Genomic DNA, 144,179 nt, shown 5'->3' on the forward strand with positions numbered 1-144,179 from the left:
GCTTTGTTTTACTTCATCTAAATTATAACCTTTCTCTATAAAATTAAACATCATGCATTTGGCTTCTTCTCTTGCCTCTTCAACATCACTACACAACCTCTTTATTCTTAGCATTTCACCATAAGGTATAGATTTTAAAGTATGTTCTGGATGGAAACTTGTAGCATGTAACATCCCACTTGCCTGATTAAACTTCCTATATATAACAGTATATATCTTTTTACCTATTTGTCCTTTCAAGGAAATATCCAAAAAATTAATTTCCGTACCAGTCTGAATCCCATCAAATTTAATTTTATAATTATTATTATTTAAATATTCTATAAATTCAAGTGCCAAATTATTTCCGCCTCTACAGATGAATACCAAATCATTGATAAAGTGAAAATACTTTACCACATACCTGTTGAAAAACTGATTTTATAAATGTGTTCATTCTCTACTAACCCCATAAATAAATTGGCATAAACTGGGGCTAATGCCGCACCCGTAGCTGTTCCTACTTTTTGTTTATACAAAGTTCCATCAAACTCAAAAATATTATTTGTTAAACAAAAATGTATAAGTTCCATAATATATTGAGTCCTTGGTGTATCCCTCAAAAAATATTGTACAGCTCTTAGACCTAAATAATGTTCTATGCTTGTATAAAAACTAACTACATCCATTGTGATAAAAAACATGTCCTTAGTCCACTCTATTTCCTGTATTTTTCCTAGGAAATCATACGAGTCCCTAATATAAGATGGCAATTTAACCACTTCTTTAACTAATATTTCATGCAAAAAACTGCCTACATTGTATGTAAAACATCCAGTGGCTGAAACTATTGGATGACCAGGAGGTTGTTGCAAAATTTTGTGTAATTTAGGAACACAAAAAAATTTTGCTATTGTACTATCCTTTACATACAATTTGTGTGTTATATCCTTAGCCACAAAATAATGCAACCTCTCTCCTTTTTTTAATAAATTGTATAATTCCTGTTGAGCTTTGAGTAAACATGTTTCATCTACAACACTATACACCTCTTTGTTTTTTAAATGTTGTAAACACATTTCTAGTCAATCGAATTCATAACTACTAATTTACCCCCCTTATCCGAGGGTTTAAAAATTAAATCTTGATTCCGACTCATTTTTTTGTAATTTCAACCATTCTTCTTTTGTTAAATTGTATTCTTTATTCTTCTTAACACATTCTTTCAACTCTTTTTCCACTATTAAATTCAATGCATTACTAAAATGTTGTATATAAGCATTTTTATAAGGTGGAAAAAAAGTACTTTTTGTTTTAATTTTACTCAAATCAAGTAGGGTATAAGCATTATTTTCTATATCTGACTCACAGGAATAAAATTCTCCACTAATTGTTAAGTCAGAATCATTTTCCAGAAAAATATCTCGTTCCCCTAAATTAAAAAAATATTCCTTTAAATGCATTTTTCGTACTAAGTCATAAATCTCCCCTTTCACTTCGTACATGCGAGGTAACACTGTGGGGATAAACTTTAAACCTCTTTCTAAAACTGCTAATTCTATGTCATCAAAAACATAATTAGACAGATTAACAACATAATCTTTTAAATGAACTTGTTCTACCTTATTAATTAGTCCATTTACTTCTCTTGTATTGTCCTTCTCCCGGGTCTCTATTATGGTCTTGTCCTTGCCAGCCTCGTTTTCTGACATTGTAGTTGTTACTATATCCACTCTAACCTTGAAATGTCCTGCAAAATGATTCTTCATCAACAGGTCTTTGTAAAGCTGGAAATTCTTGCTGAAATCCTTCTTCATCCTCATACGAGGACGCCCCACTTTCTCCCGACGCAAAGCTTCTGTTCTTCTGTGGCCCGGAAGTAGTATTGTCTTTTTGAAAGCTTACGCTCCTCCTTTTGGTGTGCTGATTGGTTGTGAGCATAAAAGCTTTCTTGTGTTCATAATCTCATATATCTCTTTGTAATTTATTTTTTTTCCGATTAAGCAAATCCTTCTCATATGTATTCAATTTGTCATTAATATCAGTGAGCAAGGACTCCAATATTGAATTAGAAGACACTTTTATAATTTCTTCACACAGATGTTTCGTCTCCGTTAATAACTTGTCCCTTTTTATTCTATCCCTTTCTACAAGAATGGTCACCAATTCTAAGCTGCAGCGATGCGCTGCCGCTATCCATCTTTCATGAAAATGTACCTCTAACTCCTCTGACAATACAAAAGGAGAAGATGGATTTTTAAGAGCTCTCAATCCTCTTGGTGTTATTTCAAGCTGAAAATATCTCTGGAGACTATTGATGTTATAAAACACCAAAGCTTCTTTGAAGATAGACTTCTCCAATTGCGCACATAAGTCCTGTACTGCCGGTATAGCAGAAATTTCTTTCTTTTTACCCACCATAGCAAAAGCGTTACTGGTCTTACGTTGTTGAGTATTTTCACATTTTGTAAATACACTTGGCACTGTCCCATTTTGTATATCAATATTAGCAGTTCTTTGCCCACAGTTTATACCTTCTCCACCATCCACTATTGGCATACTTCCACTGTTATTACTTTCCACATTGCTATTATTAAAGTCCATACCTACTTCTCGAAAGATTCGAGGAAAGGAGCACAGAGTTTCCCTGGTCATGAATATTTCGACTACGATAGATGAAGTAAATTATTGCAACCACAGAACAAAACCAGTGAAAAACAGCTCTACTTTCCACAAAAATGGATTTTATTATAAAAACTCTAACTCTCTAGCGCCTCGGCTGTTGCCTTTACAGAGTATTAAAATGGGTAAATTCCATTCCCAAATATCATCATACAAGTGGGAAGGACTGGCTTCAGTTGTTATGTTGTGAAAGCAGGATGACAGAGACTGTTTCTCCTCCTGTTTTGGTTTTATGGAATCTGGCACTATATTTCTAAATGCAAAGGTAAACCTTTATGATGTAAACAATGAAACTTCTTACTCTATTGCTTTCAAATATATCAACTCTGCTGCAGTATGCTAAATACAGCATATATTGAATAATGATGGAGTTTGCAGATTGAATTTGCTAAATAAATTATCATGATATGATGCATTCCCATTGTATAAACATAGCATGCAAGGGAACCAATTATCAAAATGTAGTTGTAAGTAGCAAGTCTTATGGGTGATGTAGCAAATGCATATGCACTCAGCCTCAGTGTAGATCAATGTGATCAGAATGTGTGTGTGTACCTTTAAGAAGCTATCCAAGGGCTTGCACAAGTGTATAAATACTGATCATGTGCAAGCCTGACTGCCATTGTAGTAAGCCGTTGAGATGTAAGCATGTATGTCTGTCTGTTAATCAGTTTGTTTATATTTTATGATGCTGCTATCCATCCTGATGTGTTTCTATGCAATAAAGCTTCTAAATGAACTACCCTGCTTGTTTGTTATCTATGTTAGAGAGGGACGAGTGACATGGTGTCAAAAGTGACATGTCTAAAAGGACATGGTGTCAGAAGAGGCATGGCTAAAATGACTTGTTGCCAGAAAAAGTTCCAGTTTCTCCAATTTGAGTTTGACAGGCACTGGGTTGGTATTGGAGGAATATATAGGAGTGGATCACACCTACTGCATATCTAATTCGCAAAACAGGTCAGAAATGAATTTCAGATGTTAAAACTTGCTCAAATAATTTTTTATTCACAAAATATGAAACAAAGTAAAATATTTAAATAAATTGAAATGTCCAATATTGATAAAAAATATTCAAATTACTACAAAAAATGTTTGAAATAAAGTACAAATTGCATAAAATGAATAAAATAAGGGGAAATGACTGCATTTTTCACTAAGCATGTATTTTTCATATTAATTAAAGATATCCAAGTTATCAGAAGGGTATTAAGTGTTTGTGTGTTTATGCAGTATTGCAGTAAAGTTATTTTGTCAGACACAACCATTTCAGAGCATATTTCGCAGAGTAAAGCATTTCAAAGAGTTTATTGTGCATTTGAATGTTATTATGAGTGCTCACAACACAGTTTGTTCATACATAAATACAGGGGTCATATTTTCAATGTGTTTGTGTATACTTTGTTGGCATGGCAGAAGGATTTCAAAAACCCAGTGCACTTGTGTTTGGCCATAATATTGTAGAAAACTGGAGAGTGTTTGAGCAAGAGTAAGACATTTTCATACAGGCTGCATTTTCTGATAAAGATGACTGTACAAAGGCACTTATTCTGCTTAATTTAACTGGGTCAGAAGACATTGAAAGGAAGGGTTTATTTGTGTATGCACCTGCTATCTTTGAATGGGGGGGGGGGCATCATATAGCTGTATCAGCTGAGTCAAGGGAGGACTGTGAGTTATTGAAACATAAATTTAGAGAAATGTGTAACCCTCAGACAAATATTACAATGGAAAGGCACTTATTTTATACAAGGAATTAAAATCCTTGTGAAACTTTTGCAGCATATATATATAAATATATATATATATATATATATATATATATATATATATATATATATATATATCTTGAGGAATAAGGCTAAAACGTGCAAATTTGGTGATTTAAGGGATGAGCTGATTAAAGACAGACTTGTGTGTGGTATTAAAAAGGATGCTGTGAGAAAGATTTTGCTTTGAGACAGTGATTTAACTTTGAATAAGGCCATTGAGATTTGTCAGATATATGAGCTCACTGAAGAAACACACAATTATGCTTACAAATGAGAGATGCATGCTTCCAGTAACTTTTAGAGCTCATGTTGATAGTATGTAGCATGTGGTTTAAAGAAACAGGCCCAGGCACATGGCAACAACTGTAGACCCTGCAACACTCACTGGTAAACCCCATAGCTTTCTAGCAAGTTACAGAGTTCACACAGTCTCAGTGGAGAATAAGAGTGAGTCAGCAAACTAAAAACATGGGCCACAACCTGCTTTCATTGCCGACTGTTGTAATTGTGGTGGAAGTCATGAATCTAAAAGAGAAATGTTTAGCTCTTGGTCAGTAATGTCACAAAAGCAATAAGTGGATTCATTTCAAAAGGTTTTGTAAATCAAAAGACACACATTATTTTATTAAAATGGAACATTCAAAGAAACAAGTTGATCAATTAGAAAGCTGCAACCCTACTTTTTATGTTGATGGTATGTCAGTGCTTCATGAAACAGTTAATGCAGTAGCTCTAAGGGCAAAGAATGAAATATTTTGTGCTGTTAAGATAAATGGAAAACACATAGAGCTCAACGCTGACATAGGTTCCAAGTGCAATGTTATGTCAGCAGAAACATTTGCTAGAGTTTGTCATGGTAAGAGGTTTGATTTAGCAAAGTGTGTGAAGCTTGTTGCTTATGGTGGTAAAGAAATTCAGACTGAAGGCTCAGTAGTGCTTGCTTTCATGTTACTTTGCTGGGAGAAGTTGTGACTTGTTATTTTATGTGGTCAGGAGGCATGTCCAGTCATTCATAGGGCTCAGTGACAGTTTGAAAATGGGACTACTTTCATTTAATAAGGAAGTCCATCAAGTTAGCATGAAAGAGCAATACACTAATTTTGCCCAACATATTTTTTCTACCTATGCTGATCTTTTCAAAGACAAACTAGGGAAGCTTCCAGCTGTGTACTCCGTGAAGTTAGACACAGATGTTCAGTCCAGTTATCAGGCCAGCCCAGAGAGTTCTAATAGCTATGCAGGACAGAGTTAAACTGAGTTAGATAAAATGGTGCAACAAGGTGTGATTTGTCCATTAGATGAACCAACTGAGTGGTTATCTTCCATGATGGTAGCTCATAAGAAAAGCTCAGATGACATCAGAATATGTATTGATCCATGAGATTTGAACAAAGCACTAAAAAGACCTCATCATCCAATGCATACAGTCAAAGAAGTTGCAGCTCTGATGCCAAATGCCACTGTTTTTTTCTGTCTTAGATACAAAGAGTTCATTTTGGCAAATTCAGCTTGACAAGAAATCATCATTGCTCACTACTTTCAGTACTCTGGAAGGTGCAGATGTTTGAGAATGACATTTGGGATAACTTCTGCAAATGAAGTCTTTCAACGTGCAATGGAGCAAATTTTTTTTTAGGTACCATTGTGTTATTATAGTAGATGACATACTAGTAGGAGGTAATAGTGAAGCTGAGCATGACAGAAGCCTCAGAAAAGTTCTGGAAAAAGCATGTCAACTGAATCTTAAGCTCAATCCACAGAAATGCAAATTCAAGCTACAGGAAGTTACTTATGTTGATCATTTGTTTGCCAGTTCAGGCCTACAACCAGACCCTTCTAAGCAAACAGCCATTCTTGAGATGCCAGCTTCAGACAATATTCAACCCCTGCAATGTATTCTTGGCATGGTTAACTACATAGGCAAGTTCATTCCAGACTTGAGCCAACTTTCAGCACAGCTCAGAGAGCTGACATGTAAAGATGTATCCTGGTCTTGATTATAACAGCACCAAAGAGCATTTGATGTCCTGAAACAGAGAATTGCCAATCCACCAAATCTCAGATACTACGATGTTCACAAGCCAGTCACTTCTTCATGTGATGCTTCATAATTTGGTCTAGGTGCAGTCATTCTACAAGAGGGTCAACCCGTTGCCTATGCATCAAGAATTCTTATGCAAACTGAAATGCAGTATGCTCAGATTGAGAAACAGCTTTTGGCAATTGTATTTGCAAGTTCAAAGTTCCAGGATTACGTTTATGGTAGACCTATTCAGATCAAAACAGACCACCAACCTCTAGTCACTATCTTGAGAAAGCTTATGCATATAGCTACGGACAGATTATAATGAATGATGCTGAGATTGCAGATGTACAATTTCAATCTTGTCTACAAGAAAGGCAAACTTCTTTATTTTGCTGATACACTATCCAGATCACACAGAAACACCACTGAACAGCATGAGAATGAGAATCTTGATTTTGAAGTAATGAAAGTGAGAAATTATTCTTCTACACATCTTGATGAGCTGAGAGACCACACAGCCACAGATCCAGTTTTACAAAAGCTCAACCACTTTATTCAGCAAGGATGGTCATCAAAGCAATCTAGTTTACTGCAAGAAGTGCAACATTATTTTCCATACAGAGATGAGATGTTGTCTGACAAAGGTATCATTATGAAAGGTCCAAAAGTAATTGTTCCAAAGTCCCTGCAACAAGAGTACATACTATCTTGCATTGTGGTCACCTAGGAACAGAGTCTACTAAAAGAAGGGTGAGAGGTCTAGTATTTTGGCCTTCTGTATCACAAGACATTGAGAGACTACTTTCATCTTGTCCTGTGTATAATAGTACAAAGCCACATCATCAAAAAGAACCACTTCAGCTAAACCACATTCCTGAACTACCTTGGTCGACAGTAGCCAAAGACATTTTTGAATGAAATGGTCAACATTATTTGTTGTTAGTAGACTCTTACTCCAATTGGTTTGAGATTGACCTACTTCCCAATCTACCATCCAATACTGTCATTACAAAGATGAAGCTCATTTTGCAGTCCATTAGTCTGTACAAATTTATTTCTGATAATGGCACACAGTTTACAAGCCAATGGTTCAAAAGATTTGCCGAAGAATGGGACTTTACTCGTATCACGAGTAGCCCTGAGTATCAGCAGTCAAATGGTTTAGCAGAACATGCAGTTCAAAGTGCAAAACAGTTACTAGAGAAATCAAAACAAGACAATAGTGATGTTTTCCTGAATCTCTTGAATCTCAGAAATATTCTTTGTGATAAATATCTTGGTTCATCTGCCCAGATAATTCTGTCGAGAGAAACCAGAACCACGTTACCAGTCAATAGTCAATTGTTGGTTCCATGTGTCAAGAACAACAGGTCAGTGAAAATCAATCTGTTGAAGAAGCATTTAAAACCAAAGTCCTACTATGATAAGACCAGCAAATCACTCAATCCATTACAAGAAGGAGAAGTGGCAATGATGCAAACGTCCAAATGTTATGATCAGACTGGTGTTGTGTACATTATGCAAATGTCCAAACGTTATGATCAGACTGGAGTTGTGTAGAATATTTGTCCAGAGCCAAGATCGTACATTGTGGAATCACAAGCAGTAGAGTTTAGGAGGAATTGGACACATTTGATGCTGATGTCCAAGCCTATACCACAGCACATAGCCTGTGAGAAAGATTCTTTATCTCAGAGTGAATTATATAGTGTTCCAATTTCAGAGGAAGTTCCAGAGAATATTCAGGTTCCTGTGATTAATCCAGAAGTTTCTGATACGAGCTGTTCACCGAAGACTCTCCCTGTTGCTAAACCCAGTCCAGATTGTTATGTTACCAGATCCAGTTGCATCTCCAGACCATGTTATAGTTCCACAGTAACTTGGACATGAACATTTGTTTATTTCTAATGTCTGTAATAATGCATGTCTAATTACAATGTTATTTTCAACTAAGGGCAATCTTTTTAAGATGGAGGATGTAGATCAATGTGTGTTTATGCACCTTTAAGAAGCTATCCAAAGGCTTAGATAAGTGTATAAATACTGAACACATGTGAGTCTTACTGACATTTTGTAGTAAGCTGTTGAAATGTAAGCATATATGTCAGTAAGGTCTATCTATTAATCAGTTTGTTTATATTTTATGATGCTGCTATCCATCCTGATGTGCGTTTATGTAATAAAGCTTCTAAACGAACTACCCCGCCTATTCATCATCTATGTTAGAGAAGGACGAGGGACACTCAGTAAGCACACTTTTAGGTAAAACAAAATTGGATGACAGAATTAGGTAAAATGCAATTGGATGACAAAACTACTTTCAAGTATCCTGTATTGAATGCATTAATTAAATCAGCTTTATGGTGTTTTCTCCCACATAGTCGCCAGTAGTTCTAACTGCATAGATTTCATATGACTTACAAAACAAAAACACATGTACAACTTTCCTTATTTATAACACAAAAATATACCATAAAACCCTACACATGAAAACAAGAAAAAATGCCCTTATTTCTTGAATTTTACATTGATCACATTTTTTTGCACTGTTGAACAACTGCTAATTTGTGTGAATATATTTTCCCATGCTTCAGCAAAAAAAATCAAGCCATACTAAAAAAGAAACAAAACTCTATTATGTCATGTTATTCTATGCAAAAAATAGACATTTTTTTTCAGATACACAAATTTTGGATAACTGTGCATGCAAATTGCATGCACCTGAAATAAAGCTATCTCTTTCTTTGTGCTACATACTATTAGGTAGGCAGTTAATATATTTAAATATACAAACTTTTTAATAAAAGATCATACTGCAATGCACTTATAAAGTTCCTTCATACAGCATTTGCATTTTTAGTTGTTGTTGTTTGTCTTTCGGCTTTTTCCCGGTAAGGGGTCACCACAGTGGAACTCCGGTCCACTAATAATTGGCAGTAGATTTGTACGAAACGCAGAGGTGCCAGCTCGATGCCCAATTTTCAATGAAGGCAGGCCATTTATGCACGCATGTCTTTCGAACGCTACCCAACCACGGAGAAGAGATGCAGACTCCACACAGAAGGCACTCCCAAGCCAAGCCGAGAATCAAACAGGAGAACCCCTTGCTGTGAGGTAACAACGATACCACCGTACCACCATGTTAAATAATGGCCAATTACTGAGTAAGGAGTAGGGGTGGTAAAGGAGGAATATCCACTGATGGCAGCTGTTGAATCATACACTAGTTCAAAATCTATAGAAATTAATAGTGTAACTGAAATTGGTTTCCTTACTATTCCATCTCTTTTCCTTAGCTGCTAGTTATTAACAGCTCTACCAAAAGGGAGGCAACATGAAGATGCTGACAGCTGGCATTTCTGTGTGGCCATTATCTCTAATTGCAGTTTCCCATACCTGCAGATCAATACTTTCACAGCAATTATTTGCAAATCTGGTTCAGCTTAACATGGCTGAAGGATGTGTGAAGAGAATAACAGAAGTTATCAAGAATGATTTTACATCAGTTTATATCATTTTTGAAGAGATGATTGTTTACTTCTCTTTCGGTAGTTTAACAGTATTTTATTTTGAGTTGCCCAATTATACCACATAAGCTATTCTGTACATTTAACTTTTTAGTATATGAGCATATAATCAGTTTGTATGCAACCTTTTTAATATGGTCTACATCTCTGTAAGCTATGACTCATTGCCTGCAATGTGATGCTGCGCTTGATGTGTACAGAAATAGGTTAGTAGTTTCCAAGATGGCTGCCGACTAGTCTAGTCCTTACTCTCTGAGCTCCTCACAGCTATTTAGCTTTTGGTTTTTTTTACAACTATACATCAACCTTTTTCCTCAAATTTTTATACTAAAAGATTTTATAAATCTTTTTCTACACATTTGGATTATTTTTTCTTCTGGAATTATTATCCTGGGATTTATTTTACCTCAGAACATTCTTGGTCTCTCTGCTGCTGGGACTCTTACTGCTCCAGTCTGTTCCTGGTTCCTGGTATCCTGTTAACTGCATTCCATTTCTGGGCATGGCTACAAAATCTGACTCCATGGAGACTCAGCCTACAAAGGCCAAATATACTTCAATGCTCTCTCCTGAAAAGATTCAGGTTCAAAAGACTGAAATCATCTAGACAACCTACAGAAACTATTAATGTAAGTAATAAAGATTTAAATGGCTCAAATTTCCTTTTAGAAGAACTAAAATAGCATTAAAACCAATCCAAAGTGCTATACAAAACTTTTCAGAACAGTTTACAGACTTTAGTAAATCTTTAAAGCAAATAAACAATAGTATTGTTACTATTGAAAATAAAATCTTAGCTTTGGAGGTTAAAACAGACTTATTGGAAAGTGACTTTAAATCTAGAGATAAAACTGTTTCAGATTTACAAGCTAAAATATTGGATCTGGAAGCCAGGAGTCAAAGAAATAACATCATTATTCGTGGTTTACCTGAATCTTATGACAATAAAAACTTGTTATCTGTGACTAAAAATATCTTTGAAACACTGTTAAATTGTGAAGCTTCTTCAAAATCTATAATTGTAGAGAGAGCACACAGAGCATTGCGTACAAAGCAAGATTCTTCCACACCAAGGTTAATTTATACTAAATTACTAAACTTTCAAGACACTTTCCAGATCCTAGAAACTGCTAAAACAAAGAAACAATTCATATGGAAGTCTCACAAACTATCATTTTCCCAAGATCTTCCTGCACAGATCAAATTAAATAGACAAAACTAGCCCCTATTGTGCTGACTTGATAAAAAGAGGGATTAGATTTCGAATGGCATATCCTAATACCTTGTCTTTCACAGCTAATGACAAAAGATTTGTATGTTCAGATCCTAAAGATGCAAAAGACATTTTTCTTAAAACATTTAAAAAGCTTCCTGACACTGTATCTTAATATTCTACTGTTAAAGAACTACAATAAGGTTTGATCTTTTCTTTTCTTTAATATGGCAGTATTTGTGTTACATGATTTATAATTCTGGTGTGACATAATTATATTACCTTAAGAACTTGTCATGTAATTTACACATGATGGATTTGGTGTGACAGTGTGCAGTGACAGGATATATGCTTGTTAGATTTGTGTGGATTAATAGAAGCATTTAAATTCCTGTATTTACTTTTTTCTCTTTCTCTCACATATGCTTGTTGTGTAAATAGATAATATGTTAATTTTACTACAAGCTTTGGAGTTACAGCCTTCTGTGTAAGCTAAATGATTTTTGGAGGGAAAAACATTCCATCTCAACATTCTAGCAAGAAAATCTTCCCCTCAGAGTTCCAGCAGATGCTCTGCATGAACATGCGCACACTACAGTCTCTCTGAGATGGATGGTGATGTCATCATTTGTGAGGAAAGAAGGACAGTTTCAAATACACAAGTCTGCTTGTTTTTCAACAAGTATTCAATAGCACTAACTTTTTAATAGAACTGGCTATTATTTAAAGTGTTTTCTCTTCATAAATGAAGGTTGCTTTTTAAATTTAAACAGATTCATGTCACATAATATATTCAGTGACTTTTAGTGTGTCTGCATGACTTCAAAGCAAGCTGCTACTTTCATAAAGCAGAGTGAAAATGTTTCTGGAAACAAATGAACAGGTTAGTTTTATATATTAAAATTCTAAAGGATGTGTAAAGAAATGAACATATTTTCCTATTCAGAATATTTTTCATACAATATTTTATATTATACTGAAGTGTTTAATTTGACAAATGTTACAAAGTATACCTGTTCATATGAAAGTTTCATGTTCTTTCTATTCTCTGCTCTCTCTCTTCTCAGAGGCTGGATGTGATATTTATGATTAGTAGTTTATGTTTAAGAAAGCATTTACTTATTTGAAAGGTTTGAAATAACTATCTTTAATATGATTAGCTGAATCTACATGTATATATTTAAGCCCTTAGATTTACTGCATTTAGCCTGCTTGTTTCTGTTTTAATTAGATGTTCAAAATGTTTACTTTAAAAGCCTTGTCTTTTCATGCTGTTTTGCTATGTTACATCTATGGCTTAGAAGAATAGTATGGCTACATAACCTAACAGAGTCATTAGTAAAATATTCAAAAGTAGATTTAAAATTATATGTATGCACATTGTTGTACATTCAGTCCAATATATATGATGCTGTTTAAGTTACTATTTAATAATATAATTATACTTTATTCATGTATTTTAACTAGTGTTAAAACCTTACAGCTTATAATATTTCATTTTGAATAGTTCCTGTACTATTATTATCTAGTTAATAGATGCATCTCCAGACTGAATTGTTTTTCATTTTGAGATATGGTTGCTTGGTAGTTGTTTTTGCTTTATTTGAACTATAACTAAATACTCATTCTACAGGTATTAGTGCTTTTATCATACTAATGGTCATGTTGATTAATGAAATTATCACTAAAGTACTAAAGAAGGTTCAGTAGATAGTGCATGACTATTATCTTTAGTTCAGTAATGCTATGCTTATTTACTTATATTATAATGTTACCAGTTGGTTTTGTTATACTTATATATGTTATCTTACATATCTTTCAGTTTTAATTGTATTACTTCTTATGATATAGTGTTCTAGTTAAGCAGAGTGTGATTTATTTATTATTTACTTGTTTCTCTTTCTCTTGAAATACTTGAGGAAATACATTTAATCACTATAAATTTCAATTTAAGGATAGGAGCTTTAGATTAGTATTAGAAGTAGGGATTAAGCATGTTGGACGTCTTGAAATTAGTTAATTTTGTATATATTTTTAGTAGTATTACTCGGACTTTATGTTATGTTAGGCTTCCTTTGAGTAATTTGTATTCTAACTTGAGGTTATTATTATCTATAATTACAATGTTTTTCATGTTCTTCTGCTCTTCCTTTATCACTAGGCGATTGGTGGGTAGGCACTAGCGTTAGGATTAAGCTTATTATTATTCCTTTCATGGTTCTTAAAAAACTTTTTCTTTCTTTTCAACAAATGTTATTTGATGACTTGCTTGAATACTTAAAGACTGTTTTTTCTTTTATTTTTTTCTTCTTCTTTTTAATGTTGTGTTGGATTTGCACCTTGAGTTCACTTTTATAGCATCAATAATGATTATACTTGTAGAATATGCCTGTTGACATAATTTTAGATTCTTGGAATGTTAGAGGCATTCAAGATAAAGCGAAAAAGTCACTATTATTTCATATGATCTTTAAATCACAGGCTAACATTTGTTTTATTCAAGAGACCCATATATCACGTATTGATTGGAATAAAGAGTTAAAAATGGATCAAAAGATTATAGCTTCAGGTGACTCATCTAACTCCAGAGGTGTAGCTATAATCATTAAACAAAAATTCATTGGGAATATTATTGATGAGAAATTTGATGATGAGGGAGGTGGTGCTTATTTACCGCTTCTATTGCTGGTTTGGACAAACCCTTATTAATTTTAAATCTATATGGCCCATGTAATTCACAACATTTGTTCATTTTAAAATTTACAATATTCTTGCATCCTACAAGGATCATCATATTATAGTGGGTGGTGACTGGAATGCAGTTATAAACCCTGTAATTGATCGTTCAGCTCCACTGTCACCTATAATCTTCAATCTACTCTGGCTATAAATGATTTGATGACAGAATATAATTTAATAGATCCCTCTGCACTGTTAAAAATATAAACAAGAATGATATATATACTTATTATTCTAAGTGCTATCATTCGTGGTCCAGATTAGACTTCTTTCTAATTTCAGATTATATTTCAAAATATATTGTGGACTTTAATACAGAACCCAGATTCTTTTCGGATCACTCAAGAATTTCACTAAAATTGAACATAAAACCCAATATCAAAAATAAAACTATGTTTAATAAGTGGACCTTAAATAATAACTTATTGTCAAATGAAGATATTTGCAAACAAGCTTCAGAAATCCTAAATGAAATGGTGAATAGTCTTGAATCATCAGACATTCCTTATGACATACAATGGGCTGCATGTAAAGCAAGATTAAGAGGTTTATTTATTAGTAAAGCTGCTTTTTTCAAAAAACAATACTTTAAGAAAGAGGAATTCTTAAAATCAAGAATTTCTTCGTTGGAAAATCATCTTAGCCTGACATATGATTCTACTTTAGAAAAACAAATTTTTGATTGTCAGAAAGATTTAATTCTGCTTCACCAAAATAACCTCTCCTTAGCTGAACAAAAGCTACTTGCTTCATATTCAGAGTGGGCCCAGGTTCCATCTAAATTGTTAGCGAGAATTATTAAAGTTAACTTCAGAAATCCAAATATTACATCTTTATCTTATAATAACAGATTATATAATACTGATGAAGAGATTATTCAACTTTTCACCTCTCTTTACACTGAGTTATATTCAGGTTCTTCTAATTCTGTTAAAGATAATCACTCAAAACTCTTTTAGACTCTTTGCAGTTCCCTAAACTTAATGATAATCAGCAAAACTACTTTCTACCCCTATATCGGTACAAGAAATCTCGGATTCAATAGATAATCTTAAATTGGGTAAATCTCCGGGACCTGATGGTTTTACTCCAGAATTTTTCAAAACTTTCAAATTGGTAGTTCTTCCCTTTCTATTTAAAGTTTACAATCATATAAGAGTTAATGATATCTCAGATATTCATTGGAACACATCCAAAACCATTCTAATTTAAAAAATAATAAAGATAAATCTGACCCAGTAAATTATAGACCCATTTCTTTAATTAACGTGGATATTAAGATTCTGTCATCTATTCTGGCTAACAGATTGAAACGGACTTTACCCTCAATTATCTCGTCAGATCAATCAGGTTTTATGTCTCAGAGACATGCTTGGGATAATACTCTATCTTTAGAGACTATACTTCATCTCATTAAGAAAAATCCAAACCCTATATATGCTTTGATTATAGATGCATCAAATGCCTTTGACAGAGTATGTTGGAACTTTCTATTTCAAACTATGTTATGTTTTAATATTCCCTTATTCTTTATACATTTTTTAAAAGTTTTATACAAGAATATGTTTACTAGACTATACATTAATGGTCAATTTTCTGCTCCGATAAAGATCACTAAAGGAACAAGACAGGGTTGTCCATTGTCCCCTTTTCTTTTCAACATTTACTTAGAACCTTTGCTATTGTTTATTACTCAAAATACTTTTCATAACATCCCTAGAATTCTTAATACTAATATTCATTTCTCTGCTTTTGCGGATGATTTAGTAATCTACTTTCAAACTCCATTATCTGATTACAGAAAAATAAAGAATTCTATTGATTATTTTTCTTTGGTTTCCAACTATCTTTTAAATTCTACAAAAACTCATATTTTTCCCTTAAATCATTTAGCACACAAATCTTTTTTGTTTCCAGACGATCATTTTCAGTTTACTTATAATATAAAACATTTAGGGATCAATTTAGAACACAATAATAAATCTTCCTTTCAAAATAATATTAATAAATTATGGAACTCTATATTGTCTGATATGGACAGATGGAAGCATCTAAACCTTTCATTTCTTTCAAGGGTGGCCATTATTAAAATGAATATTCTGCCTAAATTTCTTTACCAATTCTCATCATCTGATCAGATAATTTCAAAAAATTTTTTTGAGTCTGTAAATAAAGCTTTGGCAGAATTCATATGGTTCCCTAAATCTGTTAGAATTTCCTATTCTAGATTGGCATTTTCGAAGGACAAGGGAGGTTTGGGTTTACCTAATCTTTATCTCTATTATTTGATTGTCTCATCCAATAAACTTCTTACTATCTCTAAATTCAATAAAACTTCTTATCCAAATCACTCTTTATGGATAAAATTATGGTATAATTATGTCATTTCTAATAATTTAAATCCTGAAGCTATTCCCTTTATCTCTCTGGATAGTTTATTTATTAAAAATATATCTACAGTATTTAAACAAAAGATTAGAGATTTCCAAACCTTACTCAAAATGTGTAAACTAGAAAAGATCTCGCACCATGTTCAGCCAATTCATCTAAACCCAAATATATTATTGGACAATAAACTTTTGAACTTAACAAACTATCCTTTAATTAAAAATCTAAAAGTAGGAGATGTTTTGAAATATCTTGACTTGCCTTTATCTGACTGGCGTAAGTTATTGAAAGTAAACTGGAATTACTCACCAATTCTTACACAACTAAGAGCAATAATTAAAAACAAATTTGTATCTCTGGTCCCCATAGACTCACAATTGAAAAACCTTAACACGATTATCAAAATACTTTCATCATCTGATAAAATACTCTCAAACTCATATAAATTAATTAATTATTTAATGATGGACCACAACTGTCTTTTATCTAATGTTTGGTTGGATTATAATTCCCAATTGTCAGAATCTCAGAAAGTCCTGGCTATTAGACACACTAAGGAATGTATCCCTTTTAAAAAATTAGCATACACACAATTAATGATTAATAATGATGCCTACTTTACCCCAATCAAATTAAACAAATTTAACCCAAATAAGTCCCCTTCGTGTTCATGCTGTTCTCATCCCCAAGCAGACCTCCTTCATATTCTATGGTATTGTCATTTTTCTCACAGATTGTGGACATCTTTGAAAGTCAGACTGCAAAAAATGAGATATCAAAAATCCACGTTGACGTGGGAATTTGCTATTCTACATATTCCATTGATTCATCTTTCAAAAGTTGATATTCATGTTATCATTTTTATTTGCTCATTACTAAAACTTTATATAATACAAAATTGGATTGATCGTTCTAAATTAAAATGGGTTACTTTCCAGAAAATGGCTTTTAAATTTTTATTGATGCTCAAAGATACTTAGGTGGAAGTCCAAAAAAAAAAGCTATTAGAAAGGTTGTGTTAGAAAAGGTTCTAAACATATTAAATAGTTAATGTTAAATATTTTTTTTTTTTTTTTATCTCTCAGGTTGTCTAACTTGTATATAGTGTACATATGGTGTATGTTTTATTTCTAAATAACTTATCAAAATCTCATGAAGGTTGTTATCACTAGATGAATTGTTATATGTTCATTTATGCCTTCTTGTTATGTATAATATTTTAATTGTCTTGCTATTCATATAATTAATAAAAAAAATTTTTGAGAAATAGGTTAGTTAAGGTGTAAGTGAAAAGAAGTAAGGCACAGTCAAAGTGCAGGTCACAAGGCATAATTTTAGAGAATCTGTTGATGCCCTTAGGAATAACCAGGTGTTTCAAACATGCTGTAGATCAAAATGATGGAATGCACTGGGTTTATGACAATGAACAAAAGAAGAGAGAGTAGTAGTAAACACAAAGAAGAAGTGAATCATAGGAAATAGATGAAAAATCGGTAAGGAAGAAAAGCAATGGATAACTTAAGAAAGTATACAGAGGATGAAGAGGTAAAAGAAAAGTATATAAAGCAACATAAATAAAGACATGGAAGTAGTGAATATAGTGAAAGGTTCCTGCCAACAAAACTGGAAGGTTGGACAGTGTTTTTGTTTCTGATAGTTCCTGGTGCATTTACTTCTTTTGTGTTGCGACAGTGCTGCCACACACTGCTGACATAGAAGCTGTACAGGTTGAAGTACCATCTTCTTTTTTCTTCTGGCTGCAATGTTAAAAAGATATTTTTGTGCCTCTATAAGACCTGCTGTGGGTGAATTTCTCACCAAAGCATTTGCATGAGCGGTAGGGTTGGTGTAATGGTTATTCTTTACCTCACAGACAAATGATACAGGGTTTAATTCTGACCTCTTGCTTTTAGCTAGTTCTGATTTTTAGTATTTAACTATAAAACAAACAAGGCAAGGAGTGGGTAAGGTGAGTGAGGGATCATTTAGGTTCATGTATTCCTTGCTTTATTTAACTACAGACACTGCTAAGCTGCTACCAGATTTGGTGCTGGCTAGGGTGTTGCAATGGGGGCAGTAGTAGCACCCCCACATTTACAATCCTTACTATATGTGAATGAGTGTGAAAGGAAAGCACTGTTTTAATCCTGCTTTTTTGACAACGCATATTTTTAGTCACACTTTATTGATGGTGTCTTTATTGTACAGCATGATTCTGCATTACATTTCAATAAGATGTTGTAATAGTTGAATGATTCCTTGATATATATTTTTTTATTTCAATTTTTTACAGCTAATGTTTCATCAGAAAGGAATCAAGTTTTAGTTGTTGAAATCAATTTTAATGATGACAAAAGTATTTTGAAATCTACTGTTTACAGGAAACCAACTTTTTCAATTCTGTTCATACATGTGCGTGCGAATGTGTGGTGTGGAAGAACTACCATGGCAGGGCTAGCCATCTGTCTGTGTAAACATTGACTCAAGATGATTGTCACTGTTGAAGTGACAGCCTGACCCCATGTGCAAGATGATTGTCACTGTTGATATAATACATATAAAAACTCCTCAAAAACATTATATTAATCAGAAAAAGAACCTGATTGATTAAAAACATATAAAATGGTAGATGTTACTAGATAGTATCTATTGTACCTATTGATTTTCATTATGGCATACATACACAAGTAAAATATAGATAATAGTTTTAATTATAAATATACATACAATAACAAATAGGATAGTTTTTTTATTTTATTGTACAGTAGCTTTCGATAGCAGTTGTTTTGTAGTCGGTAGTAGAATCAGATGAGTAAAGTACCCAGAGGTTATTGATGGTTTATTTTCACTTTTGTTTTTATTCTAATTTATTGCATTCATTGCATGATGTGACATTAAAATTCCATCATTTACATTTATTAAATTTAACAACATGCTGGCTCATCAGATAAGTAACATCTACTATTTTATATGTTTTTAATCAATCTGGTTCTTTTTCTGATTAATATAATGTTTTTGAGGAGTTTTCATATGTATTCAATGATATTTTGTATATTCTTCTATAGATAAGATGTGTGGGTATTTAAAGGGCAGTGATCGAGTGACATTGTTTCCGCTTTTATTTCTCTTAGGAGTTTTCTGAGGACGTTGGTGTATTGTAACCGACGAAAAGCTTGGGAGAAGCTTAAACCTAATAAATTTTGTTTGTTTTGCATTTTGGCGACTTGGAGTTTTATTTTGGTGTTCTCAAGGGACGGAGGAGTTTCGTGCATCTCATCTCTTTTACAGTGTGTCTACATTTCCTTGGTTTGTCGACGTGGTTTGTTTGTGATGGACACTCCTCCTTTGCTCCTGTCTGGAACCCCTTCGGAGGAAGACTCCATTGGTCTCACTCAGCTTCTGGACTTATTAACTCAAAAGGTGAATACCTTATTGGATTGATTAGATGGCTTCATTGGTACACAATGGAATCCTGTAATGAATACTACAGATATTTCTCATGGCAACAATTTCTCTATGGATAGCCCAGATGGTGTGCATTCTGGCAGTCAGTCTGTGCATGCCAATCCATATGGGTCTCCTGACAATATTTTAGGTGGGGTTATTCAACCTTCAGGCACCAGAACACTACCCGTGGTGGATATACAGGACGATCGTATACTGACAACTAGTCTAATGCGAGGTAATCCACCTCCACTTAATTCTGCTACTGTTTCTAATATAAACAATATTCAGGAATCATTCAATCTCAACACATGGCTTAATCGACCTTTTTCCCTGTAGGACAACACAGGGACCATTACTGAGGAGCAAGGTAACTCTGAATCATTCAATCTATCATCCAAATTAAGTGTATTCGACCAGAGTTTGATGAAATTAAGTAAAATCAAACTGGAAGTGGCGTATTTTAATGAATGTAAAAAGGTCAAAATGGTACCAAAGGGCCTTACTTCTTGGCAATACCCTATGGGGTTGGTAGAAGGTTAGTCATTTCATACATATTTAATAAATCTGTTTGATAAACATGGTTTCAAACTATTAGAGTTGATTAATGGTCATTACCAACAGGCCGCTGATGCTCTAACTAAAGAAATCACTAAATTGGATGTGGAAATCCGAAATGATCAGAATTTCCACCGTTATCATTTTGATTATGAGCAGTCATTCAGTAGTATTGACCAACTCATAAACAAAATTACTGCCAACAAAATCAAGAAGCTCAAAAGGGACATTAAGACATATGGGGAAGGTACAGCATACCCAAAACCCCCACCTTCACAAGGTAACTATTTAGCTTCTAGTGTGTGCCATGTCGATGGAACAAACCACCCTAATATTACAGAGGGAGCAAGACCTAGTGCCTCTATACATGTGGAGGTTGACGCTACAGCCCTCAGTGAACCAGTTCGATGGAGTGATCATTTGGCTTTGCAACACCAATCTACTCCTCCAGTCCAGGAGGTGGAGAATTCAAATTTTCAGAACTCAGCCTCCCACTATTCCTCCTATCAGGGTCGGAAGACCAGGAACAGGTCCAGAAACAGGAGGAACTAGTTGGAATTCAGGATGATGTAGACTGGTTCACTACAAAGACATGTACCGTAATCACAAATTCTGATTTGGATGTCAATATTTATAACTTTTCTTACTTTCACTTTTCCACTGATTTAGTGGAGTTGTTAGCCAAAGGCCTCAATTTTGTACCAACTAGATGGGCAGATTTGGCTAAAACTATTTTAGAGTTAAAGTTGTTTGTCAGAAAGTTAAACCTGCAATTGTTGTTGGGTAATTGTACTAGGGAGTTGGGTACTTTTACCATCCCTAGTTCTTATAACCCACCTTTATGTCCTATATTTGAAATGTTTGAGCAGATTTGTGAATTAGACATTTGCCATTTATTTAGTCACCCTTTTTCATCACAATCACCCAGATTCAATATCAGTAAGGAAGAAAGAGCCTTATTGGATCTTTTGTGCAATGCACCAGTCAGAGTAATGCAGCCTGATAAGGGTGGCGGACTGGTGGTGATGAATGATTGGGATTATATAAGAAGAATGGAAGATATTTTGGGATCTGAGACGTATAAGGAAATTTCTAGGAATTAGTTGAATATAGGTCTTGCCAGAGTCACCGGTTATTATAATGCCATGTTTATCAATAATTCAATAGACTTGAACTTATTCAACTATATATCTCTATATCAGCGCCCAGGATTCCCATAATATTTGGTTTACCAAAAATTCACAAGAACCTTGAAGACCCTTCTATGCGTCCACTGGTTAGCGCCAGGGGTAGCATTACCTATGCCAGTGTGAAGGTAGTTGATTCAATTTTGAAGAAATATGTGGAGAGTGAACCACAGATATCCAAATATTCCTGGTCATTTTTGTCTAGGGTCAACCAAATCCCTTACAGTGCAGACAGTTATTTTTTGACCATAGATGTGTGGGATTTATATTCTTCAATCCCCCATTCAGTGGCACTGTATTGGATTACCACTGTGATGTGTTCCAAAGGAGCACCTGATGAGGAGATCCAGTAGGTTAGTGAATTGCTGGACATTATCTTGTCCAGCAATTGTGTTACTTTTAACAACAGGTATTACCTACAAAAAATAGGGGTACCTATGGGATCTCCATGTGGTGCCAGTGTGGCCAATTTGGTTATGTCTGTCTGGGAAAGGGAACATGTATTCAAGAATCATATATACCAGGACAAGGTTTTATTGTATACACGATTCCTGGATTATATTTTTATCATCCTAAAAGGGGATGGTGAAATAGTGGATCAGCTCCTAAACCATTTCAACTCTTCCACTGACTTTTTGAAGTTCACCTTTAGTGTGGAAAGGGACAGGATTTCATACTTAGATGTAGATATTTCAAAAGATACAAGTTCTAACTGCTATATAGCTAGAATTCACCGAAAGGAAACTTTTTCAAATAGTTACTTGCAGTTCAACAGTTGTCACCCTTTTACCCAGAAGAAATCCATCATAAAGGGCCAATTGGTGAGAGCTGCAAGAATTGTGACTAGAGATAGTGACTTCTATGACGAATGTAAATTCATGGAGGGTCTTTCCTCAAAAGAGGTTATCCGGCAGGTCTGATTTTGGACATAATTTGTGAAGTCCATAACAAGCGGGTGTCAGGTTTTTATGTGCCTATCTTAAACCCTTTTGAAACACGTGAGGACAACTGTACACTTAATCCAATAGCCAAGACGTTTCATTCTTGCAGCTTCATCCTAACTTACAATGTGGATGTGAAGGCCATTATTTCTAGCATACAAATAAGCTGGAGTTTCATTATGCAGGAGGGGTTATTCAGGGAGAACGGTATGGAATACCACATAATAGTTTTCAGAAGGGGTCAAAACCTCAAAAACATTCTGGAATCTAAGGCCAGGTCCCTAGAAGTAAGAGCAGGCATGTCTAAATGCAATATGTGCCGTTATTGTAAGCACATGGGGTCGTCCTTTGTTATAAGGAAGTCTAAATACAGAATACATGGTAGGTTAAATTGTTCTAGTAAAGGAGTTGTCTACATAGCTAAGTGTTCCCACTGCCCAGTCTTCTATGTCAGTAAAACCAACAGAAAATTACAGGAGCGTATTTTCGAGCATCTATACACTATTAGGAAGGGTAAGGTGGAAAACACTTTAGCAAAGCATGTAAAGGAAAATCCTTTACATTCATTTTCCTTCTTAGGGAGGGAGCTGATTCATTAATCCTCAAAGGGAGAGAATTGGTTTGGCAACTTAGACTGGATGCAAGCCATTGTCCAGGCATCAATGACAGATTATCTATATCATGTATATTGAAACTTAAGAGTTTATCTAGATAGTATCTATTGTACCTATTGATTTTCATTCTGGCATACATACACAAGTAAAATATACATAATAGTTTTAATTATAAATATACATACAATAACAAATAGGATAGTTTTTTATTTGATTGTACAGTAGCTTTTGGTAGCAGTTGTTTTGTAGTCGGTAGTAGAATCAGATGAGTAAAGTACCCAGAGGTTATTGATGGTTTATTTTCACTTTTATTTTTATTCTGATTTATTGCATTCATTGCATGATGTGACATTAAAATTCCATCATTTACATTCATTAAATTTAACAACATGCTGGCTCATCAATTAAGTAACATCTACTATTTCTATATGTTTTTAATCAATCGGGTTCTTTTAATGATTAATATAATGTTTTTGAGGAGTTTTTATATGTATTCAATGATATTTTGTATATTTTTCAATAGATAAGATGTGTGGGTATTTAAAGGGTAGTGATCGAGTGACGTTGTTTCCGCCTTTATTTCTCTTAGGAGTTTTCTGAAGAAGTTGGTGTATTGTAACCGATGAAAAGCTTGGGAGAAGCTTAAACCTAATAAATTTTGTTTGTTTTACATTTTGGCGACTTGGAGTTTTATTTTTTTGTTGTTGAGGGACGGAGGAGTTTCGTGCATCTCATCTCTTTTACAGTTAATTCTAAGGCCATTGCCCCCAACCCTCCTTCCCCCTCCACCAGTACACTTGCCTATTAAAAAAAAAAAAAAAAGAAAAACGAGAAACAATAGTAGAGGGATTATAATTAAAGGTGACCAACAAAGAGGGGGCAGTCAATCTCAGCAGCTAGGGGACGAGGTTGCTGGTGTGACAGCACACACACACACACACACACACACACACACACACACACACACACACACAGACACACACACACACACACACACACACACACACACACACACACACACACACACACACACATATATATATATATATATATATATATATATATATATATATATATATATAAAATAAAAATACTATAAAAAGAGAATAAGTAAGGAAGTTGTGTAATTGAAGAAAGAAAGAGGGGAATAGTAAGTTTTATATTGCAGGTGTTCTAAAGCACTAATAGGATGGCACAAATGGAAGATCTAGTGAGCAAGTGGCAAGAGCTGGTATCACAGGAAGATCAGTTATTACAGGGGGTGTGGTCTCAGGGGCAAGGACTACAGGAGCCTGAGCAGGCTGAATTAAACAAAGGTGGATGGAAGCAATGAGGTAAGGGAAGCAGTAACACAGGCCTCTGAGACTTTAAGGGAAGCAGTAACACAGACCTCTGAGACTTTAAGGGAAGTAGTAACACAGACCTCTGAGACTTTAAGAAAAGCAGTAGCAGAGGCCTCTGAAACAACTGCTGAATGGTTCAGAAGATCATGAAGGTCTGCAGCAGTAAAACATTTGGAGGAGTTATAGGAGCCGGCAAGAAGGCTGCAGAGGAGAGTAAGTAATATACCCTTAACATCACAGCTGCAGCTGGCAGGTGCTTATATTAATACTTTTTTGTGGCATTGGGAGTTAGTTGATATCATGTCAAATGATGAGTTACTTACATTAGTGCTTGATTTGAGTTCAGGTGATTGGTGAAAATTGCAGAATTTGCATGGAGCCAAGAGCAGTGGATGGCACTTAGGTGAGCGGACTATAGCACTACAAGGAGGCTTAGAGATGACAGGAGTGGGTGGTGTGTCAGGGATTGGCAGGAACTTTCAGTTACTACCCATTAGACAAAGGGAGTCAAGTATCTGAAGCAAGATCAGATGTGTAAGTTTAGATGTTGTTCCAGTCGGTAATTCAGTCTTCATTGCAGCACACACCTTGCAAGTCATAAAAGAGATTAGGCAGGGAGATTTGGCTTAGGTTTTTGATGTTATAGATGCCAGTAGTGTTCAGTGCGTGGCAGAGGTGGTGTTACCTGAGGTCATGGATCTTTTGGCAGCGGTGGCTGCACTAGGGAAGAGTAGCACATGGAGGGATCAGCAACAAACATGGGCTAATTGGGTTTGGGAATTTGTACACTTCATGGTAATTATACTTGAGAAGGAGCCACAGCAGCATTACTTCTGCTGACCTACTTATTAATGGTCAGTAAGGCACAGAGGCTAAGAGGCAGTAATACAAGGTTATGGTACGACCAAAGTTTTTGTAAGCTCAAGGCTGTGAATAAGTCCTTGCTTTAGGATCATTGCCATCCTGATACTTGGATGATGACCAAACTGGATAGGTTGAGCAGTGCAGGCAAATAATAGTCAGAAATTATGTGGGGGGAGGGAAAGTGAAAACATGTTGGGCTTTAAATGTGGAAAAGTGCACTTGGCCCTTGTGTAGACCCCTTGTGTAGATTCCTGCACATGTAGTAATCACTGTGCAGGGAAACATCCAGCAGTCAAGTGTTGGAGGAAGAATATGTTGGAGGGTTGAGAGTTGATAATGCTGGGGCAGTGCATGGTGTGGAGGTTGGGGGAAGAGGAATGTGGGATACAGTGGTAATAGTGGGGTCCGCACCATCATGCAGGAACTGATTGGGGTTATTTTGCATGCACCTATTAATTGTAGTCAGCTAGAGTATCTGCTTCAGGGTTATCCTAATAAGGAAGTGCCTCAGGAGCTGGGGGGGGGGGGGGGATTTTGACATGAAGTTGTGGTAAAATTTAAGGTTGATGGTTCAGTTAATATTTATAATATTTTGAAGCCTGTGTTGGAGAAGTAGGAGATATAGCAGAATTGTTGAACGAGTTGGCTGTGGGTAGGTTATTAGGCCACTTTGAAGTTCCTCCACTTAGGAAATATTGGATATCACCATTGGGTTTGGTGTACAAAAAATCCCTAGCGGAATTTAGAGTAATGCATGGCTAGTTCGCAGAAGGTAATTGCAATCCCCATATTGACAGGGCAGATGTTAAGATTCAGTATTCATCAATGGATGAGGTGATAAGGGTGATCAAGTCATGAAAAGATCCTTGCTTGGCAAAGCTGGATATTGAGTCAGCCTTCAGGTTAGTATTGATGAAGAATCAGGACTGGCATCTCAATGGGAAGTTTTATTTCAGCAAGTCAATGTCTATGGAAAGGCTCAGTTGCCTGTGCAACATTTGAAGTGTTTAGAAGTGCTGCCCTGGATGTGGCAGGAAAGTGCAGAATTCACTGGGGCTGTGCATTATTTGGATTAATTTTTGCTGGTCAGGGAAGGAAAGGAAGCTGAAAACAAAAAAACAGGAGTGCAGCCCAGAATACACACCAAAAAACGTTTTATTAAAACAAAAACAAGAGCTAAGCGCTTTTTTTCCTGATGTAACTTCTTCAGAACTACATTAAACACAATTTCATCAGCTTTAAATATCCAAGTAAAATCACATGGTCCCCACATAAACCAATAAAATAATTTACAATCTAATTTCTTCAACTTTAACACTGATTTGATGGATAATGCTTCATTTAAGCCAGGATAGTGAGTTGCATCAAGTCTAATTTGCCACTTTAACTTGTACATCTCCAAGTACTCATCTACTACTCTACCTTGTGTACCCTTAATAACTCAGACAAATTGTTCCTCCAAAAGAGTGGTATTGCAATGGGCTCCCCTTGTGGGAGCAGTTTTGCTAATAGTGTCTTGGCCTATTGGGAAAGGTCCTTCCTATTTAATTGTACAACATACAAAGAACATGTGGCCTGGTACACAATGTACCAGGATGACATGTTCTTCTTGTGGAAGGGGCCGGTGGTCATGATTAATGGGTTTATAACTGAAATGACTTCATTTACTTCATTCTTGGAATTTACATATCAAATAGGCCAAAATGAGGTTAACTTTTTGGACATACACCTTAGTAAACACAATAACAATAGGCAATTTAGTTCTACCATCCATCGAAAACCCACATACTCTAATACGTTCTTACATTTCACAAGTTGCCATCCCCTCCATCAGAAAAGGGCAGTGGTTAAGGGACAGGCAGTAAGAGCAGCGAGGATGGTATCCAATTTCGATGATTTCTTAGAGGAGTGTAATCTCCTCAAGGAAATGTTCTTAAAAAAAGCTTACCCTTTACCCTTAATCGATCAAGTGATGGAAGAGGTACGTAATAAAAGATCAATATGGTATTTTCAACCTTTGGTACAAGAGAAACAAGTTTACACAACCCCACCAGTGGGGAATGTTGTTAACATTTCCCAGGGAAAAGAGAAAGTATTGAATGGGGCAACTCGTTTTGTAACAACCTATTCCCTAGATGCAAGTAGCATTAGGGAGATTATATGTAAAAATTGGTCTTTAATACAACAGGATAATGAATTAGTCAAAATATTGGGCACAATACCAGCTATAACATACAGAAGAGGTCTCAATTTGAAAAACTTGGTTGAGAGACTGAAAAAAGCTTTAAGAGGCCAAACTGGTATGTTTAAATGTGGAAGATGTGCCCAATGTAAACATATTAAAATGACTAATAAGGTTAACATCAGAGATAAGACCTATCAAATTTGGGGTAGACATACATGTGATTCCCAAGGGTTAGTATATGGGGCTGTCTGCAACCAATGTGAAGGTTACTATATTGGAAAAACAGAACAAAAGCTCAAGCAAAAGATATACGAGCATCAATATAGCATTGATAGGCAGATCAGTACAAATGCCCTAGCAAGGCATATAATAGAACACCCAGACCATAAGTTCAGTTTTATTGTCTTGCAAAATGTAGACCATAGCAGCAGGGGTGGCCCATGGCAACTTAAACTAGAGGAAATAGAATTGGCATGGCAGATCCATACCATGGCTTATATTATGCCGGGTTTAAATGAATATGTATCTATCAAATGTTTACTCAAAATAAAAGCCTTAGCTAGATAAGTATTACAAGCCTTTTTGAATAAATAGATCCATTTAGGATCTTTTAATATACATGGTTTTAAAAGTTAGTAATTTTAAAGTAACTATGGTACCATCACAAGGCTGGGTGATTTGGTACTTTTCATAGTGAGATAAATTAGGCTTGAGAAAGTTTATTGTCTAACGTTTACTGATTTTAGGAAAACCTATGTAAAACAAATCTCTGGTTCAGCAAACAAATGATTACTTGTGTTTTTTTATTGTTGATTGTTTTTTACTTAATTAATTAATTAATTGCTTGATTAGACTAACACTGTGTATAAAAGGCATTCCTTTTCACATGGGATTGTATCTTGTATGTTTTTCGATGGTCTGAAGAAGTTGGCTTACCTTTTGCCAATGAAAATGCTTACCAATAAAGGAGTTTAGTTCTACAAAGCCGCTCTCTTTTTTTGTTTTCACTAGTTTTGTTTTTTTGTCAGTACCCTTAATAACTTTGTTAACAATTAAAAAAACAAACAAATGGTTAGGAAAACTTATCAAATGCCTATATAGTGCAATAGTAGTCTTACAATTTTTAATATCTAAGCAGTGTTCATAAATACAATCCCTTAATCTTCTCAAGGTCTTTCACACATAGAAGGCTGGACACTACTTACACTGGGCAAGATAAACTACATTAGTACTATTACAATTTTATCGACCCATAATTTTATAACTAGTACACCTAAAAACAAATTCATTACCACTAAGAATGTAGGGGCATTGTGTACAATCTCCACATTTCTTTAAAGCCATATTGTTACCACTTATGCTCAGTTGTACACCCCAACACCCCAATTCTAACCATTTTTGAGGGACTTGTTTTTCCTAAGATCCCAACAACAAAAGAGCTGCATGGATTGTAAGTGCAAAGGCTCAAAACACCAATAGTACAAAATGCAAAAAAATAAGCTAGCACTCACTGCGGACAGAAAAAACATATATGTTTCATCCATGAGAAACAAGAGTCAACAGACCAGTTTCAGCCTGAATGCCTTTATCAATGACTGGCTTTCCTAAAAACTATAACTGTTTTTTCTCTCATTTTTGCATTAACACTCAGATCTTCAACAAATACCTTTCAATTTTTCCTAATCACATTACCAACAATTTTACTATCCAAAGTATAAGTGGAAATAAAAGCTGTCCTATTATTTGATATTAAATTATGTTTTCTTTGTAACCTGCCCCATAAATTTTCCACTGCGCAAAATGGGTTGATACTAACCATTCTCTCTCTCTTCATGACTACTTCCTTTTTAATTTCTTCCAAAAACTCTATGGGATAATCTCTCCTTATGAACATGGATAACACCACCTCAAATTCACTTTTAAACATATCTGTCTCAGATATCATTATTGCTAATCTCACTAACTGGCCATTCACTACAGACTTTTTCTGGTGAATTGGATGCCAGCTAGCAAAGTGCAAATATACATTAGAGAATGAGGGTGTCCTTCCATAAAATAAAAATGCCATTTAAAATTTGTGTATATATGACACAAATCTTTTTATAAGGGCTATTTGGAAGGACACCCTTAGTAAACTGGAGGAATTTTTATATTATATAAATAATACAGTTTATTTTTAAGTTTTTCATCATGTTTTGATAGGGACAAGATTTATTACTTGGATGTGGAAATATTAAAAGGTGAAAATGGAAAATTAATTTCTAATATTTATAGAAAACCCACATGGGAATACGGAGGGGTTGCTCTGCCTCATTTTATGTGGGACAAATAGGAGGATGAGATGACAAATGCTCCTGTCAATGGAGGAGTGAGGTGAGAGTGTTGACAGTCTTGTGTGTGAGGACTCGATACTCAATGTCAACTAGCTTGATGTCCATGGGGACTTCCATGTCCCCACCCTCATCCCATCCATGCTATCCACCAACCTCTTGTGTCCATCACTGTCCCAGTAGCTTGTCTTGTTTGCCTTGTCTGTCTGCAACTGCTTCCTCACCTACCCAACTTACTAGATCCAGACATACCTACATTCCTTCACCAATATTCATCTCCACCCCAAAAAAAAACTGGGCACCTGTCCCATAAAATTAAAATCATCACATACATAGCTCTCCACTCCATACACATATTCCTGACATGCTTGATTTGATACAATTTGCTATACAGAATGATTATGTCATGATTGTTCCTCTCTCTGGAGGTGACAGTCCAAATTCAGCTAATATTCTGCATATATTATCAGTTTTTACTGTTGAAGAAATGGATAGCTATGGTTCTTTCCTTTCTTCCTTCTGCACATTCCATTTCTGTATTGCTTTCTATTTGTTCTTCCCTGCTTTCTCCACATTTCACAACTGTCCTATCTTCCCTGTTTCTTTTCATTAATGCATTATTGCACAATAGTGTGCATCTCACACCAATGTGCACCAACGGTAAAGCAAAAGTAGTTAAAAGTATTAGATACAGCTGTATTCAAACCCAGTACCATCTGGCCCCATAAAGGAACATACCACTGCATTAACACCTGCTGTCACAGAGTCATTTAAGTAGCAGGTGCATTCCACAGACTCATTGTCACAGTTTAGCAATGCTGCCAGTGGAAGAGTTACATGACATTCCCTGATGTACTAGTCATTCATAAAGTCTCTCTTTTGCCCGTCGGGCAACTCCACGGAAACAAGATAAGCATAGGCAAACCTTTCATTATTCCTTTATTGCCCAGGAAATAATGGCCAAAAAATAATAAAATAATAATAAAAAATGACAGAAAAACGACAATTTGCACACAAATAATGAGGAGGTTGGATGTTGATGAAACAGAACCTGTAAACCATGTGCTACTTACTTGCATTTACATCCTTGACAGATATACATGTAACAGTTTGTAAGTCTAACTAGACACACCCACCTGATGTAAGCATTCACAGTTGACATCCATTAAACACAAGTACCCAGGGAGTGCCTCCACTATGTTCACATCCCTACACAGATCCAATTTTTATGATTCAGCAATTTTAATGAGTTCAGACCTAATTTGTATTTTCTCCATGTTGACATTCCTGAATCTACTCTATAAGGCAACTGTGTAGCTAGAGAAACTGTAGGGGAGCTAAATTGTTTATGTGTTGAACACAGAGGAATACTGATTTTAAGATGATATGCCTGCATTTCATCAGCTACATATTGCAAATGCTGACAGGTAACTATGAATAGCCTGTGTAATGGTTTTTTTATATTTATTTTGATTAGAACACACTTTTAAACTTCTGTCTGTGTTACTTACAAGTGTACTCTTCATTTTGGGATGGGGAGTAAAGCCTAATTTGTGTTATTGCACAAAAAAGGACTATGTTGTTATTGTTACTCTCCTTTTGTTCCATCCAGCCTACTGCCACATGTTAAGGTCAGTTTTGTACAAATCTTACACACTTTACTTTTTATTTTGTCCATGTAGACTCCTTTCCATGGCTGTATTCCAAGAGTTTTTGAGTTCACAGGGAAAACCAGCAGAGAGTCTACACAGTTGATTTATAGTTTGCTGAATAGCTCCAATGTGTTGCCTTGGCTGATTAACATGCAATTCATCTGCTTATACAGTAATTAGAATACCATGCTGTTTACCTTGTTTGCGGGGTTGTGGGCCACTACATGATGCTTATTGAATTTAAAAGTTTTCACTCCCATGTAGACTTTATTGAATCTCACAGTTTATCTCTATCAGAACACTGTCTGCAAGAAAAGTCTAGTTTAACAACTTATTAGTGTCAATAGCCCTCTGCTCATGACATAGAAACTTAAGACATTTATTTAGCAAAATACCATACCCGTAATCATTTTACATCAATAACCTACTCTCTGGTCACACATGATATAGATGAAGGATTTGTGCAAGCACACAAGAAGCTATTAAAGATAGCCTTGTTAATAAGTCACAACAATATAAAATAGATATTCTTTTCTTCACTTCCTATATCACACGCAGCTACCAACACTAGAACCTACAATGTTCTTCCTGGATGACATCAAAACTATCCCACAATGTTATTCCTGGATAGTACCAACACTAAACTAGCAATAATATTCCTGGACAAAAACAATACTATGTCTACAATGTTTCTCCTACACAGCATCAACACTCATCTGCAATATTGTTCCTGTATAGCTTCAATATAGTAACATTGTAGAATACTAGACTATCAACCCAAAAGGCCATTTTAAGTCTAGACATGCTTCACAGTAAAATTTGATAGGTATTTGTTTACAAGGGTTTTGTAATGGTAAATATACTTGGGCATGGGTCACTGAGCCTTTACAAGCTTTCTCTCTCTGATAGAGACATAGCTGCCAGACTGGGGGGTATATTTATGGTATATATAACTCTCAACTGTCTATATTTTTGCTTCATATTTTTGGTTTGTTTGTGATAAAATGTGTGGTTTTCTGGCAAATCGCTGAGGACTGAAATCAATAAATAATAACAGACATTTGAGTTTCAGACTTCAAATCATTCAAAAATGTATACTAATCCACAACCTCTTATTCTAAGATCTTTCTGTGTTTATAAAAACAATATTTAAAATATGTTCCTATTTTTGGGTCTTTGTCCCACCATTATTTTAAGTTTGAGAAGTACGATGATTCATCATGCACTCATCCAAGATTCACTTGAATAAGTGCAGGGGTAGTCTTTGCTACACATGGATGAGAAGACTGTTCCAGAGAAGGGAGAGCTTCTAAGACAGATACCTACCCCTCCAGCATTTCATATTAATGTTGCAGGCAAGGTTTAGGTTCTTGAATGAGGGGTTCCCTATGCTATGTTTTTACTGTGCAACAGGTCCATTAGTGCTGAATTGGAAGATGCATTTTAGACCAAGCATAAGTTGATTCTCTGTAGCCTGTAGGATACTTAATATAAGGACAAGGCTTTTTGATGGTTCACATAATACTTTCTTTTCTATACCATATATTTTTTTGTGAGGAATCTCTGAGAACACTCCAGCTGTTGCATATGCCTGGCCAGGTACTTACCAAAAGGGCATTGTACTCATTGACTGGTCTTACAACAGCAGAATAGAATGGAATGATGACATTTTGGTTCTAAATGCCATGCCCTTGCTTATAAGTTGTGCAACTTGGAATGATTTCCTCACTACAGTACGCACATGATGGTCAAATGTCAAATCACTGTCTAGATATGTTCTTAAATCCTTGACAAAAGAGTCTACTTTTTTTGGTATGTTGTCAATGTAGTAGTTTGTTGGCATGGCCATATTTCTGAAAGATACTATAATGCACTTTTTATCATCAAGTTTTAGACCATGGCTCTGGCACCATTTATTAGTCTGTGTCAGGCCTTCTTGGAAGATATTTTTGCTTTGAAGGGATTCAGTGACTGCATACAGTTTGCAGTAATCTACAAACTTGGCCAGCCATAGACCCTTGGCATTAGCTCTGACCTCAGAGAAGTAAATATCAGAGTGGCTCCAGTAGTAAACCTTGAGACACTCCAGTAATAACTAGCCTTTTTTGTGGAAGAACACTCAACTATTCTATCTTCTTGGGTCCTGTCTGTAAGCTAGCTGGCTATCCTTCTGCTGATAAGATGGTGACATCTTATGTGGCAGTGGCTGCTATGGCTCCTGATGTGCTTTTTGTGTTTTGTGTGGAATTTGTTGAGTTGTCATCCATCTGGGAGCCCATTTGACTTGGTTTGAATAGGTCAGATGTGCCGTTCTCTGAGGCCATGGTGTTTTTTGCTTGAACTTGGTATATTTGCTTCTTTTTGATCATTGGGCTGACTGTGGTCTTTTAGCCATTCAGGAGTGGTGGTTGCTCTGAATGCAGATAGTGGAGACCTGGCTTTGGCAGCTGGTTTTTGGATTCTGAGTTCTGTTGAGCTGGAAGGACTAGTCTGGGACTTGGAACATTGCTAGTGTTGAGAGTGGAACTAGCGACAGTGTGGTTGTTGAGGATGGAGTGGATTGCTGTGGTCACTGTACCACCTTGGTTAATGGTGGTCAGTCGGGCCTTCAGGTGGTGGTGGTTGTGAGGAATGTAGGAAGGAGAATGCCCGACTTTATCTACTGATGTTGATGTAAATCTGGACTTGGGTTCTGTTGAGTTGGAGAGGACCGGTCTGGGATTTGGGATATTGCTGGTGTTGGGGACAGAGCTAGCAACTCACAATGGTGTGGATGGTGTGGATGGTAAGGACTGTTGTGGTCATAATTGCCATTGTGATGGGTCGAACAATATTAGTGCAGCTTTGGCGCCACTGGATGGCTTGGACTCTGTTGTTGTTTATGTGTATTTGTTTCTGTTTTTATGTTTTGAACATGATCTTAGAGATGTAATTTCATTCAGCAGTGCACTGTTGTTGTATGGTCTAAATGACAAGAGGTAACTTTGACTTTGACTTTGATGAAGGAGTTCTTACTTAGTTTACTGATCTTTTCCACAATGGCAAAGTGGGGCTTTGTATCAAATGCTTTGGCCTGACTGAGATAGGCAGTATGTACCATTTGGCCCTTATCCATTACTTTGGTGCCTTTCTGGAAGAAGTCCACTTGATTGAATAGGTAAGACCTGCCCTTGACAAACCCCAAACATATCTGGATTATCAGTTTTAGGATATCCATGATTATTCTTTCCATAGGTTTCTATACAAATCAGTAATTCCCCTGGGTCTATGGATGGCCAGCCCTTGTGCAGTGGGATAACTAATACAACTCTCCATTCATTTGGCACAAAGCCTGTTAGGAGGCTGTGGTTAAACAGTGTTTCTACTAGTTCTGATAGCTCATGTTTCATGCTATTAAGGAGGAAACCTGAGATATTATCAGAACCCATCAATGCAGTGTTCTTGGCCTTGGAGACCGGCTTGAGCACCAGCTCTCTAGTGATAGTTGGGGGGGTTATGATTGTGGGTTTTCCTGAGGGGTATCTGATGTGGGGGGGGGGGGGATTGGGGCTAAAATTGTCAGTCAGGAAGTCAAGAGGTTTGCTATATCTTCCAGGTCTGTAGAGGTGTCACCATTTACAATTAATTCCATACTTTGCTGTGCATTGCTTTGAGAATACAGACATAGGTGTAGAAAGATTTATGATTGTCTTTGGCCTAGGAGACAAATTGTACTTAAAAATTGTCTATGGACTTTATTAGGTCCCCAAGTTGCTTGTTTAGGTTTATGAGGAATTTTTTATTTTTTTTACTTTGCTGGGCATTGCACTTCCTAATTCTACCATGATTTCTTCCTTTTGTTCTGCAATACCAGGACAGCTTGTTTTTTGAGTTGATCCAGTGCTTAACACTGGGTAGCTACAGCTGTCTCTCTGCAGCTGTTAATATGCTTATACAGTGTTTATGTGAACAAATCTGCATAGACAGCAGTGTTCTCAGGGTTGGGGGTGGGGCTTGAAATTTTGCCAGAGTGTCACACAGTAATTGGAAGTTTGCCCTAGAATAACCTCTTAAAGTTCCAGGGTTAGCTAGTGGCCCTGGTTTTACCTTTACTTTAAAGGAGACAGCTTTATGGTCAGACTTGAATAGTGAGGGCATTACACTAGGAAGGTGCAATGTTCTGCCATGTTTGTGAGGACTACATTAAGGTTGTTAGCTCCTCTTGTGGGTGTAAAGATTGGTGTTTGTATTTACAAAGTCCACTTTTGGCCTGTGCGTTGGTGTCATGCTTGATTCACTTTATACTGCGGAATTTAAAGTCACCCATGAATATGGTGATAGGTTGAATGAGGGCATTTTCAGTACATTTAAGTATGTATTATGGTTTTTCTGGGTCATAGAAGGGGACCTGTAGCTTACAAGGATATGTCATAAGAGTTTGTCTAAGATAATTTGGATGTGGAGAAGCTCAAGCAACTCATACTGATGGACCAGCCTTGTGATGTGTTTGTTTTTAATTTAAATAGAGACACTTCCATCTTCTGTCCCTTCATTTGCAGTAGCTGGTCTGAATGGGTGAAAAGCATTATAGCCCTGTACTGCCATGGTGCTCTCTGTGACTTTAAGCCATGTCTCAGTAACTTCTCTGATTTCTACATTCTTCCAGATGAGGAGAGCATGTAGCAAGTTGAGTTTCTTGCTAAGACTTGCTAAGACTCCTGGCACTGAGCACTAACACCTTTAGATTTTCCTGGCCTGGCTTATCTATGCTGGTAGATTTATCAGGTTGGCAATGCCTAAAAAAGCCAGTATATGGGGTGGACGATGTTTTAACCAATATTCAAAATCCCAGACTGGATGTGTGCAGACCATCCCTGGCAAAGCAGCATGGTCTGTCTTCTGCCAACCATATCCACCCAGGCTGACAAATATTGTACCACCTTTGAATGATATTATACCCTAAGTCAATTGTTAAGTCAATTAATTTCTGTTCATATTGTGGCATTATCCTTGGAGAAGGTAGAATGCAGCTCACTGCTAGGCTCATACTGATCTGGGACAAAAAGTCTATGGCCGCCATATTGTTTGTCCTCATATAGTCCAGGGAGGTACATCTCAGGTCATTTATGCCCACATGAGTTATGACTGAGTCATACTGGTACTTTTAGTTCAATGACCGAAGTATGTGCATGAGCTGATGGATCCTAACAGCTGGCAGAGAGCTGAAAATGACTCTTTGCTTAGCCTGTTGATTGCAACATCTGGGTATCTCACAGTGGAGTCTCCTTTGACCAAAATATTGGATTCTGAGGTGCTGTACCTTATGAGCTTAGAAACTGAGACACCATGGGATTTGGCTGTATGTCATGCTGGGTGTTGATTCTGTGGAATGGTCTTGAGTTTGCTGAGGATGCCTTATGTTAGTGCAGTGTCTGCTAGATATTTCTGGTTTAGGGAAATAACATTTAAGAACCTCAGCATATCTGGGTCTGTGTGGTTCATACTGTGTGAGGTGGATGTAGTTTGTGTGTTACTGACAACTTGTTATTGTAAGTGCTTGCATGTGAGAGCCTTGTCTCCAGTGACATTGTGCAACTATATTTCTCACAAACCATATCAGTTTATTTTAAAATTAGCAGTTGTCACTAAACATGAGATGACTGCTACATTGCCTCAGTATGCCTATATCCACCAGGCTGGCAGCAGCAATAGGAGAGAAGTGCATGCTCATGACTACCAATCCTTTTTTCTTTTCCAACAAGGGTACGGTACAAGATAGGTTGAGAGCTTGCTATCTTGGTTGCTGTAAGAGTATAAACTGCTATCAGCAATTTCTGAGACCAAACTCATTGGGGGGGGGGGTTCCTCACTCCACAAACAAATTGCTTTTGCACAAGCAAGTACTGTTGAAATTTCAGGGATAGTTTTGTATGGAGAATTTCAATTTTTTTGTGCTTGTACATCCAAGGTACCACTAACTACCAATGCACAATTTGCAGCTTCTTGTAAACTCACAGAATTAATAGAGGTAGGAAAAAACTGACTAAACAGCAAATAGCCCTCTGACAAATCAAACCATCTCACCTAAAGCCTTCCTGTGTGATCTCCAGCTGAGACAAAGCAGGCTACTTTCTACTCCCAGTAGAAAAGCTGTCTCTTGCCTTCTTAAGAAAAACCACACTATAGTTAGGCCAAAGATAATTCAAACAGGATAATAAAACACAATAGCTGGAAATACAACTCTAAAATTAATTCAATGCAGAAATGCCAACAACAAGGTCAATGAAAGCATTGACCTTTCCAATGATAAAGTGGATAAACATACAATAAATAATTTTGAAAATACAACAGCAGTACTATTCAATATCTTATAAAAGTGCAAAAAACAATTTAAAGTACTCATGTATGATAGAATTGTCCTAGATACAAGACAAGTGTTTGTGAGATCTGTGGAAAAGAGCCAATAACATAGCAAACACACCAAATTTAGAGTCAGAGAAAATTAGCTAAACAAAGTAAATAGCCCTCTGGCCATTCAAAGAGTATCACTTATAGTTTTCATGCGTGATCCAAGCTTAATGTAAAAAACACACTACAGTTAAGGCCAATGCTAAATCAAACAGGACAATCAAATAAACTAGCTAGAAACAAACACTTCTAAAATAACTACAGTGCAGAGAAACCAACGCAAGGTCAATGAAAAGCACAGCCTTTTAAAGTAATAAAGGGCTGCCACATAAAATAATTTACAAATACAGCAGCTGTACCCTTAAATATCTTACAAAAGTGCAAAAAATCAGTTTAAAGTACTTATCTGTACCAGGATTGCACTCAGTACAAGTCAAGTGTTTGTGAGCTCTATGACAATGAGTCAACAACTGTGCAGGCATGCCGAATTTATAGATGCAGGAAAAAGTAATGAAGCAAAGCAAATAGCACTCTGACCAATCAAACAGTCTCACTTAAAGCCTTCCAGTGTGACTCCCAGCTCATACAGACCAGGACATCTTCTACTCCCACTAAGAAATCAGTCCCAGGCCTTCTGAATGTAAAACCCACACTACAGTTAGCCCAAAGTGAACTCAAAAGACAAGCAAACTAGCTAAAAACACACTTAAAATGACTACAGTGTAGAGAAACCAGCAGCAATGACAGCAAAAAGCACCACCCTTTACAATGATAAAGGGCTTAAAAATACAAAAAATCATTTGAAATTACAACAGCAGTAGTCTCTTAAATTCAAAGCACTTGCAACTTTACTCCTGTAGAGCACCAAATGCTGCACCGGCTTTGTTATTCCAGGTGAAGATCAGGATTACATCTGCAGTTTTAATACTGGACAGCACCAACACTACACTAGCAATCTTACTCCTGAACAGAAGCTTACGGTCTCAAAATGTACTGTCTATACTAGACTTTCTGAAACAGGATATGCTAGAACAAGTGCACAGCACACAGCTTCAACACATGAATAATAGGCATTGAGAAAGATTACCAAATGAGAGACAGTATTGCTTAGAGACTGCAGAAATGACAAATGTGAAGTGGGACAACATTTGCAAGAAGAAGTCCCTGATGTATAACCTCTGAGACATGAAAGCTAAGAAGCCCTGAGCAATGACATGTCCTAGAGTTAGTTGTTACACCACTGAGTTCTGTACCTCTCAACTGAACAGATTTTCACAGAATGTCCAGATTTTTGCCTTATATTTTTGGTCCATTTTTTATAAAATTGTGGCTTTCTGGCAAATTAGTGGCAAATCGTTAAAGATTGAAGTTAGAAAATAATGATATTTGAGATGTAGACTTCATACCCTTCAGAAAATTCATGCTAATGCAAAACCTGTTATTCTATCAACTTTCTAAGACTGTAAGAGCAATATTTCAAAATTGTCCCTATTTGTACCACTTTTTTATGGCTTTGTCCTTAGTTCTTACTCTAAGATGCTGAAAGGTATGCAATTAACCCATGTGATAAGCAGTGAAATATCAGAAGTGATGACTTCCTAGTACTCAGGTCTTGCCAAAATAGACAGGAAATGTGCCATGGCATTAGCCATACCCCAGGAAACCTGTCCAACTGGATCCTTAATCAGAGAAGATGTGATGACCAGATATGTTCAGATATGTTCCTAGAAAATTCTGAATAACTAGAGCTTAACTGCAAGAGGGATATTTTTCCAAAGAAGAATTAATGATTAAGATTGTTCCACAATGCTGAGAGACATGGATGCTAGTGATGTAACATTTCTGGGAAAAGAGCCCATGAAGGTCCTAATTAGGCTGCTGGCAAGCCCAGTGTTACTGCAAAAAACTATCTTGACTTGCTGATGAGATCCCATCCAGTGGCTAAATTTATGGGAATGAGAATACACATGCAGAATGTAAAACAATTACAATCGTTCTTACCTAGAGTTATCATTAACAGTGATATTAGGCTGCCATTTGAAGAAGAAAAATGTACAGTATGATCACTCCTTAAAACTGTCCCACTAATCATATATACTAGGATATGGACATGGGGATACTAACTGGTGCTGTTTTCCTTAACCTGATACATGGATTTAAGGCAATTAACCATACTCTTCTTTTTCAGAAGTTAATGGACTGTCAATTTTCAAATGATGTTATCGCCTTGTTCTGGGATTTATAAAGAACCCTATGGTGGGTGGTATAAGCTCTGGTCAAAGGTCACTGTTTACAATTGCACAAAATGCAATTCAGAGACTTACTAGCAGCAGTGATGAAGGTGCAGTTTTCATTCAGTAATGTTTTTTACACAGTTTGAGGAGTATAATTATTATGGATGCCCTTGTGGACAGAGGGAATTTGCCTGTGGTTTTTACCTTGTCAAACAACAATTTTAGAGACATTGCCAATACATGGATTGATAGTTTGTTTACTCAACTCTGAGGATGTCAACCGCATTGGGCTTTCCCATGGTAGGTGGTGCTATTTACCGCATAGATTTCTTCTAAGGTGATTTCTTTGATTCATTTGGTACTAAGTTTGTAACTTTTGTAGATTTAAGAAGTTAATCTATTGCATAGTGGTAGCACTGGAAATTTTATGTGGGGAAGGTACAGATGCATAACAGGAAGCATAGAACTGCTGAAAGTCAGAATTAGGAGCCTTAACTTCAATATCAGCATTAGTCTTTGTTTGACCCATTTTCAATCTGAAGGGCAGACGTTTTCCTGCTTTATCTGCAAAAGCCTTGGCTTGTAGTGATGTTCTCTTTATATATTTATTTGATCTCTATTTCATTGCCATATTAGTCTGTTTTTACCGGTACCAGAATTCTTTAGTAAGTGTAGTCTTGTTTCAAAAACATGTACTTTTGCATAATGAATACTTTCCTATTGGTTCTGCCAGCTAATGTAGCATTGATCACAGTGCATGTATTCTTTAGATTTAATGTAAGAGACTCTGACAAAGGAGTATAGGCATTGAGTCTACAAAGGTTAATTAATAAACAGTTTTCCCCTTCTTTAATATGAAGTCCTTGATCTGGGATTTTAAAATTAGGGATCTTGCTGCCACTGAAATGAGGGACACTGCTGAATGGATAGCACTGTCAATATTAATTAAATTTCACCACTGTCTTATGAGGGACTGTGATCAAACAAGACTGGAGATAGACTGCATTGTTTGAGATTAGACAGTTATTCAGTCTATTACTTCACTTTTCAGATCTGATAACAAAGGTGACACTAGGATCAAAGAGGTGAAATAGTCTCCATATATCCTGAGGGCAAAAGGTTTTCAGGTTATTATTAAATGCTTTTTGGGTTCAAATATGCCATTCAGAGTGTGGGTCAAATATATGTATGAGAGTTCACTTCAGGAATGAAAGCACCCCTAACAAATTAGGGGATTCTTAGTGTTAAAGCTTTCTGGGGCTGCACAAAGGGTGCCGCAAACTCTATGGAATCTTGCTTTAGCCCATATACTGCTCACAGGCAGATCTTGCTCTCATTAATTTACATAGCTGTCTGTACAGCAAGGGTGTGTCCACTTAGGTCACTGGTAGTCTGGTCGATGTGTTGCCATTTGACTTATGTCAGCAAGGTTAGGTGTACTACACAACTTATTCTGCAAAAAGTTCAGAACTGATCCTGCTGAAGAGAAGAATCGTTTGGGGTCTTTCCTTTTAAATACTAAGATCATTGTGTATTCAAAATGAGGAGGAATGTCATTACAATAACAAGCTGTCCAGACATATGAAAAGGCTTTGTATCTCTCAGTCACATCTCTGAAGTGTCACATTAGTTTGCTCTTGTATCTCTCAGTCACTTCTCTGAAGTGTCACACTAGTTTACTCTTTGTGGCCACATAGCACTAACCCTTTGACCTTCGATCTCTTTTGCTGACTCCAACAATAGTTCTTTGTCTCCATAATTAAATACTGTAAAGATGTTGTGTTTTAAGGGAGGTTGGGCCTTGATAAAGGTCAGGGCACCTTATATGCTTTTTAAGTATTGATCCATCATGGCAGCTACAGGGTAGTAAACCTGGTCTTCTACTGATCTGCTCTTACTGTTACTGCTGCTTGTACCCCACTGGATAGTTCAGTATTTACTGAGGTGGTCTTCTCCATTGTGGAGATTTTAGTAGTCAGACTATCCATCTCCTAGGATGTTTTGACAACTAGTGTTTTAATCTTAGAAGCAGCTACCACAATTTTATTCTTAAGAGATGCCGGTGAATCAAATGTATTTTTTTTTTAAGACCAGTAATGCATCTCACATAAGAACTGCCATGAAGTGTCTATGATTGCACATTAAGTTTTGGAGCTCCATTGTTTTGAAATTAATTTTTTGTCACTAGCAATCCAATAAAGCCAGCAAGCACTCTAGGATTTTGCCAAATATTCATGGCTGGGCACTCAAGATTTGTAATATTTATATACTAGGGCTTGAAGATTCACAATTTAGCTGCTGCCTGTATTCGTTCTGGCTCCACCACTCACAACTACTTGACTATATGTAACACACTGTGGGATATATATTAGGACAGTGGACCTGTTTTCGTGAGTCATTCATATTCTTAATAATAAAGAATGATCAACCTATTTAATTAACCACCTCTAAAGAAAAGGCTTGGGAATTATATCCATCTACACTATTCCATGAAGTCTGAGATATAAAAATAGTCCTACATAACATTTCCATGATGGAAACCCAGGCATTTTCAGACATCTAAAATTATTTTGTGGAATTATTTAAAGTCTAAATTCAATGAATTCTGTGTGAGAGTCAAAGTGAGATGCAAAGGTTTAAGCAACAGAAATGGGATTTGTTTATAGAAGGAGACTGTAACATACATTCATGTGTGCTGATTAAATATTACTCCATAACGTTTTTCCTAAGTATAATGGCAGATCAAGGCATCTTCATTCATTAACTAAAACACTCAGAAAAGCTCTTTGGCATGTTTGCCTGTCAATGAATGTTTCAGCAATGGGATTTTATAGCTAGTTGAAGGATAACTCACTTGACCTGTGATTCCTTGTGTTCCATATTAATGAGAATTCAGCTTAGTAAGCTCACTTTTTTGGGAAATTATCCAGATGAAAAATGTAAAGGTAAATGTCTTATTACAAGGGAGTAAAGCTGTCTTACACCTCTACATGGGAGGCACACCCTCACACTTTCAAACTTCCATATAAAACTCTATGGTCAAACAAACACTAGATTCATATAAAACCCTATGGTCAAACAAACACTGGAAAAGTACGATATTTGGGGAAAAAGGGAATCACTGCTGGTGCACATTTAAGGAAGTATACTGAGTGATTTTCTATGGAAAACAGTCATTGGAGAGGTTGACATGTAAGAGCTTAGCTCAGTCACAAGGCCCCTTTCCACTTAGCACTACACAAGGTATATGGAAGCTTTACTACTCAGATAATGATTTACATAATTTAAGATGAGTATAGTTAATGACTTCAGAAGTTGAGTAGTGCATATTCCATTTTGACATAAATGAAATGTCAGTATAAATCACAGAAATGGTGCACAGTGTTATTGATGTTCTCTCACAAGTTTTCTGATGAATAATGAGATGTCAAATAAAGGTCCCATCTGCAGGAGATGATGGTAGCTCAGATGGATATAAGAAAATCCCGCAACCATAACTGAAAGGAGTAGGGGAATTTTCATAGTGGTCTGGACAAACTAGTTAGTTTGAGTACCATGACTGGTTACCCCAAAACGAGGTCACTTGCCAAGTGGGAATAACCTTGTAAACAATGTTTACATAAATACATCAAGAAAAGGCATTCTTACTGTTAGCATTTATTATTCATTTGAATACACCCACTTATTATGGCAAAGGCAATGCTTGGTGCACTGGTTGCCTTCTATATAACAGTTTTAAAGACAATCCATCCAACAAAATCTCCCATTTGATGACTAACACTTGCATGAAGGCAATGTCCATGCATATAAATCCTGGAATGTCTTCATATTGCTCACCCTACTTCAAGATCAGTTATTTAAGCCCTTTTCACTCTGGCTGAGTTTTTCATCTTCTTTTTCCCAACCTAGAGTTAGGGTGGTATGGGGGTGGTATAGTCACCCATGGATGACTTAATGGTGCTTAATTGTCAGTAATAAACATTTGTATAAGTAAAATCAACTGCGGTTTCTATGGGTTTGTTTTTTAACAAGACTATCACATCTACTGTGCTGTTTGAGGAGTTATGCATTAGGTTATTGTAACACATTTCTAATCTATCTAGATCTAATTCCTTTCACTTCTCCATCAGCATTCTGATATAATTTCTTATGAACAACACTGTAGTAATGTCATAAACTTCATACTGGTATCATATCTACTGGGGTGCAAATATTACTGATATCCAAACAACGGACTAGACAGAGATGTTTTCTGCCAAATTGTGAAATATCGACTTTGTCCAACATACCACAATGAAGTTTACGCATCTTTAAGTCTTGCCAATGTTAATAAATGTTAATACAGTGTTATGGGTTTTCTGTTTTTGTCTTCATCACAGTTTATGATGTGTGTGTGTGTGTGTGTGTGTGTGTGTGTGTGTGTGTGTGTGTGTATACATACATATATATATATATATATATATATATATATATATATATATATATATATATATATATATATATATATATGTGGTGTATATATATATATATATATATATATATATATATATATATATATATATATACATATAAGTATATTTACACACACACACATATTTATATATATATATATATATATATATATATATATATATATATATATATGTAGATATAGAGATACATTTTTAGAGAAATAATTCCTTTATTTGTAATGTACATTTCAGACAAACAGAGCTGTTTGCTTCAGGTGAAAACAATAAACATTTTAGTGACAATGTATTCTTATACAGAGGAGAGCAGTTGCAGTTGATTTACATATACTGAAGCCCTCTAGTACATGTCACAGGCATACCTTAGGATAATAAAGTTGCAGATTTGAAGCTTCATCTAGTATTAATATTCATAAAATACACCGTTGCCTGTATTTCAGTTATTCAAAAAGTAGAAAAGCGTAAAGTACATTGGGTTCACATAAGTATGGCAGTGGGAGATAACTTCTTCACACAGCTGTCAAAATTGACCGCTTTTTGTACTCTGCTGCCTTGTTTGTCAGTGGGAAGCAAACTCTGAGGCAGTGTGTTGTGTAAAACACAAAACATTAAACTGATGCAGAGGAAATGAGGTCTGCAGTACTATTTAGCAAAGGTCATTGTTCTGCTTTTAACAAGGTGCTCCAAATTAATCCTAACTTTGCTTTCCTTCAGAAAATTGGTACTGCTAACCCTGTCCTGTGCTTGCTGCAGAACAGAGATAAAATGGCATGAAAAGAAACATGCACTAGTGTTTTTACAATTCAGATGCATACAAACAGGGTTTGCTAGATGTAGTTCCTTAATAGTAGCTGCAGACACACTTGTTCACTGCTGCTTGCTTGAAAAAGTAAGTACCTTAATTCTTACTAGTCCGAACTTGCTTACTCCTGTCATGAGCAAACTGTATAGCTCTACCAGTGCCTTAATTCCATCTATTCATCTGTCCACAACCCCTTTTTCCATTTTTACACACGGGGGTGGGGTGTCACATCAACAGTGCCAATCATCTAGAGCCAATGCTCATTCTGCTGGGTGGTTAACTCTAAAACTTCCACCTGTTCCTAACCTGAGACCTTGCTCCCTAACGTTCAAACTTCACTTCTAACCCTAAAACTCCAATCTGCTTCCCTAAACCTAAAGTTTTCAATTGCTCGCTGACCATAAACTCTCTTCCCTCTCCCCAATCCTAGTACACATCTCTCACTCTCTAGAACTAACTCTCCATCCCGATTGCTGACTAAAACCCTAATCTGTACTCACCCCCCCACCTACTCCCTTCCCACGGCTATCACAGTTACCCTGCTCAGACTCGAATTATGTGGTTAGGTAAGGTACAGCAGCTGCCTGCTTAAACTCTTATTCAAGTTCAAGTGTGAATGGTAGCCCGTGTAAGCTACAGCATGTTTGAGTGTCTGGATTTGAGACAGTGCTCCTTGAGCACCTGGGACTCAAGCACTTATAGTAGAGCCAAACAAAAATGCAGGCAGTTCTAACTAGCTAAATACTCTTAACTATTTCTTAATTTAAGATTTTTGTGGTAAGTTTTCTAAGATATACTTGCATTTGTTTATAAAGAACAACTGCACTGCATAGTGAATACTAAACCTGATCAATAGTTGTATAGTATGGATATGTATAAGCCACACATTTGCATATCTTCCACCTCCAAAATAGATTCACATGTGCAAACACACACACACACACACACACACACACACACACACACACACACACACACACACACACACACACACATACACACGGGTTCCATTTAGATGCTCAAAAGTTATTTTTAGCGAATACGAAAAGAGTGATGTATTGAGCGAACCATGGAAACGCCGAATGTCCAAAACCACGAAATTCGAAATGTCGAAGTGTCATGGTTGGCCCATCTGCGGTATAGTTCCGTAAGGTAAGTGTGCGATAGTTATGGAACTTAGGGTTAGGGTGCGGGTTAAGGTAAGTGCTTAGATAGGTAATGTATGTAAGGTTTAGTGTAGGGTTAGAATTAGGGTTTTGTTAAATGTATGTGTGTGCATTATTTATTTTGTTTTGGTATATCTCTGTAGGGTAAGTGTGCGATAGTTATGGACCTTAGGGTTAGGGTGCGGGTTAAGGTAAGTGCATAGATATTAATGTATTTAAGGTTTAGTGCAGGGTTAGAAGTAGGGTTTTGGTGCTTTACTTTAGGGTTAGAAGTAGGGTTTTGGTTAGTGTATGTATGTGGTTTATTTATTTTATTTGGGTAGGCAGTATGTAGAGGGAGGTGGAGTTGGCCGACTATGGGGATTCGACTTTTTGAATTTCACGGTTTTGTGCATTTGGCATATTCTTGGTTCGTGCAACATGTGTCGGTGTTTTCGCATTCGCTGAAAAGGATTTTCGCTAATATAATATAGACCCACACATACATACACGCACACACACACACACACACACACACACACACACACACACACACACACACACACACACACACACACATGCGTGCATGCATAAACACACATGCAGTCGCTTATACATGAAGCATAGCCTTAGGTGAGGAAAATGCAAAAGGCAGGGGACCTTAGAGCAACATAGGCACTTACTGATCTGTAAAAGGCAAACCAGTCTGTGGTTGTCAGAAACACTGGCTATAGCAGAATATAAGCTGGCCTGTTTTCTGTTTTGTATAATCATGTGAGTATGCTTGTCCATGTGTGTGTGTGTGTGTGTGTGTGTGTGTGTGTGTGCGTATGTGCATGTAAATATGCAAGTGCACTGACACACACACACACACACACACACACACACACACACACACACACACACACACACACACACACACACACACACACACACACACACACAGATCTGATTCAACACAAAAAAGCTTCGGTTGAAGTAGTTACTTTAATTCTAATTACCTTTGTTTGAGTATGGCATCCAGTCAATAACAATTCTGCCTGCATCATAATTTTATTTAACACTTAAGAATTGTACTATAAGGGAAACTTAAATTATTAATGGTGTTTGTGATGGCATGCGTAGATAAACAGTGGCAATTAATATAATATAATACAATATGATATATGATATGATATGATGTAATATAATATAATATAATATACCACACAAGAGCATGGCATGTGATCCTCATTTACTTCTAATTCCTAACTCTTTCAAGTTCCCTGCCTTAAAATCCACTTTTGTGCAGTTTTGCGCTTGTTTCCGACTCAGCACAGCTCCTCGTGGTCCTGCAGTATGGTACAAGCAACAGAGAGACGAAAAAGAGTGATTTTTACCAGATAAAGTATTTTTTTCTCTGTCTTTCATTAGCGACTGCTTGTTCTCACAGAAAAGTGAGTTTCTAACTGCTCTACTACCTTTAAAAGCTTGTTATTGCATTTTTTACTGTACCTGCACTTTAAAAATTGTTTTTGTGTTAATTTAACTGTTAGGCTGCCCACTCAAGTGCACTAGCCTGAGTAAGCATTTACAGTATTTTCCTGTTAATTTCTGCTACTGTTCTGCAAAAAAAATATATATATATCCTTGTTTCCCGCCTTTTCTGAGCTAAAGTAGTCCAGATTTCAGGTTTTGCTGAATTCTGGGCTTTGGTATAAGTTCCTGTTTGCCCATATCCTTACTTGGATAGGAGGAAGCTTCTCTGTTCACCAGTGAGAGTGGGGAGCTTTGAGCAGCCTATCTGTCCCTGGAGGAGTGGTCTCAGCCGAGAAACTAGTAGATTATTGGCCGGTTTGGGCTAATTCCTAGCTCTTTCAAGTTCCCTGCCTTAAAACCCGCTTTTGTGTGGTTCTGCACGATTTTGTGCATAGCGCAACATCATGCAACATAGCGCAGTGTTGTTTTAATTGTTTTAAACTTTTCCCGGCTCCACAAAGTCTGCTCTTCAAATTTTCCCTTAGAACTACTTAAACTCTCAAGGAAAGCAGTCTACTTTCCTCTTACAGTCCAACACTTACTCAAGCTTCTCAGTAAATCTTTTGAACTACTCAAACCCTTCAGGAAAGCTCTATACTTTCCTTTTACAGTCCAGCACTTGCCCTAGCTTCTCAGTAAACACAAATAAACTATAAGCACTTAGCCCCTCGTACAAAACAGTAGTAATAGGCTCCGGATTTTCCCATAAACCAATATTTAAAACTCTCCAGGCATGTCCAAAGAGCAGTTTCAGTCATTCTCTCCAGTCCAGCTGGTGAACCTGGGAATCCTGAGGCAATGTTACAATTTCCTCATGTACACAGACAACCCCCTCCTCCTACCATCAACCTCTAATGTATGCGAGAGATGCAACTATTCAGCCAAACTGGAAGCTAAGATCTCTCAACCCAAGACTGGTGCCGCCAGTCAGGAGGAGAAGGTAAACACATGCACCTCAAAACCAGTCACACATAGACTAATCACACCTGAAAACATAACATAAATCCACAAAGACATACTCGGAGGCTCTAAATAAAAACTTGCCAAAACAGCAGAGACTCACTACCCAACATTAACCATACACATATCCCACATAGACAGTGTGCCACACAGTCACAGCCCTTAAGGCCAAACGACACCCCTAATACACTAGTAATAGGTGCCTCTATCATCAGGCACACTGACGTCCCACTCACCCGACTGAACAAGGAGAAGGTCACTGTAAGTTGCCTGTCAGGTGCCAGGATCCGCCACATAACTCAAGCACTCAGGTCACTACACAGCAAGCACAAATATGACTATGTCATTGTCCATGCTGGTGTGAACGACTTGAGATGTACCTCCCTGGACTACATGAAAAGAGACATAGAAGAGCTCTCTGATCATGTAGCCCAGGCCGGTATGACTCTGACCCTGAGTAGCATCCTGCCCTCACCTAGAATGATGCCACAGTATAGAGACAAAATGATAGACTTCAACAATTGGCTAAGCTACTGGTGTCATTCAAAGGGGATCCAGTGTCTGTCAGCCTGGGACGACATGCTAGACAAGCCACGTTGCTTCACCAGGGATGACTTGCACTTGTCACCCCTGGGCTTTCGAGTACTGGCCAAGGCTTTTGCCACCCCCATAGTGCCTTTTTTAGGCAAGGCTCAAAAGACAAACCCACCTCCTTAGACAATACAAAGAATAAAAAACTAAGGGTAATGCTACTCAACGCCAGAAGTCTAAACCTAAAGATGCACGCACTCGAGGCACTCCTCAGTATGGAGCAAATCAATATCTGTGCAGTGACAGAAACCTGGTTCAAGACTCCTGAGAGCACCCCAGCATTACCAGGATTCAACTCATATCATACTTTTCGACCACAAAACACGGACAAAAGCACCAAGGGAGGGGGTGTATCCATCTTCATCAAGGACACCCACATCTCCAGATTAGTGGCATTGCATGAAACATCGGAAACAATTCATGTGCAACTAACAGTGGGCAAAACTGCCTTCCACTTCATAGCCTGCTATAGATCACCCTCTCTGTCTCAGGATCCACATGCAGCCTTCCTGAGAACACTAGAGAATATGAAGATCCCACCAAATGCCATAATATTGGGGGACTTCAACTACCCAAACATCAACTGGGTAAACTACTCGAGTCCAAACTCATTTGCCCAACGGTTTCTGGAATTCATCAACTCAAATGCCATGGAGCAACTAGTCACTATTCCTACAAGAGAGGAAAATACATTAGACCTAGTCATTATAAACATAAGGGATCAATGTTCCACACCAGAGCTAAATCCCTCGTTGGTGAGATTGGATCACAAACTGATCACAATGGACATCCACATCCCAACCCCATCCCCAGCCAAGGAAACCACAGTGAAAAACCTCTCAAAAACAAACTTCACTCCCCTCAAGACAGAAGTAGGAAGCTTCAAAGCCCCTGTAAAATTGGAAAATGTTACCCAAGCCGCAGAATCCTATATGAACGCACTCTATATGCACCTACAGGAATGCATGGATCGTGCCATCCCAAGTAAAACCAAGGCTCACTCCTCCAAAAATAGGAGACCAGTCTGGTGGACCCCAGCCATAAACAAGTTATACAACTAAAGGAGGAGACTACTACATGACAGTGCCAAAACCCTAAAAGGGAAGGCATCCCTGATCAGTATTAGCAAGAAACTTCGGTCCACCATAAAAGCCTCAAAGGCAAACTTCGAAAGAAAAATTGCCAAAGACTCCAAGGATAATCACAAGGCATTCTCCAGTTACATCAGGAACCTGGGAAGAAACACCCAGATCTGCTCAGAGCTAGTACAAAAAGGCACAAAATACACGGAACCGCCTGACATTGACAACATTTTGGCTGACAGGTTCAGTGCAAACTTTACCCCCCCCCCCAAAAGGGCCTGTGTCTATCCCGGATGAATGTAGTCCCTCAGATATCTCAGACACACAGGTAAAAGCAGTCAGGGTTGGAAGTGCCATGTCCAACTCTAAACCTGTTACAAGTGGAGTCCCACAGGGCTCAGTCCTGGGGCCCCTCTTGTTCAGTATATACTTCTCTGAAGTACAGGCCAGCACAAAAGGACTGTGGCTTACCAAGTCCACCGATGATTGCAAACTGGGAGCCATAATAGACTCCCCGGCCAACACAGGCATCCTCCAAAAGGGTCTTACGGAGACAGATGCCTGGTGTCAAAGCCATGGCCTCAAACCTAACACCAAAAAATGCATAGTCATCCCCTTTGGGAAAAACACGGTGCCCACTCATTACCACATAGTAGGTAACCCACTAAGTACAGAAGAAGTAATTAGGGATCTGGGGACCCAAGTTGATAGTAACCTCTCCTTTGGCAATCACATTGCCAAAATAGTCAGAAAATCCTTCTATATTGCCCATCTTATAACTAAAGGGTTCTCGTCTAGATCTAGAGAGGTCATTGTGCCCCTATACTCATCACTCATCAGACCCATAATTGAATACAATGCCCCATTTGGGATGTACCTTACCCAGCACCTGCAGCAGCTGGAGAGACCCCAAAAGTTCCTTACCAAAAGGATCATGGGCCTCAAACAGTTTCCCTATGCAACTAGGCTAAAGAAACTACAGCTCTACTCAGTCGCTTACTGCCTGCTCAGGGGCGACCTCTGCCTGACTTACAAGGCTATGTCCAGCCCAGAATTAATGGACATGCTCCACCTTAAAAAAAACAAATCCATTAGAGCCACACGCTCCTCGGACTTAAACCTTAGCATAGCAATAAATAGGACATGCTGGAGGGATAGATTCATATCCCAAAGGCTTCCCACACTCTGGAATAAAATCCCAATTCATGTAAGACAAAGCCCCTCACTGGCCCTCTTCAAAAGAAATCTTGATGAGTGGATGGAAAACTGTAAGTTTGCACCTGGGATCACTCCAGTGGCACTACTGGACAGAGGCTCTAGAAGTTAAATTATAAGGGTGGAGAAAGTCAAACACATTTCGGCTAGGCTTATAAATGCCCTAGGGCAGATAGCCTAGTATAAACCTATGAACCTATGAAATTATGAACTTTTAAAATTAGAGTAAGGACTTTAATTTTCTGTCAAATTTCTGTCACTTGAGCTAGTTGCTGTTTTATGCAAATAATGCCTACCTGCTGCTTTTCTGAGGTCGATAATATCTGCTTACTAAGTCTAAAAAATACTGATTTTGAAGGTATAAAATATTAAAATTCTCAAATTTACATATATGTAAACTGCTAACAGATCTTATAATTCCAAGTTAATGACTTTTGCTATATATTTTCCCTTGACAAAATGAGCAAAACTACCTTAAGAACCATACTTAAAATGCTAGTGTATACATAATTCAGACTTCAGCCTTAGCAAATGTTTATGTTCTATTTCCATGAAAACGACAAACACTTGATTGTTTTCTAGACAACACATACAGTCAGAATGCTTCTTAATATAGAATGAAAAACTGAACTCCCTCCCCACTTTTGGCCTCCTCTCCTTTGGAGGCCTGTCATGACTGCTAACATTACCTGCTCTAGAATATGTTCCACAAAGGACCGAGTATGTCTACACCACATTCTGCCCTCAGAACCTACCTATGAACCTGTAGCACTCTTCAAAAAAATCTTGATGATCGGAGGGGAAATAGGAAATTCACTCCCGGGATCACCTCTGTGGCGCTGTTCGACAGGGGCACAGGAAAATAATTTTCTTGGGTGGCGAAAGCCAGGGTACCTTTTTGGCTAGGCTTGTATAGGCCCTAGGGCTGATAGCCTAGTACCTACCTATGAACCTATGAACAAGGTACAGCTTTTACTCTGACAAGAGTCCATGGTGTGAAGTTTAGTCTTTGGCCATATAGCAGTAACCCTATGAATTATTTTGCAGACTTCAGTAGCAACACACCTCAAACTCCATGGTGCCACCCTTCAGCAAACAATACATAGTATTGCTTTCTTAAATACTCTTCAGGTACTGCTGTTTTGAACACATAAAACAATTAACTTACAGGACATTTCTAATCCTGTATTCAGAGAATAAATGTAGGCACTGTGACATCTGAATGAAATTCTATAGTGTAGTGAGCATGTGTGTGTGTGTGCGTGTGTGTGTGTGTGTGTGTGTGTGTGTGTGTGTGTGTGTGTGTGTGTGTATGTGTGTGTGTGTGTGTGTGTGTGTGTGTGTGTATATGTGTGTGTGTGTCTATGTTTTAGTGCTCTTGTAATTAATAATTAACATTCTTATAAGACAGAGAAACATGACCTCACAAATACCATGAACCACACAAGAAAAATTGTAATAGTGTGACAAGTTTTTTCAAGCTGGTTAAATAAACAATATGTAAAACATGAAGAAATACATTTCACACACCAGTAGGAATATAATACCCAATAGCATCAAGACAGTTTATTGGCACAGGAGAAGCAGTTTCAACAGATTAAATAATAAAATAGTACTACTCCTTGCTTGACTTGCCAAAATCCTCTAGCCTGTTGCAAGTGCTTTTCATCCCTTAAACAGAAACAAATCACAGACTCAAGCAAGAAAAAACACGATTATTGCAAACCACTTGTTATTGTTCCACCTTTTCTAATGCTAAACGTTCTTTTTTTTTCCAATGGGATGTTGACAGTTAATCATTTACTAATGAGAATTAAAATTTAAAAGTGGAAAATCAAGGAAAAATAGTTGGAGCAAGCCCAGTCATCTTGTGAGTCCATGACCATATCAAGGTTAAAAACAGACAAATACCACTTGGGACACAGTCATAGAATCACAATCTGCTAAAACTGGGAAATTAGCTTACAATGTAGAGATTAATCACTGGATGTGGAACAAGAGTCCACACATATTCTGCGCTTCATTTTCACCTCTGATATGCCAATAGATATTTAGAGCAGCCGAAAGAACTAGACCTCCAAATTCAAATTATGTTAGTCTGGTAAAACCTAAATGCCCCTGTATAAATGATCAGTCATAAAGATATGCTCAAGACACACAGACATATGGTGATCAGTTTCTCTAAGCTTACCTACATAGTTCATAGGTTCATAGGTAAGTACAAGGCTAGCTACCCTTGTGGGCCATTTTAAGTCTAGCCAGTTTCCCTTTTTGTACTTGATATAGTCTATCTCATTTGGTTATAGATCAGCCTTAACCATCCCATGGCAGATAATTATATATCATTCATACTGATAATAACTGGGATTATACCATAGATAATCTGAGGGAACCCATGTGTGGGATAAAGCATATAGGGGCTGATTCTGTCCATTAGTAGTACAGTGGGCTGTCCTGGGCTAAACATTCTGCTTCCCATCCATGGATCTAAGTTGTGCTTGAATATGGACAGGAATGAACTCTGTGTTATGGTGAGCCTGTATCAGAGTAGTGGTATCTTCTATGAGATAAATGTGCCCCTCCAAACCATTCTGTTGATGTTGCAGAAAAGGTTGAGATCCCTAGACTAAGTATAGCTGATGCCATTTGACTTGCTGATGTGCAGTGTCAATCAGTAATGAGTCAGAGGATGCCTTATATGCAAAACACAGGTCACCTCTTAGCAGTCTGTAGGATAGCAAGTATAGTGATACATATTTTAATTAGTCTGTGTAGGCCTTATTGTTTAGGCCTTGTATCCTTTTAGTAAGGTATCTGTGGGCATTCCAATTAATGCATGTGTCAGGACAGATATATGGCAAAGACAGCATTATATTGAATGATTAGTCTAATGAGGGCTGAATAAAGGTTGGCAATGACACGCCTAGATCTACACACAGTCCATTTGTTTATAAGTGGTGCAATATAGAAGGACTTTCTTAAAATGGACACACATTGTTCAAAGGTTAAGTCACTGTCCACATATGTTCCCATATTCTACATAACTAGGTCAGCTCTTAGGAAGTAATTGTCAATGTGGCAGTTCCCTGGGGTAGATGACTTCTCAAAGGATACAGTAATGCATATTTTGGCATTTAGTTTCAGTCCATAAAATTGTCACCAGTTATTTATGTGGAACAAACCTTCCTGCAGGATGGTTAATCATTTGGGGATTCAATGACTGCTCCTAGCCTGCAGTCATCTGCAAATTTAGTCAGCCAAAGTGGTTTGGTATTGGCTTTTACTTCAGAAAAGTAGATGACAAACAAAGGAGACATCTGATACTTATTGTCTTACTTTTCAGGTGGAGTGATATTTTATTTAGTGTTGTCCAAAAGCCTGAAAATTAGGATACTGCAACAAAGATGAAGTGTATCCCATGTTTTGTTATGGAAGCTATGATAATGCCAATCTTCATTTATGTAACCTTCCATGCCATAGATTACTGTAAGCATGTACTTGTCATGCATTTTCTGTTTACAGTTAAAACAATCCAGTTTTCTTAGCTAATAAATTTACTGCAGTAAATAAAACATAGATTAAAAACACTGCACACAAGCACTGCACTGTTTATACAAAGGGCCACATTCTAAAAGATTGGACGAAGCATATAGAAAGCACCAAGCAATAGAATATCTTAATGAGATGCAGAGAGCATTTACCATATAAGTGCTGTGCACCTGCTGAACAGAAGAGAACTCAGAAGAACTAAATTAAGTAGACAGCAACTATTGTTATCTATTATACATTGCTGATGTAGAAAGTAATGTGGGTACACATCTGTAATGCAAAACTAGTCAACAATATGGTTTGGTATGCTACTGTAATTTTGCAGATTCTGATGTATAGAGCAGGACAAAAAAAAATTGGTGACTGGCATTGTAGCAGTTGTTTAGCTAAAAATGGAGTGGAGAGTGGGACTTATGGGTGGAACACATGTAATGCAAATGCCTCAAGGAATGAAGGAGATAGTACAGTGCAATTTGGGTGAGAGTAAAGGAAACATATATGATGGCAAAAGGGAAAGGAAGGCCAAAGGGTGGGTCAGAGGGGCATGGGTATGTTTTTTTTTTCTTTTTGGTGGGAATATCCCCTTTTCTACTTTTTGTAAGAAAAGAAGGATCACCAAGTTGTTGGACAATACAAGAAACATATAACAGAAAGGACTCCACATCACAGACACATGGAGGAAGTACACACGGGGGATTATAGGAAGTTAACAAAATATGGCAAGGATGTAACCTAACCATGATCCACCATATACAAATATGTAAAGTATTACCATGCACATAACAGCATTGCTATGATGTTGTCAGTAGTGTTACCACCTTACAAGGGGATCAGGAATGACTGCAGTCATGTGACAGGGAACATTAACTGTTAAGAAAGGACAACACAGCAGAGTTGCACATATATTTGTTACAAATTTACTGGTGAGTAGCTCTGGAAATGCCCACAAATTATATATTAATCAACATGTTACAGAGATCCATACAACTGTAGGATCACAGGTCAAGATAAAACTGCCAGTCATACAACAGTGAGACAAACATCCATCCACTAAGCCACACAGCATTCCTGGATATCACAGGAGAAAATTGCTGTTATCCTGTCAAGTAAGAACCACAGTGTTCGCAAAGCATATGAAAGGCATCATAGCCTAGGCACTGTAAACATTACAATCATGCTAATGAAATGACAGAGGACTTATTTGCCATTATGAATAATTGTCAAGCATGTGGCATGTATAACATGTTCATTCCTTGTATGTTAGATTCAGTTGTTCTACTGCAGAATACACAGTGGTGAGTCTCTGTGCATTATTCATATGGTGATGTTGGCATACATTGACTGCAGCACTGTGGCACAGCATAACAAACATGAAGACTCGTGCATACCACAAAATCAAGACTATGTATACTGATGCAAATGAGTATGTATGACCCCAAAGCAGGAAACACAAATGGGGACTATGCACCTGGATGAATGCTATGCCTGTGTAGTACACATAAATGTCAGCTATATATGAACATGCAAACTGCCTCTATAGCACAATACTGTTGCAGGGCAGTCATGGCACTGTCACAAAGATGTACAGACACATATCACACTAGAATACATACATACATACATACATACAAGTATTTCAGCTATGGGCATGAATGCCATCTTAGCTTGCCATTATACCAAAACACTTGTTCCCATAATAAGTGTCCAGGCTGTTCTTTAAAATATCTAAACTAGTACTTGCTTTAATATAATTTGGTAGTCTGTTTCATGCATCAGCTACTCTGTCAGAGAACCGATTAGTACACTTCTCATTCCTATAGAATCTTCTACATAGGTTGTCTGATGATTGTCTAGTACTTTTTGATAACCAGAAACATTCCCAGTGGTAGCTGTCTCTAAATGCCCTATATACCTGAATAAGATCTCCTCTTAGATATCTGTAAGAGACACAGTACAAGTTCAGATATTTTAGTCTTTCATAATAACTTAAATGTTCACATCCATGGATGCCCTTGGTATATTTCCTCTGTATTCTTTTCAGTTTACTCATGCTTGTTTTCTTATACTGTTTCCATATTGTTATTCCATACTCAAGTTTGGGTCTAATGTAACTAGCAAACAATGATTTCATTATTTTTGATTTCCTATACTTTATAAATCTTTTTATACAACCTGTAGTTCTATAACTATCATTAACCAATCGGTTGATAGGATTAGAAAAACTCATAGCTGAATCTACCTATATACCCAGGTCCTTAAATGAGTCTACAGTTTCAATCACTGTGTGATGTATTAAATATTTACCCTTCAGTTTATGTCTCCCAAATCTCACGTGCTTAGTTTTTGATATATTTATCAGAATATTATTCTCCTGTGCCCAAATGGTCAATTTAGTCAAGTTATTTTCCAGACATGCCTTATCTGTAACACAAGCAATCAGTTTACTCAATTTCAGGTCATCTGCATATAGACTGTAGAACACTTCAGATGAAAAAGCTAGATTTGCAAGATACAATCTAAACAAGTAAGAGACCAGGACAGAGCCCTGTGGGGCATGCTGACTGTAACCAAGGATTTCACCTGTCCATTTGCTGTATGATACTTGCATGTCCTACTTGTAAGCCATGCAACTATCCATCTTATCAAGAGTACATCAATACCTAGTTGTACTAATTTATTGATCAGTGTTTTGTGTATGACCCTGTAAAATGCTAAAGTTAAATCTATATAAATTATATCATAGCACAATTTTTTATAGAGTAGACATATGCCATGCATACATCTATCATACGGTCAACACTGTCCTTGCGGGAATTACACTGGTCATATACAAACCTCTCATATAATGCACAGCTGTGATTAGGAAGAATAATTACAGGGAATGAGGTATACTGTAATGTCTGCAGCAAAGTATCACATATGTGTGTCCAGTAACATAGCACAAAGTCAAAATGCTGAGGGAATCTGCTTAGCACTGGCACCTATGCTGCAGAAAATAGTAAACATCTGTAAAATACATGTCACTACAAGTAAGATATGTGTATGAAGGAGAGAAACACAGTAATATACAGTAATGCAAACCATGTCAAGAACATAGGTGTATTCATAAATCAGAACTGGTAGTAGTATCTGAGAATTCATATGTACTGTCATGCAAACCCAGGAAAGCAGATGTCACAACTGTAACACAGAGATAAAAAGCCTGCATATATGTGGGAAGGGAAAAATAGGCATGCATGTGTAGAAAAAATGTCTCATCAAGTGTGGATGAGCACACACATACAACACAAATAGCCAGAGGGGGCCAGAGGGGGGATATGCCACAGATGTGTGTTACATGCGAATGTATCATGTAGACATGTAACACTGTTGTGTGGTAGTGATAAATGTAAAGCGGTGCAAGTTGCCCTCAAACATTTACTGGACCTAATGTACACAAGTATCAACATTGTATTACACACACACACGCATACACACACACACACACACACACACACATACACACACATGCACCCACAAACTCGCGCACACACACACACACACACACACACACACACACACACACACACACACACACAAACACACAAACACACACAAACACACACAGATACACACACACCAGATGTGTGTGTCAGTGAGGACACATTTTGTAGTACTACAGTCTAACAGTGGGCAGTGAAGCCACAAGCACACACACACTCATGTGAATCCAACATGAAACATATCAATCTGACTGAATGCCCAGCGGTGTGGACAATGCAAGTCATGGCAAAGCATGCCATGGACACACTTTTGTAATGCTAAACATAGGAGACAGAGAAGCATACTTGTAATTACAAAGGAACACAACAGCTCCACATACAGGGTGTACATTATTTTGTGGTACATAAACTATCATATTTGTACCATCATCCTGTTATGTGCATGGCAGTCCTAGAAGAGACTCACTACAGGTAAGAGAAGGAAAAATCACATTGTCATTATCTCATGTGCATATGCAGTTTACAACAGTACTGCATCAAGCATGTGCACAGAGTATGTAGAACACTGCAAGGAAAGGCACACATGCCATACATTAACAGTAGTGCACCTCCACAGCTGCACTAGCTCTGTGTCTATGAAAGGAATGTGAACTAAGGCAGGAGTCAGGGCAGACAGTAGTTAGGTGTGGCCACTTATGACCATAGGACAGACAAATGTACATAATAAAACAATGCATGATAAGGTGGGCTTACTGTACTCCTGCAATTATTAGTGCAAAGATCCACTAATGACAGGAACATTCCCAGTGGAGATTAATGTAGTTTATGTCTTTGTGAAAGGTGAGATAATTTGGCATGACTGTGAAATACAATGTATGTTTCAGCAGACGACTATTACAACTGCCAATTGAGTTAATGTGTACAAATATGTGCCATGACTATAATACCCACCAACTATACCATGCAAATGCTGGCTACATTACATGAAAGGAACATAAAGGCTACACTTACTTTCTAGATGCACATTTCTGGTTTGGTCAGAGTTCACAGATGAGCTCTGATGCAATCTCTTGAAAGGATTTGCATATGGCCCCTGCCATATCCCAGAATGAATTCCCCATCATGGTCTGCACCTGACTGCAGAATTTATCAGTGATGTCTTCTTGAAGCTGGTCCCTCATGTTGTCATTAACACATGGTCAATGTCATTATTGTGCCACCAGGACAGCAGTATATAATGGCCCCGTCTCTCATCATTCTTAGTTGCAATTGGACTGTGATTCGTCAGGCAAAGGACAAGCATATCCTCACCAATGTTGTGTATTGCTAGGGGCTGTCTCATCTTTTGGACATTATAATAGGCAATTAATGCATGAACTGAAAAAATCTGTGTTACATGATATGACATTGCCATATCAATACATAGTGCAAACGAGTAACAAAATAAATTATGCTACCAAGCTGCTAGTCATACATACACATCACAAATATCATACAGTTCACACAGATGTGCAATGATAGGAACACATATGTGATACAACAATGTGCCTAATCATCAAAATCTGAAAATTAGAGATGGTTAATGCTAAGTGAACTCATTATATGCAGTTGTTTGATAATAGTGCTTGTCATGAGGAATATGATGTGTGGATAACAAGACGTTAACATGACACAACTATAGGTACTATAAATTGCTGTTCACTATAATGTTACATTAGTCCTCATATACATCAATGCAGGGAAAGACATATGGAATGAAAGCCCTGTCACTGTATTCTGTCTCCTACAGGTTTCTAAGGGGTGAACTGTGCCTGGCTTACAGTGCAATCTCTGACAAGTCCCTGATGGAAATGCTACACATTCATAAATCAAACTGCATGAGGGTCATTCACTCCAGGGATCTTCACCTAGCCTCTGACATGAACAGGCCATGCTGGAGAGATAGAGGTATCTCCCAGAGGTTGCCACTTCTCTGGAACAAGCTTCGAATTCACGTGAAACAGAGCCCCTCCCTGACCCTCTTCAAATGCAATCTAGATTAATGGATGGATGACTGCAAATTCAGTCTTGGGGTGGTGCCCTTGGCCCTTTTGGACAAAGGAAGTAATTATTAACTACCATAGATGCTTACCTCTGCAAATTTCACTCACCTAACCACTGACAACTGGGGCAGTTCGGGATAAATATGGCTAGGTTTGTAAAGACTCTTGGGCCATTAGCCTAGTAACCTTCTATGGACCTATGAACATATATGACTAAACTTCAGATATGTGTTCAATAAAGTGATTATGTATAGAAGCAGTACATACAGGAAGAATGCCGGTATTTGTATCCTGAACACATTTCCACCAGAATAAGTGATGCCTTATGTGATTTATCTTTGTGGTTGTAATACATCCATCCATGCTGACAGGTAGTCTACAGTGATGTGTCAGGTAATCATGGATGTAGGCTGTGTGCATTACATATTATAGTGATATGTGTATGCCTGGTAATGAAGAATACATAACATAACCTATGGAGTACATATCATACAGTCATGTGCGCTCAAGTAGGACCTCAAACTGCCATAGCACCTCTCTGTTATGTCATGATATATAAAACAATGTGCAACAGTGAAATTCAGCTACAACTATTACTCACTTCTCCATATAAAATACTCCTGTGAATAGCATACAATTGCGTATGGAGCAATAAGGGATGCTACAGTAAAATGTCGGAAACATTAAAACTGAAAGAACACTAGCAATACAATGCTCATGAAATGTGACTGAATAATATTTATGAAATAGCACAACACTGTATGTACACCTTATATAGCAGCATGTACACAGCAGAAAGTATCACTTTGATCTGTAGAAGTGTCCATGAATACAAGATTGTCAGTTATCTTTATAGTGATCATGTGATACAAGTTATTGGCCTAGAAAATAAGCTGTCTCTATTCTGGCCTGTACATGCAAATAATGACAGATGGCTGTTGTCATGCCACATACCAGATATTACATAATGGAGCAATGAGAGATAATGATCTGTGCTGTGCACACACAACCTAAATCTGGGCTCTAGCAAACAACAAACATTTATTACAAATATGCAATCAATATCTTACATTCTTTGTGGTATCATGACTACATCTGCAATTGGTTAAGGTCAGTGTGAGATACATTATCAAGATGTGTTGATCTGCTTGACTATATTGGAATAAGACATTTCAACAGATGTCAAACAGAAAACCACAGCTACATAATAAAGCAAGGAACTTATAACCTCTAGTGCCTCGGCCTTCCCTGGAGTACAAACACCATCATGAAAAAGACACATTAAATAACCCAACAAATAAATCAATTAACACTTCAATAAAACCAATTAAACAACTTAATTAATTACATATAATTATCGGAGCCTGTGTTTTGTGTGCATACCAGATTGACTATATGTGGGACTGCTTACTACTTACAGTGTCAGTATTTGGTTTGCCTGCTCTATTTTTAATTTTGATAATGTATTATACTTTAAAATATATACAGTTTTTATATACAATAATTTATCCTTTTTATACAATAATTTATCCTTAAGACTTCTTCTGCACTAAAAATATCACTTTATGAGGATATGTATATAATGCTATGTTATGAGTGCAGAATTTCATGCTGGCACACAGGAATTGCCAATGGAGCAAATTCATTGGTGTGACAGCATTATCAAGTAGTTTAAATTCACAAAAAAACACAAGTGTTGCTGTTGTTTGTCTTTTCCAGTTAGGGGTCGCCACAGCGGAACGCTGGTCTGCTGATTGGCAGTCGATTGTCAGAGATTTGGTATGCATGGCTAGACTTAAAAAGGCCCTTGTGGTTGTTAGACAAGTAAGCACTTATGAACCTATAATATGCATACTTTGAGTAAGGTAAGACTCCTTGTTTATGGCTTCATCAAGGCACAGACATAAAACCAATCTCTCTCACTCACTCTATCTCAGTATTGTTCCTCCAGATGATACATCTTCTCTACGGAAATGGCATGGATGTGATGAATGTCCACATTGCCTGCTAGGAGGTAACAATAATCATAGTACATAAATGAGAGTTCTGCAAAAGTAAATCTATATAGATTTAGTTTAACTTCAATAGGTGTTACTCTGTTCTTGTCATCTTTATGTAATACCAAAGTAAAAAGGCCAGCCAGGGCCAGACATCCAATAACAATTTGATGTGCAATCAAACACGGGTGCATCATATACCTTAACATACTTTGCAGGTCATGTAAACAACAATGATATTTAATGCTGAATTCAAACAGACATTCTCTACATATCATGTGACTATAGTGAATCATGCTATTGCTTAGCCCACAAGCACTTAACCTGCCTGTAATCTGCTACTGTACTAGATTTGAACATACACATCAAACACAATACCACATTAAAGCTGAGAATGCTTTCTGTTGTGCAGCACATACTGTAGTTGCATAAGTAGCCAGTATACATACTTCTGGTATTGGCATATATCAGAACATCCTCTGTGGATTGCAGGCAATGAATCTACACATTAAAGTATCAGAGTCATGTGAACATGTTGAAAATAAGTATATATATATATATATATATATATATATATATATATATATATATTTATATATATATTGTATATATAGTGTATTGTCATCCCCTTTGGTAAAAACTCTGTACCCATGAACTACCACATAAGTGGTAGTCTACTTAACGCCAAAAGTGTGATAACACTCCTTGCGACACAGGTGGACAGTAATCTCTCCTTTGAAAATCACATCACCACAGTGGTCAGGAAATCCTTCTATGTGGCTCACCTCATCACAAAAGAGATTTTTTTTACCATGGTTTCCTTAATGGGGGGTGGGGGCAGGATGTGGATATCTAGGATAATTAGCTTATGGTTGGATCGGACCAATGAGGCGTTGACCTCAGGTGTGGAACACCGGTCACTCATGTTGGTAATGACTAGATCTAGGATATTGTTATCCCTGGTCAGGGTGTGGATAAGTTGATCCAGGGCATTGGAGTTTTTGAATTTCAGAAAGCATTGAGTGAAGGAGTTGGTACATGAGTAGTTTTCCCAGTTAATGGTGGGGTAGTTGAAATTGCCCATTATTAGGGTGTTTGGTTGAACCCTAATATTTTCCAGTGCATCAAGAAAAGAGGAGTGGGAATCCTGGGGCATGGTGGGTGATCTGTAGCAAGCTGCAATTTGGATTGCAGTTTTGCCCAGAGTTAGTTGCACTTGGATAACCTCGGCTGCATTATGCTGAGCAACTAGCCTGGAGGTGTAGATATCCTTAATGAATATGGACACACCTCCACCTTTGGTGCTCCGGTCCAGGTTACATGGCCGAAAAGTGTGGTATGAGTTATAGCCTGGTAGTGCAGGGGTGCACTCTGGAGCCTTGAACCAGGTCTCAGTCACTGCACAGATATCAATGTTCTCCATTTTAAGGAGTGCCTCGAGTGAGTGCATTTTGAGATTTAGACTTCTAGCATTGAGCAGCATCACCCTCAGTTTTTGCTTGCCTGTTCCTGTTATGGTGGTGAATTTGTCATTTGAACCTTGCCTAAAAAAGGCACTATAGGGGCGGCTAGAACCTTAACCAGTATCTGGAATCTCAGGGGTGACAGGTGCAGGCCATCTCTGGAAAAGCATCGTGGTCTGTTGACCATGTCATCCCAGGCAGGCAGATACTGGATCCCTTTAGAATGGCACCAGAAGTTTAGCCAATTGTTGAAGTCAATCATTTTGTCCTTGTACTGCGGCATCATTCTGGGTGATGGCAGAATGCTACTCAGGGCTAGGGTCATACCTGGCTGGGCTACAAGATCGGAGAGCTCTTCCATGTAGTCCAGGGAGGTATGTCTCAGGTCGTTCACACCAACATGGGCAATGACAGAGCCATATTTGTACTTGTTGTGGATTCACCTGAGTGCATGGGTTATGTGGTGGATCCTGGCACCTGACAGGCAGCTGACAGTAACCTTCTCCTTGTTTAGCCTGGTGAGTGGGACATCAGTGTGCCTGACTATAGAGTCACCTATGACTAGTGTATTGAGTAAGTTGTTTTGCCTTATTGGCTGTGGTTGAGTGGCACACTGAGTCTGCGGGCTATGTGTCATTTGGGTTGTGTTGGGGGGGTGGAGGTTGCTTGCATTTCTGCTTTGGATGTCTCTGTTGCTTGAGCAGATTTTATTGAGAGCCTCCGCAAATGTTTTTGTGTTTCTATGTGTGGATTTTGGTGGTGTAGATTTAGTGAGACTATGTGATGAGTGTGGTGTGGTGCAAGTGTTTACCTTCTCCTCTTGACTGTCAAGTTCAGTCTTGATTGGAGAGAGCTTTATCTCCAGTTTGGCTAGATAAGTGCATCTCTCACAGGTTGTAGTGTTGGGTGGTAGGAGGAGTGGGTTTTCTGTGTAAATGAGGCAATTTCTACATTGCCCCAAGATGCTCAGATTCATCAGATAGACAGGAGAGAACACTTTGAGCTGACCCTTGGACATGCCTGAATAAAAAAATTATTTTCCTCTGGATAAGTGAAGAAAGTGAGTACAAGAGCTGTTTTTCTCTAAGCAAGTGAGGACAGTAAGTACCAAAACTGTTTTCCTCTAGGTAATGAGGAAGGTTGAGTGCTGTAGTAATTAGTAGGTTATTTAGTGCTTACAAGTTCTGAACAAGTGCTGATCACGAATAAGCAAATTAAAGTGCTAAAACTAAGAATCTGTATCTGGACTAAATTAGTTACAGGAAAGGGGGGAAACAAGTGCAAATGCGGGCTTTTAAATCAGAAAGTTGAGAGAGATGGAAAAACTGCCCAAACGGCCAATAACTACAATTTCTGGGCCAGAACCACTCCTTATGTGGTAGATAGGTTACCTAGTGCTTACTACTCCCACTGATAAGCTAGAAGGTTTCCCTCCAACACAGAAAGTTTGGGGGGGGGGGCTCAAGAGCTTGCATACAGTCCCGGATACAGCAAATCTGAATCTGGATTACACTAGTTATAGGAAAGGTATATATATATATATATATATATATATATATATATATATATATATATATATATATATATATATATATATATATATATATTTTTTATATATATAGGTTCATAGGTTCATACTAGGCTATCTGCCCTAGGGCATTTATAAGCCTAGCCAGAATGTGTTTGGCTTTCGCCACCCATTTTAAATTAATTTTGCTATGCCCTTTTTCGAGGTTAGTATACTGTGCCTCTGTCTAACAGTGACACAGAAGTGATACCCGGGTTAAACCTACGATCTCCCATCCACTCATCAAGATTCCTCTTGAAGAGAGTCAATGAGGGACTCTGCCTAACCTGGACTGGGATTTTATTCCAGAGTGAATGGAGCCTCTGGGTTATGAATCTGTCCTTCCAGCATGTCCTATTTATTTCAGTGCTGAGGTTCAAGTCTCATATATATATATATAAACATAAAAGTAGCTAAAACAGCAGTAAAAACAAATCAAATGCAGTGCAAGCTAGCACACTTGAGGTATGTAGCAATGTTAGACCAAACAGTTTAAAAAAATGCAATTAAATTAAAAATTATTGAAAACAAGTGCAGAAGGAGTCTATTAGGTAGAATGAGGTAAAGAGATGGGACTAGGGGGAGTGTCCCAGATCAAATCTACAGTGGAGGCGGGCAACTGCAAAAGCCTCCAAATTTAAACAACAACACAGGAATAGGGAGGATGGGTATGGGAAAACCAACACCTTCAGCAGAGATCTGAAAAACTATACAGTGAAGCAAAAATAACAGTGCACAACTCTGAAGTCAGCCAGCAATTATATAAAATTAGTCATACAATTACCAGTACACAACTCTGAAGTGCCAGAAAAATATACTCATCTCTGTATATCTCCAGATAGTTTGAAGAGCACTCTGTCAGGACACAGGAAGGCTCCAGCAATGATATGCAGACTTTAAATAAGAGAGTCTAATTTTATGCAAGTAATCCTTGAGATAGTCAGATAACACACATGATGTAAAGCCAGTTATACCAACTTAAGACACAGAGAAATAGGGGGAGGGGGGAAAAACACCTTCAGCAGAGATCTGAAAAACTATACAGGGAAGCAAAAATAACAGTGCACAACTCTGAAGTCAGCCAGCAATGATATAAAATTAGTCAAACAACAATTACCAGTACACAACTCTGAAGTGCCAGAAAAATATACTCAGCTCTGTATATCTCTAGATAGTTTAAGAGCACTTTGTCAGGACACTTTACTTGAATAACTTAGGGAGTGCGGCACTGCTTTATAGTTCTGGACCAGCGTGCTTCTACAGCAGACATTCAGTGTTAACCTTTTAATTCTACCTCCTTCATAACCTTAGAAGTTTGTCTGGCAGTCCATTTCTTGTAGGATTTCTGATTTTTTTTCTCTGTGTCTGTTGTTCCACCTTCTATGCTCCACAGTCTAACAAAAGCTTGTGCTTCTCCTTCTTTATAGTAGTTGTGCCTGTTCCCCTTCAATACTACATTTAAGATGGTGGGCTGTTTAATCCACAATGGAATTCACTGGGCCTTCAATGGCCTCAACAATCAGCTATCTGTTTTCCTCAGTGAATGCACCAAATCAGAATAATCCCCCACCAGTTTTACAAACATACTATTAAATAGTATCAGATAAAATATTCTGACTTGTCTCATGTTGTTTTCTTTGTTTATAAATTTACAGTCATGCAGATATGTGCCTTAGCTGTTCTTATCTTGCACCTCCCATTCAGCCAACTCTGTTGATTCTTTCTGTTATCAGTTCTTGTGAACCAGGTAAGCAATATCTTGTTTCCAGTGATTCTGGCATCATTATTTCAGGTTCTTTGTCCAGGTCTTGCTCTGATACTCCTATTATCCATACATTGTTTCTCCTAGATTAGTTTTCTAGGTCATCCAGTTTTCCTGTTTGCCATTGTAGCTTTATTTATTTTTTTTTTTTTTGTCGTCCTTCAGCTGTGTTTCTGCACATCTCATCTAAGTGCTGATCTTTTATTTTCCAAGTCCTGGATTATTTCTTACAGAGGATTCATTTATCTGTGTCTATTACTTGTTTCCTTCATTAGGCCTTTATCATCAGTGATTACCTTGCACTTTTGGAGCAGTTTGGAAAGCCATTCTTTCTATGTGGAGCTTCTTTAAACTCTGCTGGCTATTAAGTTCTTGCCTTTTTCTTCTTGTCCTCCATACTTTGAGTTTTTTTTTTTAATCTGCAACTGCTCAATTAATTACTCTTTCTAGACCATGAAAAATAAAAAAAGAAGCAAGGTTCAGAAATCCCGTACCATTTATTACCACACAAAGTAGAGTAAGCCCTTTCATCCAATGAAAATATGAGTTCATCAAATAGTGTATCTCCAAAGTTAAAATCAGTTTATACTATTTGAAAATCAATTTATACTGTTAAAGACAGCCACGACCAAGTTCAATTAATTAAACAATTAACTGATGAAAACATTTTTTAAAATAGTATCAAATTCTAAATTTATTAAAAGGATTTAACGTTTAAAACAATTCTGCATTGATGTTATATATTCACTCCTTAACTCTGAGTACCATCACATAGTCCCTCTATGCTTAAGCCTGAGTACTCTCTGCTGTGCTACAAATTGTATGCTGTTACATCCGAGTGCCTTCCACAAGCGCAAGTTACTTTACACTAGTATTTCAGCTCCCTGTTAAAAATAAGTTAAAAAGTACCTGACCTTTCTCATTTGCCTACTCAACTTATTTTTCATCATGGAGTTGCCAGGTGCTCATATTTGAAATTTTTGAGAAAATCGTTTTGACATGCATGATCATAGCAAGCCTATTCTGTATGCTTTTTTCTATGTTGTTTACCCTTACCCAGGTGTATGATGATTCCTATTCTTGATGCCTTTTTTCATTAGACAAAAAATCCCTTTTCCTCAGTCAGCAACATGACTGCTGTCATCCAGTACCTGACCGTCAGCATAAGACACATACAAATATTAAAATAAATAAATGCAGTTACATTTTTAAAATGCACTTCTCTACTTCTTTTTCCACATAGGTGCATATGAGTGTTTTGTAACCTGAAAGAGAGTTACAGCATATCTATAATGGCTTCTTATGTAAGGTATTACAGTAATGTTAAGAAATGGAGTAGGGTTTTAGAAACATAGACTGGGTGCTGCATTTCGAAAGCCAAACTGCATCGGAGATTTGTCAGACGCGGCATGTTTTTCCTGCAAATTTGAGTGTTTCAAGTGTAGTTTGTAATACTGGTGTGTTTTATTCCCTCTACCCAGCTGGTGTTGTTTGCAATTTGGTTTTAAAAATATATTTCTCTACTACTGTTTATGTGGAGTAAAGTTGGTGGTCTGAAGTTTCTAATGACTGTAAAGAACACCTCTCTGTCTATGTGTGCGAGTGAATTAGTGTTTAAAAGCAGAAGAGACTGTGTGTGTGAGAGACAGAGAGAGAGAAAAAGAAGGAGAGCCTCTCTCGCCCCACTCCAAACACATACATCATACAGATACTTACACTTATATATGAAGTCACAAATAGACAGACAAAAAGAGTTGGCTGCTGCCACTTTCAGTCAAAAAACAAAGTCTACTGGTGCATTATGTTCCTGCCGATTAATAGCACAGCTCACATGCAAAGTATATAGGTTACTAACTGAAAAATAAAAAAAACGAATGAAGGTCATTTAAAAAAAAAACAGGGCAATGCATTCTAAATGTAATTTGGTAAGAGGAACAGGCTTACAGCCCTCACTGTTCATGAATGAAATAGACAAGTATAACCTTTCTTTTCCAACCAAATCAGGTATATTAATGTGGAGGCGAAAACTGGCTTATTATTGAACTCTCTCCCCCCTGCCTTTTATGCCATCAACCAGCACACTGGGGCAACAACAAGGACAATTGTCCTTGCTGCTCTTTCTATAACAAATTCTGGTCTTTTATGGGGCAAGGTTATTAGCTCTGTGCATACACCACACACACACACACACACACACACACACACACACACACACACACACACACACACACACACACACACATGCGCGCGCGCACACAAACCTATAGCCAATTTAGAGAATCCAATCCACCTACAGCATGTCCTTGGAATGTGGGAGAAAAATGGAACACCCATAAAAAACCAAGAAAAACACAGGAAGGACATGCAGGCTCCACAATGAAGGTACCCCAGCTGAGAATTGAACTAAAAAAACTCTTGGTGTGAGGTGACAATGCTAGCTTCTGCACCACTCCTCCAGTCATGTTATTGAACTAGTCTAAAGAAATTATTATTTTATTTATATTAGAATAGAATACAGAAAAGACAATGTTGTCACTAAATTTACATAATGAAGAGATATCTGCTCTGGTCGTACTTCTTGAAAATGGCAGACCATGACATAAACTGTCATCATCATCTTCTTTTGGCTGTTCCCGTTAGGGATATTCTGTTTCCATTTCTTTCTGTCCTCTGCATCATCCTCTTTCACACCAACCGCCTGCATGTCCTCTCTCACCACATCCATAAACCTTATCTTAGACCTTCCTCTTTTCTTCTTACCTGGCAGCTCCATCCTTAGCATCCTTTTCCCAATATACCCAGCATCCCTCCTCAGCACATGTCCAAACCAATGCAATCTCGCCTCTCTTGCTTTGTCTCCAAACTGTCCAACCTGAGCTGACCCTCTAATATACTGATTCCTAATACTGTCTTTCCTAGTGTAATCTAAAACATCTAGTGCACTGTTACTACGCTGCTATCCTTCTGAAGAACTGTTAAACTCTAGTCCTGTTTACTTTTTAAAGTAAGTGTACAATTGCTGAAGCGCACGCTCAATTGACGAGCGAGATGCCTCGTGGTGTAATGTAGTTAAGCCTTAGGGCTTGTTTGCTTACTTAAACAGCGCTATCACAATAGTGCTAACCAAACAACTGGGAAAGTTTAGCGAATGTATTTTAAATGTACTACAAGCCGTATGTAAAGAGCCAAAGCTGATTTATGCTTATTTTCACTTTCACAGTGAACTTTCACTTTGACGAGCGAGAGGCCTTGTGGTGTAGTGTAGTTAAGCCTTAGGGCTTGTTTGCTTACTTAGACAGCGCTATCCCAATATTGCCAACCAAAACACTGGGAAAGCCTTGCGAATGTATTTTAATTGCACTACAAGTGTATGTAAAGAGCCAAAGCAGGTTTAAGCTTATTATCACTTTCACAGTGTACACCTTCAGATAGGAAGGTATCTGCTTTAGGCGCGCATACAGATGAGCTGTATGCCCCATAGCCTGCTCTTCATCACCCTAAGAATTAAGCAGTATAAACCATTTAATGAGGCCTAATTGTACCATTGATTTGATAGATCAAGTACTGTTCTATCCTTGTTATCTACAGCAACTCCTCAGTTTGGGACATACTTGAGCGCTATTTTGTGATTCATCTCTTGTCTGCCTCAGTAAAGTAATAATTGGAATAACCCACCTCAGCTATTCTAACAGATACTACATAAGTGTATATTGCAATACTGTACAGTTTTAATTGTATTGAAGTTAACTATACTGTCTCCTACTCTATGCACAGTTCTACATACAATATTAAGACTGCTCTATGACTACTAAACCTAGCAAACTATACAAGGGATATACTGCTGTTTGTTGCTAAACCCTTTATCTCTCTCCTCTATTCTACCTATAGATAGCCCCCCTGCCAGACGGACAACGCGTATAACCCTGCCATTGTCGTTGACTCCTTGGACTCCCAGTGCGAATGCACACACCTGCCTTCTCCAACCCCCAAAGAACCTGACTTAAAAATCTGCCAAAGAGACTCAGGGTAAAGAAAATTTACCTAATTTCAGCACTAGTATTTTCTTACATAGTTTCCTGTAGGCATTAGGCAGCAACTGGATATTATATTATCACCAGCCTAAAAGCCCTACTACTAAACCCAGGAAGGTCTACGGAAACTAACAGTGTAAAGATATTAAACAATTAAACACACCAATATCAGTTACCTTTAGGACCCAGGAGCACCCTTGTGGTAGGCCCGCTCGCTTGCCTCGCTCGCTCGGGCTCGCTCCGCGCCCCACCCTGCCCCCTATTCCCACCCGCCCCCACTACCTCTACATTTATTAGATCACTAAGCCCTTCCCCTTTTCCACCAACCAATCACTACCTTCCTGTGCTCTGACTCATTCTCCTCCTCTTTTCTAGCTTGTCTACACTGATTAGGCTACCCCCATCCACTCACCTCCCTCACTTTCTTTGTTAGTCTATTCTGACTAGCTAATCTCCACCCACCTGCTAACCTCCCTTCCTACCCTTCCCACACCCTGGTTTCTCTTACGAAACCCCCTAGCTCACTTCACTCACTAACCTCTTCAAACCATGGACAAAAAGTTTCTCTCTACCCTTCCCTCCATGCTATTACTCCTTACTGTTTCCTATCTCTTAACCAGATATGAAACCCTAACCCTAACAGGTGTCCATCTTTCTAAAGATCACACCTCCATTCATTCTCATAACCACTCCAAACCCATCCCTCCGTCTCACTACCATGCTAAAAACCTGATTCCTAAAATAAATCACCCTACCCTTAGCCACCCAAAGGTGCCCTCAACAAAAGATACCCTAAAATTATTAGTCAAACTCCAAAAAATACTTGACTACTTAAAAAAATCTATCACAAGATGTGGTGATATCCACCTAACCCAGGTCCCAACTCTGACTTAGACCCCAAAACACTGAAAGATACCAGAAACCTAGTGGGCTCCCTCCTCATCCTCCATCTCAACCTTAGAAGTATTAATAATAAGATTCACAGCTTACATGCCTTGCTTGCAACTCACTCCCCTGACATCATGTGTCTATCAGAAACATGGCTTAAACCATGCACTAAGGATGAAGAAATTATCCCACCTGGATATAGCATCCTTAGGAGTGATCGAATAACCAGAAAAGGTGGGGGAATAGCTGTTATGTTCAAGAACTCCCTGAACATCACCATGAACCCACTCCAACCCCCTAAAGCCCACAACCTTGAACTAATGGCTCTAAAGATTCGCCTTAATAATAAAAAAAGTATTAATCTCATAGTGACTTATCTACCACCAGGCAAAAATATTGAAAACCTAGAACTAATCCTCAGTTGGCTTGCCACCAACTATCCCCAAGAAACGATAATACTAGGGGATGTTAATATAAACTGGGCCCTATATTCTGAACTCCCAAATCCTCTCCCCATTAACTTACATGGCTTCTCGCAGAATATTCTAACTCCCACTAGAATGGGTAGTGCCCAACAAAAAGAGAGCATCCTTGACTGGATACTTACAAACAAGGCCCCAATGAATTATACTACAGGGACCCTTCCCAACGACCTTAGTGACCACCTGATTACTTTTATTATTAAGCACAAGTGTCCTACCTCAAATCAACCACAATCCAGACTAGTCAGGAACAGTAAGAACTTCATCCCGGACCAATTCATTGCAGATCTTAAGGCATGTAATTTGTCCATCCTAAAAACATTACCCTTAGATGACAGTGTGTTATATTTCAATAACACTTTCCTAAGAATACTTGACTCGCACGCTCCTAAGCGTCTCACTAAAACTAAGGTTCGCATTGCACCTTGGCTAACAAATGACACTAAAGCCAAAATTAAACATCGAGACAAGGCCTGGCATAAATGGAGAGCCTCTAAAACCCCACTAGATCGCATCAAGTTTCTCCAACTTAGAAATTCAACCAAATCAGCCGTATTGTCTGACAAAAAACAGTATTACTGCCACCTCCAAAATAAACACCAGAATAATCCCAAGAAATTCTGGGCCGGTTTTAATCACCTCCTTCATCCAGGCAAACCCACCACCCCTACCCCTGAAAAACTAATTGGTAAAGATCCTAGAGAAATAGCCAACACCTTTAATTCATTTTTCACAGAAACCATTCAGTCCCTGGCCAACCAACTTACCACTTCCCCCTTGGATACACCCTCAACCAAAGTCCAGTCTCAACCTGCCTTCAACCTGCAACCCGTACCTACCTCCTATATTAGAACCCTCCTAAATAAACTCAAACCAACCACCTTAGCGGCTGACTTACTCCCAGCCAACTACCTACAAATTGCATCTGAGGCCATAGCCTACCCTGTTTCTATCTTGGTTAACCGGACCATATCAGAAGCTTCTATTCCCTCTATCTGGAAAATCTCCCACATAATCCCTCTCCATAAAGGTGGATCTTCCACAGACACATCAAACTACAGACCCATAGCTATACTATCTCCACTAGCAAAAATCATGGAACGCTGCATTCACAAGCAGCTCATTACCCATCTTATTCGAAACAATCTCCTGTCTCACACCCAGCACGGCTTTCGCCCCCATCACAGCACAACTACTGCCCTCCTTTCCTTTATTGACTCTGTAAACCACAATCGTAACAATAGATTAATAACCTCGGCGCTCTTTCTTGATCTTTCCAAAGCCTTCGACATGGTTAATCACCAACAGTTGATTCACACACTGGAGGCCTACTACCTTAGCAAGAATACCATAGACTGGTTTAATGACTACCTTTCTCATAGAAATCAGGCTGTGCTATGGGAAAATAGCTTATCCGATCTACTCCCCACAAATATCGGTGTTCCCCAAGGATCTATCCTTGGTCCTCTACTTTTCTCTTTATTTATTAACGATCTGCACACTATTATTCCCAGAGCCTCCTGCATACAATATGCAGACGACTCCACCCTGATCTGCTCCGACAACTCCCTCGACAAACTCCAAGTTGCCACCCAAAACTGTTTTTCCCTAGTTGAAAAATGGTTCTTGGAACTAAAACTCTTACTTAACCCATCCAAAACCAAATTACTTCTGTTTTTCCCCACTACTCCCACCCCTCAAGGAAATCATTCTCCTTCCTCCAATCACCCCAACTTTCACGTAATATCCAATAATGGGACCAAAATTGACCCTGTCTCTCACACCAAACTGCTTGGTGTGACCTTAGACCACAAGCTTAAATTTGACACCCACATTAATCTGACCATTAAGTCGGTAAACAAGAAACTTGGGTCCATGTATAGAATTAAGAACTTCCTAACCCCACATACTAAATTAACCATTGCTAGGACTCACCTCCTTTCCACACTCCTCTATGCCTCACCAATATTCTCCTTCCTTAATAAAACAGAACTAAACAAACTATCTACAACCTATAACCATATAGCTAGATTTATAACAGGAATGCCCTATCGTACACACCACTGTAACAATCTTAGAAAACTACACTGGTTAGAACTACCTAACACTCTCAAACTTAATCAACTTACTGAGGCTTTCAAAACTATACACCATCCTGACAAAACCCCCGCAATGACCAAAATATTCATTCCATACTCTAACCTTAATTCCCTTAGATCCTCCAAATACCTTCAAATCCAAACCATTAAAGCTAATAATTCAGGAGGTGAAGCACTCTATGCGAACTCCATTGGAAAATCCTGGAATGCCCTCCCAAACAACCTAAGACACGAAACTTCACTCAACCAATTCAAAAAACAACTCAAAGATCTACTAAAATCTAATTGGTTATGCCCATGTTCTAATCCTGATTAGCAGCAAACAGCCAGCTACTATCTACCCTATCCATAATTCAAGGGACTTCATTTGTAGTTAGAGTACTCCAACTACCTAAGAATGTTTCAACTATTTAAACTATCTGTATAACCCTTTTATTGTTCATGTGACCTTGAAAGTATTACCTTGTATTCTTATCTCCTGTGTGTTGTTTTTTGTCATAACTACCCTCTATGGAGCTTTTCTCCCCGGGCCTCCACTGAAAATGGACATGTATCCAGTTGGACTAGCCCGGTCAACAAATGTAAAATAAAATAAATAAATAAATAGTTACACCCAGTGCAAATCTTAACATCTTTAACTCTGTCACATCCAGCTCTGACTCCTGCCTTTTCGTCAATGCCACCATCTCCAACCCATATAACATAGCTGGTCTCACTACCCGCTTGTAGACCTTCCCTTTCACTCTTACTGGTACCCGTCTGTCACAAATCACACCTGACACTCTTCTCCATCCATTCCACCCTGCCTGTACTCTTTTCTTCACCTCTCTTCCACACTCACCATTAATCTGAACTGTTGATCCCAAGTACTTAAACTCATCCACCTTTACCAACTCTACTCCCTGCATCCTCACCATTCCTCTACCCTCCCTCACATTTACACACATATATTCTGTTTTAGCCCTGCTGACCTTCATTCCTCTCCTCTCTAAAGCATATCTCCACCTCTCCAGGGTCTCCTGAACCTGGTCCCTACTCTCACTACATATCACAATGTCATCTGCAAACATCATAGTCCATGGGGCCTCATGTCTGATCTCATCTGTCAACCTGTCCATCACTACTGCAAATAAGAAAGGGCTCAGAGCTGATCCTTGATGTAATCCCACCTCCACCTTAAACCTATCTGTCAATCCCACTGCAGTCCTCACCAATGTCACACTACCCTTGTACATATCCTGTATCACTCTTACATACTTCTCTGCCACTCCCGACTTCCTCATACAATACCACAACTCCTCTCTAGGCACCCTGTCATATGCTTTCTCTAAGTCCACAAAGACACAATGCAACTCCTTCTGACCTTCTCTGTATTTCTCCAACAACACTCTCAGAGCAAATATTGCATCTGTAGTGCTCTTTCCTGGCATGAAACCATACTGCTGATCACTAATCATCACCTCCCTTCTTAACCTAGCTTCCACTACTCTTTCCCATAACTTCAAGCTGTGACTGATCAATTTTATCCCTCTGTAGTTACTGCAGCTCTGCACATCACCCTTATTCTTAAAGATAGGTACCAAGTTACAAAGTTATTAGTTTTGTAAGATTTAAAAGTTTTAACATTTTTTATAATTAAATATAGTTAGGAAATGTTGGTAAAGATTTTAAATGTATGTTTAGGTAAAGGGAAAATTTACTTTTTAGTATAAAAATATAAATTTATCTATGGATAGAAAGTGAGCTTTGCTTTGTTTGTTTGTTCGTTTTTTATGCAATATATTGGAAGTGTGGTTCTTGTAGTGCAAAGGATTTTTTAGTAATGATTGGAATCAATTAAGGTTGATTGTTTAATTATCAAGGGTATATAAACCAACTATGAAGTGTTTTGTAATGTTTGTCTGATGAAGGAGAGACACTGTGCCCTCCGAAAGCGTTTTTGCTAACAAAATAAAGCAGTTACTTTATTGGGGTTGCGTTCTCAGGTTTTATTGTCATGCAAAAAACTCATCCATTTTTACACATATAATATTACATTCCATTATACAAATACGTGCTTCCCTGCCTGAGGTGATTTTCCTCATATAGGCTGCCAACAAGACACAACCCCACATTTCGGGAATTAATGACAACACAAGTTAATAGTCCATGTGCAGTTTTTTTGCAATTGCAATGACACCAAACAAGTGGAATTACAATTATATAAAAAGTCTACGCACATGAATTGTATCGTCATAAGAGACTAACAGATTGTATATTTGTATGTCATTTTACTCTCCAGAAAATCGACATTACTAAACACAGCTATCACATAACAGCAGAGTGTTATTCTTGTCTACATAGTACATCAAAGTAATCTTCTTGTACCTGTTTTGGCTTTGGGGACAGATGACTCAGCATCCCTGAAGTACTCAGTCTAAATATGCATTACATTACCTTTAATTTTCTGGACTTTGTTAACCCTTCCAACTGAAAGGTTATTCCAACAGGTATATTTAGAGATTTGTCGTATGAATTTCAAGGGGTTACAACAGCTTAAAACAAAAGCACTTTACAAAACAGAAAGGACAGATAATTTTAGGATATCTCCACTCATGTCAGTTCTCCTTAGACGTCAAGGAACTCACCAACTGTATGGCTGGTGAGTAACCAGGACATACTGCACCAATCAATTATTCCCCAAAATGGAAACAAACTATACCACTCGGTCTTCTTCTACCTCTAGGTTTGACTAAAGTAGCTTACTACCCATTGAACAATGAAGTTGTTTAGGATTATAACTGAATATTAAAAAATTGATGATGATATAAGAACTAGAGACAATTTGTCTTGAAATGCAAATCCAATAATAAATTCTCTCAATCAAAGCTGTCAGTTGTTTCTCCCTTGACAGGGAATTTCACAAAATGGTTTTGTCAAAGTGAAAGTATGTCAATTTTATTAACTTCTAGAAAGCTACTGAAATTGTAGATCACAGCCATGCAGCTCATATACTATACATGGGTTTGCCAAACCCTTTGACACAATTTCCCTTGCTGGAATGGTAAACAAGCTTAAATGTCTAAATAAAGAAATTTATGCTGTAAGATGGATAGCAAACTGGCTAACAGAACCCTTGTTGTTGAAGTACCAGGTACCACATCAGAAAGTAAAAAGGGGAAAAGCGGTAATACTGGGACTTCTTCTATTTGGTATCTACTTTTGGGCTCTTCAAACCATTAAATTGGGCATATGTCTAACTGAATTTGCAAGGTTTATGATCTCATTCACTCTGCATCTGACATCATGTTACAAAAGCAAGGACTAAATCATCCATAGTATCCCCATTTCAGACTGAGAGTCCTCTGCACCTTGTTAAACACCTCCCTAGGCTTGCTGCTGTGAAGTAACAGTTGTCAAGAAATCCTTCTATCTAAACCAATTAATAGCTAGATGGTTATAATCCAGGTCAAAATAATTTATCATTCAGCTAAATTTTGTCTAGAGCAGACCAGTTATAAATTGCAATTTCCCTTTTGGTATGTATTTATCTAAACACATCACACAGTTAGAAAGATCACTGAGGATTCAGACTAAAGACTCACAGCTATCAAGACATGCTTGAATCTCTATGTCTATACTCTCTCTTATAGACTCCTTCATGGTTATTTATGTCTAGCATTGGGTGTTGCTAAGAATTCAGCCCTTCTTGATCTCATACATCTCCACAAAATAAATGACTCCATTGACACTCAAAGTAAAAACAAGAAACAAACAAACAAAAAAAGAAAAGACATGCTGGAAGGACAGATTCAACTTGCAATGCTTCACACATTGTCAGACAAATCTTCTGTTACATATAAAACAGAGTAACAGCCTGTTTCTTTCAAGGAAAGTTTGAGAATTAAACAATCACCCCTAAAATCATCTTTATCTAGACTTGATTTGCTCTCATTGAAACTGGAGGTGCCTTATGAGGGTGAGCATTGATGAGTGACTATGGTATGTGTAAACTCTAAGAAATCTAGGAAATGACAACAGTGTCACATTGGTATGGGGTTAGAACTACTTGTACTTGTCAGAGACATGGAGTGGAGTTGGTAGCATTTTAGATAGCACCGTCCCTCATTACATGTTTTCCTGTTCAGTTTGGATTGAATTTTATGGGTTCACTTTATGTTTATCAATTGTTTGCTTATAACAGATTAGTAGACATTAAAGTATATTTATAATCCAAAAGTCTTCTTCAAACATAAGAAAGAAAACACTTTGAGGTTAAAATATTTATCCCATAGGACCAAAACTGGTTGTACTTGTGCCCCTGTATGCAAATAATTTCCAATTTATAAAAGTTTTTTTTCACCCTTATTGAGAACAGATGAAAGCCAAAGTACATTTTGGTGGCTATTGGGGGGGGGGGGGGGAGGGGGGGGCCTCATTCTATGGTTCCAGTGGTTTAGTATAGGATAGTGCTTATTTGTTGTTAATGTTTACTGCTTAGAGAATGGGTGATATTTTATATTTTATTTATTTGTCTGTTTATTTGACTTTTTGCATTGGTTACTTAAATTAGGCCCAGCAAATTGATAATGGAGGTAGCGTATACAATTTTTTAGCATCATCCTATGGCTCCCCTACTCAGCACCACACATCCATCACCAGTTTACCAGCAACATCCTAATCCCCTGGATCTCTTTCAATAAGGCTGGAGACAGTACAGATCTTATGTGCATCCAGGCAGTCACCATTTTTATTACTATTTGAGGCCTTTCCCCCACCTTTGTAGCAACACAGCCATGTCTCCATCCTATATCCCTTTGGACCATGCCTATCAATAGCAATGTCCCTAGCCTCCATCAGTATTCATCACTGGAGTCATCCACACAACCACCCTTCCACCATGGAAGGTAGTACTCATCCCTTCCAGTCACTACATCAGTTGCTTGTGATTTTTATTGAACTAGAGCCAGCAGGGGCATAGTCAGGTCTTTATCACGCTATGCCACGAAGGCAGCAAGAGTATACATGTTTTTGAAGACAATGGAAAATGCTACAGTCTTGGTTTTCTGAATATGAAACATGGATTTATATTGTTTTAACTTGCAGTAAATTATATTAAAATTCTGCTAAAGCAGAAATGCGCAGACGCTTGTATTAACTTCACTTCTGCAAAAGAAGATACAATCAGGGCAGGTTAATAGACCCTAAACTCTGTTAAGTAACTAAAAATAATTCATTGATACAAAAAGGGGGTCAGAATAATAACGTACAGACAAAACAAATGTCTGTGATGCAGGCGGCCTAGTGTCATATATAAATGTTGGTGTTAGAAAGATAGCTGGGGGTGGGGTTGAGTAATCATCAGCTGTTCCCTCTTAGCACATGGGTATGTGGTTTCTCCTTCCTTGGAGACCGCTAATGAATGCAACTGTGGTTTGCAGTCGACAAGTTCTACCAAGGACTGTAGATGCCTGAAATGGGCACACAGATGCATATATTTGCTGCTTATTTAACAATTCAGAGGATGAGAGAAGAGCACAGCAGGCATAGCACAAATGTTTTAAAACTACAGTGTGAAGACCTAGGGGATTTGATATTTTGCAGCTTTGCTCCTATAAGGAATGAATAAGCAAATTAAGAACTGGTCTAAGGTAAACAGAGGGGAAGCAAAAAAAAAAGTACTTATGGACATAAATCTGACTGTTGTTGAATACCAATATTTGAAAAGAATGACCAGGAAGAGATATTCTCATCTCATTTAATACAGGAAATTTTGACAGATAATAACACCATGATCAAAATGCAAACTAGGATAGAGGCAGTTGTTTTCAGTGTCAGCAGTTTTTTTGTCTATAATTCAAGTAATGAATACCCTTGCCAAGTTAAAAATGGCAGCAGTGTATATTATTGATGCTCTGCTGTTTTGACAGATTGCAGCTGTTAGTTCAGAGGAAGGCTGCTGGTTTACTCATTCATTTATTCAGTTTCTTCGAATGTGTCTGAATTCGTAACATAAGCATATTTAAACTGGTGTACATCATCTACTTCAGAGGTTACCTCCCTGTACTGCTAACTTTCCTTGTTGGTACTGTAAAGAAAGAACTGTTTAATTATATGAATTGTGAGTGTATTTTTATTTTTATTATGTAAATAAATAAACAAACTTCTGTTTGCCTGGGCTGCTGACAACACTACAACACAAGAAATCATGCTACAAGTAGTCAGGATTGTAAATATTAAGACTTCTTTGGTACTTACCGCACCTTTCAGCCTCATAAGACAAGAAACCCGGACAAAGCTAACAATAATAGGTGAAAAAAAGAAACACAATCGGTGACATATTTTAATTATTTCTTATATAAACTTAGAAAGTTGCTAGATTAACAACTTTTTCATTATCATGCATTTTCTTAAGGATATGAAGTCTGAAACTCAAATGTCTGCCATTATTTACAAACTGAAGTCTTTAATGGTTTATGAAAAAAATCACACATTTGATGAGGAACAGATCAATAATATGAGTGTAAAATCTGTATATTCTGAAAAAATTCAAACAGTTGAGATGTATGATACTTACATTTCCTTTCAGGGAACTTAAAGTCTTGGCATACTGTAGTGTCTATCTTCAAAGCCCCAAAGATTATACATAGAATGTTATCCCCAGTCAAAGTATGGGATCCTGCAGTGCCCCTGTGGAGAAATCCAGTTGTATGCTTCATAGGATAAAAAGGAATTTCAAAGTAATTTAGTCTCATGACAAACATTTGCTTGCTAAGGAGTAAAAGAACAAGGGTACCTGTTTGTTAGAGGATCTCACCCAAGAAGTGGAAGGAAGACATTGGGGACAGTTGCTGTGTGCACTGACATATGTAGTGGAGTGGACATATCTGAGTGTTAGGCATTCAGTACAGTTCTCAATACCTAAAGCATGGGCCAACTTCTTTCCCTTTTGGGGAAATATTATCAATGCTTACAAGTTGTTGCAAACCAGAGAGCCACCAAAAATGTCAATGATATATACATTTTTATTACTGAAGGATGCTGAAATTTTTAAACAAGAGCTGAAAACGTTTGTTGAATGTTGAATTTTAAATAACCATAACACCATGAGGCATTCTGAGAAAATGAATCTAAAATTTAAAAGTATAGATACTTTTTATAGAAACAATTTTTATTATTTGTTTTGAGGGTGTTCATCATCTGAGCATAGTGAACAAAAAGGTTTTAGCCAACAGCATATTTATAAAGTTTGTGGGATAGGGGATGGCTCACTTCTGAATAACGTTTGGTTTCATTGGCCAGTGTAGTCCTTGTGACAAAATTTGCCAACCTTCCTCATGAAACAGCTTAGGGTAAATATGAGGGGTATTTCAGAATTTGAGCAATAGGCCAACAATTGGGTGTGTTTCCTTTTAAACTCATGAAAGAGAACATCTGATTTACATTGGTAAGTATGGCTTCAAGGCTTTTCACACTCTACCTTCCTGCGTGTTATGACTATATCAATTGAAAATGGATGCTATTATGATCTATGCAGATATCTAATAAGTCGTTATATGAAACTTTTAATGTGGTGTAGTAAGGTGTCTTCTAGCTTGCTGGGTTGGTTGCATAGCAATGAGAGATTCATGAGTTCCTCTGTGGTTATATGAATCAGCCTGGAGAATCAGATCTGCCTTACCAGCAAATGGCTATCAGAATTAGTTAGTCTGTTTGCATTATTATTATTTCCTTTTTCAGAAGCACTTTTTAGATGAAGTGGATTAGAAGCACAGCTTATAAAAAATCCTGATCCCACCTGAATAAGAAGTCACTGGTCAGTAAGGCCAAGAATAAGAATAAGGTGTTCTTGAACATAATGATTCTACTTGGTTGTTAGTCATTGAAGCAAACAAGTCTACTCTTGTATTGCCCCATTTCTTTATGATGTTAAAAATGTTTTCTTGTCTTGTACCAAAAAAGTAGGGACAATTGCACAGTATTCAGTTTATTCAGGAAAACCTCTAGTACCTTGGTGTTTCCTGCTATATAATGGGTAAAGAATTTTTATTACAATTTGAAAGCATTTCATTTAACGATTTCTAGCAAATCACATTTCTCAAACAATTAATTATGTGGTTAAGAATTTAAGTTCACATTTTATACAGTTTCTTTTAAAGTGACCCTTACATTTTTGTACTGTTCTTAGGAATAACAATGCAGCTTATATACTGTGGTCAAGGAAACATTAACCTATAACTCATTGACATACTGACATATAATTTCTGAGTTAAGCCTCTAGGAGACAATGCATTGTACTTAAAATTAGTTTTGCTTCTATTTTGTTTAACATTTTATTAACATCACCACCACTTCCTCTCATGAATGGAGCCTCTGACACAAATCCAGAAGGATTCAATAAATCTTACATGATCATTTTTAGCCTGTGTGCATTGCGGCATAATGTGCACATGACCACAAAAAGTTTTAGATCCAGTAAACTCTGCTTAGCGTCTCACAGAGGCTCACACTCAAATGCAAATACAGAAACTTTCATGGCATGCAAATTACAGCATAAGTAGCTGAATTTTATGCTAATGAAACAATTCAACACAGTGGAGCAATTCGACAACATCTAAAGCAACTGTGTAGACTCCATGTTCGTGTTGGCCATGTATTCCAAAACTTTCCGAGTATAGCCACAGAAAGGAGTCTACATGGAATCAAGAGCAAGTAAAAGCTCTTACATTTGTACAGAGCTGCCCTTAACATGCAACATCACACATATTCTGACCAGATTACACAGGGTGGATGCTAGAAAAATCAGTGTAACAACCATAATAATTCCATTTTAAGTGCCATGATATAAACACAGCTTCAATCCCCAACCCCCAAATGAGGAATATACTTCTATGTAACTCAGGCTGCTAAAATGTGTAAACCTCCATGAAACAGAGTATTACACTGTAATGTAAGCATATGCAGTATGTAGCTGATTGGTGGTTACAGTATTCCTCTGTTACAACATTAAGCTCCTGTGCAGTTTCCCTGTGTACATGGTTAATAACCATGTAGATTCTGGGTTGTCAGCATGGTGAAGATGTAAATGAGGTCAAAACTTATTAGAACATTGAATACCAAAAAAACAGTAACCATGTAGGGATGTTCACTTCATGTAAGCACTTCCACAGTGTTTGTGTTGAATGCATGGTGTGATGATTGGGGAGAGATGGGTGAAGGCTGCCAGCCTAGTCAAATTGAATTTGATATATAATTCTGGCATTTGTAAATAAATGTAAAATACAGGCATGTTTTCTTGAGTGTAAAATAATATTGTGAAATGTGGAACTGCAAAATATGTGACAACATTGCACTCTATTGGCCCACTGAAGCATGTTGTGACCCTTTCATATTAGAATTTGGCTCCACTGTGTCTGGATAATGGTTTCATGCCCATTATTTAAAGGCTAACGTTTATGACCAGAATTTACATGTGGATGGTGCTTTACTGCTCTGGTTTCTGTTAGAATATACATGTGACATGCCTTGTATTGTTGTAAGTTTCTGAGCAGGTGTTAGATTGCTAAATCATGTAGTTTGTGGCCTGAGAACTCAAACCAGGTGTTAAGATGATGCAATATGAATACTTGGAAAACCTAAGTGTCACAAATGATGTAATTTGGGAGGGTCTTAGAGACATGTTTGTTAGTAATGGTTAAATACTATTTCTCACAAGAGACTGGAAGCATTTTGATCTTGGATATCTAACTCAGTACTCTGCCTAAGCTCACATGTAAGTTTCTAGCACTGTGATTTCTTGTAGGAATAGTTAAAGCTAGTAAAGATTAATTAGGTATTTTTCTTTGAAATCAGATCTGTCCTACTGTATTATTTTAAGTTTCTGTGTGATCTCTGAACTCTTAGATATCTCTGTGGTGTAGTAGTTTTGTCTTGTGTTTTAATTATTTATTATTAAATATGTTAAAACCTTCTACCTGTGGCTGGTTTATGTATAGATACATTATGCTTTGGAGTACATTATATATTTATAGAATTTACTGTCTAAGCCCTTCCAATAAGCCTAGACTGAATAGTCACATTACCACTGGATAATAATATTGCACAGTAATAATTTAACACCTTTTTAAGGGCCTTTTAGTAGCTGATGTTATTAGCTGAGGGGTGGCAGGGATTACTACTGTATGGTCTCAGTATAGGGGCATAACTGGAGAATTTGTGTCATCCTTTTCAGGAGTGTCTGTGCTGTTGTTTAAATACTTATCTCAAAGTGTGTGTGTGGTGTGTCATGTACTTGGCAGGGACACAAAGCATTGGTTGGACAGAGAGGGTACTGGAGGTTTTTGCTTGCCCAGCTAGGCTGAGACCTGGACCCTATAGCTGTGCCAGTGGTGATTCTTATTGGGGACCTGGTGAGCAAGAGAGCAACCAGCCCCAGACTGACTGTGATCTCTGTGTGCACTTAAGGGAAATTGTACTTTACTGTGTGTATTAGTTATCCTTTTCTCTCTCTTCTAGTAGATGACCTCCCTGGTGTTAGTGGTGAGGATTGAGGCTCCTTGATTGCTGGGCCAGGGCACAGTTATCACACATGGCAACAATGAATGCTGACATCTGGGGTGTGTGTCTGGTTACACTCGCAAAGGTGAACATGTAGGGCTGTGAAGGGTGAAAGTGCATTTAAGCAGTGCACAGTTCCCCAGTTCCATGTCATCCTCATTATTTTTTTTTAAAATGTGTGGTCTCTGTCTGATTTACCATTTGTTTTTTTACTTTGCTGTTGTTTGCAGGATACAGGGCTTAGCGCAACCACAAGAAAGAAAGGAATGAATGGCAGGTTTCTCTGTGCTGTTATGTAACTATTCCTGTGGCAGCACATGTATGTGTTTGTGCTGGAATATAGTTTGGGCTAAAATATAGATTGTCCTTGGGTCGACAACAGGGTGTGCAACCTTTCCTTCACTTTTTATGGTCTATGTTTGCACAATATCCTGAGAATGTAGGAAATATCAATTTTGCCACTGCTTACCTTATTTATGCAGAGGTGCACAGAGGTGTCAGTAAATGCTCAAAGCACACTAATGAGCAAGAAACAGGTGTGTTTAATAGATGCTAGTCGTAGCATAAACAGAGGAATTGCATGTTAATCAACCAATCCAAACACAGTGGAGCTATTCAGCAATGTATAAAGTATCCACATAGCCTCCATCCTGGCTTTTCCTTTATCCTTCAGTACCACTGGAGTAGAGATAAGGAAATTTTAACTGACAAAATGCTAGAGGTTACTGCAGCTATTCTACATCTGCATGTGCTAGATGCTGAAGGCAATGCTGCTGGTGCTGCTGACAATAGGCGTAGCCCAAGAAGGAAAAGAGTGTTCAGGCCCAGGGTAAATATCCAGATGCTACATGAGCTGGAGATGGTAGAGTGCTATAAGGTGGACAGGGACACATTACAAGAACTCTGTGAGCTCTGCCACCCTCAACTCAGAGTCAGCGCCAACTGAGGGGAACCCATCCCATTGAAAAATAAGGTATGTGTAGCCCTTAGAATATTAGCTAATGGTACCTTTTGAAGACCAACTGGGTACATGATGGGTGTGTCACAGGCATCAGCCTCTGGGATCCTCCACCATTCATGATACTATGCTCATACATGCCAGTGAGCACATATTTCCCCCCATACTTCTGAAGAGATGGCCATCAATATGGAACTGTTTTACCATGCAGCACACTACCTTGAAGTACTGGGTGCCATAGATTGCACTCATGCACACATTAAGGCCCCACCTGGTGAGCAGGGTAGAATCTACATTGACCACAAGAGATAGCACTCTATCAAATGGCAAGTCATGTGTAATACCCAGAGAATTATCTTGAATGTGTTTGCTGGCAACCCTAGCAGTTATCACTACTCCCATATCTGGCAAACATCACAGCTGTACCAGATGTTATCTGTGGGGGACATCCTATGGACCATTTACTGGGGGATGCTGGCTATGCCCTGGAACCGTAGCTGATGACACCCATCAGAAGTGCATATGCACCCATGGAAGAACACCATAATGAGGCACATGGTCAAGCTAGAAACACCATAGAGCATGTGTTTGCATTTCTGAAGGCACAGTTCTGGTGGCTAGATCTATCCAGTAGAGCCCTGCAGTATAATCCACGCATATGTACACAAATATTCAGATTATGTGCTATGCTCCACAATCTAATCCTGCAGAAACAGCTGCAGCAGGATCATCAAAGGGAATAGACACACATCCTCCCACTAACACCTATGTCACCACAGCCAGAGTAAGAGGAGGACTCAGAGGAGGAACCCCCATGCTGTCCCTGTAGGCAGATGTAGGCATACTCAGTATGCCCTTGCTGTGGTTAAGAGACAAGGGATAGCACATTCAATGACCACCTAGGAACCTAATACCTTTCTCCTACTTTCATGCATATAGTAAAATTGATGCCAGGCAGCTCACACAACTTTTGCCTCCCCATGTATTGGCTGTGTACTGCTTGCACCAGAGTCAGCCCTGAACTAAAAGTGTGTCAACTGCTGCATTTGCAAGGTAAGTCCTGAATCTAGAGTAAATTCTGTAATAATATTACGGCATATCCTTGTATTTCCTAACTTGGTAGAATAAGCAAGTAAATAGTGGTGTATTTGTACAGAAAGTACCTTAACGTGTGACACCAGACACTTATTTCACTTATATTTGTCCATTAGTAATTTGTAGTCCTCATGTATGAAAGATTCACACGGTCATACCTCTGAAGAATTCTGATGTTCTCTGCATGGCCCCATTTTAACACCATACCTTTGTACTGGTAAATAATTAAAGACAGAAGTTAGAAAGTGATGATACACATTGCAGTTTCAGACTTCAGATGTGTTTGTGTCATAACAGCAACTGACCTTTGTTCCACCCCAAAACAGGAGTGTGCCCTCAGTCCTGCCATAACAGTAACTCAGCTACACTCATATTCCCAGTTAATATCCTCTCACATGTTAAGGCTAATGATATAGCATGTGTTAGATAACTGATGAATGATCAAGAAACACAGAAAGGTTGATGTCATCTATTATAAGTTCACCTGAAGTCCTATCAAAATCAGACTTGTGCTGTGGTACAAACCATAGGTACTGTGTTCTGTAGTCTGTGTCCTTAGATAGGTAGGGATTCAATTACCACTGCAGTCAATGGCGTGTGTGTGTGTGTGTGTGTGTGTGTGTGTGTGTGTGTGTGTGTGTGTGTGTGTGTGTGTGTGTGAATAAAGATGAGCAACAGTGTGTATCTCACAGTTACATCTCCAATGGCATGGCTTGCCAGTTTTTTTAGAGTTGCACAAGCCTACACATCCATTTCATCCAGGCCTCCCAACCTCTTTTCTTCCACTTGGCCTGCCGATGTCATCTACTATAAGTTCACCTGCAGTCCTGACAAAATTAGACTTGTGCCATAGCATGTGTGTGAAGTACTGTGTTCTGTAGTCTGTGTACTTAGATAGGGGTTCTATTCTCACTGCAGTCAGATGGGGGGTTGGTGTGTGTGTGAGTGAGCAAGCTGTTGCTGGACTTTACAGCAGCCTGTGGGATACCGCTATCTTTTCCGCAACATACTCTGCTGATGTTATCAACTATAAAGTGTTGCCTGACACACTCCAAGTCTGACTTGAGCTGTGGCACATGCATTATGTACTGTGTTCTGTAGTATGCGCACTTACATAGGTAGAGGTTATATTCTGACTGAGGTCAAATGGGGGTGCATGTGTGAGTTGTCTCTGGATTTTACAGTGAGCCTTTTATAGCAACCTGTGGAACACTATTATACTTTTCTCAACAGACACTACTGATGTCATCATCTATAAAATGTTGTCTAACACACTCCAATTCAAACTTGAGCCATGATTCTTGCATTAAGTACTGTGTTCTGTAGCATGTGTGCTTACACAGGTAGGGGTTCTATTCTCACTTCAGTTAAATGGAGGGAAGGTTGGTGTGTGTGTGTGTGTGTGTGTGTGTGTGTGTGTGTGTGTGTGTGTGTGTGTGTGTGTGTGTGTGTGTGTGTGTGTGTGTCTGTGTGTGTCTGATGTGTATGGGCTGTTACTGGACTTTACAGTGAGCCTTTTACAGCAGCCTGTGGGACACTGTTATCTTGTCCTGGACAGACACACTTCTGTCTTTGTTAAACAGTAAGCAAAAAAGCTGCTGTCTACAAATACTAAAGTGAGAACCCAGAACTGGAAGACCACTCTCCTCAGCCTAAACAAACAAATAAAACAACTTGTGCAATCTCTCACCACAATCCTTATTATCACTTTTTTTCTTTCTCCCACAGCAGGACAATGGGGCAGGTGTGGCCCATGGGATCCACCTGGCCCATCTCCACTAGCTATGATACCAAGGCCCAGCATGTCTGAGCCTCAACCTGGTAGCACCACTTGTGCTGCCCTTGCACTACCTGGCCCCTCAGGTACTTTTGCCCTGGAAGACAGGCCTGTGGTTCCCTCTGGGAGTAGTAGCAGAGGGAATGATTTTATCACCCGAGATGAACTGTTGGGGATGGTGCATAAGATTGTGTGCCACACTGTGGGTGAACACCTATGCTGGATGGAGACACTGCTCTCCATCATTGTACTGAATAACACAAGGAGACACAGATGTCAAACACTGTAGCCATCAGCACAGTTAGGTGGCAGTGATGACAGTCCTGTGGATAAGGACTCAACTCTCACTGTCACCTAGCTTAGCATCCATGGGTTTGCAAGGTCCACACCTTTACCCCAACCATGGTGTTCACCCACCTCTTGTGTTCTTCACCATCCCTGTGTCTTATCTTGTATGTCCTATCTGGCAGTAAGTGCTTCCTCACCTTGCCAAATTATCTGCCTCAGACATACCTGTGTCCCTTCCCCAACATTCCTCTCTTTCTCCAAAAAAAGGTCACCTGCCTCAAACAAAAAAAAATGTCCCATACATAGCTCTCCATGTTGCAGATGTGTCTACTTGACACACTTGATTAGGTCCAATTGGCTATACAACATGATTATATTGTTGTCACCTCTCACTCTCTCTCTCTCTCTCTCTCTGGAGGTGGCAGTCCAAGTTCAGCTAATCTTCTGTACATATAATCAGTTTTTCAGGGCACATTCTCAGTGTACACCATGTATTCACACTACATACATGTGTTGCCCACCACCCCCAAGCAATACAACCATGGGGACTCAGTATTTTTTTATACACATATCAACCACACTACAAAGTGTAATAATAATGTTGTGTGCTCCCTCATGGACAGAGCCAGTCAATGATGCTGGCAGATGTTTTGGCATAGCTAGGCTTCTACACACCTAGGACACACTAAAGTTAGGTTGCTGGCCTCATATGAACCTATGACTATGTGCCTATGCAGGCCTCACAACTTGTTGCCCCCCACATGGCCTGCAGATTTCATCTAACATAAGTTCACCTGCAGCCATGTAAATGTCAGACTTGTGCATGATACTTGCATAAAGTAGTGAGTTCTATAGTTTGCTTACCTAGATAGCTATGGGTTCTGTTCTCACTGCAGTTAACTGTGTGTGTGTGTGTGTGTGTGTGTGTGTGTGTGTGTGTGTGTGTGTGTGTGTGTGTGTGTGTGTGTGTGTGTGTGTGTGTGTGTGTGTGTGTGTGTGTGTGTGTGTGTGTGTGTGTGTGTGTGTGTGTGGGTGCATGGGTGTGTGGGCATGTGTGTGTGTGTATGTGTGTGTATCTGTGTGTCTGTGTGCATGTGTGTGCGTGCATGTGTGTGTGTGTGTGTGTGTGTGTGTGTGTGTGTGTGTGTGTGTGTGTCTACTTAGCAGAGTAGATGTGCTATACTACAGTTTCTCCAATGACATGGCTTGCTAGTCTTTTTATACTTGCAGAAGCCTACACATCCATTTCATATAGCCCTCACAAACTCTTATCTCCCACATGGCCTGCTGATGTCATACAAGTTGACCTGCAGACATGTAAAAGTCAGACATATGCTATGGCCCTTGCATATAGTACTGTGTTCTGTAGTGTGTGTGTACCTAGATAGGTAGGGGTTTTGTTCTCACTGCAGTCAAGTGTGTGTGTGTGTGTTTGTGTGTGTGTGTGTGTGTGTGTGTGTGTGTGTGTGTGTGTGTGTGTGTGTGTGTGTGTGTGTGTGTGTGTGAGAGAGAGAGAGAGCATGACAGATGTTACTTGACATTACAGAGATCCTTTTACACCAGCATGTGGTACACTGTTATCACCATATGCTCAACAGACAATGCTGATGTAATCAGCTATATCAGATTATTGCATATACAACCATTCCACCAGGTCAGAATCAGACACTGGCCTGGAGTCTAGGCAGATGACGCCTTAGGTTTATAGCAGGTTACTAGATAGAGGACTGGTGATAGGTATCTGTTGGGGTATGTCTGATGGGGACGGGGAGGTGACGTTTGCCCCAAACAATTTGGTAACAGGTTGGCAATGTCCTCAGGGTCAGTATGAGTGGTAGCATCCACTACTAGTTAGGCACAAAGCTGGGCTTTTAATTTTAGATTTCTGACATAGCTAAAGCATGTCTCCTGATTATCTTTTGCTAGGGATGTGACTTTAGGTTTGTAAGTGCCTTTAGAGGACTTTTCAAGATAGCTAATGTCCTTGTTCAGGCTGTGGAGGGTGTCTTTCCTCTGCAAAGTCAGTCCTCTCTTGTTCTTAGACATTACTTTCTTCCACTTGTTGCATAGCCTATGTATGCTTGATGCCCACCAGGGTGGCTAGTTTTCTGTGAGCAGCTTGTTTTGATTTGTTCATTTTCAGCCGACTCTATACATTTGTATAACTGTTTATACAGGTCATTTGTGTACATCTCTGTATAGCAGTCATTGTTCACAGTGGTAGCAGTGGGTTTGCAACTCTTTATAGCATCAGTTAGGGGCCTATAGTTTGCTTTGGATAAATGTTTCATACTTTCTGCTGTTTAGGAGGTGTTGGGTATGATTGTGTAAGTGAACGAGAATGAATCATGATCTGCCTTGGCCAAGGGGCCAACACACAGGGGTTAGTGCAGAAAAACACTATGTTACTCAGTACTAAGTCTTGGACATTCAAGCTCCTTGTGGGGGTGTGTAATATCTATTACACAGCATGTGTATTAACAAAGTTCAGGAACCTTAGGGTGAGTGTATTTGTTCACATATATGATTCCAAATCGATGAAAGGATAGTTGAAATCACACATGACTAAGGTGTTTTGCTGTCTAGTGAGTGACTCAATTGAACCTAATTGAGTCACTCACTAGACAGCCAAACACCTTAGTCATGTGTAAGAAGCGGGAGTCAAACCTAAGCTGTTTCATGCCCCACTGCTGCTGCTTACTGGCTGGCACTGTTAGCTTTAATGCCAGACCAGAGGTTAACACCATCTTCTAAGCGTTACTAAGGTTGAGTCTCACACTAGCGTAGTATTGAAGAAGGATGTAGCTTAACTGTATTTGAAGTGTAAGAGTGGCACTCTATGCACTACACGATTATGGATACTGGAAATATAAGAAATAATAATTAAATAAAACTGAAAAGTGCAAAGAGAAGCACCCATATTCATTTTACTAACTGCAAGAAGAAACCTCACTGCTGTCTACAAAATGAAAAGCTTGAAATGGCATGTCAATGATAAAAAAAAACATCTGCCATTCTACCAAAATCATACGCCTGACAAATGTGAAGAAGCAAAAGAAATAAAAAGGCTTAGTATGGTAACCATGGAAAAATCCATGCTGGCACTCAGATAGAAAGCTGCTCTCCTGTAGGAAGGATACCCAAATGTAAAATCTTTTCAAATCTCTTGAAAAGAAATACTCACTAATTAGCAGGCTCCAAGCACAATCCCCTCTTCTACATGGAAGTAGCTCACTAATAACAGAAAATTAAAAACATGAGTTAAACCTGAAGATGTAAATATTCAAACACACAGTACCAATATTAATTCCACCAAAACCACACGCTACTGTAAGATTACAGTTTATGACAGTTTTTCCTAAACTTCCTTCCAATTAAAGAAATCTATGCAAAATTTCCCCATCTTTACTGACAATAGAAGCATACACTTAAGAAATACTACAACAAGTCTGTAAAAAAACTGGAAGAGATACCTCTGTTAAGTTACAACTGTGCATGCATGCATATCTTTAGTGCATGATATACATCTCGCACATGCACATCTTTTTAGCTACATAAAGACAAACTATGTGCTTATACAGTGACATTATAGAACACTTGCTCACCAATTTGATATGCCTGATATCAGTTTGGCTCCGTTCCCCAAAACAGCACAATATACGTAAACTTGAAAATTCAATGGTTTTCCTTCATGACTGCAGCACATTCTCATATGAAAACATACATCATCAAAACTGGTGCTACAGCTGTACTGCCAGTGAGCTCCAGGTAGTTTCACTATGCAAGCACATTTCATTACCAGTACAGCAAAAAATATATATTAAAAAAAAAATCCCTTTGTACGCCCGTGCAATGTGTGTGCACCTGGAGAGGAAAACAGCTTCAGAAGACAGAACATCTGTACAGAAAAAGCAAAGTACTGAGACAATTTATAATACCACACTCTTTCAGAATTGATCTTTTTAAACTCTGTTTCCATGTTCACAGTAATGCCTGTGCAGATGTAGCAATGTTGTTTATATCCCGGTCTCTACATATGGTTTATTTATTTTAATTAATTTACTTTTCTTATTTAATGAAGATGTATACACCTCTGGCTTTGGTTCTTTTATACTCGTCTTGATGTCTGAATGTGTGGAATGCATTGTAATCTTGCATGTCCAGGGGGCTCTCTGCAGCCTTGAGCCATGTCTGTATGACTGCACAGACATGAGCATCTTCCAGGGTAAGGAGTTCTTCCAGTGAGAGCAATTTCTGATTTACACTCCTTGCATTAAGCAGCATAACTTTCAGTTTGTTTGTGGTGGATTATTTTACATTGGCACGTCAGTTGTTCTGACATGGCCTAAAAAGGCCACTATGGAAGAAGCAAGCATCTTCATATAGTGCAGTGAGGTATGTCTCTGATCATTCACTGCAGCATGGACTTTGACAGAGTCATAATGGTACTGTTGAGAGACTTGAGTGTGTACATGATCTGATGGACCCTGACACCTGACAGACAGCTGATTGTGACCTTCCCCTAGTCCAACTTGATGAGTGTGACATCTGTATGTCTCACTATCGAGTCGGTTATGAGCAAAACATGTGGTGTTGATGTGTTTTGCCTGAAGGGCTTGATGGCTGAGACACTGGTCTGTGTATTTTATGTATTGTGGATTCTGTTGGGTCTGTACTGTGTGCAGTAGGTTTTCACCTGGGAGGTCTTTGATCTATAGTTAGGTTTATAGTGACTATCTCCGTGTATGTGGGTTTATATGTTGTGAGCTTATGTGCAAGAGGTGAATTATGTGTGCTCACAATGTTTGATATCTAGTTTATTGCTATGTGTGAGAAATTATTTCATATTCATAATATAGCTACAGCTCTCACATGTTCTATTAGTTTGTTTTAGCTTTAACTGGTTGTCAATATACATGAGGCAATTGCTTTGTTACCTCAGGATGTCCATGTAAATCAGGCTGCCTGGAGAAATAGTGGGAAGCTGTCTATTCATTATGGAAGGGATATATTGTAGTAACTAGTTGGGAGTGGGCTAGATGGACCAGGCGTTGATGTAAGACTTACGAAATGTGTCTAGTTTTTGGAGGTCTTGGGTTACATAAATGTGTCATTGTTCCACAATGCACAACTAAGTTGCTCGCAGGACAGCAGAGCAAGCTCTGACCAACCACAGTAAACTGAGTGCAATCCCCCCCAAAAACACAAAACTGGAATACAACCAAAGTTAAAGTATTTTAAACAAGTAAAAAAGGAAAAGGCCAACAGTGAGCCTTATTCCAGCAGTCCCCAAGTCAGATGGGTTCTTGGCTGCACAGTTCTGCCATAAGAGTGCAGGAGGGCCTTCTTTATGTAAGGGGGCTGGCTGGTTTTAGTGCTCCAGTGATAACAAACATTCTAGATTCAGCAAACGTGAATTGAGCCTATGCTATAAAATGCAGAAGTACTAGAAATCTAGCGTGCAGAAAACTGTAATCACAACAGAAGAACAAACAATTGAAAGAATACTCCAACAAGAGTGTAAACAACAAACCTTCCTAGTGTGAAATAAGTGGTCCGGAACACAAGTGCTTAAACCAAAGCTAAGACACTTCCAGAATAACCGACACAATAAGCCTTCAACCAGCAATGTCTAGCTAAGAAGCATGTAGGCTATCATTCGTTACCACAAGAGTCTACACCACAAGCCTTTCTAATGCAAAATAAATGGTTTGGAGGACAAGTGCTTAAACCATAACCAAGAGACTTAGCACAATAGCCACAATAAGCATTCAGCCAGAAATACCCAGCTTAGAAGGGCAGAAGCTACCCTCTCCTCCTACTGGAGTATACACTACAAACCTTCATAATGTAAGACAACTGGCCCGAGTGCTTAAACCAAAAGTAATAGGCTTAGAATAACAGTTACAATGTAATGTGATACCAGACAGATGACAGTAACATGTCTTTTAATCTACCCACATACATCATGTCATGGTTAGTAGACTCTGTGTTATCTTGACGAAAAAGCCCTGTGGTCTGCCCAGCTACTGCATGGGTCTGGTAAGGTTTCTGCAAAAGAGGTCATTATACTGTATTACTGTTCTGATGAGTTTGACTACAGTGCTGTCAGACAATCCTGAAATCTGAATTTGATGGCATGTCTTATGATGTGCACCATACGTATGTACTGGAAAACATTAAGCAGAAAGATTATAAAGTAATGACATGCATTGCAGTTCCTTACTTCACAACCCTTAAAAGAGAATACACTAGAAAGTACTGTCATGATGATGTTATCCAGTCTATCATTTGGCAAGGAAAATATAACTGACAGGTACAATTATCAGTTCAACAACACAAATGCAGATATACTAGGCACTGATGTAGCTATGCACCTTGTGCATCAGACAGAAAGCTTTTGTGCCCCTGAATCCAAAAGATAGAAAATAGGATATGGCACAGTTACCATCACATGCACAGGGTGCTGGTGTGGTCAAGAAGCCTAAACCGACAAAAAAGGTTGGTGAGTGTGTGTGAGGGAGAAAGGGAAGCAGGCAGGCTGTGTGTGTTTCTGTAGGGTTTCTCCATGTGAAAGTGGCACATGAGAGTGTGCATGAAAACAGACAAGCTTAGTGCTAACTCTATGTCTTGGTATGTTGAACAGATATGATCCATGAATGGTAGAGGTGGCAGTTCATCATTGTGGCTCTCAATCATGAGAACTGGCTTTGCCAGGAGGTGCACTGGCCCCTCCAGACTCAAGACCAGATGGAGTGCTACTACCTGAGCATGGCTGATGTCTGCTGGACATGCTGCTTTCATTATGCCATTGCCTGCCATGTCTAGTTGTGGACAACACACTCCCTGATAAACCAGTAGAAGTACTGCCACTATGGCCATGTTGAGTGATAGGGAATGGCCATGTTGGCTCTCAGCAGATGTTGTGGCTGATCTGCACCCATGAGGATGTTGTTTCCCTACCTGCAGGTGTTCCATCACAGACACTGATTGTTCCATGACAGACACCCATTGGTCCATCACAGACACCACTCATTCCAATGTGTCATTCTTCTGATCCAGGGAATTGGAAACATGGCCGAGGCAGTCATGCATGTCAGATTGTGCCACGCCAAAAACCCTGAGCATTTGTCTGTAGCACCTTTCGGAATGTGCATGTGCCGCCATAATGGCCTTAAACATATGTTGATTGACACAGGAATAGACCTGCAGCAGGTGGAGTAGGGAAGAGCAGGCCCACTCCGAACACCCCTCTCAATCCTTCTGTGTGGCACCTTGCCAGCACTTTGGCTACTGCTAGACTGAACAAGCATTGAAGCCGCAGTAGTCACACTTTCCTGCTCAATGTCATTGCCCTCCACCTGTCCTACATCTGTGGGCTTAGTGGACTGAGTAGGTGTAGGCCTACTGGCTGTGTCTGGGGAAAAAGTAGGGGTTGGCTGGATGTCAATCTCTGTGTCAGATTCAACCTATGCACCCCCCAACTGTGTCTCAGTTTCACCATCATCATCATCAGTGTCTGATGAGACACTGATATTAGCCACAGAGCCCACACTCTCACTGTCATGATCACCTGTGATAAGAAGGGAGAAATACAGGTATACATTAATACCTGCACTACTATGGTACAGTATATGCTAAACAACTAACAGTGTTGCCACTATTACATACAGTACAGCAATAGACACAACAGGCCTAAAATGACACATTGGATCTCTAGAAATTGATCTGCAATACTGAAATAAGTTGATTTGGCTTACCTATGTTGCTGGATTCCTGGTGGTCCTGAAATAAGTTAAGCAAGAGATAAGGCTGCCATCATCACATTCAACAGTAACACAGGAGGTTGCACATGTACTCCTCTCAATCAGCATAACATAACAAGAAAGTGTTTGACAATTCCAAACTGAGCTTATCACTGTACTATTATTTAATCCCTGCCAACAAAAAAAAAAAAAAACACAACTGACACAGAAGTAACTTTTATTTCAATTATTTTACTATGAAACAGTATTGAACTGGTCATATATCACAGCCTACTTGGACGTTCTTCCTGGGACTGAGAAGGGAGTTGCACCCACATCAGTGACATATTGTGGGTCACTCTGCTGTGAGTTGTCAAGTTCAGAAGATTCACCAGGAATTCTTCATTGAGGGTGAGAGGTGGTTTTGCAGCAGTCCCACCCCCCGGTTACCTTCTGGTCTTGAGCAACAGCAGCTGCACACCTCTGTTCAGATGTGAGCATGCCAATGGCCCTGTGGTGCACCTGTTCATAAGTATGGCCATGACCGCCCATGGCATTTATGTTAGCAACAATTTGCTGCCATATCCTCAGCATCTCTGCCATACTGGGACAACACTTCAAAGAAGAAAAGTGCCATACTGACATAGCTCATCCATTATGATTGTGTTTTCTGCCTCACTGAAGGGGGACCTGCACCTCAATGACATTTTTGGTCCTAAAACACCACAGAATGATAATACGTATAACTATCACATAACTACAATGTAACTGCTACCAGATAAAACAGTTAAGGTAGGCAGTCAGTAGTACCCACTTGAAAAACATAACATATGACAGATGTGAAATACTAACAACAGGTGGGATGCAAAACAAGGAGGGTAGCAAGGACAAGACTTCCTTGTATGTGCCTTAGGAGTAACTCATCTGTGCCCCCCAAAAAAGAATAGTCCATTCTAGTTTGTGACATAACAGTAACGTCTCGTTGCCTCTCCCCACTCACTAAAATCAGGCACATGAACCATTTTGCTAACAAAACACATTTGAGATGGTAAACATGCATTCAAAGTACTTGTCCCTGAAACATTTGTATGTATGTATCACACAGCTTATGATTTTTATGTATTGTCAATGATTTGTACCTCTGAAATGGATTGACAAACATGGCCATGCCATCAGTGCACTTCTAACTAATGCATACAGATAATATTGTAAAAGGCATTGCTTCACATTATTCATTAATATATTCCAGCATATCCATTATGTAGGTAAAAAAAAATGACAACATACTTGCTGGAGTTCAATACTCCTCTGTAAAGACAGCTTGGGAAATATTTTGCTTTGCTGAACATGTAGCAAGTATCCTCCCCATCAGTTTGACTAGCTACACATTTGTCTTTTTATAATGGTGTAGATTATTAATGGACTACATCTGTCTAGGCTGTCTTTTAGAGATGCATATGCAGCTGAATTGCATGCTAATCAATAAGTTTGGTATAGCTATTCAAGAAGTTATAAAACAGCCATTTAGACCCCATGCTGTTTTTTCCTGTGGATTTCAAAAGTAGTGGAGTACAGATGCAGAAAGTCTGCACGGACAGACAGAATGTTAGGAGCTGCTGCCACTGCTTAACTCCATTTGTATGTGCTACAATCTGCAGGCAATACTGCTGCTGCAGCCAATAGGCCTAGGCTAAGACAGAGAAGACTTTTCAGGCCACAGTTAACTTATCATAACATACATGACATGGACATTGTAGAATGCTACATGGTGGATAGGGGCACAATGCAGGAACCCTGCAACCTCTTCTGGCCTCAACCCAGAGCCAGAGCCTTTACTTTTCCATGTATGGGCCGAGTACTGCTTGCATTCAATCAGCCCTGAACTAACACCATGTGAATGGCTGCATTTACAAGGTAAGTCCTGGCCATGTACTGTATTGTATACAAATATTATGACATGTCCTTGTATTTCATCACTTGGTACAGCAAGCAACTACAAGGTGGGAGATTTGTACAGAAATTAATGTCACACATGACAGCAGCAACTTATTTGACTTGTATGTGTCCATTAGCAAGTGGTAGGCCTCAGCCCTCAAAGATTCACACATTGATACCTCTCCAAAGTTATGATTGTCATTGCATGCCCTCAGTTTAGCATCATACATTTAAAATGGGAAATCATAACAGAGAAGTTCAAAAGTAATGAGACACATAGCAGCTTCCAGTTTTACCACCCTCACAGGATCAGACTGGTAGGATGGAAAACAAGTAGAGTAACAAGAGCAACATAGCCTTGTCTGTGCCATAACAGTGGCTCAGCCTGGCTCCACCCCTTGAAAGAACATTATACTCTTGCATGTTTCATGACAGGAACCCACCTTTGCTCCCCACCTGCAAAACAGCAGTTTGTTTTCTTTTGTGACATCTAACCTTCCATTAGTTTGATAGCAACTGCATATCTTATTGTCCCCAGTGAATATTCTCACACATTTTAAGGTAAATGATATACACTAGCTTACACACTGCATGTCTTTGAGTACTGGTCACATAACTGATGAATGACCAAGAAACACAGAAAGGTAGGACACAGCTGTATGCTTGCAAGGAATAATCATAGCAGGTTGTGCGATCAGTAAGTGCACTACATCCAAATATATTACATAGAATACATTTACAAATAACAGGTCATGCTTTGATATCAGTGTACATTCAATTGTACTTGGTTGTCTGAGGAATTATTTCATGTATTTGCTCCAAATGTGTTTGTGGGGCAAAGATGGATAAGTTCCCTCCTCCAGTTTTGTGACAGTGCATTGCAGTGAGAGGTGGGAGCCAGACAAATGTAGTCATATCTCATGTGTACTAGCAGTTTGTAGTCTGTATGTCATAGATTAATTTTCCACATTTTAACTAATTCTCTTTTTTTGTTTTTGGGGCCACTGTTTGTGCAATGCGCTGCTTAGCACAAACAGCTCTGGCTATGTGCATTTCGTTTGTGCGTAGAGCGGCACTGCACAAACCAGATGAATGAGCCACCCAGGTAGCAGGCAGGACTCAGACAGCCAGAAACATGCACCGGAAACATTTAATTAATACTATTAACCATCGCACAAACACATTTCCCAGCAGAGCGCATTCTCACTTAACATGTTTACGTGATAGTAAGCAATACGCAACACTTTCAATTGTTGCAAATTCAGAAAGTGTGCACTGCCAGTAATCACAGTACCTACAATCGGTGGGAAAACCTCATTCTACATTGATCTTGATCTGTGGCAAGCATGGCTGGCGCTCCTGGAGGGGGGTTGAGATTCTGTGCTCAAAAATGGGGTGTCCAGGAGTACAAAGTGTTTGTTGGACTCCTAGTGAATGAACATGGGCCCAGGCTCTTGCAAAGGGACTATTGTGGCTCAGATTATAAGGTAGAGGCATGGAATAGTCTGGTCCTGGGCTCAGACCAGTGCTACTGGTATCTCCCACACTGGTGAACAATTTAGGAACCACTACAGAAACCTCAGTTTGAGGAAGAGGGATACCCTTGACTGTTGGATCAAGGAATGTAGGACTAGGGCACCCGACAGATCTGTAAGTATCACTTAAAGACAACTTGTCAGAGGAAAAAGCTAGATATAGGCAGGATTGGTATGCTTAATGGTATTCTGTTCTATTCTGTTTTTTTTTTCACAGCCATCACAGACCAGGAACTGAGTGTGCAAAACCATGCCACTAGATTGGCATGGATGTAAGATACATGTGGCATGTATGCATCCCAATAGTGGGGATATTTTAGCATTAGAAGTTATGATGCATATATTTGTTACTTGTACAGTTGTATCAAATTGAGCATTCATTTCTTAACTGTAATAGGGAAGTATGCATGCATTACTCTGGAGGGCAAAACAACAGTTCATTATCATAAAGTAGTCAAAGGTTGTGGCTTCAAAATCCACACTTCCCAAATATACAGTACTGTTAAGGTTTCATTAACATTGCAATGTAACGTCAGAGCTGTAAAGCAGTGTTTCCACTGTCTTGCTGTAAACTGCAATTGGTATATTTGGACCATGCATGTGTGCACTGTATGCACACATCAGTGATTGCTTATTGCAACATTTAGTATACTGTGTGTCTGTTAGGAGCTGGGTAGTTTTAACAGTAAACAAAGGTATTTGTTAGGAGTTTGTAGGTTTGTAGTATTAAAAGTAAAGGTAACAGAAGAGAGTAAAATAATTATCAATGCTTGTATGTCACAGTTACTAATGTTCTCCCTATTTTTCTCTCACTCCAACCCTTTTTTCTATCATTTTTTTGGTTTTATTATTTTCTATTGTTGTGTATGTTTACTTTTTTATTTTTTGTTTTCCTACAGCACAGTTGGATAGGACTATCCCACTGTTTATACCTGCCTCTACTCCATCGGCGCTTACCATCACGCAAAAACGGTAGGTGAGGGTACGCAATGCCAGACACTGTGTTAGTGCAATGTTAAGCTATGCGCAGCAGTGGCAAACAATACAATTTCTATTTTTTTTGGTATACAGACACTTGTGTAAATGGGATAGTCAAATTTACTATATATAGTCACAAGCAAAGCCTTCTTGGAAGCAGCAAGACAGCACAAAATAAACCACAAACTCCGGTAAAGCAGTTGCCAAAATCACTCAACCTTTAATAATCCATAAATACCATTAAGCACTTTTGTTTACACCTGTAGACATCGTCAGAACCATTGTTAAAAGAAAAAAATCATGTTAAAATACAGTCAGGAAGTGACATGCCTCCCAAAAGCTCCAATTGGCATGTCACATGTAAAAAAGCTGGGAAGCCTTGTGAGATAACTTTAAAGGACGTTAAGGGACACTCAGTATTGACAAGTAAAACTGAAAACCAATTGAAACATAAAATAAAATAAAAATGTAAATACAATAAAAATAAAAATAGAATGTGATTCACTAATTTGTAAGGATATAAACATAAACAACTTTAGTTTGCATCCTATCATTTCCAGAAAGTACTGAAAATCATAATTTATTTGCACGTTTTTTCAGCTTGCTGATGATAGATACAGTTTCATTTATTTATTTACCGGGTACATTGGTGGCATATAATTTAAGTTGACAAAATAATTCCCAGTTCAAAAGTTTGTTTTTCCAGTCACCAGAGAGGGGAAAAGCACACACTTGCTCAGTCACTGAGAAAGTGAAGTGTTTGAAACTAGCACAAAGCACGGAATGTTTAGCAAGGGCGTTCTTGCTGTGGCAACACTGAGGACAGTGACCACATGTTACCATTAATGGAAAATTCCCCCATTGAGTATTGGCTTCTCTCTCCAGGATACTCTTATTGTTGGGCTTGTTTCTGTAATTGAAACTTAAAGGTGCCACACTTAGTCTTTTAGTAACTTCTTGACAGTTGAACACATTCCAATTCTTCCTGATAATGTGTTCAGTTTCCTTCACATCCCAACTGTAGTGCAGCACCAAGTTGTCCACAAAGAGTGTGGTGTGTAATTGGTGGAGTTAGTAGAGTCAACCACAGCTTCCACTGGAATATCACGTTGCAACCATACCTGAGAATAGAGACATATCTGCCATGCTTCTCTCCCCAAATAAGTTCTTGCACAGTACTTAACAAGAGTTCAGGATATCCACGATTGCTAAACATTAGCTTCAGCACTTCGAACTCTCTAATTCATGTGTCATCGCTCGACATGAGTCTAGATAATCTGATCATCTGACTTTTGACAGTCCCCCTCTTCTGATAGTAAGGTTGACAACTAGTGAAGAAGAGAAATGGGTCAGGTGTACGCATGATAGAAATGTCCAAGTAGTTAACAGAGTCCTGGTTAGTGCTCTTGTGGAATGCTGTGTGCACTTAACAGCAACAGCTGGAAATACATGCAGATAGCAGCCATATGATTTAGGGTGTTGTTCCTTCTTGCTGTAGTCATACTGCTTATTGCCTCATCTCACTGCATTTGCCAACTGCGGGCATTCATAGCCTAAGTCAAGTCATTGCTTTGATTTATACAGTTGCACTAAAACTATGGTTGTGACATATGAGTCAACTTCTAGTCATTATTTTAATAATATTGATTTTACCCTTACTGCCTTTTGCACTCATTATTTGCTTTGTCTACTTTGAGTACTCTGCGTCCAAGTCCAATTACTGCTGTAAACTGTGGGTTGACTCATCACTGTATTAAGCTGTTGTCATGGTACCTTAACAAATTCATTTGTACTTAACTGTTGTTGTAACATCCAAACTAAGTAAGTAATTGCTGACTTAAGTACCCATTAGTTGCTGCTAAACATTTTTTCTGGCTTTTGTGCTCATCAGTTGCTGCTACTCTGCATATATAATTACAACTCTGGTGTTTTCACTCATTTCTCTCCTTGTGTTTTGATTATTCCAGCAATTACAGTTTATTAGCAGTCATTAGTACTTCCTGTTTCACTGTTCATTATATATCATGGACAAACAGATTACCTTACAGTTTGTTGCCAGCCTGATATCACTAGGCACCTTGAGGCAATGCAAGAATTACCTAATGCTCAATGACAATTGTTTCTTTCTTCTATTAGAATGCTCTATATGTGAGAGTTGCAAGAACCTACTAACTTTGGAGGCCAACCTCTCTCCGAAAATTGATTATTATGCCTAGCATTTTGTCATTTCTGGTAAACACCTTAAACAACCATGCACACAATATCCTAAACCAACAAATAAGCCATCTTTCACTGAGATACTTAAAAAATCTCAGCCAAGACTACAAAGACCTCCTAGATGAAGCTTTTGTATACACGACACTCAGCAATACACTGGCTGGCAAACAACATGCACAAACCCTACAGAAAACATGACAACAAAATGGATTTCACTCATTCAAGTAAAAACTCTTAAGGCAGTAAGGCCAAGCCAGTACATCTGGTAACATTTTAGTCATAGATGACTCCACAGAGCAATGATAAGGTGATGGCTAGTTGCCTCTCATATGCAAGGATCAACAGCTTCAGTAGTTTCCCCACATTCCTTCACACCAGGTACATGTATGACCTGGTCATTGCATACATGGAAGTGAATGACTTGAGACATACCTCCAAAGATCATATGAACAGAGACATGATGGAGTTTTCAATATATAAATAAACAGAGACATGATGGAGTTCTCAATATATAAATAATAATAATAAATAAACCAACCATTAACTAGTAAACCACGTAAAACAGTAAAATAAAAGTAAACCACTGTATAAAATAACAGACAACCTTTATTAACAAAATAAAATACAGAGGTAAGTGCTTTCGTGAATGAAATCCACTTCATCAGACCATATCTTACTGCATCCATTAAACAGTCATTTATAGTAAAATTGATGATACAACCACCAATGCAGATTCAGGAACCGGATGACATGATCACACATCATTATTAACTACATAAGGTCTTCTTCTCTTCAATCTAGGTCTTAAAGAGACCTTGTACTTTAGTCCATCCTCCTTATCTGCCTGTAAGTTTGGAATCCAAAACAGTTCCTTGTCTTCCATTTTGCTAGTGATGTCTCCCATCCTAGCAACATCTACTATCAGCTCAACCACTTGAAATTTAAATGTGTGCTCAGCTCAAGTCTCTGTTACATGTTGGGCTTAAGGATTAATTAAATTACACTGCTTTATATTCCTGGTGTGTTCCCTCATTCTTCCCATTAATGTCCAGTTGGTCCTTCCTATATCATTTTTTTTATAAACAAAGCATTGTGCTAAATATACAAGGTCCCTGGATCTGCAAAATGCTTCCACAATGAATTTATATTCTCTACCTGTTCTAGAATGTATAAAGACATTGGTTGTATTAATTAAGCCACAAAAATTGCAGCTATTACATGCAAAGGTACCTCTCAGATGGGTTCCTATTAAATGATTGAAGACACATTCTTTCGAATGCATCTTAATTGAACTTAAAAGCATGAAAAGGCAAAATAGCAAAATGGCATATAAGCAAATTCTTTCCCTGGGAAAGAAATCGCTTGGCCGCTTCCGTTACTTTGCTGTTTTCGTGACTGTAGTGCAATCGCGGAGTTGGTATATTTAAGTGGGGGTGTGGCACAACCTCCCACATCAAGGGGTGAGGGGGTGAAGCCTCCCCCCACTTTATGTAATGTTTTAATTTTATTTTTTGTTTTGTGGAACAGCGTTTTTTTTTTCCTTGGAAAAAAATTGCTGTTCTAACCATTCGAGATTGTAAGCATTCACTTACATGGGTTCAATGAATCGTTCATCTTTTTAAGCATTCAATGATTTAACATAGACCCTCTCCTATCACCTATCTGTTGTTCTTTCTTGTCATAACATAGCAGCTTCTTCAGTAAGCTCCTGTTCCTAAAACTAAAAGTGGGTTTAGAACCTATGATGCTATCAACAGCATATTCTGATGTTAAAATATGCCAGTTTCTCCTGACTATATCACACACTTCTGTTATATTATTGGAATAAGATAGACAAACGCTAGGTGACTTTCTTACATATATATTCCTTTCTGGTTTCTTGTATGGTAATAAGGTAGAATAATATGGAGTTGCTAAAGTCTTCCTTAAACCTCTTACTTCTCGTATCTGTTTATCTATCTCATAGATTTTATATCTCCTCTGTAACAGTTCCTTTTTCATAACCTCTGTTTCCTCGTAAAACATATGCTCTATACTATCCAACCTTGAAATTCTCATTGTCTGTCCTCTGATTATATTCCTATATACATGTGGTGGGTGTAAGCTGTCTTGATGTAATATATAGTTCTTATGACACTCTTTCCTATATTTAGTTGTTACAATACACTATAAGGCATCCTTGTTTAATTTAATATCCAGATACTCAATACTAGTATCTGAAAACCTTACAGAGAACTTCAGGAATGAGGTGGTACTATGCAGATACTCTATAAATTTAGCTAGAAGGTCTGCATCTCCCATCCACAAAACAATAATATCATCAACAAAATGATGACAGAATCTTATATAAGGTAGAAATTCATTATTTGCTAGCACATATAGGGACTCCCACTGTGCTAAAACAGCATTGGCATAACTTTTCTCACAGGGAGTCCCCATAGTCACACCTATTTTCTGACAATAATACTTTATTTTAATAAACATAAAAACATTATTTTCTAATATTGTCTCCATAAATAGGCACAATAAGTCTATTCTAACTGGACTATAAGTACTGTATTCCAACAAAGACCCTTTAAGATATTCCAAACCTGTATCATCTGGTATCACATTAAGTAGTGAACATATATCTAAGGTCACAAACAAATAGTTTTCATTAAGCTCAGTCTTGGAGCATTATCTATACAATTCTAACAGGAATTGTTTTGTTTAATTCAAAACTACATTATAGTAGTTTAGAGCTGATCTTAGATGTTTCTCAACATACATTACAACTACACTATCTGAGCTGACATTGTTTCAGTAACCCAGCCCTGCCCTAACACAATAGGTCTCAATGGTGATCTTCTCGCATCTTTATGTATCTTTGGTAGGGCTTGGAAGCTGGGTATTACAGGAAACTCCACTAAACAAAACCTAAAAACCTCATTTGTTATATGATTACTTAACTGACAGTCATTCAAAACATTGTGTACTCCTTTTACAATCCTATCTACCTCCTGTAGCATTATCACCTCATATGTTTTCATATCACTTAATAAATCCAACACAGACTGTTCATAAAATGTTGTGCCCATGATGACAGTGGCCCCACCCTTATCTGCAGGTTTAATACAAATACTGTTATCTGTGCGCAGTCTATATAATGCTTGGTACTTGTGTGTCAAGTTAAAGTATTTCTTATTTCTGTACTTATAATCATCGTCATTAAACATTGTGGCCAACACTTTTTTGACATACCTTAAAAAAAAACGTCCAATACAGAATTTAAACTGGGATTATAAACACTTGGTTTTCTATAAGTACTCACAGTCATTCTCTCTGTATGTATTAGCTTTAGCATCACATTACGTGCAAATAATCTAATGTCCAATGTTAACTCACCTAAATCGGGGGAGGAAGCAGGTATAAAGGACAAACCCTTCTGAAGCAAAGAAATCTCATTTCCATCCAGTAATCTTTTAGAGATGTTGTGTACTATTCTCCCATTGTTTTCCACCACCTCATCTTGATTGTTGGTTCTTGTAGAACTTCCTGTTGTTCTCTTGTCCTCTTGCTCCATCTGCTGTTGGAGTGGCTCTCTCCATCTTTTGCACTGAGAGTATTGGTAGGGGGAGTTCCTGAAAAACATGTGTATGCCCAGTACATTTATTTCCATGAGGTTCCTTTGGATGTATAGCAGGTATCGAGTCGTTCCCTTTATTGCCATCATTATTCAGAGCACCAGAGGCCATTGAGAATGCCATAGCATTCATCACTGGTGCAGTCTTAAAGACAGATTCCATATGAACACTCTGTGCTTCTGCCCCTCACTGGTTTTAGATTGTTTAACTGAATTATTAACAGGTCATTGCGTTATGGCTGTATTTTTCATCCAAGCAAAAAATTTCCCAAAACTGAAATCATCTAGACAAGAACTCAAAAAGATCGTAATGGTTAAGATCTTTACCTCACAGGTGCAAGGTACACGGTTTGATTCTAACCACCGGTTATTAACTAAGCTTGTAATAGACTGATAGCCTAATGTTTACCAAAATACATGCTATAAGCAAACACTGCAGTCCAACTGGCAAGGAAATAAAGTGATAATGAGGTTTCCCACTACCTTATCTGTGGAAGTATCTGTACTCTCAGTGAGAAGGAGTGTGCATACAAACCTCCTTCATGTGTGGCATAATGAGGAAAAATATGTTCATGATGTGGTCTGGAGCATAAGACTGAAATACAGTTTTACTGCTGCATCCTTGTAATATGTGAGCAACTGTCTTAATTGAGCTAGAAATATTGTAGTTGTTGACATAACCTGGCAGGATGGAAGCTGAGCAAATTCTGTTTTGCGCCTTTAACTGCTGTTGCTGTCATCCAGGTGAACTAGGGGCCCAGACAGACTCTTTGCTTTTGGAAGAGGAAAATACTCCCTCTTAAAAATTCAGTGATAGGAAAGTAGCCGGATACTATAATCATAGCCTGGTATCAGAGACATTGTTAAAGAAGGGAGAGCTGTCCCTTGTCTGTGATGCTGCTTGGTCTGAGACCTTAATCTTTTTCAGGAATGCTCATAAAAACTGTCTTGTGTTAGTTAAGATGCTTGTGTTTACTTTGCATGCCACAAATGTTCAGACCTTAACTGGGTAGCTACTAGAGTCCCTGATTATAAGGGATGTTTCTTTAACATAGTTTTTAATGTTTTTTTCCCTGTCTTTTAAAAAATTCTGGTAAAGTGCTCTGAACATGTTTACATTATGTGAAAGTTCATTAAAAAACTTCCATGGCATCATCAGTGGGATAGTTATGTTCATTTCGAGGCGTGCCACTGAAAAACTGCACCTGTGGCTAATTAGCTGCAATGCACACTAACTATGTTCTAGCTATCTTTATTAATGTTTATACATCCTTATTACTATATGATATACAGTAATTTAAAAGTCTCCTGTTCCAGCTCTGTTTTCCCTTACCAGTTACTATACTATTTGAATCTAGTAGGGAATGGCCCTGACAGAAAATGTGGATGAGGTATGCATCTTGGTTGAGGATTCTGCTTTCTCAAGTATTGTTTAAGTTACTGAGGCCTTGTACCAACTTAGAACATTAGACAGTAATTTAAATAATCAGTGGGTCTTTCACAAAATTCAGATAGTGAGGTTGAAACTGTTATTACATTTTGTAAAAATCTGTCTTTTCTAGGTGCTGCTGGTGCACTCAAAGTCCTATCGGACTGTAAAGGTATATGAGCATCCTGGTTGCTCAAGTCCTAGAAATTCAAGGTGTCTTTTCTTAGTACAAGACAGCATCCTGACTGACCCTGCTTGAAATTGTTATTAATCATGGGGAACACATATCCACAGGAAACATTCTAAGGAAAAGATCCTGAAGAAAATAATGTTCTCCTCATCTATGTTATAGTCTAAAAGTCAGTGGAGTTTGACTCAGTAGACCAGGTCCTCCATGCACAGACCCTACTCTGAATAGTTTTTTTTTTTTTTTTTTGTGGAAGAATCTTATCCCTGTTTCATTTCTTGCTATTCCTCATGTGGACAGACCTGAAATGAAGGGAGTTGCAGCAGTGACTCCAGGTTATCACAATACTCCTCAATAAACCACTTGCAATCATAACAGGCAGAACAGCTCTCTGACATTAGTCAATGAGAATCCTTTCCATTGCTGTCTTACCTTCAGACTCCCTGCTACTCTATGCAGTTTCTCTTACATGCATATTAGGGTGGTCTTCAGCAGCACTTTGGGCCTGTACTTTATCATCCTCTATTTCTGCCCAAATTAGTAGCATATCTACTATGAATTAGGGGTGCAGAGAAGGAGACCACACTTAGCAGATTGCAGGTCTATGATAACACTGTCTTGTAGCAACCAGCTGTGAAGAGTTTGAATATTGCTAAAAGAAACCTGAATCAGATCATTTTGCTTCTAGAGTTCTCAAAGGCAGCATTTCATGATGAAGAAATACATTCCCTGTACCTTTTCTGTAACTTTTACTTTCCTTATAGAAAGCAGAGTTATAAATGTGGTAAACTGTGTGCAGTAGAAGTGACATCTTTTACCAGGGGAGGAGGGTGTCCTTCTTGCTTGTAGGGGAAGAAAGCCTTAATGAGACTTATGGTTGGCTCAGTAAGGACACATTCCCAACTGCTCAGAAAGTAATTTTCTTGGCTACCCTATTTTTGTAGATATCCAATGCAGTTTTAGAGATACTGTGGACTACTTACTTTTGTCAAACAAGACCCCAACCCTAAAACTGCATTTTTATACTAATGTGGATAGCAGAGTCACCTAAGCAAAATCTAAATGTTTAAGATGGTGTACAAATGCCTTAAGGTTCCTGGCCCATCAAGTTAAACATTTTTCATTAGAGGTTTTACAATGCTGAGAGTTAAGTATAACTTGTCGCCTCCAATATGAAAAATACACTGTGAATGATAGTCACTGGGAGATACTGTGCCCACTGGAACATTCTTTATAGTTCACTGTTTCTTAGCTAGATATGAGGCAATCAGTAGTCAAATCATTTTTAGCCTATCCAAGAACAACCAACATCAAAAGTTACTTCCTGCCTCAAGACGAAACATACAATACACTGTCTATGGGATTGTCTAGTTAGCATTAAATATAATGTTTGATAATCTTATTCTGGATTATCATGAACCACAAGGAAAAAATCAGCAATGACGGCAACACCTTCAGTAAACAGCTAATACATTTTAAGAGAAAGACCAATTATAAAAATAAATACATACATACATGCATACATAAATAATAGCTGTTGTAGAATCTGATAGATAGACAATATACCTCATGCATATAAAACATGCAATGCAACAATGATTCTTATGACGATTATGTGATCCTTGTCTTTTGTTGTTTTCCCTCCAACTCAAATGTCACTTCATACTACAAGAAGATCTGCTGACTGTTCTTCCCTTTACAACAAAACTATATTCTACTTTTGGAATGGGAGGATTTCTTAATATGGTCAACAGTGTGTTTTCAGTCTTTGACATTAATGTATTCCCAAAAATACTTACAGAGCCTATTCAATGCATCATCCATGGGGGTCAAGTCTATCATCCATAAGTAAACAAACTGGAATAATTATCAGAAAGCATTCAAGATTTATTGGTTTATGCAGTCAGGACATCATACAATGAACCTGGCCAAGATTTCCTATCATAATTTGAAAGTATCTCTTCTGCCATTGTACTCCTGGTACTTTCTGAGCAATCCCATGTGACTACTATTCTAAAACAACTGAAAGCTGTAAGATTCATCCATTGTCACTCATTGTCCACTGAGCCGAGTCATAAAACACATCAGATTGTCTTTGTGACCTTTTATTACATAATAGTTAATGACAACCAGTAGTGATGCCATAATTCATATACAACATATAAACAAATGCCATCAAACCATTACGTTAAGCATATTGACATAAATCTGCTTGTTCTAGCTGCCACTTCAGAGAAAACCAGGTAAGCATTCCAAGCTACCTTGGACCTGGTGGAAAACCAATCTAACTCATAATTACAAGCCACATACTCCTTGATGTGGCCACTGGTCAAATCTGGGTCCAACTTGAGGAGAGCTGAGGCCACTGAAGAGGAACATGGGGGAACACAAGGGAGATGAAGCTGTAAGGCCACCACCAACCTGGCATGACATGCTGTTCCCCCCAAATTCTCTGCCTCGCAAATAAATTCTGGGTTATGGAAGGAATCAAGTTAAAATTTCCAAAACTTCTGAATCACCACAAAAATATCCAAAATTAAACAAATCAGAACCCATGTTATTTAAATGAATACTGTCCAAATCATAGAAATGAGGCTCCAGTAGGTCAATATCACTGAGCTCAATCACCTGGAAGCCAATTTGGCTAGCAGCCCATTTGACTCTAGGCTTGATAAAATGTCTGGCTCTTTCAATGGCACCAGACTTTCTAGCTCCTTTTCAGTACAGTCTTTGGATGATGGCAAACGAAAATAAAACTATCTTTAGATACAGCTGTCACAAATGGTCCATGTCAGATAAGATTCTAGCCAACAGCATTTCTTTAGGGGTTTGACCCAGAACATTTCCCCTGAAGTGAATTATCACAATACTGGGGATGGCTTCTTCCATGATAATATTACACCAAATTTCACAAAATTTCAACCAACAAAGACCAGGAAAACCAAAAGAATGAACTGTCCAGTGCTTAAAGGAGCTTGAGTGACCAGCTGGGCAGGCCAAGACTCAAATTGAAGCTCTTTCAATAAAAGAATGTCCCAAGAGCCAAATTACCTCTTTCTCTGCAACAGAAATAAAAATTAATGCCTGGTATATGACAAAAAGGCATCAGAGACCCACCTTCCCATTCTTTGAATGATCTGCACCAAGTGTCCTTCCATGGACAAGTCTGAGGTACAACCTATCTGGAAAGAATGCAAGGAATAACCTTGTAGGTAAATTCCTTTCCCTGCCAAGGCCTGCTTAAGAAATGTGTTAATCTGTGATACATTAAAGGGCCAGCCCAAATCCTGCATGAAAACCAAGCCTAATCTTTTCTCTATGGGAGTAATATTATATAGCAAACTGACCCAATGCATGGGGCAGATGACTAGCCCGCAGGCCTTGTCTAAATGCACCTGCTGTCCTTTACCAACTCGATCAGTCTTGGATTTTTTTTTTTAACCAAATCATAACTAACTCACTGTGGATGGCAAAATCCTCCCAACAAAGGTAAATGAGAAGTTTACTGGAAAGGAAGGCACCTGCATACAAAGATGTGAACAAAGCAACTATAGAGACAAATGTGACATTCAAACATGGCCCTATAAAGGCCTTTAATAACAAGGGGAAGGAGTTATCTCCCAACAGGTTTTCTGGAATCTTGGGAAGGTCCTCAAATATTCTCAAGGCCCTTGAGTATCTTCCACATAACCCAATGTCCTGACACAGCCTGAAGGCTTAAAAAATGCTCCAACCATTCCAAACCTGCATGGTTCACTCTGAGAGTTTTAGATGAATCCCCCGCTATGGACCAAGCCACTAATAAATTGCAGCAACAACAGTATTTCCCATCAAAGACATGTAGAATACCTTGAAAACCTGGGTGGATGAAAAATATGCTTTCCTCATGTTGCTGGCCCAAGAAGTTGCCAAGACTGATAATGCTAGTCTTCTCATATTAGCCAGATTCCCATATGAACTGGAGTTCCCTTTGGATCCAAATGTTTGGCCAAGAGGTGAAACCTGGCAAACTGGAAATGGGAGAGACTGTCAGCTATAGAATTAAGATGATCTGGGACATGAACACATGAAAATGACAAATTAATTTCTAGACTCAGCAAAACTAAAAGCCTGATGACTGAGTGGACCCACCTGGACCTGGAAGAATGTGTTTTCGAAAGTGTGAACAACTGCAATATTATCTGAATGAAAAATTATCCTCTTGTCACATAATCTATCCTTCCATGTTAACATTGGCACCCAATTGGGAAATATTTCTAAAAATGTGATGTCCCTCCTCCTCTCCCTAGACCACCTTTCCAGCCATCTTTCAGCAAACCAGAGACCCATGAAATAACCTTCCATACTGGACCCACCAGCCCCATCAGTAAAAAACTCAAGGTTGGTAGCAGTGTTCCAAGGGAACTGTCAAAATGAAACTCCATTGAACTGGCTCAAGAATGTGAACCATAACTGAAGGTCAACCTTAACCCATCTGGTCAGCTGGACCAGGTGGTACTTGGGCCTATTACCTTTCAACAAGTCAGATATGAATGGTAGGAAAGTTCTTCCTGGAGAAACCACCTACAGAAAAAGTTCAGGAAACCATGTAACTGCATAATGTCTCCTACTCAAACTTTGCTGGCTCCCAAGAATTTCCAAAGTAACTGTCAGACTTGTTGAAGTTTGGATGGAGGAAGCTTGAAGGAGTTATCAGTGGTATCGACTTTTAATTCCAAGGACATCAGGTTTCGACTTGGCCCTTCTGACTTGTTGTTGGCCAGTGGTACCCTAACTTGGAGCAAAGCTGCTTGAAAATGGACATGCCTTCCAAAGCACTGCCCTGACCTTCCCTCACTAACAAAAAACTATCTTGGTTGTGTACTGTTGACTGACAGGTGGACTCATTTTTGCCAGCACCAATGTAAAGCTGTGATAAATTGTTTGAATGTTGCACAAGCTACAGCACAACCCATTGACATTTCAGTGTCAAAAAATATTTTCCATTGAACTGAAAACCTAAATAAGGCCAATCTTCTTGACTCATGGGAAAAAAAATGGAAAGCAGATTGGATATCCATCTTATAGAGACAGGGACCAGTGTAGCCCATGATGAACTCTGCTGCCTGGTCCAAAGAAAATTATTGCACTTTGATCAGCATGGTGTCAATAAAATCATTGACTGAACCCCCGCTTGGTGAGACAAGTGATAAATCAACCTGAACTCACCCTCCTGTTTTTTGGGAATCAGGCCGATGGGGAAAATTTTAAACAAAAACTATGGTGAGGGGAAGAAAAGGGGCCAATTATCCTGCCAGCTCATTGCTCTTTTCTTTATCAGCCTAACAGCAATGTGTTCATGTCTTTTGAGAGACAACAAATTGTTAACTAACTTAGAATCTGTTGGGGATATGGAGTGAATAGGAAAACCTTTGGCGAAGACTTTAAGAAGGGTGGCTGCCGCCCTGTGGTCTGGGTAATCTGACAGTAGGCATGATAACCTACCTAGTCAAATAGGGGGATACGCCTGCTGTGTTGCAATTGTTCCCCCTTCCAAGGCCCTCCTGTGTCCATGAAAAAGTGGATTGGCCTGAAAGGAGGTGTTGCACCCCTACCAATCTCTCCATCTGTCTGAGAAGTAAAAAAGTCCAATTTGTCCCTAGGCAACAAGTTCCAAAATCTGGAAGTAGGATAACCTTCCCCACATCACAAACACAAGTGGCTGTATTTGCAAACAGGCCAGGCACATCTTCCATGATTGAATATCCAGCAAAATTTTACATCCTTTGGATTAACAGCACCTCCATCAATGCCCATAGCTACCTCCTTTATGGCTAAAAAAATAAGCTAGTAAAGGCAGTGCTTGGGTGGAGTCCTCACTGATGATCATGCCCATAAATACCACAAAACCCAGAGACCAATTATCCCAGTTCCTGACCAGTGTCCTGGCTAACGCCTTCCTGAGCTAAGGCTGTCATCAAGTCCTTGTTAGAGGTTGTTGGCATTCAGTATGCTTTTAATTCCCTCATTGTCCACTAGCACAAATATATCTACAAACTCCCCTTTTATAGTCTTGTCTTTGACCTTATTGGGAACATGTACTGTGATGTGAGAGTCAGGTGAATTGGAACCTGTAAAGCTGAGAGTAGTCATAGGGGACAAGAATTGGGGGACACACTCATCTGGATGTGGTGGGATCTCCCTCTGTGAACCCCTGTCCTCCTTGGACCCCTGATGCAAGTTGAGTAAAGATAATTGCACAACCTGGTCAACCTCAGCACCTACTCGATCTTCAAGATTTGAAGTTGTAGAGACAGTAAAGTTTCTTTATAAGGCTAAGTCAAACAGCCTAACTCTCCCATCTTCCAGCAAAGAATGTATAAACTCATGTAAACAGTTATCAGCAGATTGACCACTACCCAATAGAGAAATTACCTTGTGCTTCTGTTGATATGTCAGATAAACAGGAAAGGGTGACCCTTTGGCCGGAGGCATCTCTGGTGGTCTTTTTTTGAACTTTATTAGCTGGGGCTGGTCCATTAGCTGCACCCACCCCTGAATTCAGTGAAGGTCTCGTCTCCTCTTGGAATTCATGCTCTGGCACCTCCACCATTTCTAAATCAATTAGCAAGCCTTGAGCTTCTTGTCAAAGACACAACCATCTCTCTTTAATGGACCAAACCAATGCTGGACCTGTGTGTTCGCTGTCAGATGGCTACATCTTTGTTTGACATGTCAGTGTGCCTGCTGACATATCTGGCAGTCAGGAGCAGAAGCACTCCCTTAAATAGTGAGTGCACACCTGTACCTGCCCCCAAGTGATGACTCGCAGCTCACAAACAATGAGTTGTTACAGGGTAGTCGTCATTATCTGTGGACCTCCTCCATTATAGCTGTCTTTACTTACATGACACTGAGGCAAGTGAACTGCATGACATGTAGTCACTCCTGTTTGTTAAATGCTTGAGCTACAATTCAGTGTACATGTCTTAAACCTTCAAATGGACATCCACAGCACTGATGTGTATCTCTTGCATTATGCATGGGCATCTGATAGTAGAAGAAACAATTAGTTTCCAGGATCTTTTGAGATTTTTTTAAATGAGATACATTCCTCTAAAGTATGACTCATTATGTGTCACATTCCTTATTTTGTGTCTTTAAAAGTCAATGTTCTTTACTGTTACACATTGAAAAGTTATGTCACCTATTTAGTGTTACGAAATTTGTAACTAATATCCATGGAATATAACACTGAATCGTATTCATTCTTAAAAAAAAAAAAAACTTTTTATAACTATAAAGTGACACATCATTATCACCCATGTAGTGTAGAATGTTGCACCTCTTACAGCCTAAATACATCCTTACATTCCTGAGCATTTTCTGAAAAATCAATTTAAAAAGCATATGATAATCAAGGCTTTTCTAGTGCAGGACATTGTGGATTAACAATCTTACTGTCATTGTATTAATAAATCATTGCCCTTCCTAATCCTGCCTATTATAAGCTGGTAAGTCACTTAGTTAAAAAGTCAAACCCAAGAAAGGTCTGGCCACCACATGGAGATATAGGTGTTAACTGAAAGTTTACAAAAAAGGCTCTACAGGCTTGAATGTGTTAAACATCCTGTCAGCTTTCTAGCCTACATTGTTAGTAATCTGTTAGAAAGGGTTTAACATTATGATAGGTAATTCCCACATTTTGGAGATGAAATGTCATCTATGGTGATGTGTGTGTATGTGTATATATATATATATATATATATATATATATATATATATATATATATATATGGGTCATTGTCAGATTGTCGAAACACAGTTCATCGAAACTGTGTTTCTGCGGACACAATTTAGCGAAAGTGAATTTTATCGAAAATGCACTTTCACTAAATAGAGAGTAGTAAATTAAATAAAGCATGCAGTTTGCATGCACTGTTAGTTGTAAATCAATGTATAGTGTTGATTAACAACTAACAAAACTATCGCTGACATCATGGTACAGTGGGAATAAGGGAATATTCCCTTTTCTCCACTGTAGTGTGATCTCGGAGTGAGAATAATAAAGTAGAGGGGGTGTGGGGGGTGCAGCCCTCCACATGGGGGGGTGCAGGGGGGCTTGCCCCCTATATTGGCTTGGTACTGATCCCTGAAGAAACTTTTCACCGAAGCACAAACAGCCGAGCATACCTCTGCAAAAGTGCTTTTTACCAAAAAAGCACTTTCGCGGAAGTATGCCTGCAGCTAGAGGGAGTTGTGGGGGAATTACTGTTGCGGAGATCGTACTATGGTGTGGATAAGGGAATATTCGCTTTTCCTCACTGTAGTGCGATCTCGGAGTGAGAATATTAAAGTAGGTGGGGTGCAGGGGGCCTTGCCCTCCTGCATAAAAGTAGATTTATTGTATTTTTTTAACGCACTTTAATGAAAGTGCTTTTCGGTGAAAGCGCTTTCATTAAAGTGTGTTCGGTGATTGTGGATTCGGACTATTGAACTTTCATTCAATAGTCCTAGATCTATATATATATATATATATATATATATATATATATATATATATATGTACAACTTCCTTCATGTTGAGCACCCCATTATACCCATAGCCTTCGGTATTCCGAAGACACATAAAAGTGTCATTGACCCTCCATATAGGCCCATTATATCAGGACACAATAGTATTGCACACCCTCTTGGTATTTTCATTGACCGGATGGTCAGGAAGGCATTGGCCCCAATAGATCACATTTTAATTGATTCCTGGGACTTTATAAGAAAGGTAAAAAATGAGTTTTATAGTAATAAAGTGTCTTTTTCCACGGTGGATGTAGTTGACCTTTTTACTTCTATTCCACATGACATAGGTTTGGAATTTTTTCATGAAGTTTTAGTAGCAAAAACCAACCTAAGTGGTAGTATGATTAATTTTATTTTGGAACTGATGGAAATTGTTTTGAAAAACAATTTTTTAACTTTGGAGGGGAATTTTACAGGCAAGTAAAAGGAGTAGCAATGGGTAACAGTTGTGCCCCTATTTTTGCCAATCTTGTTATGTACCAGTGGGAAAACTATTACATTTTTAATGCTACTTACAAAGGGAACTGGTGTCTTTATCTGAGATTTTTAGATGATTTATTAATTTTATGGAAAAATGAGGGACTACATGAAAAATTTCTTGATTATATAAATAGATCCTGTGAATATTTTAAATTCACCGGTATTAGTAACTACCAACAGATTAATTTTTTAGATGTGAATTTAATTAAGGAGCCTTATACTAAAAGCTTTCAATCCAGGGTCTTCAGGAAACCCACCTTTTCCAACGACTACTTGGAATTTACTAGTAACCACCCTTTATTTACCAAAAGAAACATCGTTAAGGGTCAGATGGTCAGGGTGGTTAGAATGTGCTCCAAGTATAGTTTTGTGGAAGATGAAACACAACAGGTTTTGGAAATGTTCCTCGCTAGGGGTTACCCAGTTGACCTTTTAACTCATATAAGGGACCATGTTACTAGTGAATGGGACCTCAGATATAAACCATTATTAGGGGTGGCTGAAGAAATAACAAACAAAAACTAAGATGAAGGAAAGAATTTTTCCCAGGCCATGGTACTAACATATGGTGAAACTTCAGGCAGTGTTAAAAATATTATTAAAAATAACTGGCCTATGTTTAAGGGTAACAAATATTTATGGTCAGTTATTGGTGTTGAACCCCTGTTTATTTATAGGGTTAACAATAATTTAAAATGGTTATTGGAAAATACACACCAGGAGAAGAACAGTAAAAAGAAAGGGACAACTAGGTGTGGGGCTTGTGATTACTGCAGCTACATTATTGAAGTTCCTAAGGTAAAACTGGGTCCCTATGATATGGAGGTGACCTTTTCTTCAGGTTCGTGCACAACAACAGGTGTCGTTTACCTGGCTAGATGTAAAGACTGTGGCCATTTTTATGTATGGAAAAAAGAAAGGAGGTTAAATCATAGGATTTATGAACATTGTTATAGTATTGTAACAAAATATGAAAAAAATGCACTGAATAAACATATTAGTATTAACCCTTCCCACTCTTTTAAATTTGGTATTTTAGAAGTGGTCAACAAGGGTTTTAGAGGAGGGGATTGGACTAATAAATTATTAAGGGCAGAAGTTAGGTGGCAATTTAAGCTCAATGCCACAGAGGCTCCAGGTATTGATGAATGTATTAGTATTAAACCTGAACTAAAGTTCAGGGCAACAAAACTATGAATCGTTTTTTCATATTCATATTTATATATTTTTTCCTCAATGTATTTCTTTATCCACTATTGTTTTTATGTAGTTACTTATTTATTTACTTGTTTACATAATAGATATTTGAAGGCATTGGTTCCTCTGCGTGTCTGCATAGCCAATTTTTTAAACATTTAAAATATTGTCACTTTAAATTTTAATTACTGTTCATCTGAACCAATTATTTAATTATTTTTTGTATAAAAGGAAATTAATTTATGGCGTTTTTGTGGACTGTGGATATTTTTGTGGACTCTCTGTCAATTAAATTTTGTTTTGGGTTGTAGTACATCGGCTCCCGAGTGGATTTGTGTTTTTATATATATATATATATATATATATCTATATATATAAATATATATAAATATATATATATATATACATATATATATATATATATATATATATATATATATATATATATATATACACATATATGTACATATGTGTGTGTGTGTATATATATATATATATATATATATATATATGTGTGTGTGTGTGTGTGTGTGTGTGTGCGTGTGTGTGTGTCTAATTTGTGTAACATTTGTTTTAAATAAAATGATGTATTGCAACATACATGATCACTTGTTTTCATTGCTCAAGTCATATGAACTTCTTTGTGCAGTGGTATGTAGTACAAGATGCTGCAGATAAAATGTGCACATCGTAGAGGAAAAAGGTATCAGTAAGTTATGCCACCAGTGTAGTAATTTCATTTGTTACATTACACACGATAGTTAACATATATAGTTTTATCATAAATCATAATATTATATGGATTTGTAGGTCATGAAAAGCTCTTTATCTAGTAATGATAGAAAACTGCAAAAGGAAAAACAAAAACAAGCTTAGCATAGTATCTGCTAGCATTTGCATTCTTGGTGCAAACTGTCATATAAGTGAAGTGCATTTGTATGCATCCTCACCCATTTCCTGCTGCGCATAAACTAGTCTAGTGATTTTGTTGCTAGAGATGCTGATACAGATCAACAGGTTCTCATTTAGTCTGCACTGTAGAATGCCTTCTAGCATGTATGCTTTGCAAGTCAGACATCCTACTTACAAGTCCTTGGTAGAGCAACTGAATCTTAAATAGTATATTTTATATGACTGGCTATTTCCAAAAGTTTACTGATGGCAAACAATACAGACAAAACAGCAAGTCTATTAGAAGGTGTGGAGCAAAGGTATTACCCATGCCTCGTTTTGTAGAACCTTGTTGGTCTTCTTAAAATCTGTGAGTTTTTGACAAACTTTGAGGAATGCAATCACCAAATAATGACAGATATTAAAGTTACATACTTCTTATTCTTCAGAAAATAAAAGGTGTTGCAAATGTTGTTATTCTTTTAATGCTCTAGGTTAATATATGCAGTATTTAAAATCTGCCCCTGATATTGAACCTGCATCCCTCAGTACTGTATGCTGTGTCCCTAGCTCCTTAGCACAATAGGTTCTCACAACTGCAACTGCTAGTGAAAGAAAATTAGAGATTAGACTGTTGTCACTGAGCATAAAGCATTGAATAAATGCTAACCTATGCATAAAATAACGTTCAGATGGTTTGCCGGTACTATTAATTGTAAGTGAAAGACGATTACAAAAACATGGACATCACTTACAATTTTATATTATTATGCACATCTTATACAGAAGAGTGGCTGTCACTCAAAGTTGAATGTCACATACTTTAATTGTGGAAGTACATTTGTGATTTAAAAGATTTTCATCATCTTCACTAAAGTCCCATTACCAAAGAGAAGCAGCGACAGGCAAGGTGTGATATGTAATACTGCCAAAGTACTGGTATGGAGAATGAACTTCCTGAAAACGTAAAACAGAGCTGGTATTCAAAAGGCCAACTAATTTAATGATGAATGAGGGACTGATTTGTGAAACAAACCCATCAGTTACAAGCAATGCATCTAGTAATGGGTTATTTTGTGTAATGACACAAATTCCTATGTTTATTGTAACACATCTTAGAAAAGGAGGCTGATTATGAAGTTCTCTTCCAAAGACACCTAAATAATTAATTGCACGCTACATAGACAAAACATACATCTAAATAAAGCAATAAGAAATGGCATATCATTTAAGGTTTCCTGCACATAGTTAATGGCTCATGATGGTGTTTAAATGTTATGATATTTTTTAGTGTATATAATATGTATATTTAATACGGCTGTGATTAATTTCAATCTTTCTGTTATATTGATTTGAATTTTGAGTTGCCTCAATCAATCTTTTATTTTTAAAAACATCTTGCACTGGATCATAAACAAGGTTCACTAGCATGAGTCTTATACTTTTACCTCTGCATTAGGGACACAGCCTAAAGTAAAGTGAAGCTGCATCCACCTTTTCAAAACCCAGATCAGTTTTTAAATACTGGTGCTGCTCACTAGAAAGTTTGTAGAATAAAACGTTAATATATATATACTCATGCAATATATTATAAGACATGTATAAACTTAAGAGATGTCATTTTTAGTTAAAACAGCCCTCAGTAGTTTGTATAAACACCACAAATATTATTAGGCAGAGAACAAAATGCAAAGGCAAAACCAGGTTATAAATGAAGCTTAGTGGTGTTATGGCTCCATGGACATTACAGGTAAAATATACAATCAAAGGAAGGAGTCATATACTGAAGGCTAATATACAGCAGATAGCAAATGAGGAAGTGGCAAAGCTTTGGGAATATTGTTTTATAGTTCGTTATATTAATATCAGAAAATTAACAAGAGTTATGAGGATGAAGCTGAGATAACTAAACGACTAAAACTGTTATACTATGCATATTTGCCAACTTCACCCTGTGACACCACACCAGAGAAGGCAGAATAAAAGCAATCAAAAAAGGAAAGGCATAACACTGAATGTTTGTTAGAAAGCAAAGTCAAAAAATCAAAGATAATAAGGTTTTAGGGGAAAGAATAATATGTGTCATAAGTTTACAGTGCCTAACCCTCACTTAAAGAGTTCTGAAAATGTAATTGTCACGCCAGTTGTGGGGCTTTTACAACAAGCTTTTCATGATTCAGGACACGTGTCCCTGATCAGCCATATTAGCCAGATGGGAATTGTATACTCTGTTAATTTCACAAGTAAAGGAGGAGGGGGATGGCATCCTAGTGTGGAAGTTATGGTGGGTGCCACTCCCCCTATTACAAATGGAATTATTGGCAAATCTAGTTTTCTGGCATAATTGCAGTGACATGTAATACGTCTTAATTTATGCTTTTATTCAGGGGGTAGGCACAGTGAGATAATGCCTCATGGTTATACTTGAAGAGTTAGAGAGACTATCATCAATGGAAACATAAAAAAGCAGGATAGGAAATTTGTCAGCAGAAATGGATTTCTGGCTTATCTAAATGAGACATGCTTTATATCATGTTATATACAATGAATTGCATTTCTGGCCTAATAACAAATCTTCACATATCTACAAGCATTTTGAATTTATTCATTCCATTAGGATTAACCCTTTATGTTCACTACATCTTTCAAAGATCCAGATGATACGACCGATAAACATCAAACATAGGAGGACTAATTACAGAATATTTGACATTCATGATTAGTCAAATGGTAATGAAAGATGGCTACTAAAGACAGATAACTTCTTGTTGCTTGATGTCAGACTAGTTGACATTTTATTACACATATTATATCCATAGTAAAAGTCAAAACCACCCAGTAATCTGTCTGAAGGAATATACAGACAGCACACTGGAGGCAAACAGTAAGGTTGTGAGATGTAATGGCATACTGAAGTGTTTTTCTCATCGATTAGTATATGCCAGTAGACTATATGCTTAGATACACTTAATGGACAAGCAGTTGCAACACAATTCTGCAGAGCTTGTATTGATGGGAATAGAACTGTAGAGCTGTGCATCTACATAAAGATTTGGAACAGAAGTACCATATCCAAGTATGACTAAAAACACAGAGATTGCTTAAATGTTTAGGTGAAACAAGGGTAGCAGTTATGCAGAGGAACAGATGTATTACCTTAATACTGAAGTCCCAAACCTATATGTCAGGTAGTCAATACAATAAAAAAGAAGAAAATTCAATTACTAGTCTCACAAGTGTTTTCAGTTACTGTGGAGATAACAGGTAAAATATGAACAACACAAAAATGGCCCATTAGATTGTAACAATGCACATTATGTGATTTTCAGTCTAATGGAAATAGGAAAAGCAATCACAAAACACAGAGAATGAACTGCTAAGATACCAATAAAAACAATGACTTGTTCAAACAAATTAGAGTGGAATAAATTGAGTAAAAGAAATTGAAGAGCAAGTTAACAAAATTATATCAGAAATTTGCAGTTATCTTGCTGATACTGGTATGTTTATCATTCATCGCAAAAAGGAGTATGGAATATCCACAAGCAGGTATATGCAGAAAAATGAAAGTGAAATAGGTAACCCATGCATAGCTAATTTTTATAAAAACTGAAAGCAAAGAGGAAGAAGTGTAAAAAGGATCCTGTGTTTTTTTTTTAACTATAAACGTACAAGTCATTTTTTAACATACACATTTCCTGAATGCCTCACCTAACAAAAAAAAGCTACTTCTTTAATGATGTGGCTGTTAGGTCATGGAACAAAACAGAAGTGCAGGCAAAATATTACACAAATTACTAAGTGTAATGAATGGCATTCCTCTGTTCTCTTCAGTGCAGCTGATCCTTCTTATCTGACAGCAATGTGATTCTACTTATATACTGCAAAAAAATGTCACACTGATGACAGCTAACAGACAAATGAAACTCTTGCAAACTGCATTGCCCTATTTTCTATAATAGTATTTATACCATACACAATTATTTGTTGTGATGTTTGACTCTCGATCCTTGGGTCAATTACAATGCTTTTCTTAGGTTCATAGGTTCATAGGTTCATAGGTAGGTATTATGCTATCTGCCTGAGGGCATTTATAAGCCTAGCCAGAGTGTGTTGGCTTTCACCGCCCCATTGATTAATTAACTGATCCTCTGTCAAGCAGATACAATTAAGTGATCCCAGGGGTGTATTTTCTGTTACCCATCCACTCAACAAGGTTTCTCTTGAAGAGGGTTAGTGAGGGGCTCTGCCTGATGTAATTTGGAAGTTTGTTCCAAAGCATGGGGAGTCTCTGTGACAGGAATCTATCCCTCCAGCATGTTCTATTTATTGTTGTGGTGAGGTTTAGCTCACTAGAGTGCGTGGCTCGCAGTGACTTGGATTTCTTTAGGTGGAGCATGTCCATCAATTTTGAGTTGGACATGGCTTTGTAAGTCAGGCAGAGATCACCTCTGAGTAAGTGATATGCCATTGAGAACAGGTGGAGTTTTTTCAGTCGGGATGCATAGGACATATGTCTGAGGCCAGTAATCCTCTTGGTGAGGTACTTTTGTGGTCTTTCCAGCTGTTGGAAGTGTCTTGTGAGGTAAATCCCAAATGGGGCATTGTACTGTATGATGGATCTAATGAGTGATGAGTAGAGGGGCACTATAACCTCTTTATTTCTTGATGTGAACCCTTTAGTAATTAGATGGGCCACATAGAAGGATTTCCTAACTACTTTGGCAATATGATTGTCAAAGGAGAGATTACTATCTACCTGGGTCCCCAGATCTCTTATTACCTCTTCTGTATTAAGGGGGATGCCACTTATGTGGTAATTCATGGGTGTTTTGTTTCTTCCAAATGGGATGACTATACATTTTTTGGCATTTAGCTCGAGGCCATGACTTTGACACCAGGTGTCTGTCTCAGTAAGGCCCTTTTGGAGGATGTCCATGTCAGCCAGAGAGTCAGTTATGGCCCACAGTTTGCAGTCATCGGTGAACTTGGTTAGCCATAGTCCTCCTGTGTTTGCCTGTACTTCTGAGAAGTATATGCCAAACAGTAGTGGTCCCAGGACTGAGCCTTGTGGGACGCCACTTATGACTGGTTTAGAGTCAGACCTGGAGCCCTCTATTCTTACCGTGTGAGTTCTGTCTGTAAGCCAGTTGGCAACCCATCTCGTGATGTAGGGGTTTATGTTTAGGCTGGTGAGTTTTTATGTAATACCCAAGTGGGGAATGGTGTCGAAAGCTTTGGCAAGGTCAAGGTAGGCTGTGAGAACCACCTTTCTCTCATCTATGGCCTTGGTGACTGTCTCGAAGAAGTCAACCAGGTTTAGTAGGCATGATCTGCCCGTAACAAAGCCAAACTGGGTATGGTCAAGTGTTTGGAGGTTCCCAATGTCTTTGTTAATGAGTTCCATGATGATGCGCTCCATAGCCTTGCAGACCAGGCTAGTCAGGCTTATGGGGCGATAGTTACCAGGGTCAGTTGTGGCCCCTCCTTTGTGGAGAGGAATAATCTTTGGTGTGCGCCATTCTATGGGCATGTAGCCTGTGGAGAGGCTGAGGTTGAACAGTGTGTTTAGGTGGGGGTTAGTTCATTCTGTAGTTTGTGCAAGACGCAGCCTGGCTTTTGAAAGGGCTGTTTTCACCTGTACGTCTGTGATTTTTGGGGCACTACACTTTTACGGTATTGTTGTGGGCTCTTTTGGAGGTGAGAGGGGGGTGAAGTCTGCACTAAATCAATCTGCCAGGATGTTGGCAATATTAGTAGGTTCAGTATATTTTGTGCTATTTTGCACTAGTTCAGTGCATATCTGTGAGTTGCCACTTAGATTCTTAACATAGCTAAAGAAGGCTTTGTGGTTATCTTTTGAATCCTTGGCTATTTTTCTTTCGAAGTTAGTTTTCTTCTACTGTTTTCTACCAGTCACATAAATATGCTAGTAGTTAGATACCCTATATCCAAGGTGGTGCATTGGTCAATTACACTTTGATTATCAGAAATTATACATTAAAAAAAGTATTTTATATTTTTAGATCCTTTAACTTAATAAACTCATCCTTACCTTGCACCCATAGCAGGTCTTGCAGCAGAAATTATTAAACAAGGCATTACATTCATGTGACCATTCTTTCTGCAGCTTTTTAAGATCTCATAAAATGTTCTGGAACAATAACAAGTCTTATGCAGTACTGTGCAATAGAGGGATAAAACCCTGACTGTGGACTAGATGACTCAACTCACTAGCGGTAAGAACACTAGAGAAACTGGACAGGGAAGAAAGGGCTGTATGGCCACTGCTGGGTCAGCCTTCCTAAGGAGAGGGAAGAAAGAATGAAGCTTGGCTCGCTGCAGTGACTATCCCCATAGAGAGCGGGTAATCATCTACAGCAAATAGGATAGCAGTCCATACTGGTAGTGTTACATCACGTAGCTAGTAACGAATGTGAGGAAGCACACATACACTTCTGAGAGCAGCAATAGCAGAGCCGTAAAAAGTACCATGTATAGTTAGGAGAGGATCATTTCATCTGACTTACTGACTAGTTCATTCCATACCATCTAACTCTTACATCTCATACAGGATGAGACTGTTTGCATAACAGGAAGCAAAAGACCTAGAGGGCTTTCAATGTGGGAATGGCGTGGCCTTATCCAATCCTGGTTTGAATGCACTGGTGAGTCCTCCAGATCAGGAAAAAATGGGGTGTAGTACTCTCACTCTGTCTTGTATAGAACCTGGCCTAAGCCTAGAGGATAGTGTCCAAGGGTGAGGACTAGTATTCTTTCCACTGACCTGTCTCTCACCCCTGTTTGGAAGAAATAATGCATCAATTGGGTACAGGAATTGTACTCATTGAGTCACTCAAGCAGGCAGCTGAAGGAGAATAAATTAACTCTACTCTACTCTTGAGTCCATACATAACTATAGTCATGGTTGTGCATTTGTCCTTCCTATATTAACTACTTTAAAATAAATAAAAAATCAGTACTTGCCATGGTCTTGGTTTATATACCCTTTTGCAGTGTGAAAATCACAATGAGTACCATGCACCACCTATCTGTTTCTTAACTAAGTAACAGAAATAATGTCATTAACAGGCCCAGATGCATTTTCATCACCATGAAGATTTAGTATCTGATGATGATAATGATTAATAGCTGTGAGAAGTATCCGGCATACAATGGTGTCTGTTAGTACACTGAACAGTTGATTAGATGTTGTGGTAAAAGGAGAGAGTATTAGGTCAGCAACACAGTTTACTTTTACATAGTGAGACAGAAATTAAATGTGATGAGAGTCAGAAATAATGTATTTTAAGGTAATGATGTTAAACATTATACTGCTAATAAAATTGTTTTTGTGTGTATGCGTGTGTGTGACAGATCCAGATTTACCTCAGAAATATCAGTAATAGGTTATTAAAAACAATGACTTCAAAGACTCAGCCTTCATTACAGCATAAACAAGACCTCAATGAGAGAGAGAGAGACAGAGACTTCACCTGAAGAGTCCCCCACCTATGTACCATGCTTCCCTTGCATTTCAAACAGCCTAACACATTGGCCTCCTTCAAGTCCTGCCTCTTGTGACTGGATAACTACTCACAAACTTACTCTTGGGGTAAGTAGTCCAGCCTTCAGCAGGGTGGTACGTTTATCCAATAACCCTTTCTGTATTGCATGGCTATGCTCTATATGGTTTCCCAGATTACTTGCTTAGTAAAACCAATTAATCTATATGATCCTTGATAAATGAGTCAGTCTGGAAAGTGTTGGTCTCTATAGTTTAGACACCAAAAAAGTTACATTTACGAAATATATAATACTGCATTTTTTTCAGTTAGGGCCATTATCTTTACACCAGTAGTTTGCATATTCTAGTCCTTTCTATGGTATTACAGTATCAGTCATTGAGTGAATAATACATCCAGCTTATAGTTAACAGCACATTTTATTACCCAAAAGTCTATTATTTTAGGATAAAAATCAAAGAACATGGAAATGAGAAATGGGGTCACAACATAGACTCCTGCAATATACCACTAATCACATTTTTGCTTTCTGAGGTTAATTCTGCTAGATTAACTATTTGTGTTCTTTTAGGCAGTTTGTTATCCATCTCACAACAAGAAGTCAAAATGGAAGTCTCGGTGCATATTTGCGGTGCCTGAATGGGAAATAATGTAAGAGGATTTAGGCAGTTCTAGTTCAACTGTATAGATTGCTTTGCCTCCATCCACAGTTTCTAAGATCTTTAGAAATAAGTTAACTAGGTTCTTTAATAAGCATGAATTACACTAAACAAAGCAATACTGATATCAGTCCAAGGCAATAAGGTTTTTAATGCCTGTATTTAATATCTACAATATGATTTATTACATAGTCTTACATGTTAGGTTCTTAAGTTGATGGGGACATAATTACTAGGATCTGAGGAAGGGCCTCTTTGTGTAGAAGCATCATACTGGGTATTTGTTAAAGATCAGGAACATAAGTTATCAAAAGATTTAAGTTAACAAGGTTTAAAGGAGGTCAGACAAGTCAAGTCTGGCACTATTATTAGGCAGTGAAGTTCATTTCAAGAGCTCATGGATGCTGTATTTTTTACCTTGAAAAGAAACTCGGGGGTCTGTGAAACATTAATAACTGTACCAGATGTAAGGTTAGAACTAAATATATTTATTAGTACATTGGCTATATCCACAGAATCCATAGAGATCATCTCATTATGAATAAGCCCAGAACATTGTTGGGTGTTGTTCTTCTTTTTTCTAAAGTAGTTATACGAAGATTTGTAATTATCTTTAGTTCTAACTGCTGTTTACAGTTCATATTTAACTGTCTCTTTTTTGAAAATAGTTTTCAGTTCTTTTGCGTGTTTTGATAGAGTCCTTTATACTGATTGACTGCTAATTGTTGTGAAAATAAAGATATTTTCTTTCTGTAGAATTTGGTAACATGGCTAGAACACCTAGGTAGTTTATTTTTGAATTTCCCATTATATTTATCCTACTGCGATCTGTTTTGGATACAGTCTTTAGCAGACGTGAATAAAATGCTTTGTAACAGGTAGGCACTGAAGCTGCATGGGAAATGTAAATATTAAAGCAGTGTTTTGGGATCTCGTATACAATGCTTGCAGATTGTCTTTTTAAAGTCCTTGGATTTCAGGATGATCACTGTGGAAGTATTACTATTTAAAGTCATAGTAGAAAAGATAAAAGAATTATGATTGGATTTGACCAGAGATGGAGATACGGTACTAGTGGTGCAGGAGGAGATGATATTGGTTATGACAAGATCCAGACTGCTAGGACCCTTAGTAGGTAGCTTCACTATTTGTTCTAGGTAGTTAGCATTTACTATGTCAAGGAATCATTTGACATCGCCACATTAGTAATGTAGGTGTTACAGTTAATGGCTAGATAACTGTAGTTGCACTCCATAAAGATGTTCATGTTGCATGGGTTACTTATCTAACACATTTAGAAATTATTCATGGACATCAGGGGACAATAAGGATGATTGGCAACATGCTATGAAGTGACAGTTTAACTTACTTTGGGTGATTTGAATATTAATAAGTTTAGACTGTGGGCTTGTGTGGAATCAGTCTGGGAATAATAGAATCACTGACAAATGTTGACTTAATGCTGCAGTTTCCCCTTAGGTCTGAAAGCATTATATGCACTGAACCCTAGAATCGAAGTACTACAGTTACATTGAAACCAGTTCTCTGTTCCCATACAAATATGAATGAGTTCTAGTAGACAAACTTGTAAAAGGCTAAAAACTACACCAATGAAATAAACTGCTGGCGCCTAGGTAATCCACAGATAGTTTATTCAGAACGAACACTGTAAAGTGTTCGTTCTGAATAAAATATCTCTGGATTACCTATGAATGAGTTCTAGTGACAGAAGACTCATAAGATCAGGTAACTTATTTTTAAGACTTCTCTCATTGAGCAGAGCAGCCTTAATATGGTCAAGATCTGAAATTTCTGTGGTCATTTTAGCTATATTGAGATGTCTGGTAAGTAGACATTGCTTAAAAAAACATTATGCGAGCACCAATGCCTTTAGTCAGTATGCAGAAACTGTGGCACAAAAAGTACAGGTCAATACCTGAGAAGCAAGTAAGTGGAGCTAACGATCTCCTTGTCCCAAGCTAACACATAGTGTACCCCTCCTTGAATGACACTAGTGACTTAGCCAGTTGTTAATGTCAATATCTGTTCCATGGAGCTAGGCAGTAATTTGGGTTAATGTTGGATGACACTCAGGGACAAAGGCTTACATGAATTAGGCGCATATGTAGTGTGATTTAACATGTCTCTGTGCATATCCATCTGAGTTGAGAGCCCTGAGTCATTTACACCAACCATTGTCCATTACCAGCTTTTAGTCATGTTTTCCTGATGTAAGAAATTCAAGATCCAGCTTAACATCAGATAAGGGAAGAAAGCTGGAACCATGCCTTTATCTAACCTGGTGCATACAGAATCTCTATGTCTAATGATGGTGTCATCATTCACCATTTGGCATGTAGTTTTAGTGTAGCTGGAAGGTTTATGGTCTGCCCTCTTGTGCTTCTGAAAAATCATTGACCTTATGGTATGTGTACAGTTTGAGGTAAGTCTTGATATGCAATTTGTTTGCAGCTGTAATTTTGTTGATCTGATTTTTGCATGTTTGGTGAGTGATTTCTTGACAATGGATGTGTTGGTGGAGAATTGAGAATAACAACAATAACTTGATTTGATGAAAGAGCCTTCAGTTTAAAAAGATATTTACTTTCAGAGATAGGGTTGCCACATTTTCAAATGCACAAAGTTGGACATTTTTGGTACAAACGTCAGATTTTGCAGGGTGAAACATACCCACAGCCACTACCAAGGACAGAACTTCACTTTTTTGCCAAAATAAAAGCTTATTCTTGTAGCATTTTAGTTGCTTATTCTGTTTCTTATAACATTTAGGTGTTTCAGATACAGAATAACTGTTTTATGCAACTATTACATAAAATATTTGAAATAATTTTGTCCTAAAATCTCAGGACATTTGCCATTTTTCAATTTTTTTGCAGGACGCAAATGCTCAAAGAGGGACTGTCCCTCGTAAAGTGGGACAGGTGGTAACCCAACTCAGAGATTATATTATGTTTTTTCCAGCAGTAGTTGCTTTTCTTTGAGCATAAGAAGTTTTTACACTACCTAATAAAGCCGAGTGCTATAAAGCTAGCCATAAAGGAAGTAAAAGTGGAATGAGCTTCAGTATTTTCTTGTTAAGTTGATTGCCAAGATACATGCAGTTTGTAGATAAAGTAGATATATCATATAGAACTTACTAGGTATACATAAGTGTGAATATAATGTTACAATTAGAAGTGCAGAGTAGAATCTCTCACAACTTTGTCTTTTCGGCTTTTCCCGGTTAGGGGTTGCCACAGCGGAACTCCGGTCCGCTAATGATTGGCAGTTGATTTTTATTGTGCCGAGTTACCAGCCCAACACCCAACCTTCAGCAAAGGCATGCCCATTCACGCATGTCTTTCAGAGGCCACTCGACCATGGGGAGGACATGCAGACTCCGCACAGAAGGCACTCCAGCTGAGAATCGAACAGGAGAACCTCTTGCTGTGAGGCTCAGTGCTACCGCTGTACCACCGAATCTCTAACAACTGAGCAGAGAAAATAGAAACACTTTGAACAATTATAAAAGTGAAGTGGGATCCTTAAAAAGAGAGGAGAGGAAATAGATCAGATAAGATTAGCAAATACTAACTCTGATACTATAATAGCTGAATCAGGTGTTGTAGTGTAGTAGTATGGTGTGAAAGCAGTACATATGTTATCACTCAAAGTTTCACTCCACAATAAAATATAACCAAAAACCACAGCACAGCCAGCAACACAATATCAAGTTAATAAGATATCAGGCACAGATGCCTCACACTAGTGAGGTATCAGACACAGATGTCACTGAGTAAACAGATGTTTGGTGCAGAGTGCTACTCACTGTTTAGATGAAGGGTTCGCTAGGTCTGGATGCCAAAAAGTATTTATGATAATGAAGTGGTAGGCATGGGTTCCACACCATATCTATGAACTGATAGTGAGCACAGTGCTACATAAAGCAAGCACAATGAGTCAGCAATCTAATACTACAACTGGGATGCCTGTTTGCTCAGGATATGGGTTAGTTTTCTCATAGCAGATATGTAGATGACATTGACTGACCTGAAAACCACAAGCATGTATTGTTGTTAACACAGATATCAAGGAACCTATAAACTGGCTTGATAAAAACAAGGAGCAATTATAAATGAAAAATAAAAATTCAGACCAACAGCAAGAAGCTACTTTAAACAATAGCAACAGTAGTATTGAGTTATTCAGCACAACATCAAAAAGTTATTATAGATGACAACAACAACAACCAACAACAATGCAATCAAAGACAACAATAAAGAGACATAGAATGCAACAACAGCATTAACATTACCTGTAACAAATGTTTGCAGCAATGAACAAAATGTGTGGGGACCAAGATAATTTTAAAGAATGGTAAGCAGGGGACCAGTGAGGACAGTTTCTATCTGACTATGCAGAGTACAGTGACTAAATGCTGTGCTACATACAGCTCTTTGGGGTTTTTAGAAGTTCAAATCAGTTAAAAGCAAATCAAATTCCATTAGCAACTTGGGTAGTTAAGTGAAAATCAAAGCAGCCCAACCAAACAGAACACTAGGCTGCACTATGCAGTGCAATGTAAAATTGCAAATTTAAATTCAGCAGCCAGTCTGAAATATATCAGTATTAAGACATGGGGAAAACTGATATGCAGAACATTGGACTTTTTCTACTCTTGGGAAAAAAATAGCAAAAAGTTTTCCACACAAATCTCTGACAGAAATAATCAGTAGTCAGAGAATAGCAATATTTCACCTAGGCTGCATACACATGGTAGTGGATCTTAAAATGAGTCTATATTAAATCAGCGAACACTTAAAAAAGTGAACGGTGATTTATCGACCCCATGTAAGTGAAAGCTTACAATCCTGAACACTTAGAACAGGGATTTTTTTCCCAGGGAAAAAAATCGCTGTTCCAAAAAAAAAAAAAAAAACAAACTTTAAAACATTACATAAAGTGGGGGGCTTTGCCCACCAGACCACCCAACATGGGAGGCTGTGCCCCCCCCAGATCCCCCCTACTTAAATATACCAACTCTAAGATCGCACTACAGAGGATAAAACAGCAAAAGAATGAAGGTGGCCAAGCAATTTCTTTCCCAGAGAAAGAATTTGCTCATATGCCGTTTCGGTATTTTGCCGTTTCGTGCTTTCAAGTTCGATCAAGACACATTCAAAAGAATGCATCTTCGATCATATAATAGGGAACTCTTAAAACCATATAAAGCCTGGAGCAAACTTTTTTCAGAAAATACTAACAATCTTCCTTATCACACAAACAAAAATAGCATAAAGATTCCTAAACACACACATTTCTGGCACAAGTAAGCAAGCTATAAATTGGTGGAATATGGCTGACCAAGTTCGCAGATGACTGCAAACTGGGTGCCGTAATTGACTCTCTGGCTGACACAAGCATCCTCCAAAAGGATCTCACAGAGAAGGATAACTGGTGCCAGAGCCATGGCCTAAAGCTAAATGCCAAAAAGTGCATCGTCATCCCCTTTGGGGAAAAACAAAGTGCCCACAAATTACCACATAGTGGTGATCCATTAAGTACGGAAGAAGTAAGTAGGGACTTGGGGACCCAAGTAGATAGCAATCTCTCCTTTGACAATCATGTTGCCAAAGTGGTTAGAAAGACCTTCTATTTAGCCCACCTTATCATGAAAGGATTCACATCTAGATCAAGAGAGGTCATTGTGCCCCTCTACTCATCACTTATCAGGCCCATAATTGAATACAATGCCCCATTTGGGATGTACCTTACCCGACACCTGCAGCAACTGGAAAGACCCCAAAAGTCCCTCACCAAGAGGATCAAGGGGCTCAAACAGATGCCCTATGCAGCTTGGCTAAAGAAACTCCAGCTCTGCTCAGTTGCATACCACCTACTCAGAGGCGATCTGTGTCTGACGTATAAAGCCATGTCCAACCCAGAATTAATGGACATGCTTCTCCTCAGGAAATCCAAATCCCTTAGAGCTACACGCTCCAGGGACTTGAACCTCAGCACAGAAATAAATAGGACATGCTGGAGGGACAGATTCATATCCCAGAGGGTCCCCTCACTCTGGAACAAAATCCCAATCCATGTTAGGCAAAGCCCCTCACTGACCCTCTTCAAGAGAAATCTTGACGAGTGGATTGGAGATCATAAGTTTACCCCTGGGATCTCTTCTGTGTCCCTGCTTGACAGAGGTACAGTAAACTAACCTTAAAAGGGCTACCTTCTGTGACCTACTATACAGAGGCACAGTCAACTAATCTAAAAGGGTGGCGAAAGCCAAACACACTCTGGCTAGGCTTATAAATGCCCTAGGGCAGATAGCCTAGTATCAACCTATGAACCTATAAGTAAGCAGTAGTGTGTCGATTAGCTTTCAGGATTTTCTCCCAAACTACACATTTTTCTACACCCAACCAATCCATGTGCTTGCAAACCATTGTCATCTAAATACATCGCACCTCTACAGGCAAAAGTAACATATACCTGGAGGGCTACAATAAAGTCATGCCTTTTTTTGCCAAAAATATTCTCTCTTTTAGGTAGCTATAAATTGCTTGGACAGCTTCAGGTCCTTGATTATGTTGCGTTAATCCTAACCAAGTTTTGTTTTTTTATCTCACCTCTGCAGCATTGCATCTTAACCTAATCAAAGTATTCCCTGGATTATAGACAAAATGTAACAAACCCAGAAGACCCAGTATCTGCATCTCCTTAATCTTCCTACAATACTTAATTTTGTCTATGCACCTTTGAGCCTATTATCTTGTCCCTATCTACAGAGATAACTCGGACATAATAAATCAGGCTCAATCTCCAAGAAGACAGCTACATAACTTAGTCCGCCTGTGTTGTATACTATGAACTGTCAATACGATGTACATGTTCTGAACATGAATACTTACTCCAGTGTTGCAATTCTTCCTCCTCTGGATTAGTAAGAACTCATTCTGGGAGAGAACAACCTTGTGGAGCCTAAAAGTAACCACATAGATATTTCCCATCTATGGATAAACTTGTCCATTGCATAAAAGAGGACAAACCACCCATGCACAAACATTTGTCCAATTAAAACTTGTCTTCTTCCTATTTCTTTCTTGGAACTAATTCCCCAATGTAGTAATCAGTCTTTCCATGAGTGCAGGAGCTGAGCAATATGCACATCAGAGTCATTTTGGATAATTAAGTGGCGATATGGGTCCAGAATGTTTGATAGAAAGGTGTCATGGTAAATGACTTAGTGGTAAATTGCATTTTGTGTAATATTATGTGATAGGCCAAATATCCCCCCCTGGAGCTGGTAACTCAAAAAGAAACACCGTGCCTCATATATGTTTTTCAGGACCTTCAGTGACTTTTCTCCAGAAGCAAGACAAGAGGGAAATGCATTTTTAGGCAAATGTATGGAAGACTAGAGAAAAAAAAATGCGACTGGCCTAGGCCAAAGACCTCAAGACATCATATATGAAGGCCTTACATGGTGGGAAAATTGTTTAAAAGCAGGGGTCATAGTGTGGGTAAGATATTAGAAGATCAGGCCTAGAATTCCTTGTAGACTGATAAGACAAACAGGGGAGCATTAAATCTCAAAAGATACCCTTAACTCTAGTTGAGCATTGCCTGTATTTTACAGATAGGCTATATACTTCCACGGAATGGAAGTTTAGCAGAATCACAATGAGGTGATTTAGAAAAGAGAAAAGAAAGGTGACAGAAAATGTGCAGGTCAACAAGAGAAGGTGAGAATGACTAATGGGGGCAGGATGACCAAAAGAGGTTATGATGATGTTGCAGGCACTTAGTTTTTGGTTGTGTTTTAATTATTAAAACATGTCAGGGAAAGAAAAGGAGATGCAGCCCTGTGACAAAAGGTATGTAACGCAAAGTAATGTAGGAGTAAACATCATGATGTACAAAATGGATTACATAGTGAAGGGTCAATAAGTCACCCTTCTGGGAGAAGAAGCATGATGTTTTATGACAATTGCCGCTAGAGCAGCACCTGTCTGATGACTGGAGAATAAAAGGTCACATCTAAGATAATGTATTATATCTCCACAATATCATATTTGTATCCAGGAATCATTTTCTGATTTTTCACATAAAAACTTCAGCATTTTGGGATTACAAAGGGAAACCAATGCATCACACTCTGTTAGAACAAGGAGGACAACAGATATAGCAGGACAGGGAGTCTCAACATAATGAGTCACTGCAGTGAGAAAATTTGTATTCTTAGGTATACAGTTGAAATATTAGGTGAGGGTGTGGATAGTCTTCCAAAAATAGTATTACTTTTTGCTGCTTACTGTTTAGGTCACGTTTCTCACTAGCATTGCTAGTGAGGTAGCCATCTACTGGGCTGGCCAGAGATCCCAAAATAGACATCAGGGAAGAGCAATAAAAGCTTAGATAGAAGATGGTTCAGCATCATGTGAATGGAGGGAGGTAGTCTGTGCCACATTTGTTGATTTAAGTAAAAATAATATTGTGCCTGATACATTGATAATTTGGGGATGATGCTAACTACTTACAGCTAAACATGGTGAGAAATCGAAGAATATTTGGGGAATGAAAGGCACATTGTCTGGTCATTTGGTCAGTAATGTTGTCTTGTGGGGAGTGGTAACATGCCAGGAATATACTGGACTATTAACAGTAGAACAAGTAAGTGCTCATAGAGAAGTGGTGCAGTGATGCACCACTGCAGGTGGATGCAACTCATTGGCTAGACCAAGACAGACAAGCTCCTCAGTGGTCAGGTATACTAGGCAGAGAGAGAGAGAGAGTGGTTAGGCAGCAGTTAGGTAGGTCTAGTGAGTCTCTGACAGCATAAACGCTTGTCTAAAATTGAATGCTGAATATATGGAATGATGTATAAAATTATGAATGCCTGTAAATCCTGATTTTTTTCTCGTACAGGAAAAAGTTAAAAAAAACAATTATGGTCTGGTTACTGAAACAAGAATATAACAAAAAATATTTTCCTGACTGAATGAAGGAAGGAAGAATACAGTGATTTAGGCATCTGAAAGAGCTAAAGCACATATGATGAAAAGGAGGCAAAGGACCATATGGTGTACAAAAATGATAGATAAAACATATATATCCTTCTTGAGACAAGTGTGTGGTTGATGACTTTCACTCAACTCAACTCAACTGCTAATTTTTTGACAGATTGCTGGTAAGCAGGGTAAGTTTAGAGTGAAGTTTCACATTTGGGATGCCTTCAATCCATAGCTGTCAGCCTCTTACCCCTAAAATCAGTGATAATGATAGAAATAATGAATGACAAATGATCAAATCATGGACAGATTTTAAATATTGATCTCTTTCACTAAGAAAGTTAATATAGTAACAAGTCTTTACCGAAGAAGATTTTCTAAAGAATAAAGAGGCTGGTACTCTAATGTCTGTCATTAAATAGTAAACGAGCTTCTCCATGATTCATAAGAAATCACAAATTTAACAGGAGTTGGCAAACAGTACAGAACAAGGTCAAGCATATTATGCAGTGGCATCTAAGCCCTTGTCTAGGGCCCAAAAGGGCTCCTGTGGAGGTAGTTGGTGCCTATTAGGTTAGGAAGGCTGAGGTACCTGTTAGTTTCAACATGGCTAAAATACTTAACAGTACTGAGATGTGCCAATACAGAGGAACAGACAAGAAGGTTTGTTGATAAATCTCTAACAAAATGCAAATTTCAATGAACAGAAAACCAATGTAGAATATTTTCTGTAATGCGTAACATAATGGAGCATCTACTACTAGTGGGCAGCAATGAAGATCTCATATCAATAATGACTTTTGTTATTGTTACTGTATATAAAAACACAAAAAGTCTATAACATATGTAACCATATTTAATATATAGCATTTATTTCTTTATTCATTTATTTTGCTAATCAGTCTTCCAGTGAGACCTGGAAGAAATGCTCCACAAACACAAATGTATAATAAATGCAAAATCAAACATAAAAAAAACCTACCGAAACATTCTTAGAATCATACGGAAAGGATAAACATAGCAATATGTACAGCTAGAACAATCACCTTTGGACTGTGACAGATGCTTCTGTGTTATCAGACAAGCTTGTCAATGTAATTTCAGAAGAGAACTATCTAACAAATTACACTACAACCAAGTTCAAAAGATTGGGCTTTGACAGACCCATTTCATTGTATGCTAATGGAGACTGGTAGAGCCCTACATTCAGTTCCAAAAGGAGACTGAAGCTCACCTTGTAAAAATTATTTTGAAGTGTACATTTGCAAGACTCACCAATGTCTGAGACCAAATTAGTGGTAAAAAACATTAAAATGAGTGGAGTTCTCAGTAAGGAGAAACATCCATATCTATGCTGGAGTAATACTGCAGGTAGTAGTACCTGCTGGGAAGCCATATTACCTTCAGTACCTTGCTCCACATACACATGGAGTTGTACTGAAGGTTTTGGAAGTTGGGGGGTAGTTCCCAAGACTGAGTGTGTGTGCAGTTGCTTTTAGTGTAAGCTATCCCCTGAACTCCTCTAGGGATGGCTCCCTTTCTTAGGTTCATAGGTTCATAAAAGGTTACTAGGTTAATGGCCCTGGAGCCCTTACAAGCCTAGCCATATTTATCCCAAGTTGCTCCAATTGTCAGTGGTTAGGTGAGTGAAGTTCACAGAGGTAATGGTCTATGTTAGTTAATACCAACTTCCTCTGTCCAGGAGGGACACAGGTGCCACCCCAGGAGTAAATTTGTGGTCACCCATCCATTGATCTAGGTTGCATTTGAAGAGGGTCAGGGAGAGGCTCCGTTTCACATAAATTGGAAGTATGTTCTAGAGAAGTGTCAGTCTCTAGGAGATGTATCTATCTCTCCAGCATGACCTGATCATGTCAGAGGCTAGGTTAAGATCCATGGAATGAGTCACCCTAGTGCAGTTTGATTTACGAATGTGCAGCATTTCCATCAGGGCTGGGTCAGATATTGTTCTGGAAGCCAGGCAGAGGGCTCCCATTAACAACCTGTAGTTGACAGAACACAGTGACAAGGCTTTTAGCCTTTCCAAGTAAGACTTGTTTTGTGTACCCAGTAATTTCTTGGTGAGAAATCTCTGTGGTCTCTCCAATTGTTGCAGGCAGTTGTTAGGGTACATGCAAAAGTCTGATGAGGACCATAAATTTAATGTTTTATTAAACTAAGTTGAATTCCCTGGTAGGTTTTTAATCCTGCATCCCTATTCTTCCACACTGGGGTAAATTAATGTATAACAGCCATATTTTCCTATCATGTCTCAATTCACAAATCTGCTCTATAGGCAGAGCTCCTGTCCAGGATGGACTCATGGACATATTGCTCCATTTCTATGTTGTAATTTGCATTGCTGGTAGACTCCCTGCCTGTAATACCAAATCCATCCATCTATCCATCCTCAACCCCTTTTCCCATTTTGCACATGGGGTAGGGGTGTCACTTCCTCAGTGACAATCATCTTGAGCCAGGCTTACACTGCCAGGTGGCTAGCCTTGCCATGGTAGTTCATTCACGCCACACACTTGTGCGCACACACACTCTCACCTATGGCTAATTTAGAGTGTCCAATCCACCTACTGCATGTCTTTGGAATGTGAGAGGAAAATGGAGCACCCAGAGGAAACCCACGTGACCAAAAGGAGGACATGTAGATTCCGCACAGAAAGCACCTCAGCTGATAATCGAAACAGAGAACCTCTTGATGTGAAGTGACAAAGCTAACCTCTGCACCACCATGGCCACCACAACCTGTAATACCAAATCTGATATTCAAATGGGTTGCTACACCCAAGGACTTTGACTGGACTTGGCAACCTTGCTGAGTCCTTCTGCAGTTTTACTCTGTTCTCAGACAAGGTAATGATGTTCATTAACATAGAATATTAGTGAATATTATGATATTGTCTGAGAGTAGCATGCCCCCATTCAAGTCAAAGTCTTGAAACTGAGAGGGATTAAATTGGGCAAATCCTGTCCCCAGGATGAGTTAATTCTGGAGGGGAGTTGAATTTTACTGTGTGATGTAGTGAGGCTAGAAAGGTGAAGGCAGTTTGCTCTCACTGTGCCAATATTATGGAATCGGCCTACTGTCACAAGTGCAGTACCTGATTTTGATAGCTCCCATCTAAAACAAAACATCTAGCTTCCCTTTACCAAGTGAAATACTTGATTTTGAGAACTCCAAAGGTATAAAAGTAAACAGTGATTTCATATCTCAAACTGCAATGTCTGAAACTCACTGTTACATGATTAAAGCGTGTTTGTAGGATGATTATACCCCGTACTTTTAATGCCAGGGTTCATAATTATACTTTTCAGAGTTGGGAGGAAATTGAGATGTAAACTTGGATTTCAGTTTTTCTCCACATCCACTAACACAGTCTTACCAGTCTGAGGATTCCTTTTGCAGTCCTTAGAATTACAGCAGGCCCGTATGATTTAATATAGTGGAAATAAATCACTTATTAATGTTTTCCCACAGCCAGAGGATGAAAAAATACTTTTTTCAACTCACAAATATATCTACTCCTCGACCAGCTGATAACAGTGAAATTGCTAACTTTCTGGCTTTGATTAAATACATTCTGTGATTTTTGATCCAGCATATTCCCATTAACAGATATAAATTCTAATGCCAACACATTTACTTTCATGAAAGCAGTGCCCTAGGTATTTGCTTTGTCAGTGACAGTCTTATAAATGAATCCATAATAAGTGTAGTTAATGGTGTTCACCACAGGAAAGAGCCTCATACACTGAACAGTAAGGTTTCTGACAGAATATTAATGCCATGTGTATATGTATGCCTTTGGTCTCATGCGGCATCAAACAGAATACTAATATAAATTCATTTTGTGAATCAGAAGTTGTATGTATAAAATACAAAGGACAATCCATGGATAGCAGCAATAAAATGTATTTACTTTTAAAAGCAGATCTTGTGTAGTGCCCATTGACCTCAAGCTACTATGTACCTGTACTGCATATGTATGGTGAGATGACTGAGAGGCAGTTTGTACATTAAGAAATAGTATTAATTAAGTATTTATAGATTTTCCTTTCAGTAGGCAACTATCAAAATGGAAACAATTTTGCAATATTAGAAAGAAAGCATTAAATCTGTATTTCAGTTTCCCAGATGAAATAACTATTGTACATTATTTATTATGCATTCAATTAAGTTATATGGAACAAAATGTCCATGTATGCTCATTAGGTCCATGTGAATTGCTGAGTCCACGTACACTCACACCATGCATTTTTGTTCCAGACCAAAGCATACTTTATTTTTTCTTTCCGAGAAATTTCTTGTTAATTTCAACTGGATGGTGAAAGCATGACTGTATTATTAAAATGCAAAGTAAAGATTTATTAAAATTCGTATTTATTCACTGACTTGATGATTCAGGGGACTTTAAAACAATGACAGGTGACATCTTCCTTCACAGAAACAGCACAATTTAGTAAAATTGAACTGCCTGATAATGTAACTGTAATTGCTTTAGTAAGATGGTTTGGGCAAATCTTAGAAAGACAGAAAAATTAACATTCCAGCAGTAATTCTAATGTAGTTCAGTTTTGTGTTTGATGTTCCTAGAAACTATAATCTAATGACAATCACAATTTCATGGTTTTAATAATACTGAGTCAATTAAAACTAAATAATACTCAGAAGAATAATACAGGATAACAGTGCGGGCTGGTGACTCCAAAGCAAGGGGGCTGCAAGAAGCAACTGTATGGTTGGGGCTAATTGAATTGGGGTGCGACTAACTGAACTGGGGCAAGGCTGTAACTGTGTGTTCAAGTTCTGCATTGACCTTGGTTACCATTTTACATAAATAACTACCCAGACACTATTATACATGCTGAGCAGCAGTTGTACTCCTCCTTAAAATACTTAAGATCTTGTTCATTCCAGACATATCAGGTGACTGAATGGTTTTCGCAATCATATCACAAAACATGAAACCCCAAGCACAAAATACTGGCTGGCCCTGATAGCATAAATCTATACACTTGACTACAAGAGAAAATAAACACGTCCTTTACCATCAGGTAAATTGTGTTTTGTACAATGACAAAGAAAATTATGCAATTCCCCCTGTGTCCCTTTATTTTCAGAAACAGTTGTTATTGTTTATGTGAGACAGTGAGGATGTCAGAGAGTCCATACAATTTGCTATTAATCCCTATTATCACTGGTTTTGTTTTAAGAGGTACACATTCTTCAAAACTAGTAAGCTATACTCAGCTATGTGGTATGCTGCAAATAGTAGTACCAATCATTTTGCTGAGCACGAAGATAAGCTGTGGCCAGGAAAATCCAAAACACTATTTCATAGTGAATTTCTTTGGGACACAATTCCAAAATTACTTTCCAGAGTAAATCATTTTAATCTCTGGCACCAAAGAAGTGATTCTATTCTAGTAACAAATAAATGCTTCTGTGTTTCTGATCTTCTTGGGATTGTGTAAGTAAGAAACCTGGAAAAAGTCAGCTGCAATGAGTAATGACCGATGAAGGAAGTTGGTTGTTTTTTTTTACAGATCATAGCCAATGCATTCTCTTTTCTGCTCCATAGTAGTACAAAGAAATGTTAACTCTTCAATGCTGAAATACAAATTTCTGCTAGAGCTGTTGTCATTGTTTTGATTTTAGTGACCACACCAAACTAAAAGCCTCAATTAACATCCAACCATTATTGCCAGTTTTTTTTGCAAAGTATTTAATGCAATAGACTACTCAAGTTCAGTTCTAAGTTATTCCTTCAACAGGAGATGGTTCCTTTCTGTGGTTGTTGTGAGTAGTTTTCCTGGAAACTGTAATGCATTTTCAAAAGTGTCCAGATAATTGCAGCTGAAATTCCAAAAGGCAGACAGTTTGCAGAAATGACCATGCTGCTTAGAACTTTGTCACAGACTTCCTTTGCAGCAGTACACAATGTCTTGTGTCGTGGACGAGATCAAAATGGACTTTGTGTACATTTTGCAGAATGTTCTCTGTCTGTAGTTCCTTTTCAGCAATTCTATCAACATCTTATTAGATGCTGCACATACGTCCATTTCAACTTTGGTTTCATCAGTAGTACATTTGCCCGTATACAAATGCCATTTACAAGGTAGAAAACAAAACAGTCAGCCAAATGTTTCCCTCATTCTCCTTAAGCTGTTTCTTTAATTAACTTTTCTTGTACAAATATCACCACAGATAAGGCATTTGTAGAATTAAAGAAATTCAAAAAGCAAATCCAACTTTTCATACACAGGATTTACAGTCCGGATATTGAATTCACACCATGTTTCATATACTTATGGTATCTGTTATGC

This window comes from Protopterus annectens, chromosome 1.part0 (assembly GCF_019279795.1).
Source record: "Protopterus annectens isolate FY-2018-M chromosome 1.part0, PAN1.0, whole genome shotgun sequence".
NCBI lineage: Eukaryota > Metazoa > Chordata > Ceratodontiformes > Protopteridae > Protopterus > Protopterus annectens.